At 29.9% G+C, this 144,179-nt stretch overlaps 2 protein-coding genes across 4 annotated transcripts; one reads left to right on the top strand and one right to left on the bottom strand.

Moving 5' to 3' along the window:
- Window positions 1-24,296: 24,296 nt before the first annotated feature.
- On the top strand, window positions 24,297-127,382 carry LOC132749983 (voltage-dependent calcium channel gamma-5 subunit-like). 3 transcript variants are annotated; one of them, XM_060739930.1, is made up of 6 exons: window positions 24,297-24,527; window positions 62,668-62,786; window positions 121,855-122,172; window positions 124,867-124,962; window positions 125,373-125,507; window positions 126,217-127,382. In XM_060739930.1, exons 3-6 carry the CDS (start codon window positions 121,956-121,958, stop codon window positions 126,516-126,518), a joined length of 750 nt encoding a protein of 249 aa, XP_060595913.1. In that variant the 5' UTR covers window positions 24,297-24,527; window positions 62,668-62,786; window positions 121,855-121,955; the 3' UTR covers window positions 126,519-127,382. The 3 variants fall into 3 exon arrangements, with proteins under 3 accessions (XP_060595913.1, XP_060595915.1, XP_060595916.1); XM_060739932.1 differs by lacking the exons at window positions 24,297-24,527; window positions 62,668-62,786 and adding an exon at window positions 91,241-91,319; XM_060739933.1 differs by lacking the exons at window positions 24,297-24,527; window positions 62,668-62,786 and adding an exon at window positions 96,530-96,716.
- On the bottom strand, window positions 86,317-88,245 carry LOC132749988 (uncharacterized). Its single transcript, XM_060739938.1, has one exon. It carries the CDS (start codon window positions 88,243-88,245, stop codon window positions 86,317-86,319), a length of 1,929 nt encoding a protein of 642 aa, XP_060595921.1.
- Window positions 127,383-144,179: the final 16,797 nt, after the last annotated feature.

The raw sequence follows: 144,179 nt of genomic DNA, 5'->3' as shown, positions 1-144,179 counted from the left end.
ACTTGTATTTAAAATAAGCGTTCCCCGACTACTATGAACTATTACCAAAAAGCTTGAGAACAAGTATCAAAATGACAAGTTGTTTCTCAAAGGGCCCAAACAAGTTAGTTAACTATTTGTCACTTAAATGTTTCATTCTTTCGCCATTTTACATAATCCTTAAAGAGTATCCAGGTACTTTGAAGAGGTTTTTATTAAAAAATCTACTAATAATTCTTTGCAGACAAAAACATTTAACACAATGTCCGAAATCACCTGTTTCAAAGAAAGCTTGCCTTACACGAGAGTACGACAAGGAAATCCTTAATAACAAGTTTCAAGCTCTCCCTATTGAGTCAGGCAAGCGAACTAAACCAAACAGAAAGCAGAAACACAAATTATTTTTTGAATAATAACTCTGATAGAATATCATTTGAGTGTTGCATTCTAAATCAACTTTTTATCACTCTTTACGGAATTGCCCTTGAATGTTTAGTTTTATCATAATCTGCATAATCCAATTCAACTAAAGCGAAATCGTTTAAATATTGCACATTTCCTTGATTTGTGTCCCGGAAGACTATTAAACATCAATGTAAAAACAAGTATCAAAGTAACAATTCTCACGAGTCAAGTTAATGACATAATTTGCATTTAATCTAGCTGAAAACGATTCTATATTTAATTATATCACAAAGCTTGATTGATACGGGTAAATTACCGCAAATCCCTTGACATTCATCTTCCTGTATAAAAATGATATTTCACTACGTTTAAATAATCATTTAACATTTACATTAAAAAGCTATATTTGTTTGCATATGGATTTTCACATTACTAGTTCAATTGGTGCAAATTAATAAAGGGCAGACATATCATATACATTTGGAGCTAGTTTGCGATGGTTTTTAACTGTTTGCTTTATTTACATGAAGTTTGAATGTGTTTGTTGTATCTCAATTTGTAAACACAAAGAATATTCTTTACTAAGAAGTGCTAACAATACCTTATATTGACATATAAATAAATAAGTAATATGTATTAGTATTAGTGTTTGACCTCATTTTAGGAATATTTGAAAATAAACTATAATTAATTTCCTATCATTAAATAATCAAAAGTTTTTGTCGGTATTTAAACCCATAGCAGTATTTACACCCAAGCGGTTTAAAGGCAACAAACTTAACCACTCGACCACGGATTCTCCGTTTCCTTTACCTCTTCCCTGATATGCCCGAAAAGATCAGTGCTAAACAAAATAACAGAAGAGTGAGTAAGTGTTTTATGCTTGTATTTGATACATACTGAAAGCTGTGAAGAATTACTAGCTCAAACGAAATTTAAAATAAACTTTAATGCTGACTTGAAAGCTTTTAACAACAAAAGCTGCAACGCTTACAGACATTCCGCGCGGCCCGCGTAATAGTGTACCATTATCAAAATTTGTCTTATCCATTTTTATCGTGTTTCAAGTATTTGATGGGGGCAGAAGTGACATAACATTTCTAGTTTACGATAATACAAATATTGTCTGAATGAAAGATTTAAAGCCTCATAAAAATAACATGAAGGATATTTATATGTTTATAATACAAAATAAATGAATAAGTAGTTTATACGTTTTAACATATATCTATATACTAAGTATTCGTTTAAACTATTTCAAAACCTATTTTGACCTCTAGCATAAATATATCTCATTTTTATCTTCTAATAAACTGTAAGACATGTACGATGATATGACTCTTTGTTTTATCATTTGTATACAAAGTCGACGTGGATTTTGAATGATCTGAATCATATGCATTTCAGTTCAAAATTTAATGATTGATGTTTTGGCAAGAATGTTCATTTATGTGTGCAACTTCCCACTCAATACCAGTATTGCTTAGACAGCTGTAATGCATCGTTGAGTTTTATTCCTATATCTTTTATTAGTGTCTTTATATCTAACAAATGTAATGCCTTTTAAAACGTATGGTATGTAAATCCCTTTTTATACAGCCTTGAAACGTGGTTTCTATATTGCCATGTAGTAATGAACCATTTGTTTTATATCTTTACTTCCGTATAAAACGTTCAAAGCATTTGACGCCAGTTGCAGTTCGATTATAGTATTTCTGTTTATTTGGAATAAGTTTTTAACAAAAAATAGTAATTATATTTCTGTTATCAAATTAATAAAATTTTATATGATATTGAGTTTTATAGAATTTATACTTTACAAAAGTCTTGTATACTTTATTTTTAAATCATGTACAAGTACCTACTCTTGATTTGTTTGTATAGACTGTAATTAATGGCTAAAAAGTCATTTTTGGCGCAATCCTTCCGAATTCATTACAGATTGAACTTGTCAAACGTCCTTTTTTGCTTTATTTTTAAATAATTCATCACAGTAGTATATTGATATCTACATATGTTGATGACGCACTTTGATATTAAATTAGAATAGCAAAAGTTGTTTCATATTGCTTTCCCTACAAGTATGATCGTTTATGAATTATGGTTTTCTCTGGAGATTTGAAATATTGTCATTTCAATGAATATTAATAAGCAGCTTTGTGGCAGTTCTTAGCTGTTGTTTGGTTGGAAAACGTATTGTTTTCTGGAAAAATGCCAATTCTGTTGATCGGCACACTATTTTTTATTTTTTTCATCTATTTTTACATTTACAAGAATCATACGTAAAGTTTTAATTCATTGAACGCCGCCTTTCCTCATGTTCCTTGTTGATCTTGTTTATCATATTTTTAGCAAACCATGACATCTTTTAATGCAATTTAAGGTTTAAAGCATAAACATATAATGGTATAGTGTTTCAAATACATTTTCTACACATTGATTTGCTAATATAAGTATACTTCATTGAAACTAAATTTGTTATGACGTTAGGTTGAGTGTGACGTATTTAATATTTTTAATGTGTGAATGCTCTTATAATAAAAGTGAATGTAACAAAAAAAATATTGTTTCAAAATTGAAACTTGACATGATTTCAAAATACTATCATAGAAAACTTATTTGAAGACTTTCTTTATTGCAAAAACGTCGTTTAACTTTGACAAACTTATTCTGATATGCAACAAATGGCGAAACAAAGTTAACTATTTTTCAAAGTGTTTCGGGAACCAATTTGTAACAGAGCGAAATTCAATTTAACGGATTTAGACTTTTTTCCAAACATTAAGCAAGCGAGATGAGAAATCTCTTTACTGAGAAATCGACAAAACCCTAAGTGTGTCGAAAAACTTCAAACAATTAAAAGATGATAAATATATTTACTTCATATTCATATTATTTGTGTACGATTGGTGTGTAAATATGTTGTTTTTTCTATAACATCTACACTATTATTGTTCAACATCTTAAATAAATGAAATAGGTTCTTCATCATCAACATCAAAAACTTGTTGACTTTCAAAATATTACATCCACTTATATCCATGTCTATCAACAGAATTGACACATAATGAAGAATTCATCATACATTTCTTTCAAAAAACAATATAAACAAACAAGTATTCCTGATTTATCAAGTTCATAAACTGTAAAAATGAGTTATTTTGTATTGTATTCAAACACCGAATTAACATTTATTAAGTGCAATAAAGAAACAAAATTGGTAAAAACCCTATATGAGTAATTAAAGCAATATCATCTCGGTGCCATGTCATTGATAACAGGTTTTCGAATATTTATATATCGATGATAAAAACGATAATTTCATTTGATTTCTTTTGATTTATGACCCTTACTAGTACTATAAAATCTCATGAATGGTTTAGTCCATTTTACAGAATTAATTTTATGGTAATTGGGATTTATAAAAAATAGACCATAGCGGAGTTCTAAAAGATTGCCCAAAACGTCAAAATGAAATGTTTGCAGGTCCGATTTATTGAATATGTTTCTTAAGCTAATGAAATGTACATTGGTCGGAAATCAGGTTAAGGAGCGATTTGGTGATTTAAAACAAAATTAAGAGCGAATAGATATGCTAATTAAATATAACTCTGAAATGAATGACGAAGATATAAATGAGACTTCTTGTTTTCCTTTTTGTAGAAACACCCCACAAAAATGCCTAGCTATATTACAATAAAACGGATGTTAGACGTTATTTGTCCCAAGTAAATGTAAGTATTGGGACTAGAATATGATTTGTGCTATTTACTTGACAAGTTTTAATAAACTCTATTTTATATAAAGTCACATATAAAATTGGTTTTGAATGATTCATTTTTAAATAAAGAATGATGTTTGAATGTTAATTTATTTTTTAAACTTAAATCCAGGTCACTTTCGTAATTGATAAAAGAATTCCCGCAAGTATTCATTGCAAGTGGCAATAATAGATTTATTATCAATACAAATGCTGATTCTGGAGTGAGGGAAGGATCTGAAAATTTGAACAAAAGTTTTCGGTCTAGACCTACATCAAATGGTACACAAATTTCGCTGAAAATATTTCCAGCCCCGCCATGTCATAAAAAACTCAGTCGGGTCCCTTTAAATATCAATGTTCTGTTTAATATAATGTTGTAATCCCATGACCAATAACATTTTGCTTCAAACATTGTTATTTTGTTTCATTTCAAATAATAGGATATCAGAGCAAAAACATAAGCAAAATCGATTCAAGCAGTGTAAAAATGTAAAATACGTAACGAACATTTGCCATTAATTTTATTTGAACAGTATAATACATGTTTAAGGAAGTTTTTTTAGGCGAGTAAGGCTTCCATGATAATTTGAGAGATTTCAATAAAAAGTAGTCGCTGTTAAAGAGTATCATTAATTTTTTACATCTCGACCCAATATGAATTTTTTCCACATTAACGTCGCTATGGATTATGTCAATGCCCGCTGTATGGCTTCTTTAAAGTGATGTACGAGGGGTGATCCAAAAATTCGTGGACACTGTGCATAAAACAAAAAGTAATAAAGCAAATCACATAATATTCTAGTATCTTATTAAGTGAGCATATGTCGGCAAATTCTTAAAATATTGTAAAGATTGTACAATAATTAACAATTCTGCACCAGTTTATTATACATAGACATGACAAAACGCAGCGCAGCTCACGACGTCACAAACGATGTTATGCTATCATAGGAAGTAATCTACATTACCGTTTTGCCTTATAACTTTTCAAAGTAATCCCCTTTAACCCGCACACATTTTCATGGCGGCGGACCCAGTCTCTAAATGTATTCGCATACCATTCCTGGCTGGATGAAGACAGTATGCATTGGGTGGCTCCGCTCAACTCGTCCAGATTGTCAAAACGTCTCCGTATCAACTCTTTCTTTAAACCTGGGAAACAAGGTGAAGTCACATGGGGAAAGATCAGACGAATATGGTGGATGACTGAGTACTTCTGCTCCAAGCTGGATTTGAATGGTCAGCTGTGTGTCCCGGGCACGGTGAGCAGGTGCATTGTCTCGCCAGGCGTCTTCCCAAGATTTACACAGAACTGTATAACTGTCCTAAGTTTTGCTGGATCCGTGACGTTCATTTTTTGGTAAAGCTGTTTTTAGCACCTGTTCTTTAAAGCATGAGTGTAAAATAACTACAACGTCAAAATGTCTTCTGATACTGACAGAATGACATCATACACATCAAAACAACGTTATTATAACATTTCCCGCAATTTTCTTTGTTTGCACAGGTTTTACATGTGTTTAAATGAGATGAAAACGTTTACATCACAGAGAAAAAGTAAGCTGCGCCGCGATTTTGATACTTAATGTTTTGATGTTGTATGATATATATATAAAAAATGCAATTGGTGTTTTAAAATTTGGTCAATTTATTAAAAAGGCATTGATTTATAATATCGAAAATGTTCACCTCGGTAGGACGTCACGTTATGGAGATACACACAATGTCCACGAATTTTTGGATCACCCCTCGTATTATCAATTTAACTTGATGGCACGATAATAAGGTTTGTCTTTAAATTGCAACATCTTTTATTTTTTTTAATGTATATAACATTTCATATAGTGTAACACGCATGTAATTCTAACCCGCAGATAAAAGAAAAAAGAATACAGATGTGTTTTTTTAATGCAGCAACAATTAATTGCAAAAAGGTATCTTATGAACAAAATAACTTTTGTGTCACCTTTGTTATAATAGTCAAATGTCTCAATTGGGGAGATTTGTTACTGTAATATGTAAAATTGCAAGTCTTAATTATGCCAATGCATGTCTTGCACTTGTACAATTATAGAGGGTTTATTGCACATGTTTTGTGCATTAACGCCTGCAGATGCACGAGAAAGCATTCAAGCCCGAGCGCCCACAGGGCGAGGAATTGAATAATGTCCAAAGGCTACTGCAGAAAAAAGATTAAGAATTTTAAAAGGGGTTTGGATTTTTTTTATATAAATTTTTTTTTTTTTTTTTTATGAAAGTACATTTTCAAAAAAATTACCTAAATGTCAAAAAGCTTGATTTATTATTTTTTCCTTTTAAATTTATTTTCCCCCAAACCCGTTGTTCTAAATAACGATCTGAATTTTGAAACGAAACCCCAATGTTTATTCCCAATAAATAAAATTTGGGTTTAACAAAACCCAAAATTACAGTAAAAAAAACAATTCTTTTGTTTTTTAAAAGGGTTTCATGTGCAATATTGTCAAATCGTTTTTTAAACCCAGGAAAGGGCATATATCTTCAAAATATTTTCCTGAAAGCTTGAAACGTCTTCAGACGTTTTTATTTATCTTCTGGGAAATGTTACTACTTTAGAATATTATTTTGTTTAATTAAAGTTGGTGATGTATGCAGACACCGCTCAATATATTCTAAAAACTGAAACAAGTGGGCCAAACCCCAAACCGTATCTGTTTTACAGTCAACCAAATTAAATGTCGCTAAGTTTTTAAGTACCAAAACGAAACGTTGTAAAACAATTCTAAATTGTTGTACTAAAATCGGTCAAGAGGCAGGTGGTGTCTGGTAATGTATTCAAACCTTATCATTATTACATCTCTAAAGGGTAAATACATAATTTTACATTTACAAAAGTTATATTCAACTAGTATAACTTTATAATCATTGTACGTTAGGAACGATTGTTTCAATAATTAATTTAGGGGTTTCGGATATTTTGCTTCTGTAATAGTTATATGACGCTAATAAATCATCCTTTTCACACATTAAGCAAATTTTCAGTGAAAAGGAAAGATTTGTACAATGTAATATCACATTACTTCAAACTTTTCAAGTAGACTTTTGACAAATGAAATTTTATTTATATTAATAAAAATACAAATTTATAGAACTAGATTATGGAATTTTAAAATTATCAAATAGAACATAATGCCTAGATTAACGGACCTAATCCAGACTTTGTCATAACAAATGTGTATTGAGAGAATGTCAATCTAATTACTTAAACATAAGATTGCCATTTAATTTTATTGTTGTTTTTATTTGCATTGCGAGTATGTGTTGTGTTGCTTTATAGATAAAGTTGTATTTTCATTGTCGTTTTCCAAATTTTAAGATTTTTTCCCAAGTCAACGATTGAATTGATCTTGTGAAAATACGGTATAATCAAACTCATTACCAAACCATATATAGAAAAATAATTATGTCTCCAAAAATTTTTAGGAGATATATTGTTTTGCCTTCCCCGTTTGTATGTCCGTCAGTCCGAATTCAGGTTGTCCGGCTTTCACATGTTAAACTGCTGGTCGGATTTCAATGAAACTTTACAGGAGTGATCGGTACCATCCCTAAGTGTGCACATCGCCGACACGTTCTGCTCCGCTACATAACATAGCCACCAGAGCTATATACAGAAGAATATTGTCCGGCTTTCACAGAGTAAACTACTGGCCGGATTTCAATGAAACTTCACAGGAGTGATCAGTATCATTTGTTACTGTGTACATTGCGACATGTCCGCTCCGCTGCACAATAACGCCACCAGATATAAATAGAAAAATCTTGGCCGATTTTCACAAGTCAACCTGCTGGTGGGATTTAAATGAAACTTCACAGGAGTGATCGGTACCATCTTTGTTGTGCATATCACCGGCACGTTTTGCTCCGCTGCAGAAAATGGCCGCCAGAGCTTTAAGTAGAAAAATCTTGTCCGGGTTTCACAAGTCAAACTTCTGGTGTGATTTCAATAACATTTTACAGGAGGGATCAGTACCATCCATAGATGTGCATATCACCGACACGTTCCGCTTGACTGCACAAAATTGGCGCCATATCCTTTTTTATTAAAAAATTAAGGAAAATTCTTCTTGTCCGGCCCTTTCACAAAGGTAAAAATTTTCTGGCCGGTTCCATTGAAACTTACAGGAGTTATTCAAAGTACCATCTAAAGCTGTGGCATATCGCCGGCAACCATTATGCTTCGATACACAGAAGGCCGCGCGCAGAGCTTAAATAGAAAAATTTGTCCGGCTTTCAAAGGTCAAAATTGCTGGCTGGGTTCCATTGAAACTTCACAGGAGTTTCCAGTACCAATCTGTGCGCAATATGGCCGGCACATTATGCTTCGCTACACAGAATGGCCGCCAGAGCTATAAATAGAAAAATCTTGTCCGGCTTTCAAAGGTCTAATTGCTGGCTGGGTTCCATTGAAACTTCACAGGAGTTATCAGTACCATCTTACTTGTGCATATCGCCGGCACATTATGCTTCGCTACACAGAATGGCCGCCAGAGCTATAAATAGAAAAATCTTGTCCGGCTTTCAAAGGTTAAACTGCTAGCGGGACTATGCCCAAAATTCTCAGGAGTAATCAGTACCATACCTTGTTTTGGGAGACATATTTTTGTGACAAAAACCCCTTCTATGAAAAGTATTTCTTTTGCTTAGGAAAATCTGTAATGAATCGACTTTGATACAAAGCAATAATTCATGTAATTTAAAACAATTAGAACTTCTTGGAAAGATATAAAACACGAGAACTGAAAACAATTTCTTCAGAATGAAAAGAACAGATACATCGAGAAAAAGAGAATAAAAACAAACACTAGAAATTTTAACACTGGACATTGTTTATTTTGCTCTTGAGAGATAATGTGAAGTATAACATGTAACATCATTCCGTTTTTGTATTAAGTGATTGTACAAATGACAATTCTAAAACAAAAACGTTGAATTTTTTTATATATTACCTTAATTTACATTGCAAAGTGGTGCTGGAATCATTCGGTTTATTCTTTTTTAACACATTTTAGGTAAAATATTTGTTAGAAATTTCATGGCTCGGTTTTGATGTTTGTCATGAAATGTGAAAGGTGCTCTAATCCAATTTCAAATACATAATACCAGAGCGCTTTATAAGTTTCAACTTTTGCATATAGTTTACCTCAGGAAAGATATAAAGAAACATATAGAGGTGTGATTTATTAAGATATAAAATATTAACTTCAGACAAAATTGTCAATATATTTGTCTGCCATTTGTCATATATTGACAACCCGTCTGTTCCATCATAATTGAGTGACACTGGTCATTTTCAGAAGAATTTAACCTTGATGCTTTATTTACTGTATCAGGCTAGGGACTATAAATAATTTCTTTAAAACCAATATTCATTATTCCTTTAGAACAAATTAAATTAAGTCCTTATTTCTTGACACTCCCTCAAGGCCAATTACAATAACACAGAGTCTAAAATCAGCATCTGTAAGCTAACTGTTACAAAATTCTACTAATAAGCCTTTGGAAACAAAAACATTTGACACAATGTCTTGGAGAAAACTTGCCTTACCCGAGAATAGGACAAGAAAAACCTAAATTCAGTGTCCAAAGCTCTCCATTTTGAGTCAGGCAAGCGAACTTAACCAAACAGAAAGCAGAAATACAGATTATTTTTTTAATAATAACTCTTATAGAATAGCATTAGAGTTTTGCATTCTAATTTTTTATCACTCTTTACGGAATTGCCCTTGAATGTTTAGTTTTATCATAACAGGAAGTTGTCAAAAAAGCTGCATAATCCAATTCACCTAAAGCGAAATCGGTAAAATATTGCACATTTCCTTGATTTGTGTCCTGGAAGACTATTAAATATCAAAGTTAAAACAAGTATCAACGTAACAATTCTCATGAGTCAAGTTAATGACATAATTTGCATTTAATCTAGCTGAAAACGATTCTATATTTAATTATGTCACAAAGTTTGACTGATTCTGGTAAATTACCGCAAATCCCGTGACATTCATCTTCCTGTATAAAATATAAAAATGATATTTCACTACGTTTTAATAATCATTTAACATTTACATTAAAAAGCTATATTTGTTTGCATATGGATTTTCACATTACTCGTTCAATTGGTGCAAATTAATAAAGGGCAGACATATCATATGAATTTGAAGCTAGTTTGCGATGGTTTTTAACTGTTTGCTTTATTTACATGCAGTTTGAATGTGTTTGTTGTATCTCAATTTGTAAAGAAATTATAACACAAAGAATATTCTTTACTAAGAAGTGCCGTGTCAACAATACCTTATATTGACATATAAATAAATAAGTAATATTTATCAGTATTAATGTTCGACCTCATTTTAGGAATATTTGAAAATAAACTACAATGTATTTCCTATCATTAAATAATCCAAAGTGTCTGTCGGTATTTAAACCCATAGCGGTATTTAAACCCACGTGGTTTAAGGGCAACAAACTTAACCATTCGACCACGGATTCTCCGTTTCCTTTACCTCTTCCCTGATATGCCCGAAAAGATCAGTGCTAAACAAAATAACAGAAGAGTGAGTGTTTTATGCTTGTATTTGATACATACTGAAAGCTGTGAAGAATTACTAGCTCAAACGAAATTTAAAATAGACTTTAATGCTCACTTGAAAGCTTTTAACAACAAAAGCTGCAACGCTTTCAGATATTCCGCTCGGCCTGCGTAATAGTGTACCAGTATCAAAATTTGTCTTATCCATTTGTATGGTGTTTCAAGCATTTGATGGCGGCAGAAGCGACATAACATTTCTAGTTTTCGATAATATCAATATTGTCTGAATGAAAGATTTAAAACCTCATAAAAATTGCATGAAGGATATTTATATGTTTATAATAGAAAATAAATTAAAAAGTAGTTTATACGTTTTAACATATATGTATTCGTTTAAACTATTTCAAAATCTATTTTGACCTCTAGCATTGATATTTCTCATTTTTATCTTCTAAAAAACTGTTAGACATGTAAGATGATATGACTCTTTGTTTTATCATTTGTATACGAAGTCGACGTGGAAATGTTCACGACCATTTTAAATGATCTGAATCATATGCATTTCAGTTCAAAATTTAATGATTAATGTTTTGGCAAGAATGTACATTTATGTCTACAAAATATTTGTGCAAATTTCTACACAATACCGTTGTTGCTTAGACAGCTGCAATGTATCGGGATTTTTTATTCCTATATCCGTTTATAGTGTCTTTATATATTACAAATGTAATGCCTTTTAAAACGTATGGTATGTAAATCCCTCTTTATACAGCCTTGAAACGTGGTTTCTTTTATGCCATGTAGAAATGACACATTTGTTATATATCTATACTTCAGTATAAAACGTTCAAAGCATTTGACGCCAGTTGCAGTTCGATTCTAGTATTTCTGTTTATTTGGAATAAGTTTATAACAAAAAATAGTAATTATATTTATGTCATCAAATTAATAAAATTTTATATGATAATGATTGTTAGAGAATTTATACTTTACTAAGTCTTGTATAATTTATTTTTAAATCATGTACATGTACCTACTCTTGACTTGTTTGTATAAACTGTAATTTATGGCTTTAAAGTCTTTTTGGCGCAATCCTTCAGAATTCATTACAGATTGAACTTGTCAAACGTCAATTTTTGCTTTATATTTAAATAATTCATCACAGTAGTATATTGATATCTACATATGTTGTTTACGCACTTTGATATTAAATTAGAATGGCAGAAGTTTTTCTATATTACTTTTCCTGCAAGTATGATTGTTTATTATTATAGTTTTCTCTAGAGATTTGAAATATCGTCATTTCAATGAATATTAATAAGCAGCTTTTTGGCAGTTCTTAGCTGTTGTTTGGTTGGAAAACTTTTTGTTATCTGGAAAAATGCCAATTCTGTTTATCGGCACACTATTTTTGTCTATTTTTAACATTTACAAGAAATATACGTAAGGTTTGAATTTATTGAACGCCGCCTTTCCTTTTTGATCTTGTTTATCATATATTTAGCAAACTTTGACATCTTCTAATGCATGTTAAGGTTTAAAGCATGAACATATAATGAAAAATTGGTATAAATACATTTTCTTTACATTAATTTGCTAATACACAATGTTATAAAAATATAATTCATTGAAACAAAATTTCTTTTGACGTTAGGATAAGTGTGACGTATTTCATATTCTTATGTGTAAATGATAAAGTGATAAAAGTGAGTTCAACAAACAATTTAATTCTTTAAATGGAAACTTTACATGATTTCAGAATAATTATCATAATAGAAAAAAAATCCGGAAAGTGTGATCCCTCGGAAGCATTAATCACAACAAAATTACATGAAAATTGCAACTTATTTGAAAACAAAAAAAAATTAGTTTCTTTATTGAAAACACGTCGTTTCACTTTGACAAAATTATTTTGTTATGCAACAAATGGCGTAACAAAATAAACTATTTTTTAAAGTGTTTCAGGAACCAATTTGTTACAGAGCAAAATTCAATTTAGCTGATTTAGACCTTTTTCCAAAATATCAAGCGAGACGAGAAAATATTTTTACTGAGAAATCAACAAAACCGTGTGCCGAAGCTTTAAATAATTAAAATGGGATAGATATATTTACTGCAGGATTTCATATTATATTTGTATTACAGGTTTACGATTAGTGTGCAAATATGTTTTTCTATAATATCTACCATATTTCTCTTCCAACTTTTTGTCTCGTAAACGAAATAGTCAGGAGAATTCCTGAACTGTAAAAATGCGTTATATTTACTGTATTCAAACACCGAATTAACATTTCTTTAGTCAATAAAGAAATAAAATTGGTAAATATAAAATTCCCTATAAATTATTTGATTTATTAAATGCATAATCATCTCGATGCCATGTCATTGATAACACGTCTTTGAGTATTTATGATAAAAATGTAATTTTATTTGATTTCAATTGATTATGTCCCTTACAATAAAAAACTATTGAATAGATCAGTCAATTTTACAGAAATAATTTTATGGTAATTGGGATTTATCAAAATTAGACCACAACGGAGTTTCAATTGATTACCCAAAACGTCAAAATGGAATGTTTGCATGTCCGTTTTATTGAATATGTTTCTTAAGCTAATGATATATACATTTGTCAGAAGTCAGGTTAATGAGCGATTTGGTGATATACAACAAAATAAAAGCAAACAGATTTGCTAATAAATTATTACTCTCAGATATAACTGAGACTGCTTGTTTTATATTTTGTAGAAACACCACACAAAAGCCTAGCTATATTACAATAAAATGGATGTTAGACGTTATTTTTCCCAAGTAAATGTAAGTATTGGGACTAGTATATGATTTCACTTGTACATGAATTTAAAATACATGATTTGTTTACTTTTTTACATCATAAACCTGTTCAACTTGATCTGAGTTTTGCATGTATATCGAAACTCATTGATAATGAAAGTGTTAGTATTAATGTATTAAAATGGAATAACGAAGATAGAGACAAGATTGATAATTACAAAGAATTGATTGAGATTGAAATTACGAACATTGACATGATTGTGAATAGTGTAATTAGAAATTATGTTGAATTAGATATAGGTATACAGAAAATATCAGATGTTTTGTATGAAAAATCATTTAGTATATTTGGAGAGTCAAAAGAAATAAGAAAGAATACAAATAATAGAAAGAGAAAATTTAAAAGTTCATGGTTTAATCAAGACTGTGAGAACGCTAGAAAAGAATTTAAACGTGCAAATAAAAATTATTATAAGAACAGGTCGAATCAAAATATAGAATTACTTGTTAATAACAGACGTCTTTATAGAATAGCTAAGAGGCGAGCACGTACTAAATTTCATTTAAATCAGAGTTAGAAAGTTATAATTTGTTTAAAATTGAATTTACCCAAGAAAAATATTTAAGTTGTATTAATAATGTAAAACATCGTAAAATGCTATAAAGGTTTAGGTGTTCTTCGCACAAATTAGCTATCGAAGAGGGTAGACATAGAAATATTGAAAGAAACCAACGCCTCTGTACAAAATGCAATATGAAACAAATTGAAACTGAATATCACTTCTTATTTAATTTAGTATGTCCATATTATAACGACTTAAGGAAAACATGTTTACCTAGATATTATTGCTCATGGCCTAATTTAAATAAATTCATATCAATAATGAAATGTACGAACAAAAATGTAATTGTTAACTTAGCAAAATTTGTTTATTCAGCAATGCAACTGAGAAATGAATCTACTTAATACATTTGTTTGAAATAATGTACGCTGATAAATAATTATGTATATGTATAATTTATCATGTATGTATCTTACTTTTCTGTACTTTGTACCGCCAAAATGTTACTTGGCGATGAACATGTATATGTTTTTGCCAATAAATTATTTGACTTGACTTGACTTGACTTATTCAATTATAAAATTATATTTAAAAGTGTTCAGGTGCTATTTACTTGACAAGTTTTAATAAACTCTATTTTATTTACAGTCACATATAAAATTGGTTTTGAAAGATTCATTTTTAAATAAAAACTGATGTTTGGATGTTTATTTTATTATTTTTTAACTTAAATTCAGGTCACTTTCGTAATTGATAAAAGAATTCCCGCAAGTATTCATTGCAAGTGGCAATAAAAGATTTATTAACAATACAAATGCTGATTCTGGAAAAAAAACAGAGTGAGGGAAGGATCTGAACATTTGAACAAAAGTTATTGGTCTATACCTACATCAAATGGTACACAAATCTCGGGGAAAATATTTCCAGCCCCGTCATGTCATAAACAACTCAGTCGAGTCCCTTTAAATATCAATGTTCTGTTCAATATAATGTTATAATCCCATGACCAATAACTTTTTGCTTCAAACATTCTTATTTTGTTTCATTTCAAATAATAGGATATCAGAACAAAAACTTAAGAAAAATCGATTCAAGCAGTGTAAAAATGTTTTGTCATTTACCAAATTGGTGTAGTTGAATACATGACCTTTAAATTAAATGAAAAATCATACGTTAGGAACATTTGCCATTAATTTTATTTGAACAGTATGATACATGTTTAAGGAAGATTTTTTTAGGCGAGAAAGGCTTCCATGATAATTTGAGAGATTTCAATAAAAGTAGTCGCTGTTAGAGAGTATCATTAATTTTTTAAATCTCGACCCAATATGATTTTTTTCCACATTAACGTCGCTATGGATTATGTCAATGCCCGCTGTATGGCTTCTTTAAAGTGATGTATTATCAATTTAACTTGATGGCACGATAATATGGTTTGTCTTTAAATTGCAACATCTTTTAATTTTTTTTAATGTATATAACATTTCATATAGTGTTACACGCATGTAATTCCAACCCGCAGATAAAAAAAAAAGAATACAGATGTGTTTTATTCAATGCAGCAACAATTAATTGCAAAAGGTATCTTATGAACAAAATTGTGTCACCTTTGTTATAATCAAATGTCTCCATTGGAGAGAAGATTTGTTACTTTAATATGTAAAATTGATAGTCTAAATTTATGCCAATGCATGTCTTGCATTTGTACAATTATATAGGGTTTATTGCACATTTTTGTCTGCATTAACACCTGCAGACGCACGAGAAATCATTCAAGCCCGAGTTCCCACGGGGCGAGGAATTGAATAATGTCCAAAGGCTACTGCAGACAAAGATTACGAATCTTAACTGGGTTGGATTATATTAATATAATTATGTTTATATGAAAGTACATATCAATAAATGACCTAAATGTCTAAAAGCTTGATTTATTATATTTTCCTTTAATACTTTCCCAAATCGTTGATCTCATAACGATCTGAATATTGAAACGACAGGCCAATGTTTATTCCAGACAAATCACTATTTCGAAACAAATAGAATACCAAAATAAACAAAAATGAATTGTATTTCTATCACATCACACTTACATATACACTATACATAAAGTGACATTTGATCAAACTGTAACTGTAATATAAAAAGCAAACTGAAATGTTTAAATCAAACACAAAATGTATGTTTATTTGTTATGATGTCTTCATCTGAATTGATTACTTCTTCCACTGCATAAAGTCCTTTTTTTGTTTGATAAATCTAACTAAAAATATAGGAGAAAGGTGAGATGATACATATCTGTGTCCAATTATTTGAAATTATGTATTAAGGTATCAAGTTATATTTATGGATAACTGTATAATTCGACACAATGGCTATGTATTGTGTTTTGATATATTATTCCCAAAGTAGAAATATACTTCAATGTGAAGTTAAATTGCAGTTGTAACAGGTCTCAAAAAACCATATTAATGTCAAAACATAACAATTCCGTTTCTTGGAGATAAGTATTAATTTGTAAATAATGATATCTGCATTCATTATTTATACATTTCTAGATATGAAAAGTGCATCATATTTAATTTCTAGAAAAGATGTATGTTATAATAAGAGATAGGGTTTAACACTATATAAAGAATAAGGTGAAAATTATAGTAGAGAACGCAATTAAGGAATGTAATCACACTTTCATTATGCCAACAAGTCTCATGGCTTCTATTATTATTACATTTTGACATGAATTTCTGAATGTTTAATTGAACTAAGTAGCATTGGTTATAACGTTCAAATTTGTTTGTAATGTTAAACATTTGTTTTGTTGTTTTTTTTCCTGGGACTGACACTTAAATAATATAAGATTTTTTTTTCTTGGATCATTAAACGACTGTCTGATATTAACCAAAATTGCATGTATACAGCTCTTAGCAGAATCAGTTCCTTTGGTATGAAATATTTTAGGATTATCTTCATTTCTATAACTGTTCATTACAATCAAATATGACTGCATGCTATTTCTAAAGTGATTTATAGAAGCAAGGTGATTTTGAAAAGCAAAACAGGACAACAATCGAAGAGTAACTTTAACTTTGTTATCAAATAATGATACAGTCTATTATTCTATGTATTTTAAGCTAACAATTAAAAATATATAAGTCCATTGTACATTTTATATATTTTAAAACCACTATGTGATACGATGTGTTAAAGTGATTTTAAGGCAAATTAATGACAACAATATTAAAATGATCTTATGAACTTAAATCACGCTAAAATGTCATTTTTTAAAGTCCCAACGTGAATTTTTGTATAAAAACTTAATATATATTTTGGGTTTTAAGTGTAAAAATACCTATATATGTTGAACGAAATTTAGACGCGACTAGTTTTCAAATAAGTCTTGTGACTTTAACAAACCCCGGAAGTTACAGTTACAGATACTTTTGATATTGTATGATAGAAACAAGTCTAAGTCTTTCATTTGACATGCTCTTTAACTTTATCAGAGTTCATATTGAAAATTATTGTGAAATCTTAACGCTCTTACCTGACCCACGTGTATCAAGTTAGGAAATCACTATTTTATTCTTTATAAGGAGAAAAGTTTTGTTCCTGTGACTGCCTTGTGTATTTGTTTTGAGGACATTTACAGAATAATGAATGAAATATTTAAAACGAAGCAATGTAAATTTTGCCTGTGTCTCCCTTTAAATAAACTTAATGAAATTTTATAAATTACTTTACTTATTGAAACAGTAATCTTATAATGTAAAACTTTCGAAAAATAAAGGACGCACACTTAAGCTTGTTTGCAACAAGATTTCACTACATATTATCTGATGTAATTTAATTTCCATCCTTTAATTGCCTTATAATAAACATTTTAAAGGAATTTTGACTCACTAGTGTGTTTAGATATGACAATATATTTACACAAGAGGTATAATTTTTTCTTTTTCTTTCAACGAGTATTTTCACCCTGAAATTAGGTTAAAGAGCGGCTTGACGATTGAAATCAAAATATAAGAAAAAAGATATGCTAATAAATCAAGAAGCTTAGACGATTTATGAAGATATTAACATAGCTTAAACGAGACTGACATTTTTACTGTTTCTAGAACACGACCAAAATAACTTCGGTATGTTACCATAAAATATTATTATTATGTTATTTGCCTCTAGTCGATGTACGTATAAGAACTTTAATATGTTCTTACTTAAGCTTATAGCGTGATATAAAATACTTTAAGAGAGACAAAATGCAATTTTATTTGCTTGACAAGTGGACATATCTAGTAACAAACCTAGTTTACGGTCATAGTTAGCATGGATGGTAGCTTGAACTTATAAAAAGGCTTTAAAAGACCTGAGTGTTGAGAATTGAGTACCACTCAAGCCGGTGATAGAGGGTGTGAGGGATGTTTCACGTATTCATTATCCCTCATGTACAGACTCAATCAAACGGGGTCTACAATTCTCTTGTAATTTTGTAATGATTAATGCTTCCGAGGGATCACTTTGTTTCCAGATGTTTAATCAAAACCGAGCCTTCAACTCACAAACTCAAATTATTGCTTAATTGTTAAAAACACGAATTAAAATAGCAGCAAAATATATTTTTTCCGAACATTTGATTTTGTTTTCGTACAAAATTCGTGTTTGTAAAATAACAGACTGAGCTATTGTATGCTACAAACTTTTCGAGAATCGATCATACCATTAAAGAAACTTATTTTTCATTTGATACATTTTGTAAATATTTTTCATAAGATGAAGTTCTATTGTCAGCCAAAATAAACAATATTTGTTACACAGCTTTTTTGCTCGAAATGGGGTTTAATTTGTTATTTCTTAAATCTAAAATCTTTTTCGGGTGAATTCAAGTGACATCACTAACAAATTTAAGTGTTTATTTTTTTTCAGACTGGCTTTTCCCACAACTGAAATTAAATGAGATAATGAAATGCTTTCAACTTTAATTCAAGTAACATTAAATGTGTGACCCAGACGTTTTATGGAAATTGCAGTAGCTATAGTGTCATTTAACGAGGAAATGCCGGCACATAACGCATGCTTATTAACTATTAAAATGTACAGAATCAAGAGAGTTTTATTCTTTTGGGTTGACCAGAGAACGTTATCCGAGACATAAGAAAACATTTTTCCAAACAAAAGGGTTTAGATAATTCATAGAGTATTTTAAATGTAGCCTTTTCACGCACAAATCTTTTAATAAAAACTGTTATAATAATTATAATAATAATAATAATATTATTATTATTATTATTATAATTGTAAGTGTCATTATTATTATTATTATTATTATTGTTTATCGAATAACAAAATTATTATACTATACAAAAATTAATGTATTTCATAATATTATTCTCAGAGGAATCTGAAAATCTTAAAAAAAAAATAATCTGGAAGAAGGGTGATCGCTCGGAAGCATTAATCACTACAAAATTACATGAAAATTAGTCACGGTTGTATTGAGTCTGTACATGAGAGATAATGAAAACGTGCAACATCCCTTAAGCCCCCTTGAACGATACTTTATTTTCAACACTTAATTGTGTTGAAATCAATTATCCCAAATGGACCAGTTTCATTGTGCCTTCTAACTAAATATACATAGAACGCTTTAATGCCATTGTATAAGGAAAACGGGAGAATGCATTAAAATTGATTTATTTTAGAACATTGATAAAACATAATAAGGGAAGATACTTGATACCCATATTTCCATATCTTCTTTAAATGGATAGTTTGTTTTCTGTTGACATTAGACATAAACCTTGTGAAACAACATGCAACTTTCCAGCAAAAACGATGAAAACAAAATTTTCAAAAACGATTATTTTTTTCGATTTTTTTAACAATAAATAGACATGTAAAAAATTCTGGAACAAGGTGATCCCTCGGAAGCATTAATCACAACAAAATAACATAAGAATTGCAGACTCGGTTTGATTGAGTCTGTACATGAGGGACAATGAATATGTGCAACATCCCTCACGCCCCCTAGCACCGGCTTGAGCGGTACTCAATTCTCAACACTTTATAGTGTTGGCATCAATGATCCCGAAGGACCATTGACTATGTCATTCCTTCCTGTTATCGTTTTGTTAGGTATGTTAGGGTTTAAGAAATAGGAGTAAAATGTACATAAATGATATCTTAATAAAAGTTAGAGACTCTGGCTTGCTATTAAGCAAAATTCCATATGCATCATATTCAAACTGTTACATGTATAGCAAAAAATCTAGATGATAAATTATATTTATACAACTTGATCATTATATAAAGCTGATTTTGATTTATGTTTAATTAAATATCCTTCACATGTACACGGGTTTTAGTTGTCAATGAACTTGTGCAAGCGTTATTATATAGCGCGCGCGAATGGATGTTTTAAGTTGATAACAAAATTAAAGCAATGATCATGTTACATGATGGTATCACCTTGTGAATTGTAAAGGCTCAAAAGTAAAACAAAAACATAAATATTTTCTACAAAAACGTTTTCATAGGCAAAAAACATTCCTCTTAATATGACATGGTGATTAAAATTTTGTGAAACATGCAAAGAGTGTGTCTGGCACTAATAAAATTAATACCAAAGGGGGATTGTAATAGTTTGTAATACTTCCAAAAAAATATTTAATACGATCTTAATATTTAAAAAAATGAAAAGCTGGGAGTTATTAGTGCCCATAAAAATCCGTAATCCTTAACAAAAACGTTGTTTCGTTTTTTAATAACCCAAATGTATATGGTTATATACATGTAAATACAATGTTACAACTCTATAGACATTTATGTGTTTGAAAATGTTTAATATTGTTGGTTTTTCATTATTTATTTCACCTTAAATGCATTCCACAGAAATTTTCTCAAGTAATTTGTAGTATGCACTTTGTTTTGCACTCAAAGTATTATTTTGGAATTTTGATCCCTCTATGGGTATATAAAACAAAATGAAATAGTTTTAGTATTATTATAGCATTGATTTATTTAGTCTGTTCTCGTGAAATAGGGACTATATAATATGTAAATGCACGTTATCAATATAAATATGCTTTGTTATATACCTTTTCAATTGAGTTTTCAAATAAACAGTACATAAGAACCAACATAAAAATGCAATAACAGTACCCAATAAACATAATTATACTGAAAGTAAACCCATTCTGTTGTAAATAATCCTTATTCAATTAAATTTTAAGGTTCTGTTAAATTGTATATAATATTGTGAATAATATTGCAAACGTAGAAATGTAGAATATGTTTAAATATTTTATCATGAACATAGCATCATATATATTATGTTATTTGACATTTCATACATGTACATTTTTATTGTTTATATTAAAACTCTGCCGTGTCATGTAGGTACTTTAATTGAGAGACCGGTGTGGTAAAAGTAAAAAAATAAGACGATTTCTTTATCATTTTCTTAGGAACATTTCATTTCTATGCTTGTTTGCGGCCTTAAATGAGATATTTGATGCTCCTTAACAAGAATGATTGATTAATACAAAGTTGTTACTCAAACGGCATCGTGTTTAAAAGTTTGAATATCAAGTTATTCAGAACCAATCCATTTCTTGGAATAAATTTAAATGTCTGTACACGTGAAACAATGCTTTTTCTGAAATAAAATAGAGAAAGAAATCATTGATTTGGTCCAATTTAAATTGAAATGCAGATGGAACAGTGTAGTATATATTCTATTGTTGTTACACTCTGGTCACTTATTACTGAAATTGGTTAATTTTGATGTTCAAGTTATCAGTAAGTCTCCGGACAGGAAATAAGTTTACAATAAAAACAGTTTTTATTAGTATTATAATTATTATTATCATCATCATCATCATCATCATCATCATCATCATCATCATTATTATCATTATTATTATTATAAGGTTAGCCTTCATTATTATCATCATCATCATGATCATGATCATCATTATTATCAATATTATTATTATAAGGTTAGCCTTAATTATTTGTTACAATCACAATACAAGGAGCTTTCCCAAGTGTAACAGTTGAGGTAAAATTTTAAATCTAATTTCCATAAAACTAATTTCACTTTTAGGAATGGGGTTTGTCATCCCATATTTGTTTAAAGGTCCTAATTCATTAAGGATAAGACTGAAGTTCATTTAAATAACATATAAATCAATAAAAACGTAGAAGTTAATTGTCTTTCTCTTAATAAACCTATTGACGATGATCCCTGCAGTCACAATCGATTTTTGTTTTGTATTTAAAGGCAATGAACTACTCGCAACAAAGAAAATCATAAAATGTTCATAAAATGATTTAAACAATGAGCTTAATGTTCAGAAAGTATTGTACAGAGACGTTTTATCACTTTCGTTCCGTTCAACTGAATACTAGAGGATGAACTTATAAAAAATCAAAACTAATGTCAAGACTTTCCCTTAATTCGAGCACCCTTACGTTCAGTACAATAGGTTGGTATTTGTTTACAACCACATTTAACTTATGGAATGTTTCAAATATAATTGTTGTTTTTGTTGAGGGGAGCACATTGTTAATGCACATTTCTTGACATATAACCGGCCGCAGTAAATTACATAAATCATCTGTCTTATGTCATTAAGTCAAAGTAAAACATCAATCTAAAATCCATGTAAGTCATTCATCTGAACTCCAAGTAAACCATTCATCTAAAGTCCATGTTAATCATGGATCTTAAGCCCTTGTAAATCATGCATCTAAACTCCTTGTAAATCATAATCATATGTCCATGTACGAGTAAATCATGCATATTAAATAAACTTCATGTAAATTATGCATCTTAAATCCATGTATTGGCTCGCCTTTGTTTTTTCAATTTTATTCCGCTATAAAATCAGGTGTAGTTTTACTGGCAGACATAGCATTAAAAGAATTTATTTTTACAAAGTTTTTTAATACAAATCAACAAGGTGTTCCATAGCAACGTATTAACGGCAAGCAAATGAATTTTCTTGTTGTTTCTATTTTCAAAACTGGTGACATTTTGTCCAAATTATGATTTCAATAATATGGAACTCGATACTTGTTTGTCATCATTCACGAGTTTAAGGTCATATTTGTTTCTAAAACAAGTTTTGCAACGTCTTAATCAATGGTTTCAAAACTAGACTTTAAATTAAATAACAATCATTCTGTGACCCAGACGTTTTATGCAGATTATGTCCGCCAAAAATGACGTTTTAAGGGAAGATGCTGTCATAAAATGCCTGTTAATTCAGATTAAAACGTACAGATGTTGTGATTTATATCAAGCAAATTTCAAAATGTGCGTTTTATTAACCATAGTTCAAGCGGAAATAAATTAAACCTTATTATCGATTAGATGAAATCGTTACCTAAAATATTCATACAAATTTTATAATGCATTTGAACTTTAAAACATATGTTCTTAAACTAGGAAAAAAACATTTATCAATTTCTTCACAACATACGTTTTTACTTTACTTTTCCTTATCCTAATATAAAGTACAAATAAAGTCCTTTCTTTATTTAGTTTCCACTTCATAATTTTTATTTGGAAGTTTAAACTTTTAGACTTTTTCAATTTTGTAGATTCTCTTTCATTTTAACCTTGTTTCAATGAAAATTTTCCGAGGTATTTTGATCTTCAAAATGTACTTTGTGTGCTATATTTAACTTCATAAACTAAAGGATTAGCAACGTTAATGTGATAAAATTCATCACGAGCAAAGCCTAGAGCACACTAGTGTACGCAAACAAGCACTTCATAATTTTTATTTGGAAGTTTAAACTTTTTTAAAACTTTTTAGGCTTTTTCAATTATGTAGATTCTCTTTCATTTTCACCGTGTTTCAATGAAACTTTTTCGAGGTATTTTGATCTTCAAATAAACTTTTGTGCTATATTTAACTTCATAAACTAAAGGTTTAGCAACGGAAATGTGATAAAATTCATCACGAAACAACGAGTTGCGTCACTAAACATATTAACCTTTTTTTTCTTGATTGCATGTGTATGAAATTAGATCTCGAATACTATAAATCTTTTATAGTACGATCAAAATCTGCTATAATATCCTACCTACATTATATTCTATAAACCAGAATTGGATAGCAGAATTACGTCTTCTGAAGCAGTTTAGATAGTTGATTTAATGACAAGTGATACAAGACAGATATCTGTGAGAATCGTTTACAAGGTTTTCGCGGAATTATAGTACGTGTTGCTTTATACAGCGTTCTTAAGCATTATTGGAGATTCTGGCTACTTTTCTTACCTTCTTCTTCTGATAGTTTTGTTCCTTTTTTCAGCTATTGCAAATAATAATATTATAACATTTCTACTGAATACTGGAAGAGATAAAGATCGGAAAAGGGAAAAAAGGGAAGTTTTAAGGGAATATTTCTAAGATAGATAAATGTTAAAACAATTATGGAATTTGCATATCAAGGTAAGTCTCAAGAAAAAGTAATCTTTTTTATTTATTTATTTTTTTAAATTAAATATTATAATCTTTCTTAAGTTTACTAAACTTTGTGTCATTTTTTTATGGAAGAAGCATCTAACTAACGAGTGTTTTTGTAAATTAATTTTAATGGAAGTGGTATTACGTAAATGCCTTTCAATTATGTGTGTGAAATTGCATTAGTACTGTCATTTTAAGGATTCGGTGATGTTTTTAATGATAACCTAAATGATTTGAACTAATAAGTTATGTTTTCTTTTTCTTTTTTGTCAATTGTCGCCCCCCCCCCCCCTCTGTATGCTTTGTGTACCATCAATCAAACAACCTCAATAACTAATAAATCAAATCATTTAAAAATCTTAATTAAGAACAATGACTTTATCCTGCCAATCATACCGTGTGGTCAGTTTTGATATAAATGAAATGTCAAATGTGTTTTAACAGGATTCAATGCGTCGTCATATTAAACAACCATTCATCATTTATAGGGACATTTCAAAAATATTTACTTAACGGTACACATCCATGTCGTCTGGTCTTGGTCTGGACTGGTCGCATGGGTGGACAAACTTGGTCGCATGGGTGGACAAACTTAATCGCATGGATGGACAAACTTGGTCGCATGGGTGGACAAACCTGGTCGCATGGGTGGACAAACTTGGTCGCATGGGTAGATAAACTAGTTACGAACAAATAAGGGTAAAGGACTGCCAAAAACAAACATTTATTTCTACATGAGTTTAATTTTGAATCACTTTACATACTGTAATAGTCATTTATTATACCCATTTTTCAACTGAACTTAACGAGATTCTTATCTATCTTTATCATCAACTTTTGATTATTTGGTTCATTTTTCTTGTGAAAACCTTAGCTTTAAACTATGACTATAACTTATATAAATGGCAGTATTTGACAATGTATGTCAATGCGTACACTATTTTACATTTTGCGTTTTTATAGTTTATCCTTTCTCGAAAGATTTGTTTTGTCACAATCAAAGCTAATATGAGGTTTTATTCGATTCTTTTCTCCCATGGGAATTGATAATGTGATCTTTCTTAATGGACTTGACGTGTGGACAGAAGATAAAGACAAAAGTTTTACTGCCGGTTGTTTTTATCTGTCAAGCAGGTGTTATTCGATTTATCATAAGATGCGCATAGAAGTCATACAAGTGATAAAGGTTTTACATTGTGTTTCCTCTGTGTATAAATATACATTTAATCAATTTACCATAGGATCAAATAAGAAAACGATCGATTTTTATACAGAAATGTTGATGTAAAATTGATATTAAAGCCAAAATACTATTTCGTATAATTTTTGTATCATTAGAATAATATTTTCTTTTGTGTAGTTTAATCAAATTTGACCTTTATCACCCACTTATTTCTGTGTATTGTCAATGTTTAAATGTAAAATTATGGTATATAAAGATTATCTCTTCCGCCATCTTAATTGTGTGTGTGTCTTTGGAAAATTAACGTTTTGAGAATAAACCTCGTAAAATGCTGTAAAATATGCCTCAAAAGAGTATTTTATATCAATCTATATTTTTGTGGAAAACAATGGTGAACAATTAGCAGTGGATTGTTGGAACACTGATAGCCGATTTATTCATTTAAGTGCCTAGAAACGTTATGCGCTATTGTTAATCTTAAGCTGTAATACGCAGTATGGTAAATGATAAAGATACTTTCATACTTACTCGTGACGCTTATGTCATGCAGCTTCAAATGTCTTATATTGAATATGAATAATCATTTCTAATTGGCGTTAATCTTAACGAATGCAACATGTGCACACAACTATGTTTCACCCAAAACATTGAATATTATACAATTATTGACTAGTGAGCCATTGAATATGATGTCAATATGACTTTCTGCCGGTGAATACCTCATTATATTCAATGACATACTAGTCAATAAGTGTTTTATTACATGAATAGGCTAAGAATTAAAACAAAGTTCCCAAAAAGTACAACCTTATATACATGTACAAATTTTGCCTTGTTGAAGCGCGGGAGAAAAAGACTCACGTGTTAGGCGTGCAACGACTACGCGGACGCAGCGCATACAAAAGTAATTCAAGCTTATACTCATCATTGCGGTGTAGCCTTTAAGTAGAATAGTACAGTAATTATTTTCAATGATTTGTGAATATCATACTAAACCCAGTGAATATGATTTTATAAAAAAAAGTTCTTTTGACTACTGTTTGGACCAATGAGGTTGCAGCTATATTTAGATCATATAATAAACTTTATTGCTGTTACAATTAAATTTGCAAAGAATATTTTAAACAGCTAAAGATGTAATATGAAAAGGGTGTATTGTTATAACAGAATGAGCTATACTTCATGTAGCATCTTTTTGTTTCGTTTGAGTAAAACTGCCTTTGTATAAAGGAAGAATATCTAAAATACTAAAAGTATACATTATCTTTACACATGTTTATTGTACATAACTTTATCATTTTTTCTTATTTAAAATCATATTGTAGGATGTAGAAACTACTTCCCTTTCAAAACAAAACCAACGCAACATATAAAAACGTTGTTGCGTACTGCAATCATGATGAAGATTCATGAGCAAAAATCGATTCTCGTTCCGTGTCATGAGACAGTTAACTTATCGCAGGAAGCAATGTCATAAAAACTTCATAAAGGGACACTCTTTAGTAAGAAAGTATTGCACTGCGACTTTGTTTTCAGAGTTCAAAATGTACACATAAGATGTTGTAACTCTCTACGTTCATGCGACTTGTATAGGGTTCATGAATGCATAAAACAGTAAAGTGTCTACATTATTCAGATTATTTGTCTTGAACATGAACATATCACCTAATTCTGCTATAAATTATTTGTCATTGGTCAATTGAGTTAACTCGTGAGTCCATTTTTGATCTTTAGAAACAGCTTAATAATCTTAATTTAAAAGAAAACATGCGTTGAATTGAAAACAATGTTGTTTTTCTAATTTCAAATTGTCAACTACAAGTATTTTGTCTTTATAATTATGCAAATAGTTCAAAAGCCAATTCAGATATTTATCTCCATGAATTTAATTTATGTCAAAGTTATTCCCTTCAGGTTTTTGTTTTTGTGTAAAGCAATACGATCTTTGTGTGCTTCAATACACAATATTATTCAAAAGTAACTGTAGACGAAAATATTAAACTTTTTTTTAAATGTCAGTCATCTTACTCTTAGGAGATGTCAGTTGTTATTTACAAGCACTGGTTCGAACATTAGGAAATCTAGTGTAATATTCTATTATGTATAAAACAAATTTCATTCATCCTGTCCGTGCTCTGCCTAGTGCCCTGTCCTGTTTTTGGGGGTCCTCCTGGGCTTCTTGTCGCTGGTCCTTGTTGCTGAGTCGTGTGGGTGTTAAGTTCATTGAACACCGCTTTTCCTTGTTGATCATATTTTACGCACAAATCAAGTGTTCTGTTTCAACTTTGCCTGTCATTAAATTATAAATCTGTCTCTTGACATATCCATTGACTATCTACATTTGTGTCGATTTCTCCATTTGTGTTGATTAAAACGCAATAGTTTTTTCCTTGAAATCAAGAAGTTTATTACGGCAAATGCATACTAGAAGAATTCTCTATTGATAATCATGATAAAGTGAGGACGTATTTGTAAACATGCCAATGTTGACATATTTCTTCAGACTAAAATTTGATAATTAAACCAGAAGGATTTGTTTTTGTTGCAATCACAACAATAAGAGGTTTCGTTCGATTTTATTCCCTTCGGGAATAAATTATTTGATCCTTCTTAATGGATTTAACATGTCGTTAGAAGACACATACATAATTTGTAAATCTTGTTTAGCTTCCATAGAAATGTTATTTGCATCGTAGTAAACTTCCAAATTATAACATAACAGTTACTTACATGTCTCGATTTGTTTTGTTGTTATTTTTTATTGCGTATGATTATAATGAATATATTAATAGATTTGAAATTTGTAAATGGGTGATTGCTAGGAGGCAGTGAAACAACTATATTATGTAAAATTTGCAGACACGGTTTTGTTGAGTTTGTTCATTAGAGATAATGTAAAAATGCAATTTCTTACGCTTAAAGACACCGGCTTGTTGGTATTAAATCTTCAGAATCAATGATCCCCAAGAACAGAAAAAAGCGACACTGAAACTTCTGAAAGCATAATTAAAAATAGTGTAAATTTTACTAGAATATTATAGCGTTTTCGGATATATTCTACTATATGCATCATTTAATTGTATTCTACCGACGATAAATTAAGCTATCACTTTAATACTAGATTAGTTTGAGACGAAAGTTTGGCTTCACTAAAGTTTAAAGAACGTTTACTTGTTATTCCCTTACACCTTTTTTGTAAGAAATGCACAATATCAGTATTGTTTGGTTTACTTTTTCTATTGTGATAATCAATGAAATCATTTTACTGCAAGTAAATAGTTTGTTAACCTAAACCATTAAAGACCTAAACAATTTACCCGGACAAAAACAAACCTAGATGTAATTCCTTTCGTATTCTAGAATATTCATTTAGATAATCGAATGAATTATCTTTCGATGTGTTTGAGATAAAAGTCAATGGGCCTCTTGTAGTAAATACTGCTATATAATTTACCAAGGAGAGCCAAACATATGCGTAATTTGTAGAAAGTAGTGTCTTGAGACTTTGTGTGAAGGTTCATACCAGATCAAATTTTGAGATGTGTGAGATCGTATCAATAAGCAAAATAATAGAATCGAAGCAGTAACAATATTTAGATAATGATATAGTCTAATTTATATATCTATCTAAAAGATGCTAAGGGTCCATTACATCTGAAGCAAATGGATGTGTGGTTCACATTTTGACATTTCTACTGATAGATCCACAGTAAAATGTATTGAATTGCGTTTTCATTTTCATGTTGCATGCCGAATTAACTCTTATATTATCTAAGGGGAATGTATTCGCAGTTATAAAACGTTTATGCATATTTCTATATTGAAACATTTCAGCTAAGAATAAAGTAACGTTTAATTGAACATTTAAGACAAGAGTTGTGTCGCAAAGAACCTTTTCCTCTGTTGAAACGTATCCAAATTATATCTTTTAACATCATATGTACAAGATATTGAACACATGTTTTGTCTAATGTAAAAGCTGTTTTTTTATTAAAACTTTTACACTATTATTTAAAACAACAAAAGTACGAAAAAGTTGAATTCTTACTCAATACCAACATGTCTTAATTACTTATTTCTATTTTCGTTTCGTTATTTAATCTGACTTACGAGTATTGTGTTTTCCAGAATCAAAGCTGATAAGATGTTAAATTTAATTCTGCTCTTCCTGCGGAATTGTTAAAGTAATACATGTTTAAATACATTCAAAGATGTTTCTACTATTTGAAAGAGCGTTGTCTTATATGTGTTATGTTCATAAAACATTTACTAGGACATTTTACAACAACACCTACATTATAAAGGTTTCTTTTTGCATAATAAATGACTTATTGGTCTGTAACAAATGATAAAAGAAGCGGTGTTTTTTATTCTTGATTCGTACGTTCAGAATGACATTTAAGGAAAAACATTTCATGCTTATTCATCTGAAAATATGGTATAATATCATTTAGATAACAAAAATTTTAAAATCTTTATTGTTTAGCAAAAATTCACTTTAAAAGAATTAATACGATTCAAAGAAGTATATGTTAGTAACATATTGACCGTTCAAAAACAAAAACATTCCTGTATTTGAGGAGTGGTTACTGACAGACTCGTACTTTATTATATAAAATGGCTTTCAAGTTTTCGCAAGCATGCGATTTCTTTTTATATCTTAAATTACTCGTAAAAAGTATTTGTGCGTGTATACTTTGACAAATTTAAAAATAAAATGCCACCAAAACCGAATCACGAACCTTTTAACAATACGTACAATTCCAATCTACAATTACGTATTCTTAGAGGTTGTTTAATGGTTCATTATAATTGTAAATTAATGGCTTTTATTATTTTTTAATCATATAATATGTTAAGATTACAAAGTTCAGAAATTTGGTAATAGGTTTTCTACCTTTCTAGCATGTACACTGTGTTTTCTGATTTTTTAACTGCAAATTTTATTTAGGAATTGCGAAATGTGCAGTGTATTTTACACCCTTATAATGGATTTTTTATATTTGATATTCGACACTTAAATCGTTGCAATCAAAGATCATAAAATACTAAAAAAAGGCCAAGTAAAGTAGCCAACATAATGAAATGTAAATTACTATTTGTAATTCATTCATGTTTTCCTCTTCGTTTGATATACAAATCTTCCAAAATAAAGTTCATTTGCGAACAATGACCTTCTTTAATGAAATATAAAAACAAAACCTCCTTAATATCAATAAATCACGAACTGATATCGCAAAAAAGATAACAACCATTGTCCAAGACGGCATCAAATTTACAATTAATTATTTTCAAGAAATAATTTCCTTCTTTTCACGTTTTGTAATTAGTTTTGATATATTTGTATTTGCAATGCTTCAAAGCCGTAAAGCGGATTAATTTGATGGAATTGTCAATGAGATTTACACGATAGTTTTGAGAAGCGGTCAAATCATATGGACACTTACTGACACTAAGGTGTTTGTCTTTTTAGATTATGACGCATTGTTATATAGAAGGGAATGATTTTAAATGTTATATTTGATTGAGATAACACGCACGCTAGTAATAAGTTTAAGGACAATCTTTGCCTTCTCTGTTATGCAACAAATTTACCAAAAGCTGAACAATGAATAATAAAATAAAAATTGTTACCGAAACATTTTTGCAATTAAAGTGAAATTTATTAGGAACTGCTGCCTAAGAATATTTTGTAATTATCATTTAAAGGTGCTGTTTTATGACGTGAAGTTGATGATTTATATAACCCGATTTGCTGAATAAGGATGTTACGTTCGAGTGGTATTTAAGTGTATTTATAACGTTTGAAAAGCTGTCTTGATAGGATTTATTTGTCTTGTTAAACTACTATCAATAAGCATACCACAAATTCATACAATGATATTTTTGTTTATTTATAAGCACGTTGATACTTTTACCATGCAAAGCTAAAAGGCAGTAAAGTACAATTACAGTAACAAAATTTACCTTGATGAGAAATTGATTTACAATACACACTGGTCTCGTTGTGTTGTGTGTTATTTAAGAAACTGATATCAATTCTGGGTGCATTGTTGTCGATTAATGCAGGGTTCCAGTTGAAAGGTGCAAGAATATAATTACGAAGGCCGAAGGTCGATAGACCTGAGTACTTATTTACAAAGCATTTGAGCGATAAACATTGCATTATTATAATATAAATGCAAAATATATATTCCCATTCTAAGATATAAATAAAAAAAGAACTGATAAAACTATGGTAAACTACATTGTATGTTGAAGTAAAGTTTCTCACGTCATTTGGTTTATTGACGTCATTTGGCGTGTAAGCATTCGTTTTTTTGTGTTTGTTCTTTTTTGTTGTTTTTTTTTTGTGCTGTTCATATATTGTTGTGATATTGTACTTGACTACCCTTTCGTTTTGAAATACGGGAATAGTATGAAGCGTATTAGAATATCTGACGACGAATTGTCTGAATATGGCATTATCTTAATATGAAAATAATTGTTAATTTGTCAGAATGCCAATTCAAATAAAAACAGTGTGTGTACTGGTAAAAGTCACAGCTACTGTACCCTTGGGAAATACTATAAATATCTTTCGTAATGTAACGGTAACATTCCAATGATAAAAGGACTTTTGGGAATCTTTTTTTTTTTTACTTTTTAAGCTACTTTTGTATTTTTATATCTATAATATCATTTAATATCTTAGATTATTTTTCTACTATAATTGTTTGAAATATAAAGTTTATTCATCTTAACTTGATAACGAATAACTGATCATAATGCCAATTTAGACAAATTTGATAGGTAGTAAATTTACGTTTTCTGGTAGGTCAAACGGCAGCTGATACAAGTAGTTAATTTGAAAGCATAATCATAATTATAGTAATTATACTGAAACAAAAAAGCAAATTTCTCCAAGTTTGATTGTAGATATGTTAGTACAGTTTTTCAATCCGTTTGAAACTCGATATTTACGTTGAATAAACATATCGGGCTTTTATACCGGGATTAGCTGACCGATTTTGTAAACAAAACGAGTTTTACAAGCTACTACATGTATATAAGTGTGTACATCTAAGTGGTACCCTTGAACAACTGGTACATACTTTGCGAAAGTTTCTTTTTTGGTTCAGTATATATAATATCAAAAAATTATTATATTTTTGACAAAACATTGCGTTTTAAACATGGAATGTTAGACGTTTGTTAATTTGTTAGGTTCAAAAGAAAACAATCTTGAAACGGAAATATTAAAAAGAGTAAATGCTTTGGCAATTCAATTTAATATGCATTTCATGATTTTTTTTTGATTTTTTTTTCATTTAATTTTTATTTATTCATTTTTGTTTTCTTATTTGTTTGTATTTTTGAAACATTTCCATGGTTACTTTTTGTGTCCTTTCAACCCAATATTCACATAGAATTTTAATTTATATATAATTGTTTGCATACAAATTGTTTTTTTTTAGAATTGATATTTATAATGGAATAGGATTCTATATATTAACATCAGTCGAAAGATAATAAGACAATAGTCATATTTCAATAATAAATATCCAATAATACATCATCTACTGTACAATTAAATTATGTCCATCATGGCATTATCGAGAAAAAAACATGGTCAATTCGGTTCATATTTATTGGTTTTTTTTCTCTCATAAAGTATGATCAATCTTGCTAAATCAACTGACAATCGACATGACTGTAATTTGTCAGTATGTCAAAGCAAGTCTAATTCATAACCAGATCAAATATTAAATCTCTTTATACGACAGGTATGAAAACTGATTAAAGTCTGCATTTGTACTTGTTTGAACTCTTTCAAACTATAACAGTGCAATATCCCTCACGGCCGGCCCTAGCACCGGCTTGTGTGTTACTCAGTTTTTCTACAATTGAAAATGCTGGAATCAATTATATCAAAGGTCCAGAAAAAATATAACAACATTGAAGTGAAGTACGGGGCAACTTTCTCCGGCTGTCACATAGCACTTGACACCTACTGTTGTTATGTGTTGTAATCCTGAAAACCTTTGAGGTTCTATTTTAATAATTATTATTTTAACAAGCTGTCTTTCACTAACATCTGATGAGACAATTACATTTGATAAAGGGTATTGCAACAAATCTAATCAGCAGACAGCATAAACCATGTCTAATGGGAATTGAAACATTTAAGATATTGCATTTCCTGATTAAGTTCCAGTCTGCAATGTGCAACATGATTTAAATCAAAATGCAGATTAATACCAGTACAATTTATAATACCGTGGCAAAACGCAATACAGCAGCAGACGAGTTGTGAAAATGCACGGTTACTCAAGTAAACTACAATTTAGACCATTTTGCTTTCTAGTAAAAGAATTTCTTCATCCCGAAAAATAGACCCTTAAATTGCCAAAAATTGCTTTCATACAATAAGTAATAGAAAAAGCATCAAAATACGAGGCTATCTGTTTTGTACGAGTTGGCATAGACCCCGGATATAAATCAAATTTCCGAGCGTTTTGATATTCTTTCTCTTTTGTATCATAGTCAAAAATTTACACACGTTCCCTGTCGTCACAATATTAAACACAAGTAAAAAGTTCACAATGTACGAACATCTGAATTTGCCATCGTTATCGCTTTCCCTGTCGTCACAATAAGTAAACCCCAGAAAAAATGTGCCATTTAATGGGCATGCTCTGGGGTGCGGGTAACTAATAGAACCTGCACTCTAGTTAACGCACTGTACACGTATACGATTTAACTCTGACACATTTTCAACAGAAAGGTCCCCGTAACTATGTCACAACATTGAATTGTCGTTTCAACATTGCATATTTCATTTAAATTATGGACATGGATAATTATCTTTCATATATAACATTTTAGTTTTAATGCATTCAATAAACGAACTAATGCCTTAATAAAAGCAATTGACCTACAAATAGTGTATCAATAAAAATTGGTTGAAAATAACAAGTATTGCATACTTAATCATTGAAAGTTGTTATTTTATAAAATAGTTGTTCCTTTGCATACATATAAATAGTTTAATTCAAATGTCTACTTGTATTTTTTTATGTGCAAATCAATTGTTTATTTTACAAAGCTTTTGCATCTTTTTTAATAGTTTAAAGATCACATGTCAAAGTCTTCGCATCTAAGGTCGTAGTAATCGATCAGAAATTTTATATTTTCAATCCTTGAAGATCGTTAAGCAAGAAATCATTGTTGAAGTTGTGGTAATTTTAGTGTTTTCTTTTTCTATTTGGCCTTTTCTAGTTAGGGGGTGCCAGTATTTCTCACCTGAATACTGTTTCATAACCCTTAGGATATATTTGCTGCCTTTAAACAGCTTATCTGTGATAGGCATCATAACCTCACAATCCCGTTCACTTGTCATTTTATTTAGTATCTATTGCTAATTGTTTTCTCGTTTGAAGCAAACTGTTTTACTTGCGCACTATGCACCGCTCTTTATGGAATTGCACTAACGTGTCACATTTAATTTCCATGATAACCGGCGTATGAACACATCTGCGGATGTTTATACATTCAAAAGTTTATAATTCAAATTGAAAGTACTCTGCTTCAGCTGGTGCTAAGAGGCGTAGACGGTAACGTATCAATGCCCAGTACCGTCTTGGATACGTTCAATTAAACCTTGCCTGAAACATTTTTTTTATATTTTGCCGTTTTTTGTTGTTCTTTAGAGATTCTGTATGCCTCTCTATTTAAGAGCTTATTTTTGAAAAGAGTCATTTAAATTGTATACCATATCCATCTGGATGTAGATAAGGTTTAGCTTATTTCAATAAGTCATTTTTCAATCTATTGTATTTATAAAAATTAAACTATTAAATCATCTATGAAAAATGACTTCTGATATTCATATTAATATACTTTATGTATGTCAAATATTGAAACATGAATAATAAGTAAAGATTTTTTTGAAAATTGATCGATACGCCTTATAATATTTCTAATATTTCCGATAGCATCAATGCTAGTTTGTGATTGTTGTTACGGTGTGATTATTATTATCATTATTTTAATATAACATTATAATTTTAATATAAAGTATCAATAGTTTTTTGGGCGTCGATTTTAACGAACATTAATTGTGCACAAAACTATGCATCGCCTGGAGTGTAACATACTAAAACAATGAATATACTTTATTCGGTATTACAATGTGTTCTTACAATTCAATTTTGCATAGCATATTCCAACCAGCAGTGTTATAATTATGAAAAACAAATGAATTGTTGTTACAGAATGAACATGCATCCCTTTAAGTCGTATTTTTCGTTTGAACGATAGAAATGTAAATATAACTAACTAAAATACTATCTATTTCAGGTAAGAAGTAGGTTTAAGTTTATAATGATATTCACAAAAAAGTGTAATTCACCAGAGTGACGGGTGAAAAAATAATTTAAAGGTAACTTTTTACACACTTATTATACATTTCGGAATTTCTAGACGTGTAAAATCAGACATTAAGATAAGGAACTATTTTCTCTTCTTTTTTTTTTCTTAAAAAAGAAACAACAACAAAGGTTTATTTTATAAAATTTCAACCCCATCGCATATTCTAATAATGAACAAGATTCATTGGCACAAAATCGTTTTTGTTTCGTGTCATTGGGCATTTAACCTATAGCAGCAAAGAAAGTCATATAAAGCGGATCAACAAAATGCTCTTGCGACTTTGCTTCAAAAATGTACACAGTCATAAAGTATGTAAAGGCCAATTTTGTCCCAGAAGTGCTTTTCCGTACATTTCTAAAAAAAAACACTTTTACCTCCGATGCACATTGTAGATTTAAAAACGATTCTCCTCGGCCAATTTCCTGACTTTAATTTTTCTTCTGTTGCCTTTTCGACAATTAGTCTAGTTACAGTGATTAAGCATTTCGTATTGAAGAGAAAATACTACTTTTTTACATTTTTTTTTACTTTTATGACAAATATTTTACATTTACCACTAGGTTACAAGCATTTACATACTCTTAAACCATTATATAATGTTGTAAAACTCTTTTTGTCCTTTTAAAAGAAGTAAAAAATGTGTTTGTTTCTGAGTCATAATAAGCCTTTAACTCAGATCGTTACGTACATGTAGTTAATATCTCTTTACAATTCATGAATGAAAGATAAACTCACAATATACGCAAATTGTCAACATTTATTCAAATGTAATAAATAATATAAGTCATAAAATATCTAACGCTGCAAATTTGATTTGTTAGCTATTACAAAAGCTTCTTTGATTAAAACTGTTATATTATCAACTGAAGCCATATAAGAACAAATAATGAAGCAACAATAATTAATCTTACTCAACACCAACATGTCTTTAATTATTTCCGTTCTCGTTTCGTAATTTAATCTGACTTACGAGTATTGTATTTGCCTCAATCAAAGCTGATTAGAGATTTAATGCTTCTCTTCTCACGGAATTCGTTAAAGTGATACATGTTATATACATACAAAGATGTTTCTACTCTGTAAAAGATAGTTTCTGTATTATTAAAAAGTTCATAAACGATTTACTAGGAAATTTTAACTTTGTTTCTAATGATGATTTATTTTTGCAGATTTAATAATTTGTTTGTCAACTACCGAAGGACAAATTAAGCAATGGATTTTTTAAGATGAAGTCAAAATAATACAGTAAAGTGTTTTATGCAAATCGAATTCTTTAAAATGAGAGGAAAGACAAAATATCATTATTCAGTTAAGTGAGTGTTAGGTATGTTTGTGGCGTTGTAATTGTGTGAAAAGATTTGCAAGATAATGATTTGTTTAAAAATAATGCAAACACTAACTGACAAACTCGTTTTACATTATATAAAATGACATTCAAGGCTTTGTAAATAAGCATTTTATTCTTCACAAATTACTGGCAAATGTTTTTTTTTAACTTTGACAGAAGCTAATTTGCCAAAAATGAAGCAAGAATTGTTTAAACATACACATATAATTTGCATATGATTCCTTTAGCATTCTAAGATAATTTAAAATAGTTCGTGATTCTCGATTATTGGTCAACTTTATTTATAAAATACCTCGGCCGAGTATCTTTTTAAAAGATACTTTTTAATTACTTTCTAAACATGTATGATATGATTCTGATATTATATACTGCGAATGCTTTTTAGAGATTGTGAAAAGAGCAATGTGTTTTTCACAGTCTTATTTATATTTAATTCTCAACAATAAAATCGTTGCAATCAAATATCTTGAAATACAAAAAGGGCCTCATAATAAAACTTAAGGTAGAAAACCCCTAATGGGCACTAAAAAGAACTGTAAAATTGACAAATAGGACAGTGATATGCCTTACATGTCACTTGTGTGCAAAATTTAAACAAAATTTAACATGAGGTTTATGAGTTATGGACATTTTTCTGAACTAAAACTTTGCTATTAAATAAGAAGGGCTTTTTGCAGAAATGAGGAAACTCTTAATAATTTATAATTATATGATTATTATGAAAAATGTTTTCCTATTGTTCATTTTTAAGAAACAAATAATAACATTCAGGTAAACAATTAAACGAGCAAAATAATTGTTTCTAAACAAAATGTTTTTAATATGTATAAAAATGTAACCCAACCTTACCCACTTTAAACATATATTTGATCATGTAAAAAGCCTTATTTAAAATAAAATTTACCACAATAGCTGTTTACAAAGTTTGCCTAAAGTTTGCCTAAATTTTCTTTAAAGTATATTGGTTTGTCTTGCAAAACATGAAACACTTTTACTGTGTAGTTTATATTTTATTAAACTTTGAAACTATCTGGTATTGTTATTAAATTTGGCATTATTTAGCAAAAAAATACCTACAAGAATTATACAATTAAAATCAAATATTTTTGTTCTTCCATAAGAGAATCTGAGAGATACATAAAAATGTAAAAATGTAAAAAGGAAGAAAAAAACGTTGCCCCTTCTTGGGTTTGAACCCACGCCCCTCGGTTTCAATGCAGACGACACTGATATTAGCCTATTTGAATAATCTTCAAAGTAGAGATAGTGCATTAGGGGTATACCACCTTAAATTAGTGTATGTGTTCCATTCACGTAGTCCTCTTGGTTTGATATACAAGTCTTCATAAAAATGTTCATTTTTTGAAGACAATGACCTTTTGAAACGAATTACCAATTTACCCTTCAATAAATCGTTTCCTAAAATCAGTTAACACGATTTTTCCTTGCCATTGTTGAAACGAGTTCCATATTTTTACGTCTTTTTTAATTAGTTAAGATACATTTGATTTTGCAAAGAATCAAAGCTGAAAAGCAAAATATTTTGATTTTATGTCTTTTGTCAGAATAGTCAAAATGAGTTCAAGATAATTTTGATGTGTTGTATAGACATTTGTTAATCCTTTTGTATTTATCTTTTATGAAGGTTTTTGTTAGATCCCTATATAATATAATTAACTTTCGTGTTGGTTTTTTTTATATATATATCGAAATAACCCTAGCGCAAGTTATATTTCTAAGGACAAGTTTTGCCTTCTTTAGTATCTAACGTATTGATCGATAGATAACAACAATTCTGTTACCCAGACATTTCTTGCAATTAAAGAGACATATAACAGGAATGTGCCAAATAAAATTTTGAAACCCTCTTTTAAAACAGACTTTTTATCAAGGGAGATTTATGAGTTGTTTAGAATTGAAATCACATGTTTGATTCGAGCGGTATAAAATGTATTGATAATGTTTGAAAAGTTGCTTTGCGATTAGATCTTTCTGTCTTGTATTATCTAACAAAAAAAATCATATTATTTAAGTGAGTCTTTTTAAACACAAAGCCAGTCAATGATTCTGGGTTTACGAAATCATTAAATAGATTAAATGCTACAGAAATTTACAAATGCATTTGATTACATGGATCCATGGTTTGAAAATTGATTATAAATTTTATCACATCACCATACTGAAATCTATTTCGAAACAAGAATACAATGATTTATCATTTGCTACAAGAATAACACTTGATAAAATCTACCAAAGAACATTTTTACGTTTTTTAACACCAATTTATCAACAACATGAAATAATATTCTCGTACTTTCCTTTATATTTATTTACAAGGTATGTACATATTATTTAAACACTCACATACAAAAAAACCAGTATATTTTTATCAAAATTAGACTAATTTTTAAAGAAATTTGAACACAAACTGTCTTTCAATAACATCTAAAAAAAACACATTAAACTCTGACTTATAAAAGTTCTTACTCTTAGCAGTTTTGAAACCAAGCTAATGAGCTTTGAGTGTAAGTTTCATGGCAAATGTAACATTTAAAATATTGAATTTCTCAATTAAGTACCAGTCTACAACGCGAAGTTTTTGTAATTGAAATGCAAATTAATACCAGGACAATTTAAAAGCATGGCAAAACACAATACAACGGCGGCTTAGTTGAGAAACTGAATATTTACTCAAGAAACCGATAGTAAAACCAATTTGTCTTCCAAACAATAAGATTTGAACACTGTATATTTCATTTCAACGTCATGGTCATGCTGGATCTTAATCCTTCATAAATCTGTGATTATTTCAATCTTATGTTTGTAATATGCTTAGCATTACGCTTTTGTAAGAACTAATTGCTAAATAAAAGCAAATAACCTACAACTAGTGTAACAATATAAATTGGTTGACAGGAATATTATTGCATATTTGATTTTGTCCATAATTTTTTATGTTAATGACTGCCAATCTAAACTTTAAGATGTAATCACTCCGTTGAAAACAAACTTGAAATAGATATATTTAAACTCAAACATATTGGTTATGTATGGATGTAAATTTTTCAAATGTTCTTTCAAGTACATAATTGAATTTAAAAGATAGATATTACAAGCAAAACAAAAACAGGGTTATTCTTTTAACTTTATTGAAAATCCTGACTATTTAAATCTTTTAACTTAACAACTTGTTTTTCACAATTTTTACAGACACATATGAAATAAGTTTAACATGAAAAGAAAAATGTACGTTGATCCCTACTTTACTTAAACAAAACCGGACAATGACCCTTGTTTAAATTGGGAAATCTATTGGAACGCTCATGTGAAGATTTGTTATATAGTTGACAAAATTTTAATCTGAACAACTAATAACTCTGACGTGCTAAAAATCCATGATTTATTTGCCTTGACAAATAGTGAAAAGTATATTAATGATAAAAGTAATAGTATACACAAGAATAAGGAACTTTGTTGTGGTTATAGTGCGTCATATTTTTATCATGATGGTGAAACGGGATAAATTATATTGAAATTGACAAACCTGTCATAAAAATTATAGTAATTTTATCAAGAAAATAATCTATTTACACTTGTCATGAATAGAAAAAATCCTATTGCAGTAACACTGTATTATTGGTATTGGCATATTGTATCCAAGCTCTTCTTCCAATTATATGCTGACAATTTATATGAAATGCTCGCGATAAAAAATAACTTTGAGATAATCATACAATAAAGTTCATACCACCTTCTTGAATTAAGAATACTTTTTAACAGTAATATAATAAATTATGTAACAAGTCTGGAATGGTTTAATGAAGCCTTATTAATCATTGCACATAAAATTATTTTCAATTAAAATAAAATCGTTCAACAAATTAACCTGATATTTTGCATTAATCAAGATGATAACGATACAAGCAAGACGCGATGTTAAATGATGAACGATTATGTCCTATTTTTTATTAATTTTCTCGACATGTAACTATGCTGAAACGCCATGCACGGCTACCAAAAGAAATTGACCAACATTACATACTTACAAGTATCTGTACGTACATAATCCATTTCATATGTAAATTGGAGGATTACTTCTGTGAATATCAAGCAGAAGAAGGTATAATTAACAGATATGGCGGCAACCACCTTATATATTAATAACTAGAGGATGATTGTACTCTATATGAATGTACCGAAACAACAAACCGATAGACTACTATATAAAAGCCAATATGCTGTAAAATGTATAGCAAAGCTAGATATGAAGGCCTTAAACGCGTATATTAGTATTAAAAAACGTACGCAGGTATAACTATGACCGATAATCTTTATGATTTTATGATAATGACGAATTAAAACAAATCACATTGTTAATGTCAAATATTGATCTTTGCCTGGAACTATGATCACAATCATTTAATATTTCTAAAATTATTTTTTGTATTTTTAAACAGCAGTTCATGTTGTATTAATCAACAACAAAGCAAATCCCCTTAACAGTTTTAAAACATTTAAGAAAATGATTTCTGAGATTGATATTGATATGAAACCATGTGTTATAATTTTTATGAAGTCAAAGGAAATGAATCCTCTTATGTTTTGAGACATATTAAGAGAGTCGTTGCCTGGTCATTTATGAGATAATATTTGTTGGAAAAGTGTTAGCCAGGATGGTACGACGGATATATGCAAAGCGTTTCCAAACGTTGCAAAGGTCAAACGAGCTGAAATACCTACAACAATTATTCTTTCTTTACCTCTTACCCGCACTTCTTTTATCTCAATAATCAAATGATCAAGTGTGTGTTATTTAGAAGTAACAAGGAAAATAGCTATAAACCAATTCATATAATCATGAATATTTACAGTTTTGTAAAAGGTATTTACTTATGTGTTTCCCCTTCTACAGTCTTGATGTTACCATTTTTTAATTTTTTTCTATCTTACTGAACCTCATGAACCTACATTTTCAACTTGGAGCATGGACCATTAAATTTTTTTAAAAATCATGCATTAAAAGCCAGATAAATATCTTTTTTACTAAACGACAAGTCTGATCATTTTCGTGACATGTCATCTTGATATATATCATAGAATACCGGACAGTGAAAGCGATTGGAATACATTCTTTTCCGTAGAAATATAGGTCTAAATATTTGTCAAAAAGATCTTCTCATCTTTTAACTGTATACAAATGTTTTTTTCATAAATAATTCCTTTTATATTATTTAACTCCTGCGTCGCATTATATTCTTGATTTAATATCATTTTAATATTAGCATTAATATCATTTTCAAAAGTAATTAGCGATATGACTGGAAACCTTTTGAGTTTATATGATCCGTAATGAAATATGTTTCACCTCTTGCAAATTCACAAGGCAATAATGATATACAAAGAATTTCATAATTGTATGTTGCATTAACTACATACTGTAACGAAACAGACTTGCTTGTGTTATCATCCTAAATAAACACATTAAATAATTCTCAATTTATGCAGACACAAGCAAAACTTTGATTGTTTAGTATTTATTTTTTTACTTTCTTGTGATATTGTGTTTGACATCTGAAATCGACATATTCCTTAACTTTTTTTAATACGTCACTATAATATCTATTGAGTAAAAGAATATTTGAACAAGTGACATACATCATGTGTAAACGCATCCATGATTACAGCGCCCTAAAGTCTGAAAATAATTTGATTTATTTAGAGGAAATGTAAAAATAAGAAACAAGATCCAAACGTTTCTTATATGGTTTCAAGAAAGTGTTGACTGGCAATTGAAGGATCGCTTTGATGAAATCCACTTGTGAGGTTCACGTTGTAGAAAATTTAATATTTTACATATGCTTCAAAGAACCAGTCTATGGTGTGTTATAATTTTAAAATTTCCTTTTTACAAATCTAAAGTTTCTTTTTATTTCTAATCCTGATTAATAAATCAATCGTTCAGTATAATTATATTCTGAAATATCATATAATTTAAGTGAGTCTTTTTAAACGCAAAGCCAGTCAATGATTCTGGGTTTACGAAATCATTAAATAGATAAAATGCTATAGAAATTTACAAATGCAATTGATTACATGGATCCATGGTTTGAAAATTGATTATAAATTTGATCACATCACCATACTGAAATCTATTTCGAAACAAGAATACAATGATTTATCATTTGCTACAAGAATAACACTTGATAAAATCTACCAAAGAACATTTTTACGTTTTTAACACCAATTTATCAACAACATGAAATAATATTCTCGTACTTTCCTTTATTTTTATTTACAAGGTATGTACATATTATTTAAACACTCACATACAAAAAAATCAATATATTTTTATCAAAAATAGACAAATTTGAAAATTAGAAAACAAACTGTCTTTCAATAACATCTAAAAAACGTTAAACTCTGAGTAATAAAAGTTCTTACTCTTAGCAGTTTTGAAACCAAGCTTATGAGCTTTGAGTGTAAGTTTCATGGCAAATGAAACATTTAAAATATTGAATTTCTCAATTTAATACCAGTCTACAACGCGAAGTTTTTTTAATTGAAATGCAAATTAATAACAGGACAATTTAAAAGCATGGCAAAACACAATACAACGGCGGTTTAGTTGAGAAACTGAATATTTACTCAAGAAACCTAAAGTAAAACCAATTTGTCTTCCAAACAATAAGATTTGAATACTGTATATTTCATTTCAACGATGGTCATGCTGGATCTTAATCCTTCATAACCTTGTAAACATTTCAGTCTTATGTTTGTAATATGGCTAGCATTACGCTTTTGTAAGAACTTGTTGCTAAATAAAAGGAAAAAACCTACAACTAGTGTAACAATATAAATTGGTTGACAGAAATATTCTTGCATATTTGATTTTGTCTATATGTTAATGACTGCCACTTTAAGATGTAATCACTCCGTTGAAAACAAACTTGAAATAGATATATTTAAACTCAAACATATTGGTAATGTATGGATGTAATTTTTTCAAATGTTCTTTCAAGTTATTGAATTTAAAAGATAGATATTACAAGCAAACCAAAAAAAGAGTTATTTTTACAACTTTATTGAAAATCCTGACTATTTAAATCTTTTAACTTAACAACTTGTTTTTCACAATTTTTACATATGACACATATGAAATAAGTTTAACATGAAAAGAAAATTGTACGTTGTTCCCTACTTTATTTAAACAAAACCGGACAATGACCCTTGTTTAAGATGGGAAATCTATTGGAATGCTCATGTGAAGATTTGTTATATAGTTGACAAAATTTTAATCTGAACAAATAATAACTCTGACGTGCTAAAAATCCATGATTTATTTGCCTTGACAAATAGTGAAAAGTATATTAATAATATAATTAATAGTATACACAAGAAATAATAACTTTGTTGCAGTTATAGTGCGTCATATTTTTATCATGATGGTAAAAAGAGATATATTTTATTAAAATTGACAAATCTGTCATAAAAATTATTGTAATTTTATCAAGGCAATAATCTATTTACACTTGTTATGAATAGAAAAAAATCCTATTACAGTAACACTGTATTATTGGTATTGTATCCAAGCTCTTCTTCCAATTATATGCAGACAATTTATATGAATTGCTCGCGATAAAAAAACTTAGATAATCATACAACAAAGTTTATACCACCTTCTTGAATGAAGAATACTTTTTTAACAGTAAGATATAACATAGTTTGGAATGGTTAAATGAAGCCTTATTAATCATCGCATATAGACTTATTTTCAATTAAAGTAATATCGTTCAACACATTAACCTGATATTTTTCATTAATCAAGATGATAACGATACAAGCAAGACGCGATGTTAAATGATGAACGATTATGTCCTATTTTTTATTAATTTTCTTGTACATGTAACTATGCTGAAACGCCATGCACGGCTTCCAAAAGACATTGACCAACATTACATACTTACCAGTATCTGTACGTACATAATCCATTTCATATGTAAATTGCAAGGATTACTTCTGTGAATATCAAGCAGAAAAAGGGTATAATAAATAGATATGGCGGCGACCACGTATATTAATAACTAGAAGATGATTGTACTTTATATGAACGTACCGAAACAACCAACCAATAGACTTCTACATTATGAACGATATAAAAACAATAAGCTGTAAATTGTTTAGCAAAGATTGATATGTAGGCTTTGAACGCGTATTTTAATATTAAAAAAACGTACGCAGGTATAACTATGACCGATAATCTTCATGAATTTATTATAATGACGAATAAAAACAAAAAAGTCATTGTTATTGTCAAATATTGACCACAGCCTGGAATTATTATCACAATCATTTTACATTTCTCAAATTATTTTTTGTATTTTGAAACAGCAGTTCATGTTGTATCAATCAACAACAAAGCAAATCCCCTTAACAGTTTTAAAACATTTAAGAAAATGATTTCTGAGATTGATATTGATATGAAACCATGTGTTATAATTTTTATGAAGTCAAAGGAAATGAATCCTCTTATGTTTTGAGACATATTAAGAGAGTCGTTGCCTGGTCATTTATGAGATAATATTTGTTGGAAAAGTGTTAGCCAGGATGGTACGACGGATATATGCAAAGCGTTTCCAAACGTTGCAACGGTCAAACGAGCTGAAATACCTACAACAATTATTCTTTCTTTATCTCTTACCCGCTCTTCTTTTATTTCAATAATCAAATGATGAGACAATTGTGTGTCATTTAGAAGTAACAATGAAAATAGCTATAAACGAATTCATATAATCATGAATATTTATAGTTTTGTGAACGGTATTTACTTATGTGTTCCTCCTTCTACAGTCTTGATGTTACCATTTTTTTACATTTTTTCTATCTTTAACCTCATAAACTTACATTTTCAACTTAGAGCATGGACCATTAAAATTAAAAAAAAAATCATGCATTTAAAGCCAGATAAATATTTTTTTACTAAACGCCAAGTCTGTTCATCTTCATGACATGTCATATTTTTATATATCATAGAATACCGGACAGTGAAAGCGATTGGAATACATTCTTTTCCGTAGAAATATAGGTCTAAATATTTGTTAAAAAGACCTTCTCATCATTCAACTGTATACAAATGTTTTTCATAAATGATTCCTTTTATATTATTAAACCCCTGCGTCAAATGCTATTCTTGATTTAATATCATTTAAATATTATCATTAATATCATTTTCAAAAGTAATTAGCGATATGACTGGAAATCTTTTGAGTTAACATGATCCGTTATGAAATATGTTTTTCCTCTTGCAAATTCAAGAGGCAATAATGATATATTGTGAATTTCATAATTGTATGTTGCGTTAACTACATACAATAAGGAAACAGGCTTGCTTGAGTTATCATCCTAAATAAACACATTAAATAAATCTAAATTTATGCAGACACAAGCACAACTTTGATTGTTTAGTATGTATTTATTTTTTTTGCGATCTTGTGATATTGCGTTTGACATCTCAAATCGACATATTCCTTAACTTTTTTAATACGTCACTATAATGTAAAATGAGAACAAGAATATTTGAACAAGTGACATACATCATGTGTAAACGCATCCTTGATTACAGCGCCCTAAAGTCTGAAAATATTTTGATTTATTTAGAGGAAATGTTAAAAAAGAAACACAATCCATACGTTTCTTTTTTGGTTTCAAGAAAGTGTTGATTAAAGTTTCAACTGGCAATTGAAGGATCGCTTTAATGGAAACCACTTGTGAGGTTCACGTTTTAGAAAATTCAATATTTTACATAATTATGCTTCAAAGAACCAGTCTATGATGTGTTATAATTTTAAAATTGCCGTTTTACAAATCTCAAGTTTCTTTTTATTTCTAATTCTTATTAATAAATCAATCGTTCAGTATTATATTCTGAATATGCTGTGAAAAAGGCATTGCAGATACCAGATAGTGTTGCATTTTATAGTGCATACATTTTATCTTGAATAATTCTTCCTTAAATTTGTTTCACTCTTCACTTTGTATGTAAAGCAGATATTTTAATTGACTAATTACTATTTTTCTCTAATAAAACCTTTTTCTTATCGGCAATGAAAACTTCTACAAAACTGAAAAATCTTGATAAATATATGTCGAGTTGTTTGACTAAAGCAGCTACATAACTGATTATATTTCACCTTTGTTTTTACCGCCTTTTAATTACCATCTTTTATGGTGTCTAGCATGAGTAATTGAACCCTTCAGTCTAGAACGTTTTGAATGTTAACAGCTTCGATAATTGTTTAAGATATTTTTTATATAATTATTATTAGTTTCATACAAATCCCATGCTGCCACACTTGTATAATAATCAAATAAAGCAAACTGTATCGACAGACTATATATTGTCGATGCAATTCGAAAATGGCAATTCTTATTGTTATGTGATTTTAATCATATGAAACATATGTAAATATTGAATAAATGTTTATTTATTTTCTAATATGTTTTCATTTTTAAAACTCACCTGAAAGTTATTTGCATATGTTTTCTTAAGAATTGTTTGCCTACAAAAGAATCACAAAGTCATGTAGAAAGTCATCATTGAACAATCAAAACTTTTTTCAACGAACAGAAAAAATTATTGACATTTAAATTCCGATTTTTGATCTAATAATGGTTTTTTTTTTAAAAAGATGTAGTGTTTGTCTTCAAAATCTAATGAAGTTTTATTTTAATAAAACGTAAACATGTATGAGACATTATAATTAGAAAAAAAATAATTTCTCATCACGCCGAAACCCAATATGCCACAATAACATACCCATAGATTAAAATGCAATTGAATGGAATTAGGAAAGAAAGACTTAATCGGGTTTTTTTTGTGTCAAATACCAAAATTTAAAATGCAGACAAATACAACAAAAAACGAAAACAGAATGTTTGTTAAAAATTAGTTATTGCTATTATCACTATGATGAACAAGCTACGGTTGCAGTTTTTTTCAGTTTATTTCTTTTTTGTCGAAGGGCGGGGGGTATAAAAAAAAACAATAGGCAAACCATATATCATATCCCAAGTGAAATAATCGTGTAATTTGATTAATAAGTGGCTTGAAAAAACTTCATACTTTTAAGAACATATATTTTGTTGATTTTGCCAAAGAGTATTTTAAAATTGAGACGGTGATATTTCCATATAACAACAGAGAAAATGGTTTGTTAGATTTCAAATGTTTTTTCCTTCGAAATAATTGCATTGGAAGATTCACGCTCATATATCAATTGTTTTAAGAACAGTTTATGAATTACACTCAGGCCATTAGATCTACAGATCTAAATAATTATATCTTTTGAAAGATGACAAATTATAATTTACTATTGTGAAAGTACAATAAGCGTTCCTATTTGCGCTCATAATTATTCCACAATGTTATATATATTGCTTGACAACATCTTATATAGATGACTATGTAACCAGTCATATATTCAGATACAGAATATTTACAAGTGTCTTTTTCTATAATAAAAAATACTTTTCTCTCTAAATAATATACAATGAGAAAGTAAGCTCTTAGACAATCAAAAAAAGATAAAAAGTGTTAATAAACACATGTATCTTAGATCGTTAATGTATTTTATGACAATTTATTTTGTTTGCAATAATGCTACCTCTGTTTCTCTATTAAGTCTCATTGTGTGTATGTGTGCGGCTGATTATAAAGGGGCTTTGTTCCGTTAAAGTTGCCATCCCTTTCATTGTCAACTTTCATATCTCTAAAAAACATGCGAAGCATCTCCACACTGAACCAATTCTGTACGAAATACATTGTATGACATCTTGTACCTTTCAGTGTTACGACAGATTCACATCTTCAGAAATTGCCTGTCTGTCTTTGTAAATAAACTATGTTTTTATTTGTTTATCATATTTAGTAATATGAGTCACTATGTCTGAGGTCTGTCTTAGAATTATCTTTTAATCCAGGACTGGTGGCAAAAAGTGTTGAAAGCAGACTATTTGTTCACGCTTACTTACAAAATGCCACGTTCTATTATTCATTGTCACATTGCTTAATCAAGCATTTGTCTGGTCTACCAACAATATGCATATAGAATATTCCATGACACGAAAAGTAAGAAATCATAAAAGAACATACACGAAAAGTAACGAAATTACAATGTTAAATCGTTGTTGTGTCTTGTTGCTGTAATAGATCTAATAAGATCTTCTTAATTTTAATGTAAATGTGACCTTAAAATAACCAAAGATCACTATAATTATGTTTCGTAAGGATCATTTACTTTTATTTTTTTCTAATTGTGGTATTACCATCATTCGACTCAAAGTAGTATTACCGTCTATAACTTGGATATACATTCTTGTATAAACTCTTATTCTAAGATAATCAAATAATAATATACTTTTGAACTCTTTGAGTTCTGAGATTATTGCGTAAACTCCAAATATATCAATAAAAATAAAACATGAGATGCGTAATGTGACTTAATTATTTTTTTTCTTGTTTTCTTTCTTTATTTTTTACAATCACTTTAACATAATATGTTATTAATAAATTAATTCATTCATTTTGTAATGTGTGACAGAACATGAAGATACTAAATAGTTAAAGTTGAAACCCAACCAATAAAATTTGAAAATATTACAGACTTAGTTTATTAAAAATACAAATGAAAGTCATGGCAAAAGCCGGCCCACCACTACATCCCCTTACCTAGCACTTACCTAGCAATGTCTTTAACACATTCGGTATTTAAGCATTAAAGATGTTTCGTTGAAAAGCAAGAATATTAAGCTCAAATAATTAAATCTTTTACTGCAGTATTCTGATAAAATAGTGTGTGACAGCAAATTCGAAACTTATTATTCACTTCATTATTCATTGCATGAAAATAAAATTGATAGTCTTGAAACAAAACTAACTACTTGTAAGAATGTAATTATATTTTATTGCCACTAAAATGTGTATTTCTCCATTAGTATATATCTGTTCAATAAAACATGAACTACTATGATAAATCAAATATTATGTCACAATACCATATACCTGACAAAACAATTTATATCATATCCTTTTGAAGAAAATTCAAACTTAAAAAAATAATATTTTCATGCCTTGAAATAAAGTCATTCTTTTAAAAAAGAAACATTGTTTAAAAAGTGTCCCAAAATACCAAAATCGTTTTTAAAAAATTATCAAAAGTATTTGAAAACAAAATATAATCCAATTACAGAAGTTGTTTTTCCTTTCATATTGTATGCGTGTTATTTGATGTTAACATGGTATCGCGACTTTTAAGTTGGTAGATGATTAATGTGCATAGTTATCTTCATTTTTTTGTGTTTATTTTTTTGTCGACTTGAGTTAATTTGATTATGTAAGTAATCATAATATAATTTGCATGTTTACACTTTTGAATAAGCCTTTTTTATAAAATGAAAAAATGTATGTTCTGCCAAATTCATATGTTTATAGAAACGATATCAGCTTTAAGTAATTGGGAACTTCAAATAAAACATTACAAGCGGAATTCTTTATTATTTTTGATGACTGTGTCACCAAAAACATTATTTCCAGAGAGATTGTAAGTTTTTGTTACTTTTGATATAAACAAATTTATTTGAAACTTCCACTGTAAATTTAAGTACTTAAATGTTTTGTCAATTTATTTTACTCATTTGATAAATTGGAACCTTGGTATAAAATGGGAAATTCAATTAAATGTGACTTAAAAGGAAACACGTGTTTTGTAACTCTTTACTTTTAAATAAGTTTTTTTTTTTAAATAAGAGGATTTCTAAGTAGAAATACTTTTAGTCGAATCAGCTCCAATGTATCTTCATTATTAATCTAGAACAAGCTCTACCAAATCAAGTTTACAAAATTTATCGATAAACAACATACATTTTATCCTTTTATATGATGACAAAGAAAGATAGATAACTGACAAGGCTGGGTTTGTCTATTATGAATTGATGGGCAATCAGCAATCACTTTTTACCTTTATATACCCGTAAATACAAAGCAAGAACTTGACAGCCCTGTAAACAACATAAATATAATGGAAAGAAACAGGGACTTTAGTACGAAAATTTATTGCATTATTTTGCCGCTTTTACCTTTTTTTCTAAATGCTGTCTTTTTTCGATATTTTTGTTATAATTATAAGAGGTATAATAAACATTGTTGATAAATTTTGATGATATATACTTTATTTTTTATTTTGATCAGCAAATGTGCATCACAAGTTCAACGATCTTTTACGTTTACTCGATTAAAGTCAAGGTTGTTTAATATTAAAGACGTAACTGTTATTTTAAAAAATGTTTTCTTAGGATTGGAGCAATACAAAAACTAACGAATGAACATTTTAATTCTGATTGAATCGGCAAAAAAATCTTTAACAGTTACAATATTATAATTCGTCCAATGCTGATCCAACAAAAACAACAACATTTCATTCAGCAAATAAGCAAAACAATTCTTTCAGCCACTATAAACAACTGATATGACATCAAAAAGTGCAAAAAATAAGAAAAAGAAAGAAGTAGAAATCAATAATATCATATTTGTTATGTGTAACTTACACATTGGATAGAAGATATTTCCATGTGTCAGAAATTGTGCAAATTTCAGCTTTTAATTCAATCTCTTTTCCCACAAAACATGTTGAACTTCTGTGCCAAAGATGTGTCAAATTCAAGCGGAATATACCGCATCTCACGTTGATATGTAATAATTATTAAAATAGACCAAATACTTTGTCATTTAATGATTACCGTCTTAGTGAATGACAGTGGATGAATTGACAAACATTTTTGATAAATTAATATTTTGATACTATTTAATGTTAAGACACGTGTTTGCATGTATATTTATCTCTTGGCTTTGTCAATGATAGTGACATGACGAAGTGTCCTTGCTCTTGTTGTTATTGTTGTAATTGCTTATTAACTAGCTGACAACGCCGCCTTATAATAGCTAATTACTTAATATCCTTTTTCTCAAAGAACTTAATGCTCAGTGTTGTTTTAAAGCGGAATGAAATCAAACGGCTGTTGTATATTAAACTATCGTCTGTATACAGAATATGTGTCACTCTGACTTTGATTGTGTCATTATTGGAGACAGGTAGCTTGGTGTGTCCACACAGACACGCAATTCTTGTATAATATTATGTTAATGGTATTCATTGTCACATAGATTTATCAATCATTTGTCTTCTTTAAGTAGAATTATTTCTTTGTGAATGCATTAATGACGCCGCGAGTGCAATAAATAAAGTTGACATTCAAAGACTGCTGAACGTAAACGCACAAATAGCTCAAAGAACGAACGAGTTCCGAAAAATTTCATGAAAAATTGTTAACTGCGCTAAAAGTTTTTTTAAGTTATCATATGTCAACTTGATTTAAATGAAAACATTTTTGAAGTAATGACTTTTTGAATGAAATACATGCTGAAGACTTATTAATACTTTTTAAAGTTTCATTATGATCTATATTTCGTTGTCAAATCGAGCTGTATTAGTTATCTATTTCAAAATATTGACTACTAAAATGGTCATTTACCAAAAGGTAATAACAAAATAGGATAAGGATAAAATATAAAAACTGTCTAAAATATAAAAAGACTTATTATCAACTGAAAGGTAACAGATTCATTCTGAAGATATAATAAATTATTATAGAATTTTCCATAAATCACGTTGGCTATTGATATGTGTGTGAAGAAGAATACAAAATTAAACAATTATGGCATGTAATGATTTTTGTTCTCACTTTGACTTGTACACGAACCATTTACACTTATTCATAAATAGACACAATGTCTATTTAATCTAACAGGAAGATAAAAAGAAATCATGTATACATGTATATTAAGAACCTATTTGATTTCTTGAGTTCAATAACCCAGTATAATGAACATCTTGATTAAGAATTCCGTTCGTATAATAACGTAGCATAAAGAGACGATGAATCTTTTCAAACTGCAATATTTAATCTCTTGGTGTATTGCTTAATTTAATAACTTCTTAGAAACTTGATGATTTCTATGAATATTACTTATAGACTTAATCTCAGTACTGTTTTATTTTTAATCCTTTGGGATCATTGATTACTTCGAATGAATGAAGTATCAAAAATTGATGAAATATTGCGGTGCTAGGGATTGAAAGATGCGAAGCTGGACCTTTTCAATGACTTTCATGAACATTTCATTCGAGTTTGTAATTCACATTTTCTAATCTTATATTCAATGCACGTATCATTATGTTATATTCGGAAATATTCATTTTAGTTTTACCCACACTAACAAAAAATGATAGGCAAATTCCTTGAACGTTTCCTTTACTAAAGATCAGACATTTTTTATAAATATTAGACCGGAATGTATGGTGACATTGTATTATGTTAAATGTTGTCGGTAAGTCAGTAAGAAATTGAAATAGAAAATGTTACCAAACTATTTGTTCCGTCTACTAGAGGGGGCTGCACGTTGCAGGGGGTAAATAACAAAGGCTATACTGCACTGAACATATTATCACAATAATGTAACAAAAAAAATCTAAACGTGGTTCAGCACAGTACAATTAAAGTGCTGAAACTTTAATTAATTTTATTATAATAACAACAAACATTTTATTGGCTGCGTTGGTGTGTTTTCTTCTTATTACATGATAATATGAACTTAAAATGTGATGATAATGTATATTTGTTCATAGTGTGTACCATTAAGTTATTATGTCCCGTTTTTCGATAAATCTATACAACCATATGAAAGCCTCAAAAATTGATTATGTATTTTAGTTAAAAAAACAAATATGAAAATAGTAACAAACACACATGTATGTTTGATAAATAATAGTGCAGTTTACTTTGACTGTAACAATGTGGTACATCTTGGGATAAGTAAGTCAATATGTTTAGAGTGCCTTTTATATGGTTTCCATTAAACATGCATTTGGCGATCAGTGTTACTATTTACGCTTGCCTTGAGAATTTATAATGTCATACGACGTGATACAAACGTTTTTCTTGTTAATTTGTCTAGTGCACCTGCGTAACATATCAATCTCAACAAACATCGTTCCTTTCCCTTTAGCGACGTTTTCGAAATCAATAGCTTGCACTTTAATATAATTGTGAATATAAATGGCAGTTCAGTTTTATATTATCGTTTATCTTTTATACATGTTACATTGTAACAGTTTAGTAATTTATCTAAATAGCTTAAAACAACAATATATGGAGTCTATCACGTTTTTAATTTTGCTTAAAACTTAGTCTAGCAGATCTGTACAAAAGTCAAGGGAAATTCTTGATTTCAATTTACACTTGATCATTTTGCCGAAAATGATCACTTTCATCATTTACCGTACTTGAAAGTGTTGTAAGCTTAGTTTATTTATGTAGTTATTAGAAGCAATCATGCACGTCCCATTCCAATACTTGTTCAATATTTTACACATTTAAACATGAAAATAATAATGATACGTGTAACACTTTAGCAAAGTCCCAAATCTGATCAAACCGTTCTTGGAAATGAATCAATTGAGATTACTAGCATAATCACATTTCCCCTTTAGTTAGATGTATATTATAGAAAAAATTGAATTTCTTAATTAAGTTTTTCAATTTTGCAGAACAAATACTGTAGAATTTGTTCTATTTTGATAACACCAGGCCCCGTGTTCACAAAGAAAAGATCAGGATCAGGATCAAGTGATCCTGATTTTATTTTCATTGTTTTATGTTCCTAAAATTTATCATATTTTGCTAGAATAAAATGGTACATATTCAAAATGTAAGAAAATGCTGATTTACAACGAAACCAACCTTTTTTTTGGATAAGCACAGCAAATTACAAAACAAATACAAAAATAATCGGATCAAAATAAGGATCAATTTTAGGATCAAGATCAATATTTTGGATCAACTGTAAAATGCTGGTATCTTACAAAAATAACAATAAATTTATTCTAAAATTTCGTAAACATGTTATTTCAAGTCCAGTTTTATCAAGTTAATATTAGATATTTAATCTATGAGGATGAGCAAGGGAAAAAATGTGAGTTTTTTAATTTGATCTTGATCTTGATCCTGATCCTTAAATCTTTGTGAACACGGGGCCAGGCACGACAATTCATCAAAAGGTAAATCATTATTCAATAAATAAATATCCGTCCTGAACAAAACTATTAATATATTTCAACAAAATATTGATACTATATAAGTTACTACCAAGTATATTCCTCTCTCATCTGTTTAATACAAAAATGAATCGCTATTATAAAATATGACAGATCTATACGTGTCAAAGCGTTGTATATCATTTCTTTTTGAGAAATAAAAAGTACAAACCTGAATAGATTAATTATCGTTTCAATGTCATTGTAAATAGAATTAATTTTGACAAACGTTATCCAAACATGCTCCTAAATCTGATTTACTGTAAAATATCTTTGAAAAGTAAACATAGATCATATCTTGTAAACGAAGACAAGAATCAAATTTTGCTACAGAAATCCCGAGAACGTAGCTCTACCTCTCATATTGTGTATATGTAATCACGTCTTGTATTTCGTTAGTTTTAGTTGTTTATAAGAGCGCAGAATAAATATTGTTTGCGACAGCTCGAGCTTATTTTATATTTTTCTATTTTATATCCTTTGTATTTTACACTTATCCTTATCTGTTTTAAATAGAGATTTTGCAATGTGATTAGAAAAGAAATGTATAAATTCAGTTGTTCAAAGACAGTGAGAAGGATGTCAGCTGAAAGTAAAATGAAAGTCAATAATTATGTATTTAAGTTAACGTATTCCTATTAAAGACAAGCTATCACAGAACTGTGTCACCGTAAACATTAAGTCCTAAGTTAAATTACTGACATAAAAAAGTTCATGTATAAATTTAAAATAGATCAAGTACTATGGTATAATGGTATTGTACTGTTTTGCCCATTAACTTCAATCGGGATTTTATATCAAGACTGAAATAACAATAAAAGACAGACAGACAGACTGACATACAATAAAAAGAAGCAAAACCCTTTTTATCTGTTAAAAATATTAGTAAAACCATGTTTTTTTTGTTTTGTCATACATCATATTTATGCCTGCAAAATACTTATTTGTCCATATGTCAAAATTTAATTATATCAGCTTAACAATAAAGTAAAAACCAACAACATTAGAAGCAACTGAATTTGACTCTTTTGAAAGAGTCACACTTGTTTGGTAAACATAGATATTGCATACTATTAGTAATAAATAAGATATGTTATGGTGTAAAACGAAAGTTAAAAATTAACGGTTTAATCTGTGATAAATCACAAATTTAAGTAAAGTATCATTCTGTATGTTTCTGAGATGAATGGAGCTATAAAAGTAAGAACTGTTGTTCAGTTCGACTTATATTTGAAACAAACAAGCACACACGTTTTTCTAACAATGTTTATATATGTCAGCATGTGTAGTACTTCCAACAATTTGGTTTATAACGTAATTGAACTTAAAAGTGAGAATACATTATATTTTGGGTTTATTGCAAATCGTTTATACGACATTGTAATTTCCCGAGATTTATATTTAAATTAAAAACCTGACTTTAAGCGTACCCAATTCCAGATTCCCTAAATCTGTATAGGAATCAACAAGAAATGAAATGGATATTCAGCATATAAACGCAATTTCAAAATGGCGTAAATCGCCTTTAAATCTTTGAGTTTTAAAATTGTTAACATGTTCTCAAAAGAACAAAATGCAACCTAGAGCACTTTGCAAAAACACCAACAATTGAATGTCACTCATATTGTTTGTTGTCATTTGAATGACTTTGTAAAATAGCCCTGGCCTATGATATCCAAGTACGAAAAAAACAAAAACAATAACGTCTCCAACTAGAACTATGTGTATTTCAAAAAAGCGTTCGAAAACGTATCTACAATGTATATTGTGTAAAGTATGTTCATTCAAGCTGTTTTTTTTTTCAAATTAAAATCGGATCAAATTAAATGTAAGTAAATTACTTATGTTCAATAAAACGTTTTCAATATGAAAACAGTTTTGTAACGGTAATGATTCAATATTCAACCCGATACAAAAATATTCTGCGCTCCTTATTGAATTCCAAAGTTTTATGAGTTATTGTTAAATTCAAGCGGATATTACTGCTTCTTTTAACGTTGACGTAAAAACGACTATCATTAGACGAAATAATTATATATTTTGTCATTTAATAATCACATTCATAGTTCATCAGCTAGTGTGAGTGGGTGGTTTGACAAATAGCTCCGTCATTAATTTGCTGTCTATGTGACTCGTTATTGTGAAGGTTCTGTCCCATAGATAAATGTTACAATATAAATTGTTGATGTTCTAATAGTTTGTTTCTTTATCATTCCTTATTATTATTACATACATGATTTATTTGACGTTCTCGAGACGCTCTTAATGACCATTCAAATCGAGAATTATATATATATATTTAGACATGACGTGTCGTTACGACTTATTACCTATGTTGCTAAACAAATCCATTTTTCTCTAAATCAAATGTAAATTTGACAGTTTCACTTATAATTCTTGAAAAACTAGGAAGATTGTCAAACCTATCTTAAAAGCTGTTACATGCATTATCATTTGTCTAGAGAATGAGTCGGTCGGTCTATGATGGTGTCGTTATGTTGGAGACAGGTAGCTTAATGGGTTTATACACACTATTTATACACGCAATCTTGCATAATATCTCCTTTATATTATTCATTGTCACATTGGTCTATCAGTCATTTGTCTTTGATTAAGTAAGAAAATGTCCATGTAAATACAATTATGACACGAAAGTTATAAATAACATTTACATTTAAGACGGCAGAAGAAAAACGCACTAAAAACTCATAAAATGAATCAGTTACGAAATGTTTCCTGCAAAGACGTTAAATGCAACGTATGTGTTTTACTAATCATACGTTTACTTGCTATATTAGATGAAAACCCTTTCACTTTTTTATTTAAATAACTTACTTGCTGAAGTCATTTCAGGAATTCTTTTTTTATTATTGTTGTCTAAACCGCAATACTTTTTTGTTTATTAAACCAGATAATTACACGATTTTTTTATTAAAAGTTACAATGTGCAGATCTGTCGATGTTTCCAAAATTAATGCAAAATTTAACCATTGCCAAATTTAATATATTTAATGTTCCGTAAGCCTGGTGGGCGTGAACGAGTTGAATCATAAATTAATTTTTGTACGATTTTTAGATCTTTTTCAGTGAAAAACGTTGCAACGCACCTCATTTTTTGTCAATTTGCACTATGAAAATGATTATTCTGGCAAACGGAACGAGGGACTGGTCTAAACTTTTGCAAGACTTAGTGAGCTTTTGATACAAATCTACATCAAATGGTATACAAGTCCCGAAATAATATTTCCAGTTTTTTTCCATGTAAAATAACCTCAGTGGTGTCATTTAAATATACAACCTTCTAGGAATTAGAAGTGTTTTCTGTAAGTTCGACTTATGGAATTCATCTCAGTGTTATATTTAAAATAATTGGGGTGGGATGGAAATAAGAATGCCTTATTTGTACACATTAACACAATAAAATTTCAGAAATACAAACTCTAAATTGGATTCTGCTATAACCACACCTGCATCATTTTAAATTGTGCTGTTTAAGGCGTTCTCTGTAAGAACATCTTTTTTTATATCTATTTTCAATATCAGGCTATATTTCTAAGTTTATCCGACATGTTTAAATTATGATACCAGAAATGTATCAGTAAGCAAAAACAAAATGAAACAACCACTGACTATTTTCCCTGTATACAGCTCCACGATGTAGAATCTATAGTTCAAGAACAGTGTGACATTTTACGGCTAGAAGAAATAAAACGCTACTTTTTTTATTCCGTTGAGACCTACATAATCTGATCTTAATAAGTTATTGTGTGACTGGGGTGTATGGATTCACATACATGCTCCGATGCAAATAGTTCATGCATGTATTTTCCCGAAATGTAAGAAAAAGAAAGTTTTAAATATTATCCACAATCTTATCTAGCATTTTGGCTAATTGTGTGCGACTTATTTCTATGTACTAAATGGACAGACAATTCTTAGCATATAACTTGATTTTTCTCTTAAAGGATTTTTGCTACAGTATCAATACTACATAATTATACTGAAGAAGGATATCAACGTATAAAAAGCTATTTCAATAAAGGAAAAGTAATGGTTTGAGTACATTCTCTTTCTCATCAAAGTTGATCCGAGTTCCGATACAGACGTTGTATTATTTCATGTAAGTTATCTTTCAGTTTACCAATTGTCGGTGTTGCTCTGTTCAGATGCCCAAACTGGCATGCCCGAAAAATGTACGATGAAAGTAAAAAAAGGAACGTTTGGCCAGTAGTTGATTTAAAACCATAAGAGTTTTACATTTCGTAAGGAAAGATATATATGACTGAAATTCTGGTAAATACTTTCAAAACATGTAATTTAAACTAATTATAGAAATAAAAACTGAACAAACCTGCTCACAAATGTGTTTTAAGCACGCATTTTAAGCAAGAAGTACGTCTTATTTGCAGTGAGATTAAAAAAAAATACTTTTGTTTATATTCTTTAACGTATTTTGATATAAGTCGTGAACAATAAAATTAATTTCTTCAGTTTTGTTAATCAAGAACAAATAACGTAAAAGTTGCAACAACGGTTGTATATGAGCAGACTAAGTACAAAATGTCACAAACTACTTATCGTTCCAAATAATATCAATTTATTTTGTAGAGAAACAACAATAGTTTGCTTAAACAATTAAAGTAATTTGTCTTTATTTCAAGTGATAGAAAATGTTAAGAGTACGTTTTTGTATGGCATGCCTGAAGCAAATGCTTGCCAAATGTCTATACAATATCACACTATCGTACGATGTGTTATAGAAGTGCATTTTTTTCTCGAATCGTTAATTTCTCTCACTGAGAGCAACACCTGCGCAACATATAAAGCCCAGCAAACGCTGCCTTTAAGCGTCGTTTTGAAAATCGATTGTGCTTTGTTATGAAATGTATAATTGAATGACAATTCTGATAGTATCGTTTATCTTTTAGCATGAGTAACAAAAAAGAATTATAGTTGTAACCAATCACATGCTCAACTCAAATAGACAAATCTGTAAAATAAGTTTGTAAAATAAGTTTTGAACTTTTCTCATTTCTTGTTTAAATATTGAATTCTGATTAAGATGGTGTTAAGGGGCGTGGACGGTAGTTTTCACTTGACAGTACCGTCCATGAACAGGCTCAATCAAACCGAACCTGCAACATTTTCAATAGTTTTGCCGTGTTGGACTTTCTTTACGGATTCTTATGTTGTCTTTTTTCGGAAATTTTTGGTTTCGATTCTATTTTAATTGTAGAAAATCACCTGTATTAACATCGATAGTTGATGATAAGCATATCAATCGTTTTGCACACGGTTGAATAAATAATGTTGTATGTAGTTACCACGTAGTCCGATATTTTTTACTGCTATGAAAGAAATAAGTATATGTTAACGTTATTTTGATACATCAAATACAAATGTCATGGATGATGTTCTAACAAAATAAACAAAATAATTGTTGTTATGCTTCAAGTGAATTTTGTTAATTTTATGTCTTATTTTCAAATGACATTTGTGGAAATTTTAAATGACCATTGATAATTATAATTCTTTTGAACAACAGTACACTTATGAGCATATCCGTACTGTTATGCAATACGTACACATAGTGTTCCACTTTATTAACAGTGGTTGTCCAGAAACGAGACCAGATTGGTATAATAAAGTCAAGTGTTTGCTAGTCTTATGATGCTGGGTTGCTTTTGACAGCATTATTGGGCCCAGCAGATAACCATTCTCACATAATCGCTGATTTATCTTTATCGCTGTTCGTAAGTGATCTATAAAAGACAGTCCTAGTTTAAAGTGACAAATAATTCAATTGATTTGAAACATAAGATAACACGAAAGATAGAATAAGATATAACAAATTATTTACATCTTAAGAATTTTTATTTGTTTGTTTTTTTTATCTAAATCATATCATAAACCTGATATCCTTTCATAAATTACCATTTGTCTCTTTCATTTGATTTTTATTTATTAAATAAATATATTTATAAAATTATCTCTGAACTAGTTTTTAGCTGTTTATATACCAAATCATGTTGCTTAACAAAAAAACGTGAGTTGAGATTTAAAGTATTTAAACATGACAATTCTTAGAATATGGAAATTTGAATATCTGCATTGAATAGTTAATTTCACATAATTCAAATAAATGTGTCCAAAAATTTGCCAATATAAAGCTGTGACGGCAAATAACTTACTAAAATAATTTGAACATTTTGAAACATTTATACAAATAAATGACTTTTATTACCGGATTTCGTTTTTGAAAAAATATCATATATGTATTTTTTAAGCGCATGATTATTGTAAGAAACCCATTTACACGTTTAATAACAAATAATCCCCTGCTGTTTATAAATTTGATTTATCGACGATTAAGCGAATGCGCTGCTCATTTCACAAAACAGGTGGCACCTTGTGATACATTTGCCTTTGAGCAGATAGTACACTATCTTCTTGGAGCTACTGAGGGACCTAGTGCCAAATTTCCGTTAGTCCCAGCTTTACCCCTTTTGAACACAGCAAACATGAATTAAGCATTTAAAATAATTTTGCTATTTGATGATCGTGATGGTAAAGCCAACCAATGAACATAGTTATTTTAGACTTTTCATTAATTATACATGAAAACAATTATTGAAAGAATAGTTGAAATCTATTTGGGTCAATATTAACTATTTTAATGTAATACAAAAGTGCCAATGCTTATTTTGTTTTGTTTTGTTTTGTCCAAATTCTCTGGAATAATATCACATCATGTGTTCTTATTTTGCAATTAAATTCCAAGTTGGTCTTATTTTATTGCTTTAAGAATATATTATTATGTTTTATTTCGTTAATTGGCCTTATTTATTCAACCCTGTAATTACAAGCAATTATTATTTTCTAATTTATTATTAATAGCAAAATCTGTTAGTATAGTATAAAGATAACCTAATGGTAATTAGTTTTTCTTTATATTGTGTAATTCATTTTTTTTTCCAGAGAAATCGAAGTTGTTTTCTAGATTATCCTTCTGAACATAAAACTTCATAGAAGCATAGGATATTGCTGGAATCTACTCACATAAGTTATCAGATGATATGGAAACCTTTGTTTAAGAAGTAAGTTGTCTTCTTCATGTTTTTGTGTTCTTTCTTTCTTTTTTATTTTATCGTTGATTTGTATATTGGCAGTAATTTATTATAGAACCGAAGAAAAAGTCGAGGAAGGACGTACCAAATTAAGTTAAGAATGTGATCAGCAGAAAAAAAATATACGAGTACCTAAAACATAACAATAACATGTAACACATCAATTATATCAATTTCAAAGTGAAATGAAATTTGAACGTTATCCTAAAACCAATGTTAAACTATAACAAAAGTTGAAATGTTTATCTTCTTGTCAAAAGAAAAACCCTAGCTCTTTCATACATGTTATATAAAACAAAACAAGGTGTCAGTTCTTATAACATGTTAATATTTTTCTTAAAGCTTATATAAATTTAATTTACACACAGGCGTTTAATGGCAAAAAAGGGAGGCGTTGCATTGTTTCTAGATTTAATCGTTATTTATTTTAACAAAGACTTTATTTGTCGGATGCACCATTATATTTGCTGTACTTAACTTATACCTTAAACTGCCTATGGACTAGTTTAACCTTTTGGAGTGCCACGATTTCGTATTCTCTTGATTAATTTAACTGTACTGTAAATTTCTTAATGGAAATAATCCTTTAAAGCAATTAATATAAATTAATTTGTGAACCACGTAAACCTAACATTTTTAGATCTAAATATATCTGTAAAAAGGGTGTTATAACTGTAAGTTCCGGATTTTTCTAAGGCAAAGTTCGTGTCACATTTAAGGCATAAATGACCGCTTATATAGTATTTATATTGACGTTTTACGGATTCCACTTTAGTACACTTAAAAAACTTGTTATATCGGATATTATAGTCATTTAGTTACGCTTGTCTAGGACAAAGGTCAATTTCACATTTTGTTTCATTTTAGTAATTAATGCCATGATTGTAAAAAAAATGCAAACTGAATCTTTTTAATATTTACTACATTTCTTTTCCAAATATTTCTTTATTTAATTTTTTTTTCGTTTTAATACAATGCAAAGCGTAAATGTTATGTCGCCGATATTTAAACAATATAAAACAAACCACAGGTTCTTGAAACTAAATGAAATTATCGGTCCTAAATGTACCATCAGCTGGGTATCAAAACTAGTACGTGTGCTTATAAAAATACTAGACTTGGCACTAAAATATATAATGTAATGGTAATTTATTTCAATAAGTGTTATTGAACACATGTTTATTGTCTTACATGTAAAAGTATTTTAATTGATTATACGCAATGTAGCCACATACAAATTTCAATTACTTTTCAAATACTCGTTCTTTGTACTGTACTGAAATATTGTACAAAACTGTTCATTATTTTTTTGAATTATCATGGTGTTATGTATTTCAGACACACTGGTTTTGCCAAATTGTGAGGCGTGAAAGCATATTGTGGAAGATGATTACAATGATATTTAGATTTTTGTTCACGGTTTATTTATTTTCGCCAATGTACAACTGTTATACATATATCCCGATGAAACTTTTATATTCAGAAAAAGCAAATTCGTCGAAAAATCAGTGTAACTTAAAGGGACTCCACTGAGGTTTAAAAGCCTAAAAACATAACATTTGAATTTCTTACATAAATGAGCTTGGGCTTTTTATACAGAAATATATGCAAAGATAGCTAAGAAAAATACTTTGAAATAAATTGAAAATCATATGTTTATGCTTTCCTTAGTTCGATTTGAGTGAAAAGCGTTTAAATGCTTTTCATTCTGGGTCATTGTTTTACAATTTTGGTAAATATTCTAGAAAAACGAAATGCGCGAATGATCTGAAATTTTGCATAAAGATTAGTGTTCTTAACCTACATCAAATGGTACATTTATCTGGAAAAAATAATTTTCAGTCCCATCATGTCAAAAAACCTCAGTGGAGTCCCTTTAAATAAGGGATATACCTTATCATTATCAACTGATTATCATAGTGCATTTATAAATACATCTGCGAGTGTTTAAAGGTAAACTTTTGCGTTAGCCAGTGCTACGTGACGAGAACGGTAGCTTGCACTTCATATTACGTAAAATAAAAAATGTCATTCGGACATTGAGAGACAAAAGCAATAGTCTGAATTAATGCATTTACCACTACAATTTCCTTCACCTTATTTATTTCTATCCATTCAAGTTCTTTGCCATACAAAATTCTCAATTGAATTGAGCCATTCTTTACAAAGCGGTAAAACTATTTTAATTTATCAGAAAGCTGACACTTTGATTGAAGAAAATGCACCGGGTCAGAATTAATATCAGTTGAATCAGTTATTGCTAAAACTCCTGATCACACAGAGCGTGAACAAACAATTCGTTAGGCTTGCACGAGATTGTCTAAATGAATTGCTTTGATTTGCATAAAACATTTGTTGTTTGCAAGTTACAAAATGGATCAATGCTTTTTTAAACAAACGTGAGACTGTCAAATAAATAGTTACCCATTTTAGAAAGCATAATGATATAAACCCTATTCAAACAAATGAAGAATCGAATGTTTTTATAATATTCGTTATTTATATTAATTGACACTGTCGCAGAAGTTTTCTTTTCATTTCAATTTAGCCAGCCATTTGACATATATATTTACAATGAAAGTGGTATCTAACTTCATAATAAAACTAACTTATGACTCGTTTGATAGTTCATACAAAAGCAAATTTAATTATCAACATCTAAGTAATAGTTTCAAAAACTGACATTTTGACAACCTCTGATTTTTCAAAACTGCCATATAATTGTACTATAGTTATTGTGATTCCTTAGTACAGTTTGTCGTTATTTAGTTTGTCTATATTTGTGATTTCTTTTTTCAAAGAGTATTCATTTAGAAAATATATATTTGTGTAATCTCCTCGTTTTTTAATAAATTGCAATAAACATTGTTATTCGAGAAAATTAAATATTTCAAATCAGGCTCAAATCACAAGGTAAAATACAACGTTTGAGATAGATCACACATTAATCCGCCAAAATAGTTCGACAAACAAAAATATGTAAGCGTATTATGTTTGTTCTGTTTTTTTGTGTAACTGTCTGGATTTTTGTTAATTGATTTAAAGTATTTTGTTTTGGTACATGGATTTTGAATGTTATTTAAAGATGTGCTGTTAAAAGTTATATAGACTATCATTTAAAATCAAAACAATGATCATCTAGGTTTGTTTAAATGCAAAAGTAAAAAATGTTATTACTTTTTATCATTTTCACGATAAAATTATAACATTGAGGAAATTATTATAAATCCACGGCAATTCACCTAGAAATGTCACATTCCACCAAAAGCAAAACATCTATGATATTTTTAAAAAACACTTTAAAAACTGTGCCTTAAAAGCTCAATCATTTGTTTGAGATCTATAATTTGTTTCTTTGAAAATAAGACTTAGTAAAAGAATTTTTAGTAAAAGTAGTAGTAGTAGTAGATTTTTAGTAAAAGTAGAATGTCACTTTGTATGATTTGGTGATATAAAAGGTTAATATTTACAAATAATTATATTTTATCTCACTGAATATGCGAAGTAACTAAATATTTCTTCTATTAAAATACCCGCTCAATTAATTATCTGATTGAAAGTTTTGTACATTGATAACTCAACTAAACCTTACTCCATCACTTTCCAATTCTTTTTTATATTATATATATAAAAGGGCTTATTCGGTATACAAAGCTTATATCAATAAAGGCGAATATATTTCTTTTAAAATAAAAGCATCGTCAAATTCACTTTATTTTAATGTGTAAGTTTATACATTACAGAAATTGAAAATGAAAAATTGTAGTTTTTGCCCATTAAATTCTGTCAGCGAAATTTGATAATAAATGAAATGCTTTCAACAAGTTATTATAAGCCTATAGTACTTTTTGTCGTAAGATATTCCCATAAGTGTTTGAATATTTTATTACACATCAAATATTACATTTCTCAACGGTTTTAGAATGTTATAGAAATAATGTTGAATTTGATTTAGAATGAACAAATATTTTTTTAAACTAAATGTTTATGCATCTTTTTTGTTTTGCCTTTAGAAAGAAAAACGTTATGACTTTCTAATTGTGGAATTTTAGACAGTATCGAAAATCACAACCCGTCAAATTTAGAGTTTCGTTATGTAATTTGTTTTGTAATGTTATAGGTATTGATTGAGGGTAAAATTTTATATTTGACATTATATGTATAAACATTACTTGACATAGAAGACTTCTAAAAGTGGTATTTGAAAACTATGTTATGGGTCAGAATAATAATATGCTTATTCTTTCAATTTTGAAAAAAAAATGATTTATAAAAATGCATGGTGTCGGGAAATACTCTGCTGCAAGGTGCATACTTTATAATTATAGAAATAGATACTGAATGAATTTTTACCTTATTTTTAACGAAATATTTTACGAGATACAGGTTAATGATAGACCAGACAAATATATCAGCTGCCAGTGTAAGAAATCCCTTTTTTATGTAGTGTATGGTGAAATATCTCTTGATAAATATATGGCTTGACTAATCTTGACACTATTGAAGTACAATGTTAAAGGAATGACGATAAAACAAGTTTTGTTCCTCTATGTAATATTGCCAGCATTAGGCCACAAAATATTCTCATTAACACATTTATGAAACACATCAATTCATTTAAATCTATAATCGTTTTAAAACAGAAAAGATATTTTCTTACCACCCTTGTAGAAATTCCATAACGTTTAATTAATACTCTTCAATTCTAAATGCTTTTTCTCTACAGGAATACTTTCCTGTTCGAGTTTCTTGTAAACTTGTTTATAAATAGTTAAGTAAAACATGTATGACACTTGCCCCTTACTGCTGTGGGTTCAAATCCCGACAGGAACTTCGGATTTGTTCCTACGAGGAAGCTATGCAGCTAGCTTACGGAACGTCGGTGGCTCTACTGGGGTGCCCGTTCCTGCCTGAAAAAATTCACAAAAAGGCAACTGAGGTCTTCCTCCACCAGTTAAGCTTGAACGTCGCCATATGATTTATTCTGTGTCGTAGTAACGTAAATCCCATCCAAATAAAGCATTATGATTTCTGCTTAGATTTCTTGTTTAATAAGCATCTTCAAGTTTCTGGTCTGTTTAAAAATATCTTGTTTGAGTTTTAGAAAGAAAGTATGCGTCCGGTTTGTAATCGAACCTGTGTAAAACAATCTTCGATAGAGTGGGCTTTTCGAAAATAAATGGATTAAACTAAATGTTATATTATGCATATTAATGACTTATTTCGTGTTTGTAATTTGATATGTACCCGATAACATTTTGAACATTTAACAATTATATTGTTTTCGTCATTGTAACTTGATATTGTTACGGGGTGTTTATGTTGGCTGCTTGTGCTAAATATTTGTATAATATCGCTTAACTTTTAGACAGAAAGGCGTATGTTGAAAATAGATCAGACACGTTGCACTATTTCTATTATAAATCATTATTTATTCATACAAAATTTTATGCCAGACGCACGATTATCATTAAGTAATAAACCTTGGACTTTAAAAGCAATCGACCGTTTTATGCATCTGAAGAGTGTCTGCATTTTTCCCTTGATAAAGAAATCGGAAGAAAACGGCGAAGTTTCAGTTGACAACGTGATATTTAAATGGTAGGACACTTTTGGTAGAAAACAAGTACAGCAGAGAAACAAGATAACATGACAGTAGTGAATATTATCTTTGTAAGAAGGGAAAGTTGTAATTATAACTGTTACAAAAGACATGATCTGCGTTTTCTTGTTGTTTTTGTTTTGTTTTTGTTTGTAGTTTTTATTACTGAAGACTGTATTTATGAGCAGGTTTTGCAGACTTCCATATCTTGTTGCGAAAAATAGTTATGTCTCTGAAATCAGTAAACTATTAATAACTTGCTAACAAGAAATTGAATTGTTACCCTCACATTAATGTTATATATTTCGTCTTAATCCAGATTATTGTAACGAATGTTTTCTCATAAGCGCCTAAAATTCAGTTATTTTAGCAATTTTAAGTCTTGCAACTCATCTCCAAGCTAAAACTTTACTTGATACAGTTATCTGTATCTGAAAAGTAATGTGTTTGTTAATTAGATTTCACGACGTTGTATACCAAAGACAAGTTGAGAAAACGAAACAATTTAATTAAAACTGCAAAATTGAATTTAAAATGCCAAATGGTGTTATAAATGTGTTTGTTAATCGTGTTAAATTGAATAGGAAATATTTCTCAAACTTTTAACAGATTTAACAATAATCTTAACTAAACTAATGACTATAATAATTGTTTTACTCGATGACAACATAGTCAAGACAGCCTGCTTTTAATATGTTATCTTTAACCATTGTCATGTAATAAAGATTTATTTTATATATAAATATATCATTTTTAAAAAGAAGTTTAAGCGCAAAATTCGATGTTTTATGTACATGTAAATAAGTTTTTAGTGAAGAATACAAAGACACGACATTCTGTGCATTTTGTTGCCCATTTTACCTGAGGGGTCCTGTACTATACTTACTATATGAACATTTATATAATTCCTAACATATTAAAATAAAGAAAATGTATACAACATGTACAAAAAATATCTCAATCACACATTACACAATACTTGTATACACGCATGTCAACGCATCAAAATTCCAATAATATCCTTCTAGACGAAATTTAAATACACCAGTAAGACATTTTCATTTTTTCTGATAAGTCAAATGCACTGTTGTGTCATTCAAGTGTTATATTGAGAAATGTTCTGCACTGCCATCAATTACTTACAGATAAACTTTCAAAATGACGAAAATCTTCAATATAAAACTGTTGAAGCTGCTTATAAAGCATTTTATTTGGGTAAGTATTGATTAAATGATATTCATATGTTACTTTTAAAAGAAATATATCGAGCCTTTAAGTGATATGGCGCCACTGTCAGAAAGCTGACTTGTAAATGTTAACAATAATGTGGCAAATGTATATATTGACCTTGTCGTCAATCTACGTACCTTAAATATTGAGAGAAAAAAGTACTTATAAGTCCCATGCCTGTATGGTTTACAGTTACTGTTAAGTTCTGTTTTATTAATAATTATTTCTAAAGCAGTTAAATTATGAATCTTGAATAAGATAAAAGCTTTCAACATGGGTTGTAGAAATAATTTTGTTTTCATGGGTATAATTGTTCATATGTTTATGCTATCAAATACAAACTAGATTTATTGTTTTATAGCTTGCAGGTTTTTTTTATTCAGTTTCAATGTTTTGCATAGATATACAAATTTTGACAATCTTCATTATTATCATCAATTATCATATTGTTGTAGTAACAGAATGCCTTTAAAGAAGGGAATGGTAATCACTGACATATTTGTGAATTTTGAACACTTCCTTTAATGTAATATCCGACAATGAGGTCCCGTTTATACAGTCCCTGGTCCATGTGTTGTAATACACTTAACAGACCAATAGCAAATAATTGAGATCAGCAAAGTCTTATGGGCCTGTTGGTACAACATTACAATTTGTACAATGTAATGCTATGTAGTAAAGTTTTGCAAATAAAAATAAACTAACAGTTGCAATCTCAGACAATCTGCATTAAGAAAAATATATATATAAAATGCTTTAATTTGTTAACAATTTCATTTTGAAGGTAAGCTTTAGTAAATACAAATCATTTATATAGGATAACATTATGTTTATCGGGAAACGCAATAATAATTTTCAAAAAGTAAAGGGAACTGATGATTTGCATGTTTTTTTTGTTGTTTGTTTGTTTGTTTGTTTTTTGTTGTTGTTTTTTGTTTTTTTAACCGCGCAGCAACATAGTATATGCCATATGATGGCGAAACAGAAAAGATAATTTTGGCTAACCTCGAGTGTTACAAACTTCAAAGCAACACAAGGGATCAAAACCAGCTTCCCTGCTGGAGATAGGAGAAATATCATTAAACAATAATGTTGCCAAGATAATTCCATCATAATGAAACAAAGATAACAATTAACATTTTATCTTTCTTATTATACATTGATCTTAAATAACTATAGTTTTATAAAAATGAAAATATGACAGATGTGTTTAATGTATCATCCTTATACTTTTAACAAAAACTATATTCAAACCGTATCAGATTTCAATGACAACGGAATAAGGTTTGACAGTTTGTTTTTGCTTAAATTTTAATTTTCAGACAAAAATTCCAAGATAAGTAATATAACTCCGAAAAGCCCGTAGCAATATAAATTACTATAATATAGTGTATATCAAATGTTTTGCACAAGAGGTTGGTTGTACGACATGTACATGTATATAATTTTCATTGTATAAAATAAAGCTTTTTAAGTTAAGATTAATTTTACAAATATATTGCAAAGGCGTTAATATTTAGATCGGTTGGCGTCAATCGAAAATGACTTACTGTGTAAACGATCAAACTGACGGATATAACCTGTTTTGTATGTAAATGTGTAAGGCTTATGTAAATGAATACTGTTAAGCTGATGTTAGTATACATGACAGATATGAAGACTTTGTAATTGCAAAAGAATTTAGAAGAAATTACCAGTTCAGTTCACTGGCCATCTCAAATTTGTACACTATGTGTACATCTACAAGAATTAGTATTTTACTTATTTTAAAGATGGTGATTATGGGGAGAGAAAAAACAACACATTTTTCATATTCTATTTGAATCAGAATTGAACTTGTCAGTATATTTCAGTCTGCACATGCATTCATAGAAATATTACTGGTTAACTTTAAGATGTGCATCATATAAAAACGTTCATAAAAGAAACAACCAAAACGACTATTTAACAATTTGTTTTTTTTTCTTTGTTTGTCTGGTTCTCATGCCGATGTTAAAACATTTTGGTCGTATCTCTGCGGTCGTTTTACCTAACAGACATTTCATTTCTTGATAACTATTGAAGTCAGCATGTTAAACAACATTTAATAGTGAATCAGCTAACGTTTTTATATAGACTAAAATAATAAAATTTCGATACAGTCTTGATTAGTTACATATCTTTCATTTTTAAAAGACAATTTAAATTGTTTTTCAACTTATCTCGATCTTGTATATATGCACTCATTAGTTAATGAGAGTTTCCTTCTTTTATGGAGTTTTGTAGCTGGACATGCTGAACTATATTTTTGATAACAGACGAATTTAAAATTATCTTTAAAGATATACTTATATATTTTGAGTGGAACATGTAAGTGGTCTCAAATGAAAGATGAGTCTTTAATTTTAACCTTTAATATAAATTTTTCTACTGTTTTGGTTATAAGCTGGTACACATTCATTTCCTATAATATTTGTCAATATCATTTAGAAAAGGTTTCAATGAAAGTGTGAATGCCAAAAGATATAATTTTGTCTATATTTGAATTCATTATCATTTATTTCTGTTTTTCCATGAGCCAATTGTCGAAACGTTATTAAACAGCCAATTAAGCGCGCAACGCACTTATACAATTTTCTTCTGACTTAATTAGAAGGACTGGATTTGGCAAAGACGTTTACCGATCGACATGGGATATTCGCAGACATTGTTAAAGAACAAGCAAAACCATTCATATTTCCCCAACGTATACTGCTTGCATTAAACTGCCTATTATCGTCTTGTCTAACATATATGTATTAAGACTTTTACGGAATTTAATGACTATTCAACGCATGCTGTCTTGACCTAATATTCAATAAATGTACAATGTTTTGTTCCTTGTGTATCTCGTAGTGTAATTTTTCCCTTCGCACAAACTTAATTCTTTAAAAGGCCGACATATAAAATAGAGAGAAATAAGAATCCCTAAAGAAAGCCAAACACGACAGAATTGAAAATGTTGCAGGCTCGGTTTGATTGAGCCTGTTCATGGACGGTACTGTCAAGTGCAAACTACCGTCCACGCCTCCTAGCACCGGCTTAAGCAGAATTCAACATTTAACATGAACTGGTAAAATTTAGAAATTTGAAACATCCGCAGATGTGTTAATATGGCGGTTATCATGGAACCTTCAATGTGACACCTTAGTGCCATTCCATGCAAAGCGGCATATGGTCCCCAAGTAAAATACTACATGTGTCCTAAACGAGAAAACAATGGAAGGAACTAAATAAAATGGAATTTTGAAAGGGGATCTGAGGTTATGAAGTCTGCATATCAGTATACCGTGCGATGAACAAAAATGAAAAATTAACAAAATTTACGCGAACATTGTAAGTCAGTTTTTTCTTTGATATTTTAATACCCTCACAAATATAAAGCATTTCAATTTAGTGGCGGCATAACATAAAAATTTGAAAAGGTGTCGCAGCCTTTTTTAGCATGTTACTATATTGAATCGAAACATTTCTGGACTTTTCGATATTAGTGAAAAGTTGGATAATAAATAAAAAAATAAAAAAAAGTTTCATCCTTAATAAATATTTTTAACGCTTTGCCTTGATATTGATAGTGTTTGTTCGAATATTTGTTATATATTAGATTATTCTTTCAGCAGATTATGTCATTATGTTTACTATAACATTATGACATTATGTTATTATGTTAAAAGTATATACATATTGATATTTTTTCACTTAATCTGAAATTTCTGGAACAAAAATACTATGAAGATCATTATTGTCCATTTCAATTTCAGTTTTAATTTCATTACATCTAGACAACGAGCCTCTTTTGTGTATGTTATAATTTCACAATAACGAATAATTTGATCTCTTTAAAAGCAATTATTCTATAAAACGTGTTAACCCAGTAGTTTATTGCCTTTTATGGATTTATTCGTAGACAAAATTTTATATTTCTCCAGTAAACTTTACACCTTTCAAACATTCCAGTTCCAGTTTTTGCCCATTAGAGCTGATGAATATTTGATATGCATAACTGGTATGTTTTCGAATGTTTTACTATTAAGCTTTGATTTTTCAAACTTTTCAACCAGACAGTGTTTTGTGTTTGTTCTATCATTTATCTGAACATTAAGTAGTTTATGTTGTTGTTTAAACTGGGAGTTAATGCAGTTCTATTGACACTAAAACTTCTCGATTATTCTAGATTTGATGATCATTTTGGTGCATTTCAATTTACAATTGCATCTTAATTTCATTGGTTTTAGAATATGAGCCCTTTGGTGAATGTTAAAGACTGGTGCTGGGAATTCTACCATTAAATAATGAATATTTTGATACGTTCAGCAGCCATTATTATATAAACAAGTTTACCCGCCATACCGTAATGCCTTTCACGACAGTATTCCGATATTTGATATAGTATTACCCTAGGGTATCTTTATACAATAATAGCCAGGAACGTAATATTCCTGTTGATATACTAGGTAACAAAATTATATTTTACTTTCAATTTTAACAAAGGTTCTTACTTTAATTTGTCGAAACGATGATTTAATCCCTCCCATTGTTTGCAGTACAGTATCAATGCTTTCCGGTTTTATTTATAATTCTTAAATGTCCTGACTGACTGACTGACTGACTGATTGCTTTAATCTTCATATGTCGATGTTTTTAGAATGTCAGTGTGACATCATTAATTAAATGATTGCTGAATTGTAACGCAGGTGCTTCTAAATTCTATATGTACTCTAATTGATTTCAAAACTGTATTTGTGTGGAGCGGACATTTCTTTCAGAATTCTTCGCATATAGAAAAAGCATCTTATTAAAAATCCAATACCTAAGTTCTTACACATTCGTCATTTAAATTGCAACATTTCAAATCATGACGACTGTACGTGAAAAATGATGCATGAATGATGAGAATCGCAAAGCAGCCGAAATTGGCCATGGTAAGACAACAATTGCCGCTTATTGTTTTCAGAAGCGACGTCGTCCGAAGTAATCTGATGCATCTTCTAGCGCATTTTTGTTATTCGTTAAATTATGGCGCATTTTCTTCTCAGAATGTTTTCTGGATCTAACATAAAGCTGATAGGTTAGCCTAGGTGTTTTGTTTTTTAAAGAATTTCGACCGATATTTTTTTTACGGACAATGCGACTTACGTAATCGTCTATATCTGTAAATGGCAGGAATAGTTCTATGAATGACAATGAGCTTTACAGTACATGAAAGTAAGATGTCGTGTCTGGAATGTCATCCAACAGATATTATATATAAAATGTTTATTTTGCATGGCTCGAAAGAAATAATCAACATTTCTAGTGTTTTAAAGGATGCTTAGTTGTTTTTAAACTTTAGCCTGTTTTTTGATAAATAAATCTAGGTATTCGACCAGCGCAGACCAAGATCAGCCAGAATATGCGTGTTAGCTTTTCAGTCAGCAAATATTTATCCTTGGACATGTTAAATGCATGTGTCAAGATTTAAAGATGTACAGTATATGAAATGTTTATTTAAAACAATTATTTAGCGTTTGAAATTATTTGTTATCCAATAGATAACAGCATTTCTAATAAACGCATTTACTTTAAAACTATAAATCATTCAAATAAATTGACTATTGGTAAAGTTTATTTTAAACACTAAATTTGTTAGTATGCATTAGTAAGTGTTTACCAAATTAAATTGGTCGAAGGAACTGCGTTCATTTGAATTGCTGGAGTAGAATCCCTTGAAAGACTAAAAGAAAACAATAAAAAATTGCAGCTTGGTCTTGAATAAGCCTGTTAATGACCAGTACTTTGAAATTAAAGTTAATGTATACGCCCACTAGCCTCCGGTCTAATCCGTGTGAAAAGTGAGAAAAATTGATATTTCATTTTTTATTATCAGTCTTAACTTTTCTAATAAAAACAAGTAAAACAATAAAAGCTTCTTTAAGCATGATTGATTATTTTAAGCTGGTTGATTACTAAGATACCTTTTTTGATGGTCTGTTGAAAAAGAATGTTTGGTTCATTTGTATGAATATCTGATATCTTTTCGGCTCGAGAGATGCTGCATCCTGCTGAGTATTAAAGTGCCGCCTTCATCACACAAGATTTTAATCACTCTCAAGAGATCTCCCATTTCAAGAATCTTGATTATCCTGGTTCACTGACCACTGGATTGACATTATTAAATTGTTTACTGATTTGATCTAATTAAATCACAAAAAAATTTGTCTTCCGCTGGTGTCATTTTGCTGCGGTACAATTACATTAACCTAATTAATCAGATATATTGGAAGCAATTCTATCAAACATATCTTGGTTGTACTAAAAATATTTAGCTCATTCACTTTCTCATTCCATTAGTTGACAAAGTAAAAGCTTTATAAAGTATGTGAGCTTGACAAAGAGCAAATTGGTGACCTCTTGATAACCTTTCGTTCAAAAATATTTTAAATCATTGGTTTATGAAGTAGATCGTAATGTTAGTGTATTCTATTTCGCAATTGTTAAGTTGTTCATTTTGTACAAAATTCTTAGTACATGCACTGTTTTAACGAACACAAGGTTCTTCATCGCTGATGCTATTAATAGCAATACAAGAGCTGTTAGTGGTAATGAAAAAGCCCTTTGCAACAGCAACAAGTACCTCATCACAATGAACATTCAGAGAATAAAGAAAATAAAACAAATCGAAACAAACATTGAAAAGTGCAGTTAAAAAACTTTAAATTGAACATTAGACGATAACAAATTTATTTGATGGACATTTGATTAGCAACTTGCTTAATACTATAATGAATTTTATGATATGTGAATTTAAAACACAAACATGGACTTTATTAGAATTTTACAAAAGTAAACAGATGATACTACAATTGAATACATATAATTTATATGGACTTTAAGATAATACAGTGATGCTCCAAAAGTGAACAATCATAACTACAACTGGACGTATATTTATATTAACTTATTATAACACAGTGACATTTTAAAAAGTGAACATTCTGACACTACCATTAGAATGTATATAAAAAAAACTTGTCGGTTACAATTATTATTTCTTTTTAAGTATCATTTAAGTGATAAGCCTGTCCTTTGCCTTGCGCCCTGTCAGGTTTTTGTTTTGGGTCCAAATGAGCTCCTTGTCACTGGTTCTTGTTGCTGGGTCGTTTTGGGGTATAGAATAATTCCCATATGAGTGCGTGCAATTTTGCATTTTGAACAATAAGATTCAGTATACAAGCACAAATGAATACGTTATTTCTTAATGTATTCATTAGAAAGCGAGATGTGGTTAAAGTTCTGAATTACTAAACATTATATTGTCCTGTCCTACAGTTAAAACTGTGCATAATCAGTTTTGAAGTAAATGATAATTTGTTTCAGTATTACACTGAAGTATATTCCATCAGATAATATCTTGCAATATACAATTCATCTTTCATTGGACCGAATATATAAACTAATCTTTTTCTTAATACGACTCTATGTGGTAAACATTTGTATAAGTCGATGATTATATAATTCAGACTAAATAATTATTAAGAATTTGTTGCATGTCAACGTTTTGGAACTTATAAATTAGATTTCGGTTTTTCTAAAGAAGTTCCAGATCATTTAATGCTCGTACACTCAACTTATATACTGTAGGTTTGTTACGTCGTTTTTCATTGGATAATCGTGACAATTATATAGACTTATAAACACGTCTGCTGTCAATTTATGAAGAAATCTCACTTTTTACTATACTCTTAATAGGAAAGTTTGCTATATTATAAATTCGTTATAAATATTCCTGTCATGTTATATGACCGTATATAAACTTTTATTTGCAATACAACCCTCGCCCAGCAGCTCGGGCCATAAATACAAACAATCGATAACAGGGCCATATAACCTGTCAAAAATCTTTATAACTAATAATGTGTTTGATTCAGACAAAGACGCTGAGAAGTAAAAAGAAGCTATTTATCTTAACCAATTTTAACTTGATTTTCATTACATACGAGGGTTGTCCCAATATTCTGTGACAATATTGTTTAAAAGCTAAATATAATAGTTACGAATTTGATATTTTGATGTCATGTAAACCCATATTGTGGACACATTTTCACAAATTAACATAGAAAAATATCAACAAACAACAAAAATATGCCATATATACCATGGAAACTATTTGAATTGCGGCGCACATCAAACGTCAAAGACGGTGTTAAATCTCTATTTAAGCGCCTTTCTCAAATACTCTCCATAGCATTCAACGCATAAACGGTGCAGTTTTACTCATTAATCGTCAATTACGGACTGATACTATGGGGTTGTTAGTTTCTTTTGAATGTTTGGACGGCATACACTAATTTCTTGCTATAAGCGAGCTTCCGCTGCCTTTGCATCTGCTTTAGCTGTGGGAAATAGGCGACTGAATTAGGTCTTTCTATTCATCTTTTCCTTATTTTCGCTTTCTGTAGTACAGAACTCTGGCTCCGTTCGTATCTTTTGTAAACAAATGCTCGGTATATGTTATTTAACTTTTCTATCCGGGACATTAGTTGAATAATCTTAACAGGTGTCATCCCGAAACACCTGATAACTGTTCGCTGCGCAGCAAATTCTTTGGACGTCACCATTTTAATTTTCCTATCTTCTATGAGATATTTTCATTTTTCTGTATCTTGTTCGTTTCTTAAGTTATTTAATTGAAAATTTCTACGATGATGTCAGCATAGCAGCAGAGGAAGTCAACATAATAATGTGCAGACACATCATCAGATATTTGCAACATACATAATTTATTTAAGCCTATTTATAACAAAATGCAATTTATTTGACGTGCGCCAAGAACTCAAACCAATGTCGTTAATATTGAAAATTTTTGTGTAAGTAGAGTAAATATTTTGTAAATGATATTTTGTAATGTAAAATAATAAACTTATAGGTTTTATGACTGTGTGAATAAAAATATCTATTGGCGTTAAAAATGAACCGTCTATAAGATTTGTCACGAACTTTTGGGACAACCCTCGTATTGTACAATACATAAATTTAGTTTTCAAGATGATTTAAATATTTCCGGAAATGAAATTAATCGTGTTTTGAAGAAAGTTTATTTTTAAACTTGATATAAGAAAGTGTCCTCTAACTGATATATTTATTCTGAGTAAAATAGACAAAAAGTCTAATTTGAAAAAGTTTGATCAGTTAATATCACTTCAACATGAGATAAAGATGATAATATGATTTGCAACGTACATGGAGCTCTTTGTGTAATATGTTATAATTTATAGGTCTTCGTCAAACTAGTCTTCGGTTCATGCAGTTTTTTTCACTCAACATGGACCTAGAAAATTCTCTTTTAAGAATATTAAATTGATTCACTTCACTGACCACTGAATTGACATTATTAGATTTTTTACTGATTAGATCTAATACAATCACAAAAATATTTGTCTTCCTCCTCTTGTCATTTTGCTGCTGAACAATTACATTAACCAAATGATTCAGATATATTGGAAACGATTCTGAGAAATATTGCCTGGTAGTTCTAACAATTCATACTTCTAAATTGTTATCATTCATTTACTCACTTCACTGGTTGACACAGTAAAAGCTATATAAAAGATGTGAGCTTTAAAAAGAGCAAATTGGTGACTTGGTGATAAACTTTAGTTCTAAAATGGTTATTTAGTAGATCGTTATTTTAGTGTATTTAATTTCGAAAGAAAAGCAACTGTCAAGTTGTGTATTTTGTACACAATTCTAAGTACATGCACTGTTTTAGCTGCCACAAGGTCTTTTATGAATTGCCGTTTGCAGTTCTCAGTTTTTAGCTTTTTTAAATCTGTTATTGTATTATTTTCAGCTAAACTAATTCTTGTTACATGTTTACATGTTAATGAAAATGAAAACACACAATTCACGTCACACATATTTTAATCTTAGCCTAGAGGCTTTCCTAAACCTATACACCTATGAACTTTTATACTTTTCTTAAATTAAAGTTATAAAGAAAGTAGATATTAGAATATACCTCAATCACACATTACACAAAACCTTTAGGCAAATATACCAAGACATCAAACTCATATGAATACTTTCAGACGATATATAAATACAACAACAAGGTGTTTCTTGTATTTCTGAATAATGTCAAATATTCTGAATAAAGTCAAGTCCATTGCTCATTCAAATGCAATTTTGAGAAATGTTCTGCACTGACATCAATTATATTTAATTTAAGTTTCAGAAGAACGAAAATATTTAATACACAAATTGTTGAAAATGCTTGTAAAACATTTGATTTCAGATTTGATTAAAAGTACATTTGATACAATACTTTAAAAGAAAAAAATCGGGCCTTAAGTGATACGGCGCCACTGTCAGAAAGCTAATCTACAAATGTTAACAATAATGTGACAAATATATGTATGGCCTTGAATTTAATTTTGCTTCGATATTCCTTCAATAATCTTTTTAATGGATATTGTGGATCATATATTTTCTGCTTGCAATATCTCTGTTTCTAAGGCTATCAAATACAAGCCAAAATTATTGTTACTACATAATGTTACATAATGTTACTATTTCTTGTAGTTGTATAATTGTTATCTATCAATTTTTGGAGTAAAGTGAAAATATCAAGAGTAAGAGTTGAAAGCCGAGTCAATTGTAATTAAAAAATAAACAATTTTGTTTCAATTGGTTTTCAAATGCATATTCAATGAATTATAAACTATTATGCATATTGAAAAAACTTTTAAATTTGTTTTTATAAAGTAAATTGAAAGCAAAAATCATTTTCCTGGACATAGCAAACAAATAATAATGTTTATAAAATATTTTCACCAGTCGGATGAAATAGCAATTACTTTTTTTCAAATTATGTATTAATTTTCAATTCCTATCATATGAAATTGAATAACGTGGTACAGGATTTTTTACCCTTACATTTAACAAGGTTCAAATCGTTCAGTTTTCAATGACAGCATAAGAAAGTTAAACAGTTTGTTGCGCGAACTTTTTTTTCGTTCATCAAATAATTTTCAGAAAAAATTCCAAGGAAAATAATTGTAAATATAGCATTAATAACCCATAGCAATACTTTACATTAAAAAAAGTGTACACCAAATGTTTTGTGCATCAAAGTGTTTGAGTTTTAAAGATCAAAATACATGTTATCAAACAAGATGACTTTGAAAATTAAACAGTGACTTAAGATATTTAACAAATAATAAAGTCATACTTGTAATAATTTACAAAAAGGCAGAACAGATTACTATCAACGTTTTATTTAAGTTTACTAAAGCGCCATTATGTAATCAGCTTAAATTTGATTTTGTTTATTTCTTTAAACAAAATATAACGATATGAATATAATTTCATTGTTTGAAATGAAGCTTGTTTGGACATCGACTATTATTTTTAAAATATATAGCAAAGGTGTTTATAATTAGATCAGTTGTCGTCAATCGAAACTGACTTACTGTATAAACGATCTGACGGAAATAACCTGTTTTCTATGTAAATGTAAGGCTTATGTCAATGAATACTGATAAGCTGTTGTTAGTATACATGACAGCTATGAAGACTTTGTAATCGCAAAAGACTTAAGAAAGAATCATTCATTCATTACACTGGACATCACAAAAATGTTCAACAGAAGTGCTTAGGCTTGTATGTCGCAGAAAGATGATTTAAAGAACAAAGAACCATAAAGGTTATTTTATACAGTAATTGATTCTGCACTGACAGGAATAGAACTTTTCAGTACATTTCTGCATTTATGAAAATTGTACCTGTTGACCTTTAGATGTGCACCCTATGTGTGTAAAAATAAATTTTATCTGTTAGGTGAGCACGTTTATAAAGAAACAACAATAATGATTTTTTATTGTTGTTTTTTTTATATTTTTTCTGTGTTTTAACGTCAATTGTTTTTATATATTTTTTGTCATATCTCGGTCATATCTCGGCGGCTTTTTGTTCTGGATAACCTACCAGTAATTACCATTTTCTCCGGGAATAAAATTTAAGTCGTCAGCACATTAAAGAACATATGAAAGTTAACTGAGCCAGGTACTGTTTAAGCTTGACACAGCCTTAATTAGTTTCATATCATTCATTTTTAAAATTTGTATTTTGTTTCAACTTACCTCTTGTAGATAAACATTCAATAGTTTATTATGGGAGCTTTCTTATATGGGGTTTTGTACCGGGATATGCCGAACGTGATATTCTGAATAACACAATAGATGTTTCATAATTCTAAATATTGAGCTTTAAGCTTAAAAATGTGTTTCTTTAACAGTTGCAGAACCATAAAAGAAAACAAAAGCAATTTAAAAAAATCAACCACGAAAACAGTGGTGACATATATTACAATAAAACATTTCGTAAGAATGTATATTGCAATCAAACATGCTTTTTATTCTTCTTACTTTATAAAACAAATTTAGGGACATTTTTAATGAAAATTCATCAATTTAATTGGATAAAGTATGGACTTGAAACAAATTCATTCTTTTCCAAGTACTTGTTAGTATATTACCTTCCTTCAGTTAACGCATTGTTAACCATGTTACTAAACTGAATGGATACATTTTTGCACTATTCGATTAAAGAAATTTTGGATAATGAATAAAAAAAGTTTGATCCTAAGTAAATATTTTTTAATACTTTGCCTTGATATTGCTAACGTTGCTTTGCACATTTCGTAATATACGTATTAGACAGTTTTTTCTTTCGTCATTTCAGCAAAAACAAAATTTTATCTTTATAGTGTTCACAGATCAATATTTTTTATTTATTATTTCTTTTTGTTACTGAAACAAAATTACTACAAAAAATACCAAGTAATAAAAGGAAAATCATAAAAGTGCCTTTTAATTTCATTCTGATTCTAATCTTATTTCGTCTAGAAAACCTGACCCTTTGGTGTATGTTATAAAATCAATTCAGGTAAAAAGATCTCTAAATTACAAATAATTAGATATCTTTTATACCGATTATTCTGTAAAATATTTTAACAATCTATTTGACTGCCCTTTAGGATTGTAATCATAAGCATCATTTTATATTTCCCCCTATAAATTTTACACCTTTCAACACTAGAACCGAACGTTCAGGTTTTTTGCCCATTAGAGCTGGTGAATATTTGATATGCATAAAAGGTTGTTTTTATGTTGTAAATACGTAGCTTTGATTTTATGAACATTTTTGTTGTTGTTCTGTTCTAAAATCTATCAGGGTATTAGTTGTTTATTTGGTTGAAAAATGTTGATGCTATTCTATTTGCAGTAAAATATCTGGATTATTCTGCATTTGATGATCATTTGGGAGCATTTCAATTTTCAATCGCATCTTGATTGCATTGCCTCTAGAATATGAACCCCTTTGGTGAATGTTATAACAAGTATAGGGAATTCTACCATTAAATAGTGAATATTTTGATACGTACAGGAGCCATTGTTCTATATACATTGTTCGTGTTTATACTTAATGTCTTTATGCCTTACACAACTATATTCTGATATTAAATATACCCTCATTGTACATTAATGCAATAAGTATCAGCCTTGTAATATTCCTGTTGATATACTATATTTGAAACACAAATTATATTTTTTATCCCACTAAACAAGTCTCTAAAATTCATAAATTTAGGAAAGCATTTACGACTGTATTCCTTTACCCTGTATATCAAATGGTATACTCATTCTTTCAATTTTAAGAAAGGTACTTATTCTTATTTTTCGAAACGTTAATTTAATCCCCCACATTGTCTGTAATACAGTGCAACTGGTTTCCGATTATATTCAAATAAAAATGTGCTGTTGGATCAATTGCTTTGATCTTCATACGCCGATGTTTGTAGAATGTCAATAAGTGTAACATCAAAGATCACATGATCGCTGCAATGTTACACATCTTCAACTGTTGCACTCCAATTATTAACAAAACTATTTCGGTTCTGAATTGGCCGCTGCAAAAAATAAAATATTGAGTATCTAATAGCTATGTGTTCTTAAATATTTATCATTTAAAATGCAACATTTATAAATCATGACGAATGTATATGACAAGCTCATTTATCAATAATAAAAATGTTACATGAATGAATAGCATCGTGCAATATAAGCAAAGTAGCCGAAATCGCCGAAGGTATGAAAAAACATAACTCTTATCATTTTCACATGCGATGTCGTGTGAATTAATCTAACAAATCTTCTACAGCATTTTAATTAAACGATACTTTGCTTAAGTAATGTTCAGTAATAATTCATTAATTTTTATTGAGTGCATTGCATATGCAAGAACTTTAAGCAGAGTGGCTAGACTAAACAAACAGGTGATGGTTAACTATGGGGTTTTGTTGTTAAAAGAACTTTGACCGACATTTCGGACAAAACAATTTACGGACGTAATCGTCTATATCTGTAAATGACAGGAATAATTCTATGAATGTCTATAAGCTTTACAATACATAATAGTAAGATGTCGTGTCTTGGATGTCAACCAACACATTATATTTATTATATGTTTATTTGGCATGGCTCGAAAGAGACAATCGACATTTCCATTCTTTTAAACAATGAATAATAATTTTTAACCTTTAGCCTGCCGGTGATAACTGAATTTAGATATGCGACTAGCGCAGACCAAGATAAGCCGGAATGTCCGTGTTTGCTATTCTGTCAGTAACTATTTTGTATAATTTTCCTTTAATGCTGTCTGCAGGTGTCCATATTTAAAGATGGAAAAGATACTAAACACCAGAACGATTAATTTATTAAACAATTATATAAAAAAAAATTAAATTTAGTCATATAAAACTCTTTGAATTAGCGAGAAATCAATATTCCATTTTTTATTTTGAGACTTTATAATGTTAAAAAGAAAAAAACTTTATTTTCAATGAGACTATTTTTTTCTTTTTGGCATAAATCTTTTAGCATGTTGTTTACATGGATAATTGTTTTTGATGGCCTATTGAAAAAAGAATGCTTTGGTTGTTTGAATAAATTTTATTTATTCGGCTTGAGTGATGATACACCTTACAGAGTCCATTATCATCTCATAAATAGGCTTTTATCAAACCAAGTCTTCAGTTTATGTGGTTTGTATCACTCCCCAGAGATCTACAGTACCCTTTAAGAGTATAACTTCATTCACTGACAAATGGATTGACATTATTAGATTTTTTACTGATTTGATCCAATCGAATTATAAAATTGTTTGTCTTTCGCTGGTGTCATTTTTCTGCGGTACAATTTCATTAACCTAATTAATCAGATATATTGGAACAATTCTGAGAAATGTGTTCTCGCAGTTCTTACAATTTATGCCTCTTAAATATTATAAATAATTTAATAATTCTATACATTTGACACAGTGAAATAGAGAAAATCAGAATCTCTAAAGTACGCCCAAACCGATATAATTGAAACATGGTGCACACTTGGTTGATTGAGTCTGTTCATGAACGGTACTGGAAAATGCAAGTTACTACCCAAGCCCCCTAGTACCGGCTTAAGAAAATTCAACATTTTAACACAATAATGGTGGAAATTTGAAACATCTGCAAATGTGTTCTTTCGGCAGTTATCATGAAACCTTCAATGTGGCACGTTATTGCTACACAAAGTGTTTGAGCTTTCAAATGTGGAAGCTGATTTCGAAACTGGCTTTGGTTTACCAAAAAAAAAATTAAATTATTTGATCATTCATCAGATCTTAATGTTAGTGTATTTTATTTTGCAAGAAATGAAAGTTTATTTATTTACAAAAGTACATGCAACTTTTTCATCAGACGCAAGTTGTTATATAATGAACCGTTGCTTTCCTCATTACATAAACAAATACACTATAATTTATTTTGAATATCTTACTCCTTTCGAAATATTTCTGGCATACTTTTTTGTTGGCCTTTTTTAAATAGAAGAATTTGTATGAATTCTTAGTGTGTATTTAGGGTGATTGATGTTGCACCTTCAGAAATCTCTCCTTAAAAAGAGGCCTTTATCAGTCAAAGTCTTCAGTTGGTGCGGCTTTTATTGTTGTCCAGAGATTCCCCTGTTAAAGTATATTTACTTGATTCGCTGATCACTGGATTGAAATTATAAGATTGTTTTCTGATTTGATCTAATTCAATCAAAAAAATATTTGTCATCCGCTGGTGTCATTTTGCTGCGGTACAATTACATTTACCTATTTATTTAGATATAGAGCGGGTGCATATATTACCGAACACTTAAGCAGAAAAAATGTTTGTTCGGTAACATAACCATATTTTCAGACTAGCGCGTATCCAACGGCAACCCACACATACGCGTAGCAAATGAGTCTATCACCGAACGTTATAGCCCTATTAGTTAGGTAGATATGAAAATAAAACTGATCTGACTAATGTATGTTAATTCCGAATGATGGTTTTAATTCCGAAAATGTGTGGTTCGAATTCCGGACACCTTAAGAGTTTTTAAAAAAGAGAAGTAACAAGTTATTTCATTTCATAGACTGTGTATTCTATTGACAATTTTCATTTAAACGAATGATTTTACCCACTTTAAACAGTTTGACTGTTTGATGATTTTATGAAAAAAATGCAATAATGTAAATTAAAAGTTTTAGAGATGTCGTTTTTTTATTAACAGTCATAAAAACAATTTTACAAACGGCACAGTCTTAGCAATATTTGCATTCGAATGGCAACTCATCGGCTTCGCATATTAAATCTGCTTCTACACAAGTAACGTGAAATCTTCGGGCACAATTTGTACATTGTATGAAACCGTCGCCATAGGGTTGCTCACAAGCGTAACATTTGTCAGATTGTATCGGTGCAGCATCGTCGCTGTCAGACGCCTCTATTTCCTTCATTATTTGTTCTTCTAAAGCTCGTTTATTGCGTTTTTTTTCCTGCATTCTTTCCCTTCTTTTCTGTTCTGCTTGCTGTCTTTGTTCGCGCTTTTTTGCTTGTTGCTCACGTTTTCGTTTTCTTTCTTCCTCTCTCTGTAGTTTCTTTTGTATTCTTTGTTCCTTTCTTTTATTTTTTTCTTCTTCCAATTTTGCCTTGAGTTCTTGTTTTTCTTTAAGAAGCTGACGATATTTCAATCCGGTTATTGCCTTCGGCATCAACACTCTACGGACATTTGGCTTACTGACTTTTAAACTTGGAATAGTCAGAAACTTTGAAAACGGAGATGCAGCTTCTGTAGAAGTTGAAGATGGTTTCTCAGCAGTCATTTTCATGGGAGATGATACCTGCTCGTCTATCGTCTCAGTGGCAGCTAAAGCTAAAGGAACTGAATTGACTGACTCAACGGCTGCATCTGCTGCGTCAGGGTCTTCATTGAGTGTTCTACTTGTTGTCTCTGATGGAGGCGTGTCCGACACAGATAAGGGTTTTGAAGCAGAATTAACAACAGGAACATCCATGCTAGGAGATGTAAAAACTTGACTTGGTTCTAATTTAACTGAGCCAGTAACGCGACTTGGATCTAAGGGAAAAAGACCTGCTTCAAGAAAACCTTTGACAGCAGCGTCTACAGTTGCGCTTGACACCCATGCCTGTTTGAATACTTTTGCGAACGTTTGCTTTGTAACAAATTCGCCTACATTTTCTGTCTGCCAGTCGCGCACAGATTGTCGCCTAGAGGACTTGAGTGTTGCAAAAAAGCGTAGATCTAATGGTTGCATAATGTGCGAGGAATGTTCAAGTAAACAATAAAGTTCTACACCATTTGCTAAACATGTGTCAGAAGCCTCCATGGATACGTGTGTTTTATGGCCATCGATAAGCAGTAGGACAGGTTTGCGTACATGGCGGGATTCTATGGATGGAATAAAAACATTTCTTAGCCAGGAAATGAAAACTTCTGAATCCATCCAGCCGTTTTCTGATCTACCAAATGCTGCATCCTCAAAACCTTCAAGCGGATTATATGCGAAACGTTGCCCTGGATAAATTATCATAGGCTGAACAAAATGTCCTGCTGCACTTGCTGCAGCCATAATAGTCATCTGTGTCTTATCTGAATTACCGTAGTGATAGACAACAGGGGCCCCTTTGCTTCCTACCACCTTGCTGCCTTTACTTGGACAAAGTGAAAAACCGCTCTCGTCGGCGTTATAGATTCTCGTAGGGTCTGTAAGTAAAGTAGGATCTTTCACCTCAGAACAAATATAGGCTTCAAAGTCTGAAAACCAGCGAGCAATTTTCTCTTTGTTAATTATAGCCCGCTCCTTGCCCAACTGTATCGTGGTTCGCACTGTCAACTCCGGGTGACGATTAAAAAAACTTCGAAGCCATTGCCTGCCAGGTCTATTATCAACAAAGCATGTTTGCCTACCATCGGCGTCAAGGATTTTCTTCACAACTCCTGTAAGTTCCTGGCGCGTTCTACCATATCCTATACGACTCATGTGCAGGGCCCAGTCTGCAATACGCTGCTCTTCATCTGGTTTAAGGACAGTCTTGGCACCGATTCGATCGCTTGTGTATTTGCTATTAACACGATCATGGAGCGTAGTTTTCGGAATCTTGTACATCTTTGCAGCTTGACTCAGAGACAAGGATCTAGCCCGTACCATGTTTGCTGCGTGCTCTACCATGCCCCGATCATATTGCCTCCGCTGACGCTTAGCAGAAATTTGCCGACTTATTCCTGAAATAGACAATGGGTCTTTGGGTTTAATTGATATTCTTGAAGATCCATATATTTTTTCAGACGTGAAATTCATATCTAAATTGGTTAATTATAGTAGGTTAGACAAAATGTATATCGTTATTAATTTTATGAAGTCATTCGATTATGTTCGGAATTATAATCTTCTCTCAACATTTTGGTTATATTTCCGAACAATGCAATAGCTCCTTACTGCTGTTCAATGGCACCTGGAAGCAGTTTGCATCTTGTGACGTAATATTACAATAGTCAATAATGATAAGTAATTTCCATCTTTACGCATTTTATACGGCTATAAAATCATTACGAAAAACTAACATGAAATAAGAAAACTCATAATTTTACTCACTTGAAAAGATGCTGGAAAACAAATTCAAAATTGCCGCTTAAAAATCAGCGTGATTTGGTTCAAAATGGCGTAAAAGAAAATGGCATCAGTCATGATGTCATTAATGACGTAGTATTGTCTCTAATACATGGATGAAGAAAAAAATAACTATTTGAATATTTCGTTCGGAATTAAAAGACGTTCGGATTTATGAACACCCGCTCTACTGGAAACAATTCTAAGTAACATTTTCTTGTAGTTCTTACAATTTATACCTCTAAAATATTATCAATCATTTAATCATTCTACACTTGACACAGTAAAAGCTACACAAAGTATGTGAGCTTTTTAAGTATGAAAGATGCTGACTATATAATAGGCTTTGGTTTACACAAAATATTTTAAATAATTTGGTTATTGAGTAGATCTTAATGTAAGTGTATTTTCTTTCGCAAGAAAAGCAATTGTTAAATGGTGTTTCTAATGTAACTGACGCAAACTATTATATATTACTAAACGGGATTTGTTACGCATTGCACGAACAAATTCACTTTAAAACCTTTTAGTAATTTTACTCCTTTTAAAATATTTAAATGATACGTCATGATTTTTGCTCATTTAATCCTGTCAGTAATAATTGTGGTAAGTGATTTTACAAGCTTGAAAACGATTTAGCTTTCCCATGCGTGTATAATGTTTGCTTTTATTGCGGAAATTGAATCAAAACTATCAACAAAATATTTAGTGTTTTCCAGAAATTTGTTTTCACCAGTCATTAAGTTTTCAAATATCAAACATGTTGCTTCATCGGTTTTGATATCAGAAAATGGGTCTGTATTTGTCGTTATATTGCAATAAAAACTAAATGTTTTGTTTAAGAGCATATACCAAAACATTTGACCATGCCCTATTTATTACTTATTAAGTACCCATGGGTGGGGTAATCTCGGGATGGATATTCTTATCAGAACCGTTACGAATGACAGATATTATTATTCCATTCCAAAATATTAGTTAGTGTTCGTAAATAATATTCAATGTGTAGTATCTTATTCACTGGCTGAATTGGGATATCCCTATTTTAAAATAGAATCAGACTCGTATTTAATGACCATACATCATATACTATACAGTTAACTACGCGTGTGCATATAATTAATTGTCAAAATCCTCGATTCGAAATCGGACTACTTTATAATGATTGTTTAAAGTTAAACCGCAATAATAAGAAAATTGATTACTTTTGTTTGTGCAGCGTTTGTGTGGCCATATTTTTACGTTCGTCTTTTTGCCCGCTCTTGGGTAAAAGCAGTCCAATACGTCTGATTTGTTTTCCAACATTAGATTTTCATATTTATGATATTTTAATCTAACGCTGATCATATAATAAATCAAATATTGACTAGTGAACCATTGAATATGATGCGATATTAAACGGTAAATTATCATAATGACACTAACTGGTCAATACCACAGCCATCATATTCACTCACTTGACAATAATTGTATAATTATAATTACAGTCGGTATTAAATTCCATTTATTTATTCTTTAGAGTTAAGAACTATTTCCAACAATTAACGAAAGTTAAATTCTGGACAGAAACTGTTATGATAACGTCAAACAACACAATCTTAATCTAACATGGTAGCACATATCCATATCCATGTTAAATATATCCTTAAAGAAACTTTTTTTTTAATCTGTAAGGTTTATGCAAATAATAATAAACAATAAGTTGTTATCATTGTTCAATCAAACTGGATATTCTACTTGGAGAAGACAATATTAGTTAAGAAAGACTCATGTGTGTTTTGTTAATATAAAGTGTATTTTTTAGATTCAGAGTCAATTAAACAAACATTACATTATACATGTACAACAAGTTACAACGGTAATTCACTCTTGGCAGTACCGTTCATGAACAGGCTCAATTAAAATTGAGTCTGCAACATTTTCAATGTTGCCGTGATGGGCTTTCTTTAGGGATTCCTATTTTCTCTATTTTTTCGGCATTTTCATACAGCAGCAATTAATAGACGAGAATCTACTTCAATTGATTTTTAAAACACACCTGTTATTTCTTTCTTAAAATCTGGAAACAAAGTGATCCCTCGGAAACATTAATCACAACCAAATTACATGAAATTGCAGACTCGGTTTGATTGAGTCTGTACATGAGCGATATTGTGCAACATCCCTCACGTTTTCTACGACCGGCTTGAGCGTACTCAATTCTAAACACTTAATAGTGCTGGCATTAATGATCCTGAAGAACCAGAAAAATATAACAACATGGCGTTATTGTAAAGGTACAACTTAATATGATACATAAACAATTTTGATTTTCAAAAACAACACCTGTTATTTCTTAAGCTATTAAACTAGACTAGTCTTTTTTTTAAATTCTGGTATGAAACAAAAAAAATTAATTTGAAACAAATGGCGTTTTTGTCAAGGTGAATTTTATGTTGACATACAATTATGTATAAGTTTACAGCTTCATGATATATCGATCTATACTTAGAGTGATTTAACAAATGGCTTTCGTCTAATGGTATTCCAATAACTATAAAAACGCCTGCGGACATATGTTATCTCCATTTTTGTTTTGGATGTTTCCGTATTTTCAAAAGCTGTTTGGATAAAGACAGGCCAATTTCGCTTTACAAGTTAGTATTATCAAACTTATAAACTAGCTTTACATTTATTTACTTCTTTTACCTTTTCTGAGATTTGAGACTTACTTAACATTAATTTTATATGTATTTTTATTATATCTTCATCCGTAGTTACATAGTTTTATAAAATGCATAAAATATTTATAAAGCAGAAACCAAATAAATTACATAGTACCTGTTACGTTACGTTCCCATTTGCTATAAAATGGGGTTTGTTGTAAATAATTATAAGATAAAAGTACGATACGAAATCTTAATGACTTCATCAATACTTGAAGTATTAATTGCATTTCGAAATGGTAGTTAAAACAGTTAACAATTTAATATTTAATTTACATTCACATCAGAATTGAGATAAAGTTATTGATGATGAATAAGCTTTGATCTAATGTATTTCAAACATAGGAACTGAACGACTTTATAATGCATGGAGTGGCAAAATTCGCATATCCCAGTTTAGACGTCATTATCAGTTTGAAATTCAAAAACAATAACTAATTATCGGTATTTAAAATATAAATTATGCTTTAACAGCAACAAGTTTAGAGAAGGTTCTTTAAAATTGTACAAGCAGAAAGTTCACCGGTCAAAATTTATTACTGAACAGTATAATTTAGTTCTAGTTTTGTTCCAAGTGTCTTTGTTCAATACACTGTATAAATTATTCTTTTTATACATTGTAGTCAATGACAATCTAGCATTAGATCTAGACAATCCCAAAGGACAACAAAACATAAGAGCACCGTAATGCAGTTCACAGTGATTTTACGGCTTCTGTAACGCATCTTACACCTGAGTTCGAGTTATGGATTTTAAAATGAGAATATCTTTTGGGGGTTAGAAAATCTTCTGCATCATTCTTCAAGAAATATTCAATTAAGTCAACCAAAAATTTCTAGTTCTTGATACATATAAATTTTTGTCTTGTGTGCCAAAATGGATTTCGCATTCAAATAAAGTCCAGATAAATGATTATATCAGTCTCCATGTTGTGTAATGCGACTTCTTGAGTGATTCTAGAATTTACATTTAAAAACAATAAACATAAATATGAGTTGAAGTTAAGATTTATATTTATTCATTTACATTTTAAGTCTTTTTAGACATTGAAAAAGGTATAGCGATATCCAAGGTTTATACACATGATTTTATTAATTGAACTAATATATTGTTGTAGGCGCTTGTTTACGTATCATTATGACAGATTGAAAGAGAGACGTTTATGAAAGAGTAACAGGTTACTTAAATTAGAAAAAAAAACTGAAAAAGTAATAGTAATATTTTGGATTAATGGACCCTTTTAAAAGACACTTTCATTTCATAATCGTGGGGTTCTTTGTCAAAAATTTTCTGTGATGTAGTATTGATATTTTATAAAATATACGTGTTTTAATTTAGAAAAATGTTATTTATTCCAAGTCTTTTTAGACATTGAAAAAGGTATAGCGATATCCAAGGTTTATACACATGATTTTATTAATTGAACTAATATATTGTTGTAGGCGCTTGTTTACGTATCATTTTGACAGATTGAACCATTTTATTTTATTTCAAATGTTATCATGGTTGCCTTTGACGGGGTTTTTACACGGATATTTTGACAGTGGACTGTCTATAATAGTATATCAGTAAAGATTGGTATTATATTCAAAAATTCGATGTATTTTTATCTTGATTAAATTAAAAACGTTATTATATCATACCAATAAAACTGTCGGCTATAAATTTGATGAAAATCAAAAACAGCAAATATAAATTAATGAAGAAAATATGAAAGAAATGGCGGGGTTTTCATCGAACACAATAACAAAAACTGTCGCATTGAATTATATTAGTCATATTGTCTAAGGTCTGTCTGGGCAGTGTCTTTTTATGGAAAGCAGATTCATCAGCGTGTATAATACAGACAATTTATGCACGCAATGCTGTCAAATATCATGTTTTTATTATCGATTGTTACATTGGTCAATCATACATCCGCCAGATCTTATAAAATGATGATACATAAGAAAAGGTCACCATAATTCAAGACACGAAGAAAGTGGAACAGAAACAAAAAATGTACATTTCTGAACAGTATAGTATGCTACCGCTTGACCAAGTGAATGTCAACTTGGTTGCTTTAACCTTTGACATGATGTTGTAATAGATGAGCAACTACGGATTGAATGTGACTTTGAGTTCTGTTTTAAATTGTTTATTATAATCACGATCAGTAACGAATGGACTTTTGTGGCCGAGTGATGAATTAGGTCGTTTAAATAAAATCACTTGAAATCACCGCAGTGAGTTAAAATTACCAGGAACTTTGAATTCTGTAATGTGTGGAAACTAACAGAACGTCGGGTGTTCTAACAATAACAATGTTTTAATGTGGGATTCAATCGTAAAACATTCCTTAGTTAATAACATATTTTGGCTTTTAAAACAATAATCAAAATTGTTCCTATATTGTTGCCAAAGGGTCGTTGAAGTCTGCAAAAAGTGGTTATAAATTTTATGTCTCATTCCAAAAATGTGCGTTTGCAATTCACAGTATTCAAATACAAGTATTCTGGATAAAACAATCTTTCCCTTTTTTAGACAACTCCCATCGGACATGAACATTTACATTTTGTAGTTAAGGAATAATGCTTTATCGTGGATCATGGCAAGGGTCATTTCAGAATCTGTCACCCCAGATTATTGATGATAGCCTCACAGTAACAGGACATTAATCATAACATTATATTGTAATAAATATTCTCACATTATGTTCCTGTAGGACAAAGGACAGAAAATAGTCAGACTTATAATTATGTAACAGATTTATGATCACGGTGGGATATTTTTTGTAGATACCTTATTTTTCAGAAAAGAATGGTTGATCTTTACCCTTTTTTCAGATTTTATTGATACGAGTTTACTTAAAAAGCAAACTTCAATTATTTTATTATTATTAAAATTAAAATTATTATTATTATTATTATTATTATTAAAAAATATTATTATTATTATTATTAAAAATTATTATTATTAACATTTTGTAATTTAGTGAACGACAGAGAAACATTCCAAAACTGATATAAATGCTGTTCTCCATAGGTGTCTTTGGTTGAAAATTTTTGGCGTGTTTTAATCATTTACTAGAAGTCTCTTGAACTTTTTTCCACTTGCATTTGTTTAATACTTTAATAGCATCTTTTTTTAATTTCTGCTGAAAACAGTGTTTATTATATACGAATAATTTTGCATAAACCTCATAAAACTCATCATATTAAGACTTCAGCTGTATTTCAATTGTGAAGAACAACATACTATACTTATTGCAGTTACTAATCAATTAGCTCACGTTGAACGTATTTACGGTAAAAACTCATACTCATGCTCTTATTAGCCCTTAATGTGACCGACATGTTTCGATGTAGTAACGTCCGATACGATGCATATTTTGGACTTATAAATCGGCTACTAATACACAATCCTACGCCTAAGTATCGGCTAAAGCAGATTCCGACATTTAAATATAGACCCACAGATGTGTTCATATATCATAGCAGTACCAACCTCTACGTTGACACTTTCAAAGGAAACTAGATAATTAGATATTTAATGCTACTTGAGAAACAAAATCATACAAAGTATACATACCTGATGAGTTTTATATGAAGTGAAAACATTTTTATTTAGCCAAAGATATTGTCTTAAAGTCTTGAAGCTGATATTTGCCGACCGTAAATTGAGTCTGATTACAAATAATTAAACACATGTTAATACATTTTATATACTTTTTGACTAAACTGCCAATGGGAAAGAAAGTCAGTCACTTTATGTTAACCGTTAAAAAACGTATAAACTGTTTCTGTTGGAGAAAATACAGTCTATATAATTTTATTGATGCACAGATCAAAATAAAAAATGTTTCTCTCTAAAACATACTTTAGTTCATACGGTTAAAAGGTTCAGGATAAAATACTCTTATATCACTTGACTTGCTAAATTCAGATTTAAAACATAATAATGCGCAAAATCGAAACCTCCAGGCACCTGGAAATTTAATTTACTTTCTAGACAGTATTAAATGTAAATTACACTTTACAAACCTCTAGGTAGTTACATTTTATGACATTAAAAAAATATTTTCTCTGACATCTGCGATTTTCATATAAATTGTATTTGTGTATAGGTTTGTTTTATATGCAATTAATTTGACACCAATTATTTTAAAGGAATTTGAGTTACAATAAATAATACGATTGTGTTTAATTGATGTTTACATGCACATTCAAACGTTTTTTTCTTTCTGTAGAAAGGGCAAATGTGTGTTTTATAATGTTGTAATAATGGACTTAAAACATTTAAAATGTTTATCTCTTTTATAAAGATAATTTGTCATAAAATTAGCTAAATGTAATCAAAATAGACAATCACTCAAAATGTACAGGATCTTAATGCCAACAAAATATTGTTCAGCTTCACCGTCAAAGAGAGACGTTTATGAAAGAGTAACAGGTTACTTAAATTAAAAAAAAAACTGAAAAAATAATAGTAATATTTTGGATTAATGGACCCTTTTAAAAGACACTTTCATTTCATAATCGTGGGGTTCTTTGTCAAGAATTTTCTGTGATGTAGTATTGATATTTTATAAAATATACGTGTTTTAATTTAGAAAAATGTTATTTATTCCAATCCTTGTTTTATTTATGAATACTTCTTTGTAATCGGTTTAAGTTTGTTTATAATTAAAACAGCACGCATCGAATTCACTTGACAATGTTTGCACATTTCACACAACTCACCTCTGATTGCAATGTGTGTTAATAAAACAGAAATTATATTGAAAAGAAGTTTCCTTCTTTCTGCTAGTGTTAATTTGATGAAATCAGACTGATGTATCTTGTTTTTTATTTATAGTTTTTTTAAGTCTAATTTTAACAGAGCTTACAGACTGTAAAGAAAGACAATTGAAATAACACGGATAGACACGCGGGGCTTTTTGCTAAATAAATGATTATTTTATAGAAAAAGAAAACCGTCGTAGCAATGAAGTGCAAAAGGCGTTCCATTTAATATTTGTCTTTTAAATGTAAAACTTATCATTATTTATTATAAAAATTATAGTAAGGTTTGCATTTCTGAAATTCCAGATCATGTTTCGTTCTTATTTCTTGCCAAGTTCCAACAACTATAATGTCAACAAACAATTGAATGCTTCAAGCGTTGTAGTATATCGATTCATGATTGTGAGTGATTTGACAAAAGGCTTTCGTATAATCATATTCCAATACTATAAGATGCTAAGATATCAGCTTGCGGACATATGTTTCCTGCCACTTATTGTTGGGATGTTTCCATGTCATTTTGATAAAGCTATTTGGAAAAAATAAAAGGATAACTTTCACACAAGTTGGTATACATATAATAAAGTTTTCATATCTTAAGTGTAGTTTTAAAATTGTTTTATTTTATTTCTACTAGTGTTAAATTTACAACCAATATATTTCATCACGATATACGTTATTTTCAATATGCATTTATTTTTTATTTTATTTTATTTATTTTTCGAGAGAAATGTTATAAAAATGACAATAAAACTTTCCTTAATGTAAATTTAACTGTAAATTTTTATGATATTTTCCAGCCATTGTACTTTTTCCAAAAATAGTTTAGGTTTACTTAACAAACTGTTTATTGTAAATTTTATTACGAAATTTATGAATATTGAACTGATATATTATTCTTTTCATGTCAATTCTTTTTAAGTAAATTGTTTTGAAAAAAAAGTTTTTTTAAGAGAGAAAAAACACCGCGGCTTTCATAACTAGTTCTCAGTCTACCTTTGAATGTTGTTCAGTCTTAAAGGATATCTAAAAGAAACACAAAATATCGTCACAAGAAATACAATAAAAGTAAAAAAAACACGTCTTCATGGTTAATTTTATGGGGTCCTACTAAACACTGCTAAGGACTGCTTAGGACCGCTAAGGACTGCTAAGGAGCTACAAAGGACTACTAGGGAGGCACAAAGGACCTTAAAATACCTCCTAGGGCATTCTTATAATACATGGTAGTATGTTTAGTGAAATTTTTTTTTATAATTTTAAGAAAAAATATTATTTTGGTGAAAATTTTATGAGTTGCCGGACCGCTAAGGACTGCTCAGATATACAAAAGACTGCTAGGGAGGCACAAAGGACCTTAAAATACCTCCTAGGGCATTCTTATAATACAAGGTAGTATGTTTAGTGACAAAAAATGTATTATTTTAAGAAAAAATATCATTTTAGTGGTAAAATTTATGTTTTTGAAGAATTGCCGGACCGCTAAGGACTAGTCCAACTTATTAGACTTGTCAAAGAGACACCGAGATAATTTTGGACGGGCGCTGTCTTTTTCCAAGTCCAACCACGAACTGCATTTTTATGCACGGACGCTTCCCAATTAGAAGTTGTTGGGAGCAAAAACTAGAAAAGTTTCAAAGAAACGGTCTACATTACCTGAAAGAGCATCGTTTTTTATGCAAGGTTCCAAATTATCATACTTCAAAGTCGAACAGAAGTCTAAATATTACACTTTAATTTTTTTAATCGTTGAAAATTATTGAAAGCGGCCATATTGGAAAGCGGTGTCATGGTAAAATTGTAAACACTGGTAAAATCCATGGTGTAACACAGGTATCGGCGGCAATCAATTGTATTTGCCAAGCTTTATTATACAATTTGTTTATGTTATTTATATGAATTATTGCAGGAATAACTCTTTTATTCACACACAAATATTTCAGCATTAAAAAGAGAATGTGTAAAGGAAATTATGATAACTTTACTTAGAAATTAAATAGTTTATGATGTCCGATGTCAGATCATACTGCATTTAAGTCCGTTTAAATTGTCAAATTAGATATTATTAAGTTGGATTTTTTAACATCTGTGATCATTAGGTGAAATTTCTGAACTACTTTTTTATTTTATAACCCTGCCATGATTTCCCACATACGAAAATACAATGTAATTGTAGGTACATCTTAATGAATGATAATTATACTATACATGATGAAACAAAGAAGAATTTCAATTTATATTACACTCCATATCAATTTCTAGTTTATTATCTTTAAAAGAGATTGAGGACGGTTGTGTATGGGAAGAAGTTCAAAACAACCAAAAATAACTTTAAAACTCTGAAAAAAAAATCTTAAAAATTTCAAACTATAAAATGGAATTTCAGACCAGTCCTCGGTAAATACAATTGTCGCACAGATTTGACGGGGTTTATGAAAAAAACACAGCAAGCGGAAATTTAGTGACCGTTATTTAGATGTTGAATAGCATAACAATGTAAGACAGATGGGAAAAAAGTTGGAACGACTGTCGCAAAAGGCACCAAAACCTCTGATACCCATTAAAATTCCATGTTATCTAGTTCCCGTTGAACGGCACCTCGAATGTGTCACATTGAAAGTTCATGATTACCGCCGTATTATGTACACATCTGTGGATGTTGATTAAAAATTTTCAAACATTATTTTGTTTAAGTGATCAATTCTGTTTAAACCGGCGAAAGGGAGCACTTGAACCTACCAGAGCCGTCTTGGCACTCCTGGTATTTATTTTTCTATTTTGCAGTTTCAGGGCGTTTTTTGGTGGGTTTTTTTGGAGGGTGGGATACATGAATGGTGTATAAGTTTTTTCTGTTTCTTTACATTTCTTTGCTTGCTTGCTTGCCGAACCTTGTATTGATAATCATTATCTGTTTGTTACGGTTCGGTATACATGTATACAATATGATAAACAAGATGAACAAGGAAAGGCGGCGTTCAATGAACGCAAACCCCACACGACCCAGGAACATGAACCATTGGCAAGGAGCCCAGGAGGATCCTAAATTAAAACGGGAAAGGGCGCAAGGGAGAGCACGGTCAGGCTTATCACTAAAATGTAACTGAGAAGGAAATCAAAGAAAATAAATAAATGAATGATTAATAGGACCACTAAGTTAACGAGCACAGGGGAAGGGGATAGGAAATTCGGGGAGGGGGTGAAATAAAGAAATAAAACTAGGGGCAAAGGGAAGATACTTACCAAAGACGAAAAAACAACAAGGGACACAAACAAAAGTGTCACCAAAACAGTATGAAACAGGACCACTAAGTTAACGGGCACAGGAGAAGGGGATAGGAAATTCATTGGCAGTCATTAGCAGTAAACAAGAAGGCAAACCACCAATTGATAAATGTTGAGTATATGTATTAAAATATTTAAAAAATATTAAACAACAGTACTTGTACAGAGCCTATTTGCGACCATTGCATTTTAGGTTAAATACAATGATACTTTTCAATAGTATTTAATAATGCACACATTTATTAAAAAATAATGAATAGATTTATTTCCCCCGATATTTCGTTTAATTTAATCTTCATGCGTAACCCACACTTACCTGCTAGACACACTGGTAGCTACTACCAGCTTTCACGGAATCGATTTTTTACGATGATGTCATAACATGTCCGCCTAAGATAGAGTAGACAGTACAAATTTGAAATAAATCGCATGTATGCGTTAAGACAGGTACAATCTACTATTTTTTCTAGGAGAAGTTAGTACTAAAATTTATATTCTATTGATCTTTAGAGGGAATTGAAGTTACTTTCAGGTTTAAGCAGTAAAAATCAGTCCAAACTATCGATAGTGTTACCGGTAGATTTTCCGTGCGTAAAAATGACAGTTAAAATTAGGCGTAACGGTTTGACAGTAAGAAAAAAAAGTCTGTAAAATGGGTCAAACCGTTCACGCCAAATTAATTAGGCTAGCTAAGGACTGCTCAGGTGCACTAACAACTGCTAGGGAGGCACAAAGGACCTTAAAATCCCTCCTAGAACATTCTTATAATATATGGTAGTAAGTTAATAGACAAAAATGTATTATTGTAAGAAAGAATATAATTTTTGTGATAGAATTTATGCTTTCGATGAGGTGCAGGACCGCTAAGGACTGCTCAGGTGTGCAAAGGACTGCTAGGGAGGCACAAAAGACCTTAAAATATTTCCTAGGGAGGCACAAAGGAACTTTAATACCTGTTAGGGCATTCTTATAATACATGGTAGTATGTTTAGTGACAAAAAATGTATAATTTTAAGAAAAAATATAATTTTGGTGATAGAATTTATGCTTTCGATGAGTTGCTGGACCGCAAAGGACTGCTCAGGTGCACCAACAACTGCTAGGGAGGCACAAAGGACCTTAAAATCTCTCCTATAACATTCTTATAATATATGGTAGTAAGTTAATAGAAAAAAAAAGTATTATTGTAAGAAAAAATTATTATTTAAGTGATAGAATTTATGTTTTCGATGAGTTGCAGGACCGCTTATGTGCACAAAGGACTGCTAGGGATGCACAAAGGACCTTAGAATATTTCCTAGGGAGGCACAAAGGACCTAAATATACCTGTTAGTACATTCTCATAATACATGGTAGTATGTTTAGTGACAAAAAATGTATAATTTTAAGAAAAAATATAATTTTGGTGATAGAATTTATGCTTTCTGATTTTAAACACATACCAAAACATCTATATATAAACATATATTATTACAAAATAAATGCAAGTATACATATTTATGTTCAAGCATAATTATATCTCTTATGAAGCCGGTCTCTAACACACATCATAACATCTATATACAAAGACATACCCTGACAAAAATGCAAGTATACATATTTATATACAAGCACATATCAATAATAAAGCCAGTCTTAAACACATATCAAAACATCTATATACATGAACACAGATCCTGACAAAACAAATTCAAGTTTACATATAAATGTACAAGCACATATAAAAAGAATATATATACAAACACATATCATTATGAATCACATTTTTTCATATACATGTATGTTGAAAATGTGTATATTGGCTGAACAAATTGTCCCTTCTGCACAGTAAATGGACCATCTATGTCAAATAATAAAGTTAATAAGGCCATGTTTGTTGTTTTAATGTACCCTATTGTCTGTAACAGATTTTTATGGAAAGAAAGGATAACTTTTTGGACATTTTTTTTCAAAATATTACAGAAAGGATAACTATTTGGACGAATATTCTGCAAATTGTCAATCTTAAAACAAGATACATACACCAAATCATTCTTAAATCAAATATGCAAACACATTTCCTAAAAAAAACATCAAAAATTCTATGACTTTCTAATTATTTTTTGTTAGAAAACCCAGAAATTACATGCTGCAGGGAGGCGTTTGTTACATTTTTGGGGGGCCAAATGTTACACTAGATGTTCAAATCTCATAGTTCCTGGGGTTTTGGTTTTAATATAATGATAATAGCTTTATATGCTTTAAATAGTACATAATGTACAATTAATGTAAACAAAAAGAACAAATTTCAGGAAAAATATTTAGAATTAAGCTCCTTGATCAAGGAGTTTCTTTCTTTTTGTATTTCAAAATGAAAAGTTGCATAGACATTTGAATGAACTGTTCTGAATTAAATATGAACATTGATAATGAAAGGGAGATTCTTTATTTTCAGATAATGTATTTCCAGTGTGTTAAAGAAAATTATCATACAGACAGTATCTTACTATATATATTTACAAAATAATATATAGTGATATAATCAGATTTATCTTTTTAATAGATAATTATTATACAGACTGAAGTAAATTATAAGTTTTCATAAGCTTGAATTTCTAATTACTAAATACCAACAAATAAAATTTTCATTTAAAAAATTACAGATCTACTTTTATATTGTTGTAATTAATTACTACCAATTGATGAAATTTTAAGTTTATTTATGTGAAATGTCAGTAACATTATTATCTGAAGATGTTATTATGATTCAGTGTTATAAGTTCATTATTTCTCAGTATTGATAGTTTTCTATGTTAATGTTTCAGTATAAATGGACTTGTGATCATTCATTAAAATTTACAGATTCAAAATTTTTTTTAGGACTTTGTTTACAAACAAATTTTGATTATTATCACTTTTTCATTACTGAAGTCAAAACCATATATTAAAATCATTTTTCTTATGATCTTCTTCCATTTCTTATAATAATTAAATTGGTCAAGTGATATGACAATGTGCTGGAATATGGAGACAAATACTTTATTCAGGGTGGTGAAATATATTTGTTGTTTGGTTTTTTTTTTCATTGACTATATATTTGGCCAATAAAAAAATGATGTTCAATAGATCCTTAGACTTAATTGATCTACAGCTTACTTAATAATAGGCATTCTCTAACAGAAAGTCCCTCCCACTGTTTTGAAGTATATCACCCTATATTGGCACCCCACTGGTTTGTAATATATCACACATCCCAATATACAATACACAGCTCCAATATACAGCTTGTTAACTTCCAATAATGTGCCAGCCCCATCTGTATGTATATAGTTAGGATCCATATCCCATTGTTTTTATGAGGGGCTGAAATTGTCTGTATCCAACTGTTTTATGAGGGGCTGGGATAGATGATTTGTTTATTATTGAAGTAAAAAGAATGATCTTAAAGAATCTATGTTTTAAACAATTGACTAATTTAACCACAATGTCACTTCAACATTCTATATATCCTATTTTAATAGTTTTTCTGTGAATATATATCCTGATAAGATTATTTTGTTAAGATTATTCTATTTAATTTTAGTATGAAATATTTCTATGTACAGTTGCAAAGCTAACTACTTCCATATCACACAACATAAGAACAAGATAAGTTTAGTGTTATTGTAAAAAGAATCATTTGCTCATTTCTGTTAAATCTATCCACTTCAGTACCTTATTTTAAAAACACCAAAAAAAAAAAATTTATATATATTTATATATATTTATATTTGTCCGAAATTCATTTTAGCTTTAATATTATGTTGATAAATTGTTGGTCCACTGAAGGTTAGAGTAACATATAATCTATTTCATGTAAATAATTTTCGTAGAAAAAAATAATATCAGTCACTTTGGAGATTTAGCGTAAAACCCCCTTTGTGAGATTTAGTAAGCACCATATGAGCCACGTAATGACAAAACCAACATAATGGCTTTGCGATCAGCATGGATCCAGACCAGCCTGCGCATCCGCGCAGTCTGAACAGGATCCATGCTGTTCGCTTACAAACCCTATTACAAGTAGAGAAATTGATAGCTAACAGCATGGATCCTGATCAGACTGCGCGGATGTGCAGGCTGGTCTGGATCCATGCTGGTCACAAACACACTATGTTGGTCACTAAACAAAATTAAATAAAATTATTACACTCTAATTATTATTAATTTAAGGTCTTTTGTGCCTCCCTAGCAGTCCTTTGTGCCCCTTAGCAGTCCTAAGTGGGCCAGCAACTCATCGAAAACATAAATTCTATCACCAAATTATATTTTTTCTTAAAATTATACATTTTTTGTCATTAAACATACTACCATATATTACAAGAATGCCCTAGGAGGTATTTTAAGGTCCTTTGTGCCTCCCTAGCAGTCCTTTGTGCCTCCCTAGCACTTTGCTGTCCTGCAACTCATCAAAAGCATAATTTTATCACCAAAATTTAATTTTTTCTTAAAATTATACATTTTTTGTCATTAAACATACTAACATGTATTAAAACAATGCTTTAGGAGGTACTATTTTAATGTCCTTTGTGCCTCCCTAACATTCCTTAGCGGTCCTGCAACTCATCGAAGACATAATTTCTATCACCAAAATTATATTTTTTCTTAAAATTATACATTTTTTCTCACTAAACATACTACCATATATTATAAGAATGCCCTAGGAGGTATATAAATGTCCTTTGTGCCTCCCTAGCAGTCCTTTGTGACCCTAGGTGGTATTTTAAGGTCATTTGTGCCTTCCTAGCAGTCCTTAGCGGTCTGGCAACTCATCAAAAACATAAATTCTATCACGAAAATTATATTTTTTCTTAAAATAATACATTTTTTTATCTATTAACTTACTACAATATAATATAAAAATGCCCTAGGAAGTAATTTAAGGTCCTTTGTGCCTTGCTAGTAGTCTTTTGTGTACCTGAGCAGTCCTTAGCGGTCTGGCAACTCATCGAAAAAACATAAATTCTATCACCAAAATTATATTTTTTTCTTAAAATTATACATTTTTTCTCACTAAACATACTACCATATATTATAAGAATGCCATAGGAGGTACATAAATGTCCTTTGTGCCTCCCTAGCAGTCCTTTGTGCCCCTAGGAGGTATTTTAAGATTCTTTGTACCTCCCTAGCAGTCTTTAGCGGTCCTGCAACTCATCGAAAACATAAATTCTATCACTAAAATTATATTTTTTCTTACAATAATACATTTTTGTCTATTAACTTACTACTATATATTATAAGAATGTTCTAGGAGGTATTTTAAGGTCCTTTGTGCCTCCCTAGCAGTCTTTTGCGTATCTGAGCAGTCCTTAGCGGTCGGGCAACTCATCGAAAGCATAAATTCTATCACCAAAATGATATTTTTTCTTAAAATTATACATTTTTTGTCACTAAACATACTACCATGTATTATAAGAATGCCCTCACAGGTATTTTAAGGTCCTTTGTGCCTCCCTAGGAAATATTTAAAGGTCCTTTGTGCCTCCCTAGCAGTCCTTTGTGCACCTTAGCGGTCCTGCAACTCATTGAAAACATAAATTCTATCACTAAAATTATATTTTTTCTTACAATAATACATTTTTGTCTATTAACTTACTACCATAATTATATTATAAGAATGTTCTAAGAGGGATTTTAAGGTCCTTTGTGCCTCCCTAGCAGTCTTTTGTGTTTCTGAGCAGTCCTTAGCGGTCAGGCAACTCATCGAAAGCATAAATTCTATCACCAAAATGATATTTTTTCTTAAAATTATACATTTTTTGTCACTAAACATACTACCATGCATTATAAGAATGCCCTCACAGGTATTTTAAGGTCCTTTGTGCCTCCCTAGGAAATATTTAAAGGTCCTTTGTGCCTCCCTAGCAGTCCTTTGTACACCTTAGAGGTCCTGCAACTCATCGAAAACATAAATTCTATCACTAAAATTATATTTTTTCTTACAATAATACATTTTTGTCTATTAACTTACTACCATAATTATATTATAAGAATGTTCTAAGAGGGATTTTAAGGTCCTTTGTGCCTCCCTAGCAGTCTTTTGTGTTTCTGAGCAGTCCTTAGCGGTCAGGCAACTCATCGAAAGCATAAATTCTATCACCAAAATGATATTTTTTCTTAAAATTATACATTTTTTGTCACTAAACATACTACCATGCATTATAAGAATGCCCTCACAGGTATTTTAAGGTCCTTTGTGCCTCCCTAGGAAATATTTAAAGGTCCTTTGTGCCTCCCTAGCAGTCCTTTGTATACCTTAGAGGTCCTGCAACTCATCGAAAACATAAATTCTATCACTAAAATTAAATTTTTCTTACAATCATGATACATTTTTGTCTATTAACTTTCTACCATATATTATAAGAATGTTCTAGGAGGGATTTTAAGGTCCTTTGTGCCTCCCTAGCAGTTGTTAGTGCACCTGAGCAGTCCTTAGCGGTCCGGCAACTCTTCAAAAACATAAATTTTATCACTAAAATAATATTTTTTCTTAAAATAATACATTTTTTGTCACTTAACATACTACCTTGTATTATAAGAATGCACTAGGAGGTATATTAAGGTCCTTTGTGCCTCCTTAGCAGTCTTTTGTGTATCTGAGCAGTCCTTAGCGGTCCGGCAACTCATAAAATTTTCACCAAAATAATATTTTTTCTTAAAATTATAATTTTTTTTTCACTAAACATACTACCATGTATTATAAGAATGCCCTAGGAGGTATTTTAAGGTCCTTTGTGCCTCCCTAGTAGTCCTTTGTGGCTCCTTAGCAGTCCTTAGCGGTCCTTAGCAGTGTTTAGTAGGACCGAATTTTATGAAATACGCGTACCCTCATGAATTGAGTGAATCATTGTCCATTAGAATTGGCAAAGAAAGCTGGCTCATGATTTTTTAAATAATAAATTACATAAAGAGACACCCCATACGGTCTATCATAAATATTTTTTATTAAATATAAAGGTACTGTTATGACATCTTTTCGCATAGTATGCAACTTTGTATAACACCATATTCATAATTTAATCCATAGGGGTTATATCACTTCTTGTTAATCTCATTTCTTATTTTTTATACCGGTACAGACTAATTTATTACCAGTATAGTCAGGTCTTGGAAAAATAATTTTTTCACTTTTACTTCAACATAGCTATTTGATCCCGTGGACAAATTTAAATGTTTTGGGCACTTTTTTAAAATTTTTAAAAATTTTATTTTTCTGTAGATAATTATATACATATATTTCAATAATTGGGAAATTTTTAACTTAAAATGCAAACATAATAAAAAAAAAGACAATTGTTTTTTTTTCCCTGAAAAAATACGGTTTTTGCCTTTAGGCATTTTGGGGTTTTTTCTGTCCCTAAAAGATAAAGGAAAAATTAAGGGCCCAAAAAATACTATGACTTATGAAATTTAAAAACGTGATTTTAGCACTTTAAAGCTTTTTTTTTTCGTTTTAAAAGTGTTAGACAAAAAACCCCCGAGCAAAACGTTACATTGGAACATAATTCTAGGGGAATAAAATCAAGCTGTCCCTAAAAACAATACCATTGACAAAATTATTGCTAATAATAACCTGTCCAAAATTAGAGAAATGGAATGGATATATTTTTTTCCAAAAGCTGTCATCTCAAACATATCATTTTCATTTGAAATATATGTATTATCAAGTATGATATACTACATGCCCTTCTGGATAATCCGTTTCAATTCTTTTATTTGCATTAAGAAGTGGATATTGCGTAGGCCAGTGCTGGTGGGGGCAAACAGATAAAATACTATCTTATTCAGTTTTTACGATCCTTATATTTTCTCTACATTCTACATACTATAGCCATTAAAAAGAAACAACCAACAACAAAAACACACCCACAAATTTTGTTATGAAAACATTAATTTTTAATGTGACATAAAACCAAGTTTCATTTCATATTGTCATTTTCATTTAAAGAAAACTCTTTTTCCATGTACTCAATACATGTCATACATGTTCTAAATAATTGAGAATAGTATGAATTTTATAGAGCAAATGTTTAATTATTTACATATTTTTACCAGCAGATGCTTAAAAAGGTAATGATTTATTACAAAATTTAGGCAAAAACAATTTCAACTGAGTATTGTATATTCAGGGAAGTCATTTAGATCAATGCAGTTCATGCAGTTTTTTCATACCGCCAAACTCTTTCTTTTTTATCATTGCCTGTCACATTGGCCAATCAAGGACCGTCATAATATAATAAAATGGTGATACTAGTGATGAGTAAAGAAGTTAAAAGAACATTAACACACTTCCAGACACGTTAGGTACCAAATATGCTAAGCATGCACAAGACAACGATGCGAAATTCGAATATATTAAAAACAGCTAGAGAATTGATAACTAATTAAATAAAGTCGTGTTTGATGCCAAAGATTTTATAAAAATATGAAATGGAACTACCAAAGTAAATGGCACTACAATAAATATTAATTTAATTATCTATGATACAGACGATTTTTTATTAAAACAAATGTAGTTATAAATGCTTTCAATTACAAGATGCAACAATACGTTTTAGATTTGTTGTATCAGAATACAGTAATATTAATATAAACAAACTAATCTTAATAAAGTAGTTGTGCTTGGACATTTTGATATGATTTATTATTACATGTATTATATCTATAGAACTTTGTTTTATAGAATAAGGATTAAATTACATGATATTCGAGGTAACTTCAAAATCTTAATTTAAAGCAAGAAAAGTAAAGTTTCCTTTTAACACAAAAACCTTGTTTGCTTATTTACGGCTAATTCTATATCATTTAGCCTTTTACATAAAAATTGTCCAATAGTTTCTTTAAATATTGATTTTCAATCGCATTTAAATTTCCAAACTTAATGCAAATCATTTTTTCATATATTTGCAACGCTTAAATGCATTATTGTTTAAAGCAATGTTATTACAAACCTAATTTAAGTTTACAAAAAGAGGAACCAAACAAAACAAACAAACAAATCTCCTTACGATGAATTTAATCAACGTTGCGTTATCTAGTTAAACCAGCCTAATTTGTAAAAGTTGTATTTCCAGTCGATTTAAATCGTATGTTCTTTATATCAGAAACACAAAATGCAATTTCTTATGCTTAATTGATATAACTAACTTCAAATTCTGCAAGTATCAAGGCAATGCTATTAGCATAAGACACAAATTTCGAGAAAGTCTTCTACATATCTTAAAATCGTCTAAAACACATAAGTCAACCCGAATTGAATTCTAGAACAATTTATCTTGCTTGATACATTTTGGTATGAGAAATCCAATGCGACAGTATCTTTTGTTTTTCTATATAAGACGACGTTTATGAATTAAGATGGTTAAAAATAGGCATAGCATTGTAAAAATGTATCAATAACACGCTTACAGCTTCATAGTATATTGATCCGTAGAGTAAGTTTTTTGTCAAACTGCCGTAGTTTATTTATTTTTCCAATGCCATAAGATGCTTAGATATTAGCTGGTGTTCATGTGTTTTATGTCACTACATTTGGAATATTTCCGTGATTATTTGATTAAACTGTTTTGGATGTAGACAGGATTATTTTTAAATGAATGAGTTGGATAAAGTTCTTTTTTTAATTTAAATTGTAGTACAAAGATGTTTTGCATTAATTTTCATCTGTAGATGAACATAACTTTCATCAATATTGGTTGGATATTTATGAAACGCTTTTTTTTTCAAGAAATAAAATATAAAAAACGTCATTTAATATGTTTTAGTAACTGTTGTTCAAATTTTGAGATATTGATTCCTAATTTGCAGCCATAGGATTATCAACATAACGTGATTGGTTTGAACGTAAGTAAATGAAAAGAATAAATAAATTGATATTTATCATGATATAAATATAATTATATTGTAGATCTCATCATTTCAAAACAGTTTTTTTTTGTCCTCAATTTTTATAACTCAGTATTTATAACTACCTTTTCACATGTTATTAACGGGGGTCCTCCCTGAAACAAAAACAAACAAAACGTTTCCATCAAAAAATAAGTCAAAACATCGATTTGAATAATAAAAGCTTAATATAGTTTAGAATTTCCTTAAATTTTAAAGCAAATGCAAAATTTCCATAGAGAAATACTTTTTTGAGCGATAGGTTAAAATACTCGTCGATTTAGAAACTTGTTATGAATGCATAAAATTAAATGTTTATTATAAAATATAATATTTAAGTGAAAGGCAAAATATCAAGCAATAAGTGTTACCATTCGTTTGCTTGGTGCCACTGTCAAAAAAGAGAGTTATATTTGATTCGATGAAAACTATAAACAATTAAATAATTATTATAACGACATATCTTTGACGATGAGATACGTGAAAAGAATTTGCATTTAGATAATAAGATTATTTTTGAACACATGATTCTAACTTTTTCCCAAAAAAGAATCATTTTATGCAATGTCAATGAATATCGAACACGCAAAAAAACGTAAATGGCAAAACAACACTTAATAAACTTGATATTCAAAAGGCACTTAATTTGATTCAGGATAATCGTTATATTTTTCATACTATTTACTTGTTCTTGGAGTGTTGTTCAATACGTTAAATAGTCCAGATATATAATTGTTTCTTGGAAGTACAATCTTTGGCAGGAACTAGACAATCCCAAATGGCTACAAAATATGACAAAGCTAAGATAAAGTACATCGAGAATTTTACGGCTTCCACATCGAACCTAACACCTGGTGTCGAGAGTTATATATTCTGAAATAAGAATGTCCTTTGGGGACATGTGAGATATTTTCGAAAAATGAATATATTGATTGTTTCACATCGTCCGTTGGTTTCCTACCAATTTATAAGATTTTGCTATCCAACTGGTTCAACAATGTATAGCTATCATCTTTTGCAATCAGTTACATTTTAACTGTTCGAAACTATTGAAATGTATGGGGATTATAAACAGAACATGTCGGTAAATATACATGACATTTGATTTTAATACAGTTATAGATATGTATAAATAATAGTGTTTGTAAATAATTTTGATTGTATTGAGCTCTTTTATCTTATTGTTGAGAGAAATACGTGTTCAAATGTATTCTTAAATTTTACTATGTACTATGAACGAAATAAACACAATTGAGTTCGTCCAGCAAAGATATACTAGTTTAATGATTTTTTCGGCATTTGTACTGACATTGAGATTAGGTGATCCTAACTAATAAAGATGTTCATACAATAATACATGCAATTGTATTGAAATCTGAGGCACGGAGGGCATCAGTCAATCTGAGAACTCGTCGTATGAATTTTACAGTGTAAGTGCGATATCAAATCTAACCAAACAAATCCCTCACACAATGAAAACAACAACATTATAAGAAACATTGCAGACGCCGTTTGTTTTGGTCGTTTTATGAGATAATCAAAAGGTGCAACATTTCATGCGAACCGAGCACTTGCTAATCTACGACACAACTGTTTTAAAACAAATAATCTCAAAGTATCAAATCTATATATCAACATGATATTGTTTTGAAACATGTGTTTTGTTATTATTTATGTCAAGCAAGTATGTATTTCTTCACACATGAATAAATTACCATGCAATTTGTATTTCAATATAACATAAACGTTTCTTAAAGCGGCCTTGAGCTTTCATTTTCTGTTGGAAACACAATTCTGTGTTGTTTTAAACTAAGTATTTCAGTAATTTTATCTCGAAATGTGTATCATATCATTATTAAACCTTCTTCAAAAGTGCGTCCCTAGAGCTATGTTTAACGTGTGGTGCGTGACGTTTGTTCCTAAAAATAGAAGATCGGGAAACGAATCGTCTGCTTCACTAACAAACTACAAAGAGCGCCTTATTGTTATCGTCGGAAGATTTCAATTTCCATATTAATTCTTTTATATGACATTTATATTAAACAAGTTATCTAAGAATAACGTATCTAACCGTAAGCAAAGTTGAAAGCCGTTTTATACCAAATACCTTTTTTGATTAATAACCGATTTTATGTATATGATTAAATAAATAAGCAGCTTTATTTTTGATGAACGTGCCATTTTAAATGCAAAATAATGGAAAAAAATGACATAATTATATGAAACGATTAAACTGTTTTTTTTACAGATGGAAAAGTAAATAAAAAATTAAAGTACATAATTATGATAAGAATGGAATATAAAGGCAAAACAGATACATCATTTTGTTAAATACAGCCGAGTCATATTATGTATGAAAACAATGCTGTCAAATTTCATATTTTGTGATTGATTGCAATATTGTTCGATCTAAGATCCGCCAGATCTAATAAAGAGAATGTTATCACAGCTCGTAATCAGTAATGCAATTAATATGCCACACAATGAATCAAAGGTAAAGTATAAAATTGTACGGCACTTAACAATATATAAACTTACAAAATGATAGCAGATAATGTTTGGAACAAGGAAAGAAATGTAAGTCATTTTGGCCTAAAATAATTGTTTAGTTTATTTTTACATCGATTTATCACATATATTGTCATATCTTGACGGTAAGTTCGCCTTAACAGCTTTCGTGGATAACTAACCAAATATTATCAATTTCTCCGCTACTTACCGTACATTATTTGTATGTAAGTGATTATAGATAATTTTTCATTAGACTGAATGCCGTCCGATATCAATTGTCAAGGTACAATGTCGTCTTGTCCGGGATTCGAACCAGCAACTCATGGATAACAAAACGATCATCTCACCCCTATGTGATAAGCGGATGATGTCCTAAAAGCTAAACAAATTTCAATATTTTTCTATGAAGACAAACAGGTTTCACTTAAAATAAATAATAATTTTCATTTGAGATTCGAATCGTTTTATTTCAAAGTTTTGAGCAAAGGTGTGATTGAAAAGCTTGCAGATAATCAAGTTTAAGCCGGTGCAAAAGAGCGTGATGATGAGTGTTGCATTTTCCCATTATCTCTCATAAACAGACTAAATGAAATCTAGTGCGAAATCTTTATGAAATTTTTTTGTTTTCTTTGATTTCTGGGGATCATCCCCTTTTCCAGATTTTTATATCCCACAAGAGCAGGTGTCAAGTGGCGTTTGAAAATTGTGGAAGTTGTCCCTTGATTCAGTGTTGTTCCATTTTTCTGTTCTTCTGGATAATAGATTCCAACACATTAAGTTTTGAAGGGATTGAATATCGCTTATACCGGTGAAGGGGGGCGAAAGAGATGTTGCGCATTGCATGTTTCCATTATCTCTTATACACAGACTCAATCAAACAGAGTCTGCAATTTTCATGTTACTTTGATGTTTTTATTGCTTCCAAGTGGATCACCACTTTTCCAGATTGTTTTTTATAGAAATACATAATATGTATGATTACAATATATAGAACTATAATTATTATCTTCTCATTTACTTCACATTTTGACCGTGAACTGTGGCTGATATTTATACTGAATTACTCTACTTGTTAATTAATGACTCAAAAACATTGTATAATTTTCTTCCTTTTCGTCAACATAACAAAGGATTACGAATATTTAAGATCAATTTTTGAGCATTTAGTCCCGACTTGAGCGCCATGAAACCTAAAAAGTGAAATAAGATACTATATAGTTCCGATTTGAATAAATTTCTCTTGTAAGCTGTTTGGAACTACTTTCAGAAGATTGAATATGAGGATAGTTGCTATTTACATTGTTCACGTGTTAAAATTTCTTTGAGTTTGTAGTGCCCGAAAAGGTTTACTTCATAAAGAACTACATGTTTGTTTATTTGCCTCCTGACATTTAAAAGTGCATCAGTGTGCACAATGTTTTGCTTTTATATTTATGTACGTCAGTCTGCTTCACTTTATCAAACTCTGTTTATTATAACTTCCCCTAGTGATCCCAATACATTAACATCATGTCATATTATAACACATTTTCTTCCCCTCTAAAGCATATTTTAGTGCTTTAGGCTGAAAGGTTTTTAGATAAAATACTTAAATCACTTTACTTGCTAGATTTAGATTCAAAATTTGATGAAGAGCAACACCGGGATCCCAAGGTACATTGCAATATTTATTTTATAGACAGTACTTAATGCAAATCACACCATAGTATTTTCAAGAAGACATTGTCTGACACAGGTTAAAGTGTCTTCCTTCTTGTTTTGTTTTCAAATTGGCATTCATATAATCAATTATTACAGTTTAATTTGTTAAAAGCACACAACAATTAACCAGTACAAATAAGTTAAGTTTGTTAAAATTTCAGCACATTTTACTGGTTGCAATATTAAAATTGATATGTGGAAACAAATCTGCCTATTAATGAACTTTAGTTAGAATATCATCTAAATCTAATCTAAATAAAATTAGCGCGATGTGAAGATTTTTTAAATTTTCATTAAAAACAATAAGTCTCCCGATATTCTTGAATTATTTAAGTAATCTATAACACATGAATAATAATATGAAGATTCATTCTGTTTGTTTGCACTGGTAAGACACCATCATATTACAGGCGTGATTTACGGTACCTTAGCTATAAAAATAAGTCTTTTTCTATCATCACCTTTGTTGTTGCCATTTTTGTTTTGTCAACAAATTTTTAAATTGATAGTTTTTCGTCACCCGCTAATAGGGCTTGAAGAAAATCCTGTTTCGAAATTATTTCCAAGTTCGAAGTTTTTTCCAATAAACTTCATTTATGCGCACAATCAAGTCATTGAATTTCTAACAAAACATTGATTAGCCATAAGAAAGTTTTATACATTTGTACATACTTTGCAGTTTGCTGGTGTTAGTCAGAATTTTCATTCCGTCACAATAAAGTATAGAGAATGAATTGCGTTTTGAAATATAGAAAAAGTAATGAGAATAAAATGCTGTAATTTTAAATTTAAAAATCCTACATTTTTTTTATTCTTATATCTTTAAAAATGGTTTCTTTTAAAATTCTCAAAAAACAACACATTTTATTAATCTTCAATGAGGTTGTTATATGTGTGCCTTCAAGCACCTAATAATGAAGTTTTTAGTTATATTTTCGTGCCAAATATGTCTCTTTTAAACGTTACGTCGTCGCTTGAAAACTGTAATGTTCTATCTCCAAATTTTCCAAAAACAAGTTAAATACACAATTTTGTCCGTAATGGACTGTTCTACCTCCTTGGCATGTTATATAAGAGCTTCAGAGCTTCATAAATAAATTACAACGAAACCATCCTGTTCTATCTCCACAAATTTAGTATGTCGTGATAAATAGACTGTTCTAACTTACTGGACTAATCATATCATCGATAAATATCACGTGACCTGTGGGATATATGCAACATACTGTTCTAAATCCAAAATTATCGTATCAAAACATAGCATAGAATCACGTGATAGCAGGACACCGCCATGTTGTACGAAACATTCTGAGTTCGATGGTTTGCTGTTTATTTCATATATTTATACTAAATATAAGTATTAAATGATATTATGTATTCATTTATTCCCGCCAATCATTGACATTTTATTATTAAGACTTGTAATTAACTTTCTGTTTTAAACAACAAGCAAAACTGATCGTGATTTGAAAGTAATTTCGGATGTGTATTTTCGGATAGAAACAACTGCGATCATACAATTTCATCAAACAAATTCGTAAAAAGAAATTTGCTATATGTTCTTAAGCTTCTTTAAGTTAAGGCACATTCTGTCTCAAAACCAATTATTTATCTTTATAACAGACACATATTAAGAATTTAAAAAATTGTAAATAATGATCAACAGCATGCTAGAAGCTATTCGCCTGAATTATACTGAATTATATACTTATGAATGAAAAATGTTTTATAATAACAGTAGCGAAATGTCAACAATGTAGTATTTTTACTTCCATTCAAAATACTAAATGACTGTAACTGTACTCATTGCCAATATGAAACAAAAGCATAAGATGGTTTAGGTTACTGACCAATGTGGAATATTTTGGAAACTATAACAGAACTCCAAATATCAGGCTTTTGAGAGATTAAGATAAAAGCATTTCTGGGGCAAAAAAGGCCTTAAAGAAAATTTATAGAAGTAAATATACGTTTACATATAATATATGTTTTCGAAAGCGTTAATATTTTATAACTAATAGATTGCTTTAAAGTAAACACATTTTATACCACAGACAGAAGGAGGAAAATATTCTTTTACGTATATTTTGTTTGTCTTGTAATTTGGCCTTTGAATTTCTAAATGAATATTTATATAGCATCATGTTTGTAATGTTTTTGTACACGAACAATCTTTAAATATGACATTTTTCAAATATAAGTCATGCCTGCTCCATCTTTAAGGTATTTTCTAGCAGATATGTTTTCATTGCCTACTTAAGTTATAGAAACTTTTTTTTCATACCTTTAATTAGAAGAACTTCTTACCAACACAAACATAACGTGTAAAGCGCATAACAAAATAATTACTATTATTTCATACTTTTGAAAGGAATTTGAATTTGACCATCTCTTGAATTTTCATGAAAAAAATCTTGAAAGATTTTTTCCAGCATTCTAGAAGATTTGAAAGTTTTCTATTTCCGTTTGCGGGTATAACTTTTTTTCCAGACATTGAATCACTTTGATTGTATTTAATAGCAATGGCCAAAGTTATAAAAGTAGATAAAATGTCTAGAAAATGTATGTGGGTATTTTATCTTTATTTATTTACATTATTTGTTTAAATGCCATTTAATAATATAATGGATTTAAGGATTTTAATAAGATTTCGAATGTCATAGTTCATGTAGTTAGATACATATGGTCTAAGAAATAGTGTAGTGTCAAAGTCAACTGATCAAGTGATAATTAGCCGAGAGCATGTTTGGCAGCATTTTAAAGATAAAACATACTGTTTTATATGATATAAATCAATTCAACTTAAAAGACATAATGTTCTAAGTCACATTGAACACTCTGATTTTAACAATTTTTGAAAAAAAGTTACAAGGACTGTTCTATCTCCAAATGTTTTTTTAGGTTTACAAGCAAGGAAATATTAAAATCCACATATCTTAAGCGATATTGAGTTGTTCTCTCGACATCACGTTTACTAGTTTTTAAATTTTCAAAATCCGACAATAAATAAAAAAGTTATGCAATACTAAATCTTTACATGCTTTTTTCTCAAAAACAACAAATTGGCACTTAGAACAAAACGTTTTAAGCGACGACGTTTTTTTACATTTTTTTATCATACGGCTATAGTTTAAATAAAAACCTTTTAAGTCATCTCTCTCTAAATTCGACCAGTAAGTCATTATGAAGCGACTCCTTTGTTAACTAATTCTGGCGACATGTCTAAATAAAAATAATCTGTCATTTTGCATGAAAATTTACATTTTATTATTGCTGACTTAATTTAGAAATGACGGGTGATTGAAGTGTAGCGAAATGACTTTTTTTAATTTTAAAACGATCGTGAATTTACGATTGTGTGTCATTCAATCATAATTTCAACTCGAAAACGTTAGATATTTTTCAATTTTGAAAAAAGAAATCATCATTTCATATAAAAACTCAAAATACGGTTTGACTTTAATTTCAAAAGTACGAAAAGCGAAGCCAATGAACAGACGTCTTGGTCGCATTGTCAGCAGTGAAAGGAATGAAAGGGTTTAAAATGCTTGTTTTCTCACTAAAATTCATAAAATTTTAATGTATTCTGTACAAATTCAATTTTGTTTCTTTTCAGTTTTTAATCTAAAACATTTAAAATGTACCGTATTATATAATTTTGCTAACACAAAGCCTAGTACATGGTACCATCTTAAGTATTTAATCAAAACATTTCCTCAAAGTACATTCATAAATTTATAAATATTATGAAGTTACACTGAACAGGTCGGGAAGAAAGAAAATAATCCGACTTTTTAAGACTTTAAAATATCACAGTTGATTCTTACTTTTGCTTCTTTATAATGTCTTATTCTCCAAATCTCTTTTCCACAATGTTTTTGTTTTCTTTTTAGAAACTAGTTTTATCTAAAGGATTAATGTAAATGCCACTGCATTATCACTTTTTCATGTTTCTTTATATTGTATCAAATTACCAGATAAACTATCACTCGTTTGTTTGGATTTATGTTTTCATTTTAAAACATCTTTCTACAAAATAGTCAGGGAATATGTTACTCAAATTTTAAATGATGTTAGATTATTCACAATTTTATATGAATGGATAAAAAACATTTCTTTGAGTTTTGCTCTTAAGAACTACGAGGCGGTCAAACAATTGCCATATGAAATAAATATAAGAACATACCTTTTCATTCTCGTCTTTAACACTCGAGAACGAACTTTAAACAATTGTTCACGTGCACATTACTGCTCAATACTGTAACAGGTCTGATGCAGTGTCCTTTTTTATTCAAGGTCAAACTTTGTGAGGCTCTTATATCACAAATTTGTATTGCAAGGAACGTCAAGAAAGAGCGGTGTAATATGATAAGCATTGTGTTCGTATTGAAATTATGAGAATTGACTTCCATTTGTAAAAGCTTCTTTGACATGGTTATTTATTTTACATTCAAAGTACATTCGCTCCATCATAAATTGTGACAAAAGTTAATTATGTATATCTGTTCTTCTGTAATTGTTGATCTCCATACAGTAACAAATGATATATCACAGTATCTAATGTTCTAGATTATTCTAAAATCTTGTCTATGTACGACAAATTATATCTAATGAATCTCATACATCAAATGTTCCTTTATTTATCACAAAAGAAAATTTAATCTCCAAGTCTAACTTTCTCTATTACAAATAAATTACGCATTTAAATGTATTTCAGTAAGAATATATCACAGTAGAATTTGAGCATAAATTAGAGAACAACAGAATCCGTAAAGAACGCCAAAATGACAAAATTGAAATGTTACATGCTCGGTTTGATTGAGCCTGTTTATGGACGGTACTGGAAAGTGCAAGTTACCGTTCACGCCACCAGTATAAGTTTTGAATTTAGAAACATTCGCAGATGTGTTCATACGGCGGTTATCATAAGGCCTTGTAATCACCAAAAATTCATATTACACTCATGGCTGCGCCACTCTTATAATATACCTTTTGGTGCTCACCCGTGAAATATATTCCGATATTACACTGGACTAAACAAATATCTTTTAGATATAATTACTTTGAAGTAATTATAAATATTTTAAAGAAATTTGATATTTGAAGTAAACACAGTCAGCCTTTCAAAATGAAAATAAAACCATAAAGATTTAACTAAAGAAATAAATTAATTATAATGACTTTATAAAATAATAAATGACTGCTCTTGTATTTTTTTGAGAAAATCATTTTGAGATTTGCAAATGTCTTACCACAGTAAGCAATATGAATATACATCTGACAGTATAAAGCTATTCATGATGGATTTTTAAAAGGTTTGTGTTATTTGATCAAAGAATGTCCTTAAATGTACATGTTACCTCTGTGCGTCTTTTCTTTAAAGATGTCTTCTTTCCGAGAGACATAGGGATGTGTTATTAATCCCGTTTTACAAATTATATTGTTATGTCAAGCTATAGCTTGTATTATTATTTTTTTACTTCAACATATAATATATGATAAACAAAATCAACAAGGAAAGACCGCGTTCATTGACGGCGTTCAATGAACGCAACCCCACACGACCCCGCAACAAGGACCAGCTGAAACCCAAACAAAAACAGGACAGGGCATAAGGCAGAGCACGGACAGGATAATCACTTTAATAATACATAAAAGGAAATAATAGTAACAGACAAGGAAATTAAGACTGGAATGTTTAAGACCACTTTAATTCTAAACGTTACCGGGAAAAAGTACCAAACTCCCATTACACTATTATGTATATATTTTCCAGACGGTTTTTAATATCATTTCACGCAAATAATTTCTAGCTAATAACATCATAATTTCTGGAGAAAATTGTGGTCAAATATAAATTTTGGAAAATAGTATTCAGCTCGTGTTCATAAAAATCAATAAAGTTACTATGAATATTAAAAAAAAAAACACAAAATTTGTATGACAATAGTTTGAACAAGTTCACCGCTAGGCGGAGCATTATATGCCCGAACGTGCTTTTTTAGTAAGGATGAAGCATTTGTAAGACATTACATGATTTAAATAAAGTATTACCTCGTTCAAATAGCAATCCTCCTATAAAGTTTGAATATTGTGGGCCAAATGGAACTAAAGTTATTGTCTGGAAACTGTTTTCAGTTTGAGGTGAAAGCGACCTTGAACTTTGACCTTGTGACCCCAAAATCAATAGGGGTGTTCTACCCAATATGGACAATCATCATTTTCAAGTTTGAACACGATGGGCCAAATAGAAATTAAGTTTTGTTCTGGAAACTGTTTTCAGCTTTAAAGTAATAGTGGCCTTGACCTTTGATCTTCTGACCCCAAAATCAATAGGGGTAGTCTACCCTATATGGACACTCATCCTATGAAGTTTGAATATTGTGGACCACACGGAACTTAAGTTATGCTCCGGAAACTGTTTTCAGTTTTAAAGTAATAGTTACCTTGACCTTTGACCTTCTGACCCAAAAATAAATAGGGGTCTTCTACCCTATATGGACAATCATCCTATGAAGTTTGAATATTGTGGGCCACATGGAACTTAAATTAGGCTCTGGAAACTGTTTTAAATTTTTAAAGTAATAGTGACCTTGACCTTTGACCTTGTGACCCCAAAATCACTAGGGGTCTTTTATCCAATATGGACAATCATCCCATGAAGTTTGAATATTGTGGGCAAAATAGACCTTAAGTTATGCTCCGGAAACTGTTTTCAGTTTTAAAGTAATAGTGACCTTGACTTTTGACCTTGTGACCCCAAAATCAATAGGGGCCTTTTACACAATATGGATAATCACTCTGTGTAGTTTGAACACCAAGGGCCAAATGGAACTAAAGTTATTGAGCAGAAACTGTTTTCAGTTTTAAGGTAATAGTGACCTTGACCTTTGACCATCTGACCCAAAAAATCAATGGGGGTCTTCTATTTAATATGGACAATAATCCGATGAAGTTTGAATATTGTGGGCCACCTGGAACTCAAGTTATGCTCCGGATACTGTTTTCAGTTTTAAAGTAATATTGACCTTGACCTTTGACCTTGTGACCCCAAAGTCAATAGGGGGTCTTTTATCAAATATGGACAATCATCCTATGAAGTTTGAACACTGTGGGCAAAACGGAAGTTAAGTTATGCTCCGGAAACTGTTTTCAGTTTTAAGGTGATAGTGACCTTGACCTTTGACCTTGTGACCCCAAAATCAATAGGGGTCTTTTACCCAATATGGACAATCATCCTATGAAGTTTGAACATTGTGGGTCAAATGGAACTTAAGTTATGCTCCGGAAACCAAATTGCTTACGGACGGACGGACGAATAGACAGACAGACGGAAGGACGGACGCCAGGGGGTATAACATAATATGCCCGAAATTCTTTCGGGCATATAAAAAAAGAGGAACACAGCAATTTCTTATCATTGTAGAGTCAAATAAAAGAGACGATATTAAGAGATGAAATTAAAATATTATAGCCAGTAAGTCCGGATCATAAATAACAAAACAAATAAGGCTTGCTTATCCTCATTGGAAAAATATCCGAGTTTGAAATAAGAATAAATTAAAATTCAATGGCAGATAATTCAAAAGCAAAACGGCGACCAAGTTTATTTCTATTAAAATGACTTTGTTCCCACATACTTATAGTTAAAAGTGACATTATGCTATTTTTGTGAAATAATGCTGAATTGACTATATATTTCAAACATAGTGTTTGAACAATAGTTTAGTTTGGGAAATGTTCAGGATAAAATCTATAACTTGTTTAAAAATACAAAATACTGCCTACTCTTTTATATATTGAAAGTTACAGGTAATTTTCTATGGATATTAACAGAAATTTCCTTAGGCATCGTTAGGGCGAAGTTAATTATAAAAATTGAAAGGAATGAATTATGGCAAAATGTTTACTTATTTTGTTTACTCAGTATATACCCTTTGTTGGGCTTAATGTCACATGGTGGCACATTCTTGATATTATTCTCCATGTCTGTATGTAGCAAATGCTTTTATAATAACTTGAAAACTCTTATCCAGTTGTTGATTTTTTCCTAAAGATGCGTATCGTAATATCTATTCATATTGTACAGAGAGGGAAAAGTACGGCGTGGATGTTGTGAAATAACGCAGGCCGTTGTTATATACAAGGGAAATATCTAATAAATTTGGAACACTTATTTTTAAGTCTTCTTTTTCATCATCATTCAGGTGTTGGTGCAATCACTATTCAAATTCATGTTTAATCATAAGCTTTGGTTACTTCATGTGCAATTTGACGTTTACAAATGTTTACTTTTGTTTCAGATAATTAACACACATCTGTTTATTTGGTGATTGATCAACTACCAGTCCATGCAGTGCCTTGTTTTATATTCGAATGGATATGGTTATAGTTGGTTGTCAATATGCGAACAGAGTTACAACAGTGGACAGTCATTTCTTTATCAACAGGAGCAGCGGCCTTAGTTGGGCTTCTTTTATCGTTCACAACAACAAATTGGCTGTACATGACAGAAATGTGCACTGAGCATATCCCTTTTAATAATACGACATATGTGATAAATATGACAATGCACTCAAACGCCGGCCTTTGGCGACTTTGCACTAAGACCACGGGATATTGTAAGTTTTTAATAATTTTTATAAAACTTTAATCGGAATATCGTTTTTTTATTTATGTAGCTATAATACTGATTATTTTCAATGAATTTTAAATTTAACTCTCATCTTTTTAGCTCATCTGAGCTTGCTCAGGGTGAGCTTTTAGGATCGTTGAATGTCCGTCGTCCGTCGTCCATCCACACTTGTTCGTTAACACTCTTGCGGTCACATTTTTGCCTCAATCATCATTAAACTTTGCCAGGATGCTTGTCTAGTTGATAGCTCGAATGAGTTCGAACATGGGTCATCTAGGATGAAAAACTAGGTCACAGGAGCTAAAAATAGAAAAACTTTGTTAACACTCTAGCGTTCACATTATTGCCTCAATCATCATCAAACTTGGTCAGAATGCTTGTCTTTGTGATAGCTCGGATGAGTTTGAACATGGGTCATCTCGGATGAAAAACAAGGTCATCGGAACTAAAAATAGAAAAACCTTTTTAACACTCTATCGGTCACATTTTTGCCTCAATCGTCATCAAACTTGGTCAGGATGCTTATCTAATTGATAACTTGGATGAGTTCGAACATGGGTCATCTCTGATGAAAAACTAGGTCACCGGAGCTAAAAATAGAAAAACCTTGTTAACACTCTATCGGTCACTTTTTTGCCACAATCGTCATCAAACTTGTTCAAGATGCTTGTCTTTGTGATAGCTCGGATGAGTTTGAACATGGGTCATCTCGGATGAAAAACAAGGTCATCGGAACTAAAAATAGAAAAACCTTTTTAACACTCTATCGGTCACATTTTTGCCTCAATCGTCATCAAACTTGGTCAGGATGCTTATCTAATTGATAACTTGGATGAGTTCGAACATGGGTCATCTCAGATGAAAAACTAGGTCACCGGAGCTAAAAATAGAAAAACCTTGTTATCACTCTATCGGTCACATTTTTGCCTCAATCATCATCAAACTTGGTCAGGATGCTTGTCTAGGTGATAGCTCCGATGAGTTCGAACATGGGTCATCTCGGATGAAAATGTGAACGTATGTCAGGATGGGGAAAATAAATACAATTCTTATACAGTTTTCTAAGTTTATAACAAGTATTTTGGCAACAACAGTGTCTAGTGAGTTAATAATCCTGGATATAAATACATACCAACTGACACGTTTGGATAACAATGTCGTTTGTAAGATGTTTACTGTATTTGAACTTTGGCGGTTTTAAAACTTTATTTACATTACTTGGAGGTCAAGACCGAAGTGACAACATTGGTTGAATTCCGACTTTTATAAGGTTCGATGTTTGAAATCCACCAATGAAACACCAGAAATCCTCCAATGGACAGACGGCCGGATTTCTGAATCTGAAATCTTGGATTTCAATGGCGGCCATATTGAAATCTCATATGAAATCTACATACAAAAATCATTAATATACAAAAACATGAAGTGAATACATAAGGATTTCTGACCTTAATCAATCATAAACGTTTCATAAATTACGTTCTTGAATTGAATTTGACTGAAATTGATATTAACAATAAGAAATTTTCAATGTTAAATATGAAGTGACAGATTTCAAAGATGTTTGTCATTGGACGTCTGCTACACAGAAAATGTAAGGAGAAAATCAGTTTTCAGTTTTTAAGGTAAGTTTAACATTTCTATCAGCTAAATTGCAAAGTCAATAAGTGTCAATACAGTGTTCCTTCAGATCAATCAGGTAAGTGAAACTTGTTCTTGTAGAAGTCAACAAATTATGAAGCTATAGGATTTCACAATGTCACTTGGATTTCATTATAAGTTCTGTTGTAATTTCATTTCAGAATTATGCTAGAATGTTAGATCCCTACAAAAAACTAGGTTACCAGAGCTAAAGATAGAAAAACTTTGTTAACACTCTAGCGGTCACATTTTTGCCTCAACCATCATCAAACTTGGTCCGGATGCTTGCCTAGGTGATAGCTTAGATGAGTTTGAACATGGGTCATCCCGGATGAAAAACTAGGTCACCGGAGCTAAAAATAGAAAAATCTTGTTAACACTCTAGTACAACTGTTTAAATCCAAATATCCTCTAAATTGGTCTACAGGTTTGTTTTGATGATTTCTAGGTCAAGTTCGAACATGGGTTACCTGGGGTCAAAAACTAGGTAACACTGCCCAAATATGGAAAAACCTTGTTAACTTTCTAGTGGTCACATTTTTGACTTGATTATCATCAAACTTGGTCAGGATGCTTGCCTAGGTCATTGCTCAAATGAGTTCGAACATGGGTTATCTCGGATGAAAAACAAGGTCACCGGAGCTAAAAATAGAAAAATCTTGTAAACACTCTAGTGGCTACTGTTTTGATCCAAATATCCTGGAAATTGGTCTGTAAGTTTGTTTTGATGATTTCTAGGTCAAGTTCGAATATTGGTCACCTGGTTAAAAAACTAGGTCACACTGCTCAAATATGGATAATCTTTGATAACACTGTAATGGTCACATTTATGACTCACTTGTCATGAAACTTGGTCAGAATTCTTGTCTAGATAAATATTCGGATGAGTTTGATGGGTCAGGTGAGCGATCTAGGGCCATCATGGCCCTCTTGTTTTAGCAATGTGTCTAAATGTTAGAACGCGTTGTTGTGTCCTATACTCGTATTTGTTACATATATTTGTTCCCTTTTGAATATTCAACATTTTTTATTATTTCAGCTGACGAATTATATTGTGTAGAAACTGGGTTAAAATATGGCTTAGATAAAAACAAAGAACGTCTAGATCAACAATGGCGGACGGGCACTGTAATAGGTAAATTTGAAACAGACAATAGATACTATCATTATCTTATTTATATGTCGACAAAAAACGCTTTTCTTTTTCGTGTCAGACAAAGCATCTGCTCTAAAATATCCTTTCACTCACCCTGGATGATTTTCAGATTTGTTTGTCCTTGATTTACATTCTGATTGTTTCATTTCATACCATTTTCTGGTAAAAAAAAATGTTGCTTTTAATTCCACTAATTCCATATTTGATTACACTAAATTATTAGACAATGTAATACGGTTATGGTATATTTCAGAACTTTAGTACAAGACATATTACAAACTGCATTTTAGTAACATGCATTACTCTGAATTAATTAAGTTTGAGCTATTTTGTTTTTTAGTATGGTAGGCTTGAAAATCTTATTATGTATTATTCATTCTTAATTACAGAGGCAACGCGGATCCAATTTCCTTTGACGTGCTTAGCTGTTTTGCTCACCTTAGCTGGTTTTATTTTTAGCATATTTGGAAATTACAGACGTGATAAGAAGACTATTGTTGCTGCTGTGCTTTATATTTCCTCCGGTAAGTTAAACATGTTTGTTTAAAAAATCTATTTACCGAATGCTAAGCATTGCCGAAACCTTCCGTTACTTTACTTTGTGTTAACCGAGCTAATGTTGATATTTTTTCTGGTCCTTCGGGGTCATTGATATAAGCACATTAAGTGTTGATTAAGTACCGCTCAAGCCAGTGCGAGTGGATGTGAGGTATGTTCCGCTCTTTCATTATTCCTCATGTACATAATCAAACCAAGTCTGAAATTTTCAATGCTTCAGAAGGATCACTTTTTTTCCAGATAATTATACGTGTCATTAAAAGATGAAGTATCCTAATAAATCCTTTTATTTCACATGCATGAACAAAAATTCCATTTAAAACTTAATTGCAATAAACAAAATGCCCTTATTTAGCCTTATATTTTGTTTTATTGCTTTACTGATGCAGTATAATAGCTATCTACCTATAATTATAGACCTAACCAAAATTTAAATCAATGATGTAAAATCAGAATTCTTGTCAAGATAAATAATCATCTAAAAATATTTTGGATTTTTTATTTATGAACAATTTAGTACCTTTATTTTAAAACATGATATTTTCCGAAAGCAGAAGTTAAAAATTACTGTAATTATTACATCTCACGAATTTTAGCATTAAACAATGTATTATGAAATCGACTTAATATTTGAAGAAAAAAAAATTAACTGACATGTTTGTTTTTCTCTTTTAGGTTTGTGCCTCTCTGTTAGTGTTATTCTGTTCATTTCACGGATAAACGACGAACTGTCACTCCAAAACTCTAATAACTGTACTCACTTTGAATATAGTTACGGCTGGTCATTCTATTTGATTGGCCTCTCGTTTGTTGCAGAAGAAACGTCTGCTGTTATCTCTATTAAACTCTATCTTATAAATAGCCTGAAAAATGTTGGAGACATGGTTCGAATTATTCCAGGATTAGAAGATAAAATATTCGTAGAGACAACTAGTTTGAAGAACTATGAGCCCAACACACAAACACTTATCTGGTGATACTGCTTACGATTTTTTATATAAATTATTATATATGTTTTAATATATGACATTGTCAATTCACATCTAAATAAATGTGTTACACGATAAACATTTGCCCATGCTTAATACAAACAAATGAGTTGATGCTTATTAGTGTGTGTCAACGAACTCGATGATTTTGTTTTATTAAAGCATCACGCCTCCAGATTTTGTGATTTTTGATGAAAATTTATACATTGCTCTTATAAGGAAATATGGTGTCAAGTGTAAATTTTAAGTGATATAACATAGCATAGCCTTAGGTACTTACTGTAAACGCTTCTTATGCATAACTTAAATAAATATTCAGAATATTCTCGGTGGAATTTTAGTGATACTTATAGCAAATATTTTCAGATATTATAAAATATTTTATAGTTTACTTTGATTTTGAATATTTTAACATTTCTTTTGCTTTGACTATAAATTCCTCAAAGTGGCATAGTTAATAATGAGTGAACAGGTGAACATTATAACCTACATTTTGACAAAATTCATTTCAATTTCATAATTTACTTTGCAAGATGAACGATATAATAACTCATGAGGCTAAAGGAAATTCCTGTAAATATCTATTGGAATTTATTCGGGCAGTTCTTTTAAATTTTAGGGATAATTATAATTTGTCCTTAATATGTTTCAGTATCAACTTTAGGTCGATCACCATTATAACAGTCAATCTTTTAAGACAATGAAATAAATAACACGATTCTTTAAGATTGGTTTTTATAGTATTCAGTATACTCATCTGGAGGCGTGTCACTTCAAAATGTGTTAATACATGTGAGGTATAAAATGTCCATATACGGGGTTACCAGTACATTTTATTATCAACATACATCACTTCATACCGCCTCCGTGGTCGAGGGGTTAGAGTCGATGACTTCTAATCCAGTTACCTCTCTGGCGTGGGTTCGATCCCCGGGAGATGCTTTGGTAGTTTAGCGCGGAGGAAGGTAGTCTAGTACTGGTGTAATTCTCCAGGAACGATGGTTAGGAAACTACCCGCCTATATGACTGAAAAACTGTTGAAAAAGGCGTAAAATGAAACAAACAAACAAACAAACATCACTTCATTTTATGTGACATTTGTTTAACCATTTGTTAAAAAAACACTTCAATGTACGCCTATTATCGTATGAATTTATTTAACGTTTCGAAGAAATTAGTATAGCATCACTTTAACTCAACACGTTTAATAAAATTCAACATGAGAAGAAAAATCATTTTTGCGATCCTCTATATCTATAAATGTTTAACGTTATCACAATCACAACACCTTTATATTTCAGCTAATATGGCAAAAATTTAGCACGCTCTGAGAATTAAATCTATTTTTCTTCAAGTTTAAAAACATTTTTAAATATTAGCACAATATAATGTATATATGTGTACAATATTATTACTTTATTCATAATAAAATGTCTCAACAAAGTCTTTACGTCTTCAATAAAAATAGGTTGATTGTTTGAAATTGGTAATTTGTCTGTTTGCCTGTTTGTAGTTAGTCGTTGCGCAATTGTGTTATTTCAGGGGCTTGATTTTAATCAAACAAAGGAAAATAAGATTATTTGGAGAATTAAATGAACTGGTGAAGGAAGATCTCAGAAGATCGCATTACGTTATTTCATGAACAACGTGGCTTTTGTTTGTTTGCTTGTCTGTAGATAGGTGTTGCGCAGTTGTGTTATTTAAGGTGTTTGACTTTGAATCAAACACAGAATATAAAGATTGAATGGAGAATTAAAAGAACTGGTAAAAGATGAGATGAGATAACAGATTGATTTTATACGTTATTTCTTTAAACATGTGGCCCTTGAAAAAAGCAAAGAGCGGAAGTTGTCTGTCGGCTAGCCAGCTTCAAACCTTTCCTGGACAGATGTCATGCAAATTACTAGAAGTACATAAACATTAGCAGTTTTCACTGCTATCTCTGGTTTTAATCAAAAAAGGGATACTTGTTCTTAAATAAATGCATATGACAAATTAAATTCATATTTCTTTTTTCAATAACCGTACTAACAATGACTGATATTTCACATTTTTATAATGTTATAAAGGACACATTTCATCACTCGTTAAGCTCAATTGAAAAATTTAATGTCTCATACACTAAATATTGTTCCACCAATCTTTAACTTTTAAGTTTATATTCTTTGTTAAATTTCAAACTATTTTATCTATATGAATGGCAGATTTATCTGATAATTTCATCACATTGAATGGCTATGGAAACCAGGAAAAGGAAAATAAGCACGTTAACTTTGTCCACAGAATGCTTGACATTTGTATCAAATTAAAATGAAACTATAATGCTTTTCTTTGGAGGCATGTTGTATATATAGAGCGTGTAAATTAGCAAGGATTCTTATGCAATGGCTTGACAGGTGTTTCTCGGATATGTTCTGTTTGCCTACACTCATTTAAACAATTAATACACTGAAATATGATGTGTGTAAGCAAAACGTGTTTTCGAACAATGATTACTTTCTTTAAGCTGTATCTATTCAATGATATTTTATATAATGTTTACTGAAGAATTTGTATTTTTGAATTCTTTAACAATTGAACTTTATAACTAAAAAAATGTGTCGTTTTTAAAACTGTCTATAAATAATCCTATTTAGTAACTATTCAAAGAAGAAAAAGGAATGATATTAAAATTATTTAATGCTTTATTAAAAAAATATATCGACAACGGCTGACGACAGAAGAAACTATGCTTCAAATGAAAAGTTTATATCAAATTCCACATTTTAACAAACATGTTGCTACATGAATAATTTTATGGCCTTATTCATTCAAAATAATGTGAACTAAAATAGATAATTTAAAAACAAAATGTCTGTATAAAGAACGAATCATCATGCATCACAAAATCAATTGATATTGTTGCAACTCATTTTGTAAGCTTATTACATTGTTGCAAATACAATAGTCCGTTCGTTATACAAGTTGCGTGCATTATTTATTTGCAGTTATCATGGAAATTACTTGGCCAAATGAGTATCATTACTTTGGAATTACTGAAACCTATTTAAATATATTTTAGCACGGAAGCAAAGCATTGCTTCTAATTACATTGTTAGATGTTAACGAGGAATTTTTTTGTGTTACATCATAAAACGAACGACTTTCTTGAATATAAAATATTGTAAAATATAATATAATTTCTTCGGTAAAGTAACTTCAAGTTGTTTTATATTTGCTCTTTATTTATTTTTGTCTATTATTGTGTATGTGTGTATAGTATTGGCAGGAAAACTTACATAACAACAAAACAACATGCAAATTAAAAACTAACGACAAATGGTTTTCATATTAAATATCACAAATATTAATAATTACGAAATATTGATTAGCAAAAACAATTTTGCCCATCTGAAATTTAAAATGATCTTGACTTTAACAAAATCTAATCTTCACGTCATTTTGCGTCGATCAAAAAGTATAAAATTCAGTCATACCTTTAGAAGAAAGGATATTACGAATAAAGTCCCAAAATATTCAGGGAATCTAGTCCGGTCATGTGACGAAATACAATTTCATTCTTTTTTATAGTGAAAGCAAATTGTTTAAATTTTTGGACAATATTTTTACCAATACCTCAAAGAAAAAGAAATCCAGAAAGTTCAAAAAACTTAAAAAAAGAACAAAATAAAGAAGTTCGCCCACTTCTCAAAACATAACTAAAATAAGAGAGCATTTTGTTTGGATGTGCGTAAGAAAACTATGGAGCTTGTGATATTCTGCTGTCAGCTGATCTATCCTCAGTGCTATGGAGTCTTTCTTTAATTCCTCTGAGGATTGAAAATATACGATAATTCGAATATACACGAATATTAATAACATCGATCAATGTCCTACTTTCTTCTTTTGCATTGATCTACCTTTTATTGTCTTCAAATTTTCTCTTGACGAGCGTTATATTAAATCAAAATTAAGTATATAGAAAAAAATAATAATGCTCATTTCCTAAATACAAAGTGAAAACAAAAGAAGAATAAAGCTTCTTTCTCGCATAAAGTTAATATATGAATATTCTACAAAATTTTGATAATAAACCAAAGTTTTAAAATTTTCAAAACAATTCTTTAGTGTACATTTACCGCTACAAAAATCTTTATTTACTAATACACAACAGTTCCTGTCGGCAGAGTTTTCATGACCTAAACTTAAAAATGATCGCACCTAACTTTGAACATACCTTTAGATTATCTTGCAAGAAGATAGCAGAAGAATTTCGGTTTAAATACTTAAAAGACCAACAAATAAGCTGTATGGAATAAAAAATATTTTTTTTTTGTATTTCATAATCAAACTGTTACACTTGAAAAAAAATATAAAAGCGAAAACCGAAATTATTGATAATATCATTCGTATTGTATAATTTCGGAGGGACATTAATCGTATCATGTTTCAAGGACATCCATAAACACAGTTAAGAATTATACAAGATCAATAGTAAATCATTCGGGAATTCGTTGAAAGCCTTTGTTGTGTTCTACACTTAAAATGATTGCTATTCTAGACGGTTTCTGTTGTTATTTGTCAAATTATACGCTGTATCAAATACCTCAATTCCTGACAGAAAATATCATTTTGTGAAAAAGAGGGAATCGAATTGTTAACGTTTTGGTAATACTATACTCCACATTGCCAATAAATTTGGAGTTGTAAACAATATACATAATTTACAATGTATATGATTTATAGTGTTTTATTCTTTTTATAAATAATTATTTTTTAATAAATCAAATGTTGTAAGCAGTTTGCATTTCATTGAAAATTCCTGAAAGTATCCTGTTCTGCGACTTTTATTTGTTTCAAGTAAGAATGGTATGAGGTATCAACAACAGAAATGGTCTGTGTATATAATATTTCACTTCATTTTATTTCGCCCTGTTTCCAATTGGACATTATGTCAATACATATTTTAGTGACCCCTCTATCCCTTGTTTTAATAATTCATGAAATATATTTATGAGGTTCGTCTTTTCTCGTGCATGCTTTAAATTTTGTAACTGACATCCCTTTCTAGACGAGGTGTGCATTTATGTGTAAGAGTAAATACAATAAATCACGAAAATGTTCCGGTGCTAAAACAGTTTCTTACCGCATGAAGTATTTATGTACATTATCGTTTATTAGATTTTAGTGAAAGTTGTAATAGCTTGACTATTCCGCAATTGTTCATTTAAAGTACCAAATGTGTTTTTATGGGGTTTGTTTGTATTATTGATATTGATCGCCCCTGTTATTGGTTTGTTGATCCTCATAGAAAAATATGACAACAGAGACCACCTTGGACAGGCGGCTTTTAATAAACACATCCCCTACTAGAATCTAACAACAAAGAACCACAGACACGGACCACAGTAGGACACCGAACAATAACCGGAGAGGGCACAAGCTAGCTAAAAATGAAATAGAGAATGAAACAATATATAGTTGTCTTAATTTATGTAATAAATCTAATGATCTTATCCAGTAATCGGTTTATATCAACAAATATAATTGTTTGTCATTCTTTATTAAATCCAATTTAGCTAACCACTAGCTTAAAGAATTGATCTAGTATTAGGTTATGTTCAGGCTGTACACACTTTACGCCGCCTTTCCTTGATGATCTTGTTTTTCATATTTCATGATTATAAGCTACAGAAATTAATAAATTTTGCATAATGTCTACATCAAATTATTAGTAACACAACATTTCTATCAGAAATATTTAAAAACATATGAAACTTTCATCCATTTAATTCTAAGTACAAGTCGACAGAAAATGACGACACAGATCAAACCAGACAACGCGACATTCAAAAACTACACCTGTCGATAAACTTCTGCCAGACAGACAGATATCGGTGAACCAAATAATAAACATGGATAGGACATATCAAGTTTTTTTCAATTCTATAAATATACTAAATATACAACTTGAATAGTTTGCCCTTAAACATATATATGTTAAAAACATATATGGTGCTTCGCTTTAATTCGTAGGTCAAAGACATGGTATATGTCTGATATTGGATGCCTGAAATAGAAATCTTACACTTTTGCTATCGTTTAGAGACAACAAACGTGACTTTTTCCATATAATTGAGACAGTAAAGACGCAAATCATTATCGTTCCATGCTTTAATAGCTTGGGAGAATATCGGAATTATATTGGTGCTAATAAGTTAAGTGCATTTAAGCACCACTGTGCTAATTATGGTAAACATTTGTCATAGAAAACGTTTTCTCAGCATGCCGATACATATTTCTCTGTAAATTTTCTGACAATATAATGGGCATATTTCTTCGACTTTTGGACACAAAAAATGTGTAAATGTCTTATGCATATGCACTCATCTGACTATCATAGGTTGAAGGCAGTGAATACATGTGTCTTATTTTCTTATTTAATGTCGTTTGCTTTTCCTTGATTTAATTTAAAGAAATTATCAGTCCATCCACACGTAATTATGATTCATCTTACATGAACTTAAGTCCTGAATAAAAAAGGGCAGTTTAAAAGCAAAATAATCCCATATTAAGAAATATTAATGATCTGTTAAGAAAATTTAAAACCCTGTTTACCTAATAACTTTTTTGTGACTTAGCAAGGGTAAAATCCTTTAGGTCACATGGTTAAATTACTTTTTCGGCCTGCTCAAAACGGTCTTGTTAATTAGGCACTTGTCTTTAAACATCATAACCATTACGGGGCACTAATAATGGGTCAAATCATTTGTTATCAATTTCAAACAAACACATTATCATTATACATCTTCTAAATGTAAATGTATAGAATAGCGTGAAACAGACATAACCTTCTAAATTAAAAACGATTGAATAGTTAGGAATTAATGTACGTACAAATGCATGCCAACAAACACTAAAATATTACAAAACACTGATACAACATACGATGAGATTATGTAACATATAACGAATACATATATGACATAAATTCAATATATCAATAAGATGTAAAACTGTCTCTCTTGAAATGATTTAACCACAGATGCCTCTATGATGACAACGGCGCCATGAGATAAAACGTTTTCGTTTAAGGTTGATTAAATATTTTCCGCAAAATTGTTTTTATATATGAAATCAAGAATCGGTTGCCTAGTAATAACAGTTTAACGTATAACGGATATATTTGCTGGTCTATATAATAAAGTATTACAAAGAAAGATAAATCCCCGCATGGTCAAATAAAAAAAATAATGCAATAACACAATATTATGTTTAATATTTCCAAAAGTAAAAACAAATGATAGTAACGACAAACACCCCGAAATCTCGGGGAAAAGAGTGCCTGTAAGCAAAGAAAACAATTAATAAATTATAAAATCTCGAGGAAAAGAGTCCCTGTAAGCAAAGAAAACAATTTAAAAGCAAATATTTGACAATTGAAAGGCGTTTATTAAGTCTTTTTATGAAATATAATACAATGTGAAACATATTTCACGTTCCAATATCGGGTTAAGTATCGGGTAAGGCAATATTCAAAAACCGGCATTTAATCCTCAATTGCACCATGAAAAAATGTTGGATAATCCCGAAGGAAACACAACTAATCCCGAAGGAAACACAACTGAGATAAAGTACGAGGCAACTATTGACGGCAACCCTACAGCAGTTGACTATTTTCCACAGATTCTTGACACAGTCTTGACACCTTAGCCATAATGGCCGGAAAAGTCATAACATACTTTAATTTTGTTCGATAATCCAACCTTATTAGCGCCTTTCCAAACAAAGTAAAGAGATACTTGTGCCATAGCTTTTTGAAACTTAAGTTCAATAAAAAAAATAGTTCCATCGCCTTATGTTAACATACTGCTTACAACTCTTATAATAAAATTAATCAAGCGAAAGGTCCCGCGTTACTTAATATAGAACAGTTCTGTTCTGTTACTTAATATAGACTAGGTATATTTCACTGGCTCCTGTAAATAGATAAATAGGAAAGTTGCATTATGTTACGCTTGATTAATTTTAGCAATTTACCTTGAATAAATACCCAAATCGACTTTACAAGACAAATGGAAATAATAATAAAACTCGTTCGAAGTACAAAAAAAAAATCTGTACATAAATTTCGTGTCAATTAACGTTTTTCCCGCCTATGAGCCATTTACTTTTTTTATTATTATTTTTCAATAAAATGTTTTATTTGAATATATTTCCTGACACTTATACAAAAGAAGAAACGTTTAATCAACTTTTTCTTTTCTCTATGAAAGGACCTTCACTCTTCTAAAATCCAATCTTTGCAAGCCTACAGTATGTACTTTTTTTCTACCCATATTTAATGTTTTATTTATTTTTGGAATATATCATGTTGAACTGATGAAAAGAAAATATGTTGACTTTGACTATGACAACTGATGTTGTTGTAGTAAGAATGCAGTAAGTTCAGCCATTAAATCAACTTCCAATTCGATATTTGATAAGTTTATATCCTTGTTAAACTTTATCATTATTACGACTTAAATGTAAACGATATTTATTTATAATAGTCTTTGAAAATTATCTGAACTAAGTGTTTACTGTTAAGCCTTAAATGTAATTTAATTTAATAAATTAATAATAAAAGTTAATATTAAATATAGTTGAACCATACTTGAAAAACATATAATATAACATATAATCTTTGATTTTTGTTTCTTTGATTTTAGATTTATAAATATATCAACCAGCAATATTTAGAATTATAATTACAAAGTATCACGTTTTATTTCAGCAAAAAAATAAATAAAAGTTTTAACTGGCTATAAAATTCAGAGGAATATATGTGTATTGTAAAAAAGCCTTAAACAAACAAGGTAATAGAAAAACGTAAGATTCTAAATACATGACTGACTGTGAAAAAAGGGAAATCAATGTTTCAACAGCAGAGGGACTAAGCATACTGTTAAGATTAACATAGTTATGTGTTTTGTTTATATCCAGAAAAATACAACAATTTCTATTTAGGCAGCTTAACATATTATATTTTCAAATAATGCAAAGACACTATATTAAATTAGTCATCACAATCAAAACACTGTTTTAGTAGTAAATCATGTGTTTCCTCCTCGGTTAAATTATTCATTTGCATTTATCTATTTTTGTTGTTGTTATTTTCGGACTTTGCTTATTTTCTCATTAATTGTATGAAAAAGATTTCTATTTCAACGTTTAAAACAGAAAGTATGCTAGTTTAAATATGTATATACATGCGTGTAGTAGCTTCTAAATATCATTTAAGTCTTGCTAGAATTACATTCATAGCTTAATAACTTTAAACAATTATAAAATAATTTGATATTGTTTCATTTCGATATATTTTGCACCATCTTAAACATAGACTAAATATTCAGAGGTCCAGCAGTAATTCTACTCACCAAAGAGTGAAAATAAAGTTATTATATCTTAAAACAGCACGTTTTCTCATATTTCAGTGTTGCACAAAAATGCCAGAAAGGCTATTATAAACTGATTTTCCATATGTTTTCTCAATAATTATTGCTTTTCATGAACAGTTAATAGCACGGTGTCCACTCTACGGATTTTTCCACGTTTTCTCTTCTGTTTATATCCATTTTAACATCATCATTCTTACAGACAGATCAATCATCACGTTGTATAGTATGGGACACTTATGCTGTTATTAAAGTAATATTAGGGTATTGAGAAAAGATAATAAAAACAATCGTGTAATTTCTGCTATTCGACATGCAGATAAATCAAATTATTTAATATTTACACATTGGCCATATAATATTATTCAACATTGCAGCATACTTGTTTCCTAAAAAAGAATTAAATATTTTTTGATATACAGTATGAAATAATCTATAGACAAATATATTATTTCTTTACTACATGTTTAACTTTTTGTTATGAATTGCATCATTTTTAATCCATTTATTATTTTTATCATCATAATCATGATAAAGTATAACAATAAACATTTGATATTTATTTTACATGTGTTTTAGGGTATATTTTGAAAAAAAATCATTTTTTTTGTCCTTCAAATAATTTTCTATTTTTTTTCTGTATCGTTAGAGGTATATATTTAAAACCATACAGAAAACTGAAAAGTAACAAAGTTAAAAAGGTCTAAAGTTTAAGGTATTTAGATATATAATTAACACTTTTTAAAGGGATTTAAAACTTCATTATTAGTAAACTGCACTATATTCTGGACATACAAAAAAAAACTACAAAAGTTTACCATTTTGTTTGAAGTATAACTTTTTTTATCAGTTTTTATACAACAATAAAAAAATTTTTTTCATTATCTAAAGAAAAGTTTTGCTTGTTTCATATTTTATTAGCTGAAAAGTACCAAATTAAATAAAGAACTATCGTTTTAATTAACTACAAATAAAACCAATGAAAAATTTCTGGAATCGTTTGACCGTTAATTGTCAAATGTTTGACATGTTTTTTTTTTTTTGTGTTGTTTTACTTAAAATAATGGTTTGGTCACATAGCAATCTACTTATTGATATTCAGCCAGTTCAATTCATCGGAGATTTCTCTTCGGTTTCATTTTTCTTTTTACTAAACTTATTATTCAAAACTAAGTATGCAATATCTATCCAATAAATTTTCGAAAGCAAGTTCACAAATAATATTCAATAAGAAATTAAATTCATGTTTATTGGCATATGCTGCACGTATTAGCCGTCCTGGTTAGCTCAATTGATAGAGTATTGGACTGTGAAATGTGGGGACCCGGACGGTGCAGGTCACTTTCGTTGTGATTGATCATGTAATCTTTTATACGGTCATTTCGCTCTGTACTTATGATCTGACATGTACAGAAGTAATCAGTTCCTTGGAAAGTGAAAGCAACTGGTAATAGTAAACTGCTTTACAATATGCCCAGGAACGATGCGGTGGTTGAACTGTGCTCTGGTAAATTCAATATGGCTTACTCCTATGATCCAGAGTGACAACTACCAGCACCGCGCGCAAATAAAAATATACATATATTCTCGTAGCAGAATGAATGTTTGTTAATATAATCTATTAAAACTTCCCATGATCTTAGAAATGTTAACAGAAACATTTTATGCGGTCACTAGCCTTTACCTACAGTTAATAATTAGTTAATCATTTTATAAGTGTTAATGGAAATTGGACTTACAAAATAGGTCCATATAATGAAAAAAAAAAATTGTGCATCAGTTTGTCATTTGTTATTGTCACAACTCATTTCGTAAGTTTATTACATTGCTACAAGTACAACAGTCTGTTATACAAGTTGCGTGTTTTATTTATTTGAAGACATCATCGGATCAACGTGGCCAAATGAGTATCATTACTTTGGAATTACAAAAATATTTAAATATATTTTAGCACGGAAACAAAACATTGTTTTAATTACATTGCAAATTTAAAGGGGAAAAAAGTTTTTTAGTTACGTTTTTAACAAAGATTATTATTGAAATTGAACCCACAACTTTTTGTTCGGGCATTCAATACCCGTAGTAATTTACCGAAAATTTCCCCAATTTTTTATCTTGTTCTTTTTTTTTTCTACATTTGCATGTATGTAAAGTTTTGTCGGGAAAACTTTACCAACCAAATCACATAATGTTTTAAATTTATATAAAAACAAAGGGTTTTGGGTTTAATATTCAAAAAATGAATACAAAATAAAATTAGAAAAAATTTTCGCCAATAAATTAAATTAAAAAATCCTCCCCTAAAAATCTACTTTTGGGTCTTTTAAAGAGATAAATAAAATAAATACATTTGAAAAAGGGAATAGGACATAACTAATTTTTCCCCCTTCATTACATTAATTTTATTCTTTTACAATATTGAAAGCAAACTGTTTAAATTTTAGAATGACAGAAAGATTAACAGATATTTTAATAAATTTCACACACAAAGAAATAAAAACAGAAATTTCGTAGAAAAATTAAAAAGAAAGAACATAAAATTACAATTCGTTCACTTTTCAAACATAACGAAATTAGAGAGCTTTTCCCTTTGGGGTGTGCGTAAAAAACATGGAGCTTGGGGGCAATCTGCTATTTTTCAGATTTAGGGTCTTTTTTAATTCCTCGAGTTTGAAAATAACACTGCCCAATATACACAAATTGAAATAAAAAACAATTCTACTTTTTTTCTTTTTCTTAAATCTACCCTAATACCTAAGCCTCAAATTTTTTTTTTTCGAAGTAAATTAAATAAATTAAATAAAAAAAAAAAAAAGAAAATGCTCATTTTCTGAGTCAGGAAAACAAAAAAGAATAAAACTTTTTCTTGCATAATATTTAAAAATTTCGCCAAAAAATTTTATACAAAACAAAGTTTTTAAAAAAATTTAAAAATTCTTTTTTGACATTACTGAAAAACATTTCTCAGTTTATATGAAAAGTTTTTGTCGGGAACATACATATATTTTTATTTTTAAAAACACAAAATTTTTCCGGGTTTTAAAATAAAAAAAACAAGGAAAAGGTTTAATCAAACGTTAACCCAATATTTTTAAAACAAAATTTGGAGGGACATTAATTATATGTTTTAAGGGAACCTTAAGACAGTTTTAATTTAAAAAGATCATTTTTAAATCTTTGGTTTTTAAAAGGGTTTAAATGGGTTAAAAATCTTGCTAGGGGCCCTGGGGTTGCACTTTATTTTCCTCAACACCAATCAAACCGATCTGCAATTCCTTTTACTTGTGGATAATGCTTCCCGGGGGTCATTTGTTTTTCCAAATTTTTTTTCTGTGTTACATTTAAAAAAAGATTTCTATTCTAGGCGGTTTTTTGTTTTATTTTAAATTTTACGGTTTCAAAACCTAAAAACCCGAAAAAATACCATTTTGTCAAAACAGGGAATTTAAAAAAATAACCTTTAAAATTAATATCCCCTTTTCCAAAAAAAATATGGATTGTAAAAAATAAATAAAGAAGATAGGTTTCAAGTTTTTTCTTTTTTAAAATAAATAAATCAAATGTGTAAAGGGTTTTCATTTTTTGGGGAAATTCTAAAAGTATTTTGTTGTGCGACTTTTATTTGTTTAAGGTAAGGAAGGTATGAGGTACCAACAACAGAAATGATCTGTGTATAAAAAATTTCACTTAAGCTATGTTTCCAATGGGACATTATGTCAATACATATTTATGTGATCCAATTTATTCCTCTTCATTAATTCATGGATTCGTCCTTTCAATGCTTTAAATTTTGTAACTGACATCTACCAATTATTTCCCCCATTAGACGAGGTGTGCATTTATGCATTTAGAATTAAATCGTCCGATGTGGTCCTTATGATTATTTGATACATAACGCAAGAATAAAGACAATCAATCACGAAAATGTTCCAGTGCTCATACAATATCTTACCGTGTGAAGTTTTTATGTATTTTATCGTTTACTAGATTTTAGTGAAAGTTATAATTATTTAAACTTCATGCTTGTCGATTCCACAGCTATTCAGTTAAAATATCGAAAATGTGTTTATTTTTGAATTATTATATTGTTCGTCCCGGTAATTAGTTTCTTGATCCAAATAGCAAAATATGACAACAGAGGCCATCAAGGACGGGCGGCTTTTAATAAACACACCTTCCACAATCTAGCAACACAGAACCACCGACATAGACCACAGCAGGATACCGAACAAAAACAGAAAAAGGCACATGCAAGCTACAAATGAAATGAAGAATGATAAAAAAGATATATCAACAAATATAATTCTTTTTACAACTAGGCAATTAATTACGAAGAAGATCAACAAGGCAAACCGACGTATACAAACAAAGCTGTCGATAAAATCCTACCAGAGAGACGCATAGTGGGGCACAAAACAATATAAGTAATGAAGCACAAGGAAAGGACATATCATTATTACAAATATATAGATTAACAACTGAAATAGTGTGTCCTTTTATCTGTTGAAAACATACATGGTACTTCGCTTCAGGTGAGTGGCATGATATGTTCTGATATCGGATGCTTAAAATAGAAATCTTACACTTTTGCTATCAGCGAGGGACAACAAACGTGACTTTTCCATATAATTGAAACAATAAAGACGCAACGCATTATTGTTCCATGCTATGATAGCTGTGGAGAATATTCGATTTATATTGGTGCTAATAAGTTAAGTGTATTTAAGCACACCGTGCTAATTAGGGTAAAGATTTGTCAAAGAGAAACATTCTCTCAGCATGCCGATACATATTTCTTTTTTAAATGTTTGGACGTTATAGTAGGCGTATTATTCGTCTTTTGAACACAAAAAATGGGTAAATGTCTAATAAATATGCACTCTTCGTACTTTTCTTTTCATAGGTTGAGGGCAGTTTATACATGTATCCTTGGGGGGTCTAATTTGATGTCGCTTTTCTTTGATTTAGTTTGAAGAAATTATCACACACGTAATGATTATAAATCTTACATAAACGTAAGTACTGAATAAAAAAGGCAGTTTAAGAGACAAATAATCACATATTGAGAAACATTAATGATTTGTTAAGAAAATTTAAAACCCTGTTTAAACATTTGTTATCATTATATTCAACGTGATGTATTTACCTAATAGCCTTTTGTGAAGTAGCCAGAGTAAAGTTAAAAACCGTAATGTCACATTGTTAAATCACATTTTCGGCCAGCTAACATTACCAAACGGTCTAGTTCGTGAGGCACTTCTCTTTAAACATCATAACCTACACGGGTCACTAATATGTTTCCGAACTGGTTTGTAGAGACTATTGTTTTGGTTTAAAAAAACGTATATTTCAAAAATGAATACAAATCAAGATATTTGTCTTCAGTCTTATACTACACTTCAAGACAATATTTACACTGAAGTCGATTATTCAAATAAGTAAGAGTTCCAAGAAAGAACCTTAAAAGTCGCAAGGTGACATTCACATTTTTTCTCAATAAAAAATAGTAATGGGTCAAATCATTTGTTATTAATTCAAGCGAACAAACTATATTTAAATACCTTGACAATGTAAATGTATAGAATACCATGAAACAACCATAACGTTAACCTTCTAAATTTAAACGATTGAATAGTTAGGAATTATTAAATATACAAATGCATGCCAACAAACACTAAAATATTACAAAACACTGATACAACATACAATGAGATTATGTAACATATCACGAATACATATATGACATACATTCAATATATCAATAAGATGTAAAACTGTCTCTCTTGAAATGATTTACCCACAAATGTCTCTATGAAATACTATCATTTATGACAACGGCGCCATGAGATAAAACGTTTTCGTTTTAGGTTGATTAACTTTTTTTGTAAAATTGGTTTTTAGATATAAAATCAAGTGGTTGCCTGGTAATAACATTTTAATGTATACTGGATATATTTGCTGGTCTATAATAAAGTATTAAAAAGACGGATGAATTCACGCATGGTTAAATAAAAAATAATGCAATATAACACAGTATATTCGTTAATATTTCCAAAAGTAAAATCAAATGATAATAACGACAAACACCCTAAAACGCATTACAAAATGTATATATCTGGAAAAAGAGAGATTCACTGTAAGCAAACAAAACAGTTTGAAAGCAAATAGTTTTTGTAAAGTCCTTTCATAAAATATATAATACAATGTGCAACACATTTCACGATAAGCAGTATTCAAAACCGGTATTTAATCCTTAATTGCACGATTATCTCGAGGGAAACTCAACTGGGATGAAGTACGAGGCAACTTTAAACAGCACCTGTTCAGCACTTGACAACTGCTGTTGTTGTGGCAAGTATTCAATAAGTTTAACAATGACATCAACTTTAAAATCGGTCTTTAAAAATATTATACATTTGTATTCTTGTTTAACTTTATCATTATAACGACTGGAATGTAAATTAATGATATTTATTTATAATACTATAGTAGTCTTTTATTTATTCTGAGAAAATTATTGGAAATAAGTTATTACTGTTATGCCTTCAATGTAATTTAATTTAATGATAAAAGTTAATGTTATCGTTGAATCATTCTTAAAAAATATTTTTGATTTTTGTGTCTTTGATTTACAAACACATCAAACAGCAATATTTAGAATATAAAAACATGTTTATAATGATCTTCGATAGAAAATAAAATAAAAATGATGTGTTTTAACGGGCCATTAAATTGAGAAGAATATATATGTATTGTAAAAGCATTAAACAAACAGAAACGCGTAATATTCTAAATACGTACATGACTGACCAATGTTTTAGCAGTAGGGGACTTAGCATGCTTTTGAGTATATATGCGATGGCACATTTAAAGACAATGGCTGTGGTTTAAATTTTGTCTGAAATATATCGGGTTTGGACACTCAGATTTTTTGTCTAGTACACAGATCAAATGTTAATCAGCTGGGAATTCGTTCTTCGCAATATTCTGTTATGTTTTACATAATAAGTATATATCAAGAAAAATACAACAATATCTATTTTGACAGCAGTAATTGTAAACGAATTATATTTTCAAATGGTGTAAAGACGCTGGATCAAATCAGACATCGTTATCAAAACCATGTTTTAGAAGTAAACTTTATGAAAGCTGCTTGTGTTTCCTCATCGGTTTATTTACTCATTTTCATGTATCTAATTTTGTTGTTGTTGTTTTCCGATTTTGCTAATATACTCATTGGTTGTATGCAAACTGTCTCAATGTTTAAAACATAAATTATGCTAGTATAAATATGTAAATGTATATACATGCGTGTAGTATTTTTGAGTGTTGCTAAACAACAAAGAAAAAATTGTCTTCTTGACAGGTTTAACTTAACTATTGGTCAAATGCTCACAATGCCTTTGTGAAAATCTTGGAATACCTGTTCTTCATGGTGTTTCTCTATAAATAAATGTACAATTTGTTTTCTAATAACCACTAAAATAGTGAAGCAACAAACACTTTCATGATTAAGGTTTATTCTAAAGAGTCTTCCGATTTTTAACTAAATTGGTTTGAGATTCACAAACTCAGCATGTGCTAACTATGTTTCAATGGGTTGCTTCGTGTTTTGGTTTGTAACAGTTATAACTGCACTTCTATCAACATATTATTTTTGAAACCATAATAACTTTACAACAGATATAAAGAAATCTTTAATTACGACCGCACTGTACAAATTTAACCGTAGTGGTAATAATGTTATCAAATCATTAGAAGACTAATTATATGTGTACGGTGTACGGGCTCGTGCTGTGACATGATACATGTTTTCTTACAATGTTAATTTGCAAAATTTATAAAGATTTTCCCCAACTGACGATTCGCCTTAAATTTTAGTTAAAGTACAGATGATGTCATTAAAATACATTCATAGCTTAATAACTTTAACAATTATAAATTCATTTGAAATTGTTTCGTTTCGATATATTATTCGCCATTTTAATCATAGATTGAATTATAAAATAGAGAGAAATAAGAATCCCTAAAGAGAGCCCAACACGGCAAAATTGAAAATGTTGCAGGCTCGGTTTGATTGAGCCTGTTCATGGACGGTACTGTAAAGTGCAAACTACCGCCCACGCCCCCTAGCACCGGCTTAAGCAGAATTCAACATTTAAACATGAAAAGGTAAAATTTTGAATTTAGAAACATCCGCAGATGTGTTCATACGGCGATTATCATGGAACCT

Source organism: Ruditapes philippinarum, unplaced genomic scaffold (assembly GCF_026571515.1).
Source record: "Ruditapes philippinarum isolate M1 unplaced genomic scaffold, ASM2657151v2 ctg1025_1_1_1_1, whole genome shotgun sequence".
NCBI lineage: Eukaryota > Metazoa > Mollusca > Bivalvia > Venerida > Veneridae > Ruditapes > Ruditapes philippinarum.
Note: the sequence above shows the minus strand (reverse complement) of the source record. Positions and strands in the feature narration are given on the sequence as shown.

Coding starts and splice junctions, on each gene's coding strand:
- LOC132749988 (XM_060739938.1), bottom strand. CDS start 88,245: ATGGTAGAGCACGCAGCAAACATGGTACGGGCTAGATCCTTGTCTCTG.
- LOC132749983 (XM_060739930.1), top strand. CDS start 121,956: ATGCGAACAGAGTTACAACAGTGGACAGTCATTTCTTTATCAACAGGA. Junction 122,173..124,866: donor CACTAAGACCACGGGATATT/GTAAGTTTTTAA, acceptor TTATTATTTCAG/CTGACGAATTATATTGTGTA. Junction 125,508..126,216: donor TGTGCTTTATATTTCCTCCG/GTAAGTTAAACA, acceptor TTTCTCTTTTAG/GTTTGTGCCTCTCTGTTAGT.